Raw genomic sequence first — 144,179 nt, forward strand, 5'->3', positions numbered from 1 at the left:
TTTAAAAAACGACAGGGGCATGCAAGAGATGCTGTCGGTGGCCAGAAGAATTGCGGGACACTTTCGGCGTACAGGCACCACGTACAGAAGACTGGAGCACCACCAAAAACTACTGAACCTGCCCTGCCATCATCTGAAGCAAGAAGTGGTAACGAGGTGGAATTCAACCCTCTATATGCTTCAGAGGTTGGAGGAGCAGCAAAAGGCCATTCAAGCCTATACAATTGAGCACGATATAGGAGGTGGAATGCACCTGTCTCAAGCGCAGTGGAGAATGATTTCAACGTTGTGCAAGGTTCTGATGCCCTTTGAACTTGCCACACGTGAAGTCAGTTCAGACACTGCCAGCCTGAGTCAGGTCATTCCCCTCATCAGGCTTTTGCAGAAGAAGCTGGAGACATTGAAGGAGGAGCTAACACGGAGCGATTCCGCTAGGCATGTGGGACTTGTGGATGGAGCCCTTAATTCGCTTAACAAGGATTCACGGGTGGTCAATCTGTTGAAATCAGAGCACTACATTTTGGCCACCGTGCTCGATCCTAGATTTAAAGCCTACCTTGGATCTCTCTTTCCGGCAGACACAAGTCTGCTGGGGTTGAAAGACCTGCTGGTGAGAAAATTGTCAAGTCAAGCGGAACGCGACCTGTCAACATCTCCTCCTTCACATTCTCCCGCAACTGGGGGTGCGAGGAAAAGGCTCAGAATTCCGAGCCCACCCGCTGGCGGTGATGCAGGGCAGTCTGGAGCGACTGCTGATGCTGACATCTGGTCCGGACTGAAGGACCTGACAACGATTACGGACATGTCGTCTACTGTCACTGCATATGATTCTCTCACCATTGAAAGAATGGTGGAGGATTATATGAGTGACCGCATCCAAGTAGGCACGTCACACAGTCCGTACTTATACTGGCAGGAAAAAGAGGCAATTTGGAGGCCCTTGCACAAACTGGCTTTATTCTACCTAAGTTGCCCTCCCACAAGTGTGTACTCCGAAAGAGTGTTTAGTGCCGCCGCTCACCTTGTCAGCAATCGGCGTACGAGGTTACATCCAGAAAATGTGGAGAAGATGATGTTCATTAAAATTAATTATAATCAATTCCTCCGTGGAGACATTGACCAGCAGCAATTGCCTCCACAAAGTACACAGGGAGCTGAGATGGTGGATTCCAGTGGGGACGAATTGATAATCTGTGAGGAGGGGGATGTACACGATGATATATCGGAGGATGATGATGAGGTGGACATCTTGCCTCTGTAGAGCCAGTTTGTGCAAGGAGAGATTAATTGCTTCTTTTTTGGTGGGGGTCCAAACCAACCCGTCATTTCAGTCACAGTCGTGTGGCAGACCCTGTCACTGAAATGATGGGTTGGTTAAAGTGTGCATGTCCTGTTTATACAACATAAGGGTGGGTGGGAGGGCCCAAGGACAATTCCATCTTGCACCTCTTTTTTCTTTAATTTTTCTTTGCGTCATGTGCTGTTTGTGGAATGTTTTTTGGAAGGGCCATCCTGCGTGACACTGCAGTGCCACTCCTAGATGGGCCCGGTGTTTGTGTCGGCCACTAGGGTCGCTTATCTTACTCACACAGCTACCTCATTGCGCCTCTTTTTTTCTTTGCGTCATGTGCTGTTTGGGGAGGGTTTTTTGGAAGGGCCATCCTGCGTGACACTGCAGTGCCACTCCTAGATGGGCCCGGTGTTTGTGTCGGCCACTAGGGTCGCTTATCTTACTCACACAGCTACCTCATTGCGCCTCTTTTTTTCTTTGCGTCATGTGCTGTTTGGGGAGGGTTTTTTGGAAGGGCCATCCTGCGTGACACTGCAGTGCCACTCCTAGATGGGCACGGTGTTTGTGTCGGCCACTAGGGTCGCTTATCTTACTCACACAGCTACCTCATTGCGCCTCTTTTTTTCTTTGCGTCATGTGCTGTTTGGGGAGGGTTTTTTGGAAGGGCCATCCTGCGTGACACTGCAGTGCCACTCCTAGATGGGCACGGTGTTTGTGTCGGCCACTAGGGTCGCTTAGCTTAGTCATCCAGCGACCTAGGTGCAAATTTTAGGACTAAAAATAATATTGTGAGGTGTGAGGTATTCAGAATAGACTGAAAATGAGTGGAAATTATGGTTTTTGAGGTTAATAATACTTTGGGATCAAAATGACCCCCAAATTCTATGATTTAAGCTGTTTTTTAGTGTTTTTTTAAAAAAAAACACCCGAATCCAAAACACACCCGAATCCGACAAAAAAAATTCGGTGAGGTTTTGCCAAAACGCGGTCGAACCCAAAACACGGCCGCGGAACCAAACCCAAAACCAAAACACAAAACCCGAAAAATTTCAAGTGCACATCTCTACGTAATGGTAGATGTGTGATCAAAATAGTAGGTTGGGGTCAGAAAAATATGTAATTAAACTTTGATTCCAAAAGTCTGGTGCACAAAGATACTTAACGAATGGAGATGTCAGAGGCTTAATCTAATTCCAGTTCAGTGGCCTGGTACACTATTCAAATCAAGTGGCAAGGGAGCAGGCAAGAGGTCAGCAATCAGTAGCAGGTATCGGTACTTAATAATAAGCAGGGAAGAGTGCAAGCATCAGCAGTCACAGCCAAGGCCAATGCACAGTCATTTTTTTCAGCAAAAACATGCTGTGCAGGTACAATCACCTAGCACTGAAAACTATCGAGCATTGACTAATTGGTGTGGTACTGCTTTAAAGCACCAGGGGACAGGGATCCAAGGTTTTCCAGCTATTTGTGCATGTGTAGTCTGAACACAGTAACAACCTCACACAGATCACCTAAATCTCAAAGTAAGATCATTTAGTGTTTTGATTTTTCCTTTTTATTTACTTAAAGTCAATCTGTGCATTAACCCTGAAGCTGTTTCCTCCATAAAGCCATAAAAAATAGAAGCATTATCTCTGTGCTCTCTGAGTTCACATGCCTGGAGAGGCCCATGGTACATATGTGTAATCACTGTATAATTTAAGTGCCTGGTGATCGCAAATAGCGCTATTCCAATACTCTTCATGGTGGCAGCTTCACTGAAACCCATCTCATGACCACCCACCTGCGTCAGGTTGGCATATCTGAATGCAGGATGGAGCATGGTGATCCGACACCATCCATATGAAAATGCAGGCTATGACATGGCAAGGAACCGTTGAGCTCACTGAGGGCTAGATGCGTCATCGCTTGAAGAGTGATAAAATGCAGAGAGAAACTTACCAGCCAATCAGCTCCTAAATGCCATGTCACGGGCCATGTTTGAAAAATGGCAGGAGCTGGTTGGCTGGTAGTTTATCACTTTCCATTTTATCACTCTCCAAGCGATGATGCATATAGCCCTGAGTCATGAAGTACACAGTGGAGGCAGCCATCTTGTTGGCTAGTGGTGTGATAGTTTTCATCCTTACGACTGTAGTTCAGCCCACAAAATGGCTGCCATCTCTCTGGCTCTTAGTTAGCCTCGACACCCACCCATGTCCGTACCCATCAAAAAATGAAGATTACTCGCTGAACAAGTTTCAAAACAGTCTTTATTTCCTTCTCTATTGAAAATCATCAGTAGTATAAATATACTTTGGCATGGGAGTCGACATGACTCCCTCATAGATATTATTTAATACAGCCCCTTGAGTTAAGCAACACGCTCAGCGTTAGCAAATCATATATATATTTCACAGAGTCCTGCAATTCTTTTATATATGCAATATTTTACAAATTAGTATATTTATAGATATGTATAGAGATCTGTACACATTTAAGCAGTGATATCTGTATATATTTATATATATAGAATATGTTATATCTACCATCTATGTACATTAAGTCAAGTATCAAGAAGAGCCTTTCAACTGGTGGACGGCGGGAGGGTGATTAGTATCAAGAAACAAAATGGCTGACTTTTTCAAAAAGTAATATGTACAGTCACTTTTTCCATAAGGATAGAGTTTTGGGGAATATACAGAGAGATCACAGAAAACCTGTTAAACCTCCAGGCAGTATTAAGGTGTCAAAACATCAGTGACATGGTAAATTGGTGTATGAAATGAAGCCGCGCTCTCTAGCCAGACCTTGCAGTTTATCAAGCAAGCCTGAAGTTCATACAGGGCCAAGCTGTCACTCTTCTTTATTGCTGAGGGAGTGGGATGAGGCCTATTTCAGGATTAGGGAAAACAAACAGTTTTCTCAGTGAGACTTGGAGTATTATGGGGATGATATGCAGAACCTCCACTATCAGATATGCACGGTTTTATAGAAACTGGAAAGCAGCGCTGTTTAGCCTCAGTTATACTGGGCAGAGGGAAGATGTTGTGACAGAAATATCAGCACGTAGCATGGAGAAAAAAAAAACAATGCCTTACGTATTTATTACATAAGTCTGCTTAAGGCTAAGGGTAGATGTGTCATAACTTGGGTGCAGACTTATCAACCGTTCAGGGCCGGCGCAGGGTCTTTTTGCGCCCCGGGCGGCCATAAGGGGCATGGCTTCATACAGGGGGCGTGGTAGTTACGCCCCCTGTACAGTAGTAGCGCCGCTGAAATGATGTGCGGTGCGCGATGATGTCATCGCGCACCACACAGCAAAGGTCCTCTCCACGAAGGAAAACTAGACCCTACGCGTCTAGTTCCCTTCGTGGAGAGGACCTTTGCTGTGCGGTGCGCGATGACGTCAACGCGCACCGCACATCATTACAGAAAAGGTCCTCTCCACGAAGGGAAACTAGACGCGTAGCGTCTAGTTTCCCTTCACAGCGGGCAGCGGCAGCGGGGGGCACAGCAGCAGCGGATCTTGCCGTGGTGCGGCGCCCTCCGGATGGCGCCGGCGCCCCGGGCAAAAGTTCTGTTTGCCCGTGGCAAGATCCGCTACTGCAACCGTTGGAGAGTGTAAAAATTGTACGGTGATAAAGTATCAACCAATCAGCTCCTAACTGCCATATTACAGGCTATGTTTGAAAAATGATAGTTTGGAGCTGATTGGTTGGTACTTTATCACTCTCCAAGGCTTCATAAATCTGGGCCACAGCCTGTAGCATGACATTTAGGGCTAGGAGCTGGTTGGTTGGTTCTTTAGCACTGTGCAATTTATCACTCTCCAAGGCTTGATAAATCTGAGATAATGAACCTACCGATCAGCGTCTGTCATTTTACAAGCTGTTTAAAAATGTCAATTAGGGGCTGACTGGTTGGTGCTTTATCTCTGTCTAAGTTTTGACAAATCTCCACCTAACTCTTGAAATATTGCTGTATACTACAGCAGCCAATGAAATTATAACAGCTTATTTTTCCAAATGCAGATTACAAAATGAGTGCAAGCAGTTTATTGGCTGCTTCGGGTGGCTACACCTTTCCTGTACAGTTACCTGGATCTTTAGTTTTCATAAACACTCGGATGGAAACACATCTCTGTAACCTCACTACAGTATCTAACACGTCATATAACTTTATAGCTACTCCCAAACTGCTAAGGGTTCCAGAGTGATAAGAGTTTTCTATAAAAAAAAAAAAAAAAAAATCTCACTTTCGCAAAATAAACCGATGCTTATTGGTTAGTTTTAATCACAAGCTTTTGAAAAAATAAAAATAAATGCGTTTAAGTATAATTTTACCTCAGGAATGAAGATATGTTGCTTCAGATAAGGTGCATCCTATATCAATTTTAAAGTGTATGCTTTTTTGGCAGTGTATATTTTGCAATATACAGTAACAAGTACATTATTTTATTTAGTTTAAGACTTCCATTTAAATTAAAACTACATTTCTTGAAGTACAGCGCACTTTTATAAATGTTGTTGGCACAACTGCCTTGAACAAAATGGCTGACACCCGTGACATTTTTAGGTAACACTTTTCCATTTTCATTTTGACAAGTAATCTTTGTGGATGGTGGCCGTTGTCTCATGGAAACTGAAACCAATCCTTTACACACAATAACAAGAGGTTTGCTATCTGGACGTCAGACAAAATGGCCGACAGTCTTGACGTGTTTTGAGGAGACTGATCCTCAGAGGAAATGGATCCAGATTGCTCTAGTGTTAGTTCTAGATGAATTCATCCACAAATCCTCACACACACACATGCAGACATTCATACGCATCTTCTGTTTTCGTATAAAAATATTTTCTTTGTGACAGTAAAATGGATCAATAGGCTGGAGCCACATATACTGCACATTGTCAATTCACTCTACGTCTTTGGCAATTACCTAAATAAGCAGCGACAGACTCAATCTCTGCTAGACGCTGGAATTTCCATTCTGCAGATTGTATCGCCCACCTCACAGGCCTCCTGTGAATGTCAGCGTGGCATAGTGAGGACACCACGCATTTATCCTCAGCCGGCCGAGCAGACAGCTTCAGGAGGTCCTTGACACTGAGGTCAAAAGCTCAAATTGAATCTGCGCTTCTTCATAATTATAATCATCAGCCTCACGTTATTTAATGATACAGGAGGAGTACGGCTATGGCTTGCAAAGTGCGGCATCAAAATGTAATTTCATGGGGTTTTCACCTACAGATAATGTGGTTGTGTGCGTCCTCCTATAACTTTTACCAAATATCTTTCTATCGTTCTGGCTTTATCCAGTGACTTTTAGCCATGTATTTGTATCATTAGACCAGCGATACATTTAATCCACGGAGGTGTTTCTTGTTTAGCCCTGGGGCGATATAAACACCTCTTTCTGATGATATAGAAACAATGCTAGAACATACAAAGTACAGAATAACAAGAGAACATATATAATTTGGGTGCGGGACTATTTTCCTTTTCGGACAAGATGATAAGTTCTTTGGGTTTCTAGTTATGGATCTGAAAGCTCAGACGGGGCTTTTCTGGCCATGCATGGGGTCCACCCTTGCCCACAATTGCAGATATCTGTTGTTCTACAATTCTATCTATCCATAGTTCTAAGATCCTTCTATCGATCTATCGATCTACCTTTCTCTCTATCTACCTATCTATCTGTACATTATTTGTGCATTTATTTACATTTCATACATCTTCTACAGATAAATCCCTGTTATATTTAATTTGTAGAATGATCAATTTATTACACATGAAACCATCAGCGGTTCTTCTACTACAACTACCAGGTAGGTTGATGCCCCATCTTGCTATCCACTTATCCCATGTTTCCCTTTTATTATCGGTTACCCAGACTCTGATTGCCTGGGAAGACCTTGAGGAACAGACAATTATCAGAGGGACTAGTTCAGGAAACACAAATGGAGTCTACAAGTGATAGAGGTTGACATTGGTCATAGATGTTATATGACCTATGAGCCCGAAGATTTTTTTTTTAAATGGTGATATATTTCAAAGAGAATTCCAAGGCTTTGGTGACTATTGGACTATTTTAAAGTTGTTTTTTAATATAAAGTAATCCCTACTGAGCTATGTTACCATTACTAAGGGAGACATATTATTAACTCAGGTTTTGTGGGTTGTTGACTGGGAATCTAGACTTGAGGTGGTCATCTCCCCAACCCAAGAACCAGACTGGGGCTGGATTAGTTAACAACCATTTTGCCAAAAATAGTTTCGGTATTTGATACATTCCCAGTAGTGAAAAATCCAAGTCGGCAAGGCATGTAGCTCTCACCATGTATACCCACCATGCCACCCTTAAAAAATCACCACAGCATTGGGAGAACCTGAATAAATAATAAATGTGCCTCTAAGGAACGGCTTCCAGAATTCTGGATCAGAGACTGGAGCAACCAAGAGGCCTGAAGTTTGTTCAGCCTATATAAACCATGGCTTGCTTATTACTGGGGGTAAGTATTGTAATATGCTTCCTAGTCCCACTACATATAGAACTGTAATTGCTGTATGGGGAATCTGAGTAAACATTTCCAGGGCCACAATTGTGACTGTCCTGGAAAAAATATAAAATTTGTGCTAAAAGCTTACTTAATGTGGCCATTTGTGTTTTCAAAATATTATATCGGAGGCGACCTTTGGTCAACCCTTTCTACTTTCAGTAGTGCACCAACCGTTAGTGTTAAGTTGTCAGTCACGCTTGGTTTACCCACTGGTAGGCACTGCTATGGGCGAAGGAGTTTCCACTATTCTCACTACATATTAAACTTATGCTTCACCTGATTGGACTGACTTGCGACCTGTCCAGTCAGAAGCCATGAGTTGCACACCTAAACTTCTGAATGATATAACAACCAGCCTTGGCTGATGTAAGGAACCCACTTTACTCCTCCACCTGAAAGCAGAGGCTACAAAAACTAAAAGGTACTGGTGGAGGTTCGAGGCATCGATGTTGAGATATTAATGGGTTGGGGTTACAGATCAAGTAGCTGAAACACCTGAGTCAGATACTGACGATGCATTTAAGAATTATTGGGTACTGGATTTTAAGCAGGCACAAGGAAAGGAGCAAAGGGGGGTATTACAGTAAGAAGTGGCTTGCAAATGCCATTGCTTGGCCGAAATTTAAAAGGACAATGCTTGTAAAAGCAAAACAACCCGTGTTTTTTACATTTTGGTTATAAACAGGTAGTGGCGGCTTGCTTAGTAAATAAGCCCCCACCATAAGGAGCGCCGAGTTACAGCGCTGAGCGTCAGGCTCTAGACATCGGTTATACTGATACTTTGCCAAGTGCAGAATGTCTGCAAGTCTGTTTTCTGCGAGCCAGAGGTTATGTGCAGGAAACTATGGTACTGATCGCATTACACAGAGGACACTTGTCCTGCTGGGGCTGAGTTTCTGGTTATTCTAATAGCTGCTTAATTCAATTGTTTGAAGAGATAACAATAAGATAGCAGGATACACATTTCAGAAGCTACTGAGTGTAATGAATTAATGCAGCAAAAGTCTTTTAATGACACAGTTCCAGGTCTGGAATATAAACTAGTAATTGGTGAATTTCCTGGATTTGGCAGGACAGACAATAACAGAGCTGTAATGTTTTTAGATTTGCTCGGCTATCAGGGCTGCTTGTTATTTTCTATTTCCAGACACGGATACTGAGCACTTACTGACAGATATATTAATAATTATGTGCTCACAGGTTCTACTATATATGACGTTCAGGTATTCTGTGGTCTGCAGCCTAACGGTCTGATGTTACAGTAATCTTCTGTACTGATTGGATGTGTGTGACTTACGACAGAGCATTACTGTATTCATTCTTTCTCAGAATCTGGGGGAGGGGGGTGGGTATGTGGGCAACCTCTCAACTTTATCTCTCTCAAAGGTTTGATAAATCTCACCCACAGACATATGGACACAAGTTGCTTGCATGACGTTGGCATCAGTTGGGCTCCACGGCTATCTTTACATGGCACAAATGCACTTGGGTGTTACCCGCTCTAAATCAGGGGTGACGCTGAGACTGCGGCTTTTGTAGAAAATAATTAATCTTATCGAAAAAAAATTAACGTTTTATCCTGATTTCAGAAGCTGCGCAATGGAGATGTCCCTGAGCGTCTGCTTTCTGCACCTCATTTAGCAAGCACAGCTATTTTTGGATGACAGGACCCTCTATACCGTCTTCACATTTTCTTGTTGTAAATGGTGTACAGAGATATGCAATTTGGCCTTAAAAACAAACAACTTTAACATTTAATGATAATTAAGAGTAAATTAGCAGTCCTGGAATTATTATTAGGTTGGGCACGTAAAGGCCGCCTTGCAATCAGCGCAGAATTTACCCCTTGAGGACAGGAAGGCATTAGGCTACTGCAGGACTGTCCCAGGGAAAGGATACAGTATATTTTGCTATTCTCTTCAGTGATGGAGGGGTGTTACATGTCATAGACACTGCAAAGATAGAATTTCAGCATACTGCAGAGGTGCAATTTACAAAACATGGTGAAATGGCTTTAAGTATTCATGAGATGGTCAGCCACAAATCCTTATTAGTGTTACCTCTCATTATTTTCAGCAAAAGGACTCGTACACGTATCTGCCTCCCAAAGGCTGCTACATAATAGACAGATGTTATGTGAGGGCTGTCAGCACGTATAACATGCTCTGCAGTGATGTGCAAGACACCTGTAATAACTGTACAGACACTGGTATGAATCCTACATGTAAGGACCAGCAAAACAAGAACGAGAGGTTGTCACTTCTTGGCATTCACCTACACGCAATGTCTGCAAACCTTTCCTTGTACTGAATGTGGGTTCAGCCTGTCAATCACTGGGAGCTGGAGACCTCACTGAGGTATGAGGCGCCAAGCTGTATATCTCAGTCCCACAGACGGCTGCCACCACTCTGTGCAGGAGACAGGGACAACTTAATAAAAGCTAGGTTTCATTTGCTTGCACCCTCTACGATTGCTTCAGGACACTGTAATAAATGTCTGTGTTTTTTTTGGACTGATTAGGGCTATACAGAACTTCTCCGCTTCATGAGTCCTCTAAACGTGGAGAGGCTGTGCAGTCCCGTAGAAACGGAGCTGATGGCCGAATGCTGGCTGTTGCAAATGCATCCATTGGACGGGGTGACCAAGAACCTGCCGGGAGAGTGGTGGTTCTGCTCCATGCACGTGTCGGAGGTGGACAAGTCACGGGGTATGATCATGGGGATAGAGTATTGTAGTTTTTCCCTACTCTTGTACCACAAGCATGAACACATGGACTGGAAATGGAGAACCTCTGCGTACACATTCCGAAAACCCCCTGTCGAAGAATTTGTGTCTGTGGTGTTAATGCTGGAGTGACCGTTCCTGCTCAGCAAGGCCCGATGTTCAGCATCCCTCTTCTCATCCTCTGCGTTCATGGTCATGAACCGTAGAACCACCAAGTTGAGGAAAGCTCCGATGACGGTAAGTCCCGTCAGTATGTACACAAAGCTAAAGGCAACGTACTGTGGCTTATTTTGCAGAGCCGCATCCTTCTGAAGCGCCACATAGTCTCCAAACCCAATGGTGGTGAGGGTTATAAAACAGTAATAGTACGCGTGGAAAAAGCTCCACTGCTCGTAGTGTGAAAAAGCAGCAGCTCCAATGCACAGGGTACTTATGCAGGAGAAGAATCCAATGATGACCATGTTAGCCATCGATACGTCAGCCCGTCTCATTCCAAGGCACTTCTTGATACGGTAGAGTAGATACCTAACCAAGGTGTTGATCCTTTCACCCAGGCTCTGGAACATGACCAGGGTGAGTGGAATCCCCAGCAGAGCATAGAACATGCAGAAGACTTTACCTCCATCTGTGCTCGGAGCAGCGTGTCCATAACCTAAAAAAAAAGCAGATTAAAAGTTAGGAATTGGTCTACCATGGGATGTCATAGACCCATACTCTTAAATTAGTGCTGAGTTAAAGGCTACACAGGTACGACTGACCTACTGAGTTCACAGTTTACTTTTCAGCTTCAAATGGACACTTTTCCAAATGAACATTACGAGAAGGTGAGGCTTCAGCCAGAGTAGGATCTTACAGCAACAGATTTAGGGGGAAATGTATCAATCTTTTTAAAGAATGGAGACGTGAACAATTTGAGAAGTTGCCTCAAGTGCAATCTACTGTACCTATCATGTTATAGAATGTACTCGATAAAAGCTAGCTAGAAGCTGGTTGGTTGATATGGGCTAATTCTCCACTTGTCCACTCTTTAGAAGGTTTGACACTTAACATTTCCCCCTCAATTCCTGTCTGTGAAGGCCTTAGCTTCGGCCTTGGTAAGTGCCACTCCGTATGGATCCAAGGTCGAGGAAGCGCTCAACTTATTTTTTCTATTTTCTGTTGTACATGTTATGTAATGATATGAAGACATTGGTGAAGAACACAGAAAGAAGAACAATAAGGCAATGTATTTAGTAAACGTTGCAAGAGGACTTGCAGTAAATGGAAGCTTTGCTAAATTTCCCAAAACTTTTCATCTGTAGTAGTGGCCACCCGGAAAGGGGTCTCTATTCATGCAGCAGTATAAAGCCATTTATCACTCGCCCCCTAGGGCTTTTCATAGCTTCGTCCCATTCAGAGAAGGGGTTACCATGGAGGAATCTCAGATTTCCCCAGCAGTGCCCCTGAATAATATAGATATCGTTCCCCCATACACTAGTATGGAGAAAGATATTCATAGAAGAACAGAAAGCTCAGCATTTCACTGCACTTCTGTGGATAGTGTAATGAGCCTCCAATGAGCCTCCTGAGGGGAGAAATGCAGCGAGGCTGGCTGTCCTCCATCATTACCCTCTTACTCCTTACCCTCTTCTATTTATGCACTATGGGGTCAGTCAGTCAGTCACATCTCTCCCTGCACCAGTGGAGCTTACAATCTATATTTCCTATCTCATGGACGCACACACACTAGGGTTCATGTTTTCTACCAATATGTTTCGGGCGCTACCATGGAGAGAACAAACAAACTTTGCACAGATATGCCATGATTGGAAATGTAACTCATGATCACAGTGCTGTGAGGACATAATGCTAACCACTACACCAACCGTGCTGCCCGATATCGGATGATACAGCACTTGTTTTGGAGTAGAGACGGTTCCATTAAAGTTCTGACGAGGAGACTCATTAAATCCTATTTCACCGGAACATTTCATTAAACTTGATGCTTTGTCTATTGATAAACCGGTGCAGACATTTTAATAATACTTCCCAATTGACTGATTGGAATAACAAAAGGTGTCATTTCATGAAACAAAACAATGGGCGGAAGGCAGCCTGTCTCCCCCTGACGTCTCGCACAATGAGCGCACTCTGCGCAGAGCGCCCTGACATGACTACGCAAACAAAGTTATAGAATGACAAAGGCTTTTAATGAATTAAATAGCAATATGGTGAAGAGTGGGAAAGGGAATATTCGTATGCTAAACTCTCATCGGAGACAATATGTAAATGATAAATATGACCTGTCACCGCAGGGAAAGTTCTCGCTTCTTAATTAACTAGACAATGATGTGAAATGGAAATCAGCTCTCTTCCCTGTGAGAGCCTGTGCGGGGATGGCTCGGCAGTAGAGCGCCTGTGTGGTGATATGATGCCTGCTCCCCTAGTTCTGCACTCTTATTTGCTCATTTTCTGCCTCATCCTCGATGTCCCAGCATTTTTTCAAATTATGGCCTCGATTTATCAAGCCTTGGAGAGTGATATATAGCACGGTGATAAAGTACCAGCCAATCAGCTCCTGTCATTTTTCAAACACAGCCTGTAACATTCCAGTTAGGAGCTGGTTGGTTGGTACTTTATCACCTTGCAATTTATAACTCTCCAAGGCTTGATAAATCTAGACCTAAACATGGATAAAACTGACATCATTGTGTTTACCCACTTCCGGCAGACACCTTGAGAACGGTCCTGATGGGTCCCAACATGGGAAAGACTTGGGCTGTTGGGGGTGGAGCTACATAAAAGTACCAACAGTGGTGAAAGTGAGAGGAGCTGAGAGCCGGGGCTGTGATTGCGGGGCCACACCTGAGAGTGCCGGGCTGTCTTTGGGAGAGCTAGGGATATTACAGGAGAGATGTTACAGAAGCGGGGACACCAGGGAACAGGTCTGAAATGACCTTAAATGCACACTTCCACACCAACACCTCACCCAAGAGCCTTTTGAGGCCACCAGTGCCCTATACCTACTCCACTCTAAGCCCTGCACATTGTGACTGCAAACTCTCTACAGGAGAGATATTCTGTTGACATTAAAGTATATAATGCAGCTTTTACAGCTTGGAGCCCCCCTGATGCCTAGTACCTTTGGATGGTAATTGTGGACCAAACACAGGCCCTAGCCACTGCCAATACACAGTGCAGAGTATACCCCTGTATACAGTACTGAAAGCCCAGGCAAAGGGGCAGTGTTATTGTTTTCTACAATCATCCTTTATTTAGTGAGTGATCAGCTCAGGCATTCAGAATTATTCTTTATATATTTGGGACGGCCCTTTCTGTTTCAAGGCTGTTGTATCCAACAAGTCAGTGAGGTATCTTACTGTAATCAGAGACAGCCAGCACCGAGCATTATAGCAACCAATTGCCTCCTCTCCCACTCAGGGTGGGATGTATTAACATAGATCGCCACCCCTCCCAGCGATGTTGATCACATATGTACTAACATATGCGATCAACATCGCAATGAGGTGACGGAGGTCCCCAGCGATACCTGTGAAGTGGTGTGGGGGGGGGTCTCCGTCACCTCCTTGGGCTCTTCACCTGCTCACCTGCTGGGAAGCAGGCAGCAGGCTATCCCCGGCGCTTCCTCCCCCCTGCAGCCGGAAGGACCTCCGGCTGCAATGCTAGGGGGAGGAGGAGTTTACCTTCCGGGTTCAGGCTTCCTGTAGGCAGGTATGCCAGGGGGGAGAGGGGGGGAGGCATCTGCGGTGGGGGGCGACGGAGGTGGTGGGTTGCAGCGGCTGGTGATAAGAGGCCCATAAGCTTCCATAGGGTATCGCCATCCAAAGATGGCGATACCCTCATGGGCGAAAACGCAGGGGCCGGGTGTTAGTACATATACGAAAATGTGATAAAACCCCCGAAAACGGGGATTTTATCACATTTTCCCTTTAGTACATCCCGCCCTCAGCCTTTTAGGTGCACCAACACAAGAGCTGGCCAGTGAAAATTATAATGTTAACCTGGTCTGTTCCCGGACATTTTCTAAAACCCGAACCCGCTCATTTCTACTTATAATCAGCTACTAACTGCCATGTTACAAGCTGTGTCTGAAAAATGACGTTATCTCTCTCCATTTTATCTGTCTCCAAGCTTTGATAAATCTCCAACTAATCTCTCTGCTCCCTCATACATCTCTTTATAGAACACTCACTCCTGTTTCCTCTGACTGATGCTTCAACTCCCCCGTTTACCTACTCTCATGCCTGTCTCCAAGGCTTCTCCTCATGACCACACACCCTTTCGGTCACATGTGACTGCTACTATGCCACTATGCAGCCCCAGTCCATCCCTGCCTAGCACTATCCTCACTTCCAGTGCCCCTTGTCACTTGATTCCCAGTCCCTTACTACGACTCGGACTCAGTATGCTCTCCCTTCTTCTCATTGCATCCTGAACTGCCTTACCCTCCCCCTGAATAACAAAAACATGGTGAATCACTCTACCATCACCTTTGTCTGCGTTGTAAATTGGTCTATGTGCAAATCACCACAAGGTTCTGGAGAGCTGGAGAAGTGTGTCTTTACTAGCTGCAGTCATGCTGTACAAAAAGACTGCAGAGGAACTTCCTATATAAGAAACACTTCCTGCAAAACTCCCAATTTTCCTTAGAACAAAAACGGGACTTTGGCATGCACCTTAGGTGTGTGCGCCTGAAAAGGGGGAGTACCCTTGTAGAATGGAACAAGTCTCTATGGAAATTTTGTACCCGTTAGCCATACCCTCCGTTTTTGTCCCGCAGGGGGTATGCGCGGTGCTCTGGGAGGTGTTGGAGATGCCCCCAGTCCCTCCCTCCACTGAATAGATGCCACGTTCATGCGCACAGGATCTTTTCACCATTTGCCGTGAGAGGGGGCCTCCTAATCTCCCTCACCCCCACCACAGGACACTGTGGTCCCCTGGTGGCATAGCAGGACAGCGCCCAAAAAGTGACACTGTCCTGCCACAATTTTTACGGTTGAGAGATAACCTGTTAATTGTATTCCCGCTGTACAGTGCTGCGGAAACAAATAAAATATAATAATTGGCCAGTTGGGGAAGGGGAACCGAGGGGACTCCCATCAGTAATCATGTTACAGCTGTAGTGCGTGGGTCATTTCTGCATGGGGATCATTCATGGGGGATGAAGGAAGGTAAGAAGATGTTTTTATAAATGTACAGTAATAAAGTGGTGATTGGGGACTTTTGGGAATATTTTATTTATTAGAAAGCATACAAAAGAGTCAGTGTTCCACAGAATATGCCAACACTAACCAGTGTCAGCAATGATACCAAAAACCCAAATGTGTGTATACTGTAATTGTCAAATATAAAGGGGGTCAGTCCGAGTTGGTCGTAGCTGTGCTAAATTTAGCATAGCTACGATCTTCTTCCCTGACATGCGGGGGCGGGGGGACACCCAGCACAGGGCTAGCCCGCCCCACATGTCAGTCCGGCCCCCCCTCGCAGAAGTGCAAAGTCATCGCTCAGCGGCAATGCCTTTGCACTTCAAGAGTAACTCCCGGCCAGCGCAGCTTTAGCGTGCTGGCTGGGAGCTACTCATTGCTCCCCGGCCCGCAGCGGCTGAGATGACGTCCCGCAGCCGCTGCGGCCCGCCCCCCGTTCGGCCCGGCCACGCCTGCGTTGGCCGGACCAAACCCACGAAACGGCGGCCAAACGCCGACATTCCGCCCCCCTCCCGCCCAGCGATCGCCTCTGCCTGTCAATCAAGCAGAGGCGATCGCATCCCTGCTATGGCCTTCGGCCGTCTGGCATGCGCAGGTGCACTACGGTGCCGGCGCATGCACAGCTGGGACCCGTTCGCACAGGTGATCGCAAGGAGACTGACAGGAAGAGGGCGCTTGTGGGTGTCAACTGACCGTTTTCTGGGAGTGGTTGGAAAAACACAGGCGTGTTCATGTGTTTGCAGGGAGGTTTCCAGCAGCTGGGCTGCACAGAGACTGCACAAAAACAGTTTGTACAGGTCTGCTACACATGCGTTCGCACACGTGCACAGCTAGAATACATTCCCCTATGGGTGGCGACTATGCGAACGCAGGACTGCACAAAACCCTAGCCAGCGAACAGGTCTGAATTAGGCCCGTTGGGCTGTATGCTAAGCTGTATAAAAAAACCTCGATCTTTTTGCATTTCAGAGTTTATCGGCGGCCTGGGCATGCATCTATGTCGCACCGCGCATGTAATGCGACGGCACAGAGAGGATTTATTTGCAAAGTGATTGACAGTCAGGGTGCTTTTGAGGAAGGTAATGGGGGAGCGTCAGCAAAAGCCCAGGTGTGTTGCAACCTTTTTCTGGTCACTTCTTGCATCCCGTACGCAGCTGCAATGGCTCCGGCGTCTTACTTCCTGCAGGATCTGTGACGGGTGCTGCGCCGTTCTACGGGATGGGATTTGCAAGGCCGCCGGTGGGCCTCTCAGTACACATCCAGGTGGCGAGGGTCTACGATTGCTATAATTGTGTCCCGTATCATGAAACATAGAAAGTGACACAATAAAAAACCCCTAAATGAATGCACGTCGACCATACGGGGTCCATCTAATGCCTGTTTATCTAGTTACTGTACTGTAGATCTACGGTACCTGTGAAGATAATGCTCCAGCCGACAGCTTACATGTGCGCTCATTAATCCGAGCAATGGATAATAAGGTCCGTGTGTGACACGCCGGGACTCATTCTGAGGTGGCAGGACACCAAGAACAGAGCAAGTGACTGCGTCCTTGGCAAAGCGTGCAGCATGTAGAGAAGTAGATTTGGGAGTGGTGTGCCCAAACTCACATCTAAATTGCAGCGTATGAATAAAGCTGTCAGCATGTGTGGGCTGCATGGAAGAGCAGCCAGTATTTACCCTGCATGCAAAAAGAAATGTTTTTGTATTTGCCCCCCCTGACTTGCAGCGTGATTTGTCCAGGTGCTCAGTTACTCGCTCCTTTTTTACTTTGCTCCCAATCCAGAGTCGGAGCCACTGTGAGAAAATGGATTGCGTTCCGCTTGCATATTGATGTAATCAAAAGCTCTTAAAGGTCGAGTCCCGTTTCCCCTCTGCAGCCTCCACATCTGCTGCGCTGAGAGCTGGACGCCGTCCTGGAGAGGGAAAGCGCCTGCAATGTACCCGGAACATTCAGAACAACCTGACAAGAGGCAAAGCCCAGCCAAGAATGATGGATATTAGGCTGGAAGCACAAACACACAGAGGGAGATATAAAGAGAGGGAGGGAGAGAGAGAGAGAGAGGGAGAGAGGGAGGGAGGGAAAGAGAGAGAGAGAGAGAGAGAGGGAGGGAGGGAGGGAGGGAGAGAGAGAGAGAGAGAGAGAGAGAGAGGGAGAAACAGAGAGAGAGAGAGGGAGAAACAGAGAGAGAGAGAGAGAGTGGGGGGGAGAGGGAGGGAGGGAGAGAGAGAGAGGGAGAAACATAGAGATAAAGAGAGGGAGAGAGAGATGGAGTGAGACAGCGAGAGTGAGAGATAGAGTGACAGAGAGATAGACATAGAGACGTAGAGAGGAGTGAGACAGCGAGTGTGAGAGATAGGGAGAGAGAAACAGAGAGGGAGAGAGAGTGATATATAGACAGAGAGTGAGCAAGACAGAGAAAGATACAGAGGGAGGGGGGAGTGAGGGAGAGAGAGAGATACATAGTGAGGGGGAGTGAGGGAGAGAGAGAGATACATAGTGAGGGGGAGTGAGGGAGAGAGAGAGATACAGAGGGAGGGGGGGAGTGAAGGAGAACGAGAGATACAGAGGGAGGGGGCGTGAGGGAGAGAGAGAGATACAGAGGGAGGGGGGAGAGAAGGAGAAAGAGATACAGAGGGAGGGGGGAGTGAAGGAGAACGAGAGATACAGAGGGGGGGAGTGAAGGAGAACGAGAGATACAGAGGGAGGGGGAGTGAGGGAGAGAGAGAGATACAGAGGGAGGGGGGAGAGAAGGAGAGAGAGATACAGAGGGAGGGGGGAGTGAGGGAGAGAGAGAGATACAGAGGGAGGGGGGAGAGAAGGAGATAGAGATACAGAGGGAGGGGGGAGAGAAGGAGAGAGATACAGAGGGAGGGGGGAGTGAGGGAGAGAGATATACAGAGGGAGGGGGAGAGTGAGGGAGAGAGAGATACAGAGGGAGGGGGAGTGAGAGAGATACAGAGGGGGGAGTGAGGGAGAGAGACATACAGAGGGAGGAGGGGAGTGAGGGAGAGAGATATACAGAGGGAGGAGGGAGAGAGAGATACAGAGGGAGGGGGGAGTGAGGGAGAGAGAGATACAGAGAGAGGAGGGGAGTGAGGGAGAGAGAGATACAGAGGGAGGAGGGGAGTGAGGGAGAGAGAGATATACAGAGGGAGGAGGGGAGTGAGGGAGAGAGAGATACAGAGGGAGGGGGGAGAGAAGGAGAGAGAGATACAGAGGGAGGGGGGAGTGAGGGAGACAGAGAGATACAGAGGGAGGGGGGAGAGAAGGAGAGAGAGATACAGAGGGAGGGGGGAGAGAAGGAGAGATAGATACAGAGGGAGGAGGGAGTGAGGGAGAGAGATATACAGAGGGAGGGGGAGAGTGAGGGAGAGAGAGATACAGAGGGAGGGGGAGTGAGAGAGATACAGAGGGGGGAGTGAGGGAGAGAGACATACAGAGGGAGGAGGGGAGTGAGGGAGAGAGATATACAGAGGGAGGAGGGAGAGAGAGATACAGAGGGAGGGGGGAGTGAGGGAGAGAGAGATACAGAGGGAGGAGGGCAGTGAGGGAGAGAGAGATACAGAGGGAGGAGGGGAGTGAGGGAGAGAGAGAGATACAGAGGGAGGAGGGGAGTGAGGGAGAGAGATACAGAGTGAGGGGGGGAGTGAGGTAGAGAGAGATACAGAGGGAGGATGGGAGTGAGGGAGAGAGAGATACAGAGGGAGGAGGGGAGTGAGGGAAAGAGAGATACAGAGGGAGGAGGGGAGTGAGGGAGAGAGAGATACAGAGGGAGGGTGAGTGAGAGAGAGAGAGATACAGAGGGAGGAGGGAGTGAGGGAGAGAGAGATTCAGAGGGTGGGTGAGTGAGGGAGAGAGAGATACAGAGAGGGGGAGTGAGGGAGAGATACAGAGGGAGGAGGGAGTGAGGGAGAGAGAGATACAGAGGGAGGGGGAGTGAGGGAGAGAGAGATACAGAGGGGGGTGAGGGAGAGAGAGAGATACAGAGGGAGGGGGGAGTGAAGGAGAGAGAGAGATACAAAGGGAGGGGGCAGTGAGGGAGAGAGATACAGAGGGAGGGGGGAGTGAGGGAGAGAGATATACAGAGGGGGGTGAGGGAGAGAGAGATACAGAGGGAGTGAGGGAGAGAGAGATACAGAGTGAGGGGGAAGTGAGGGAGAGAGAGATACAGAGGGAGGTGGGAGTGAGGGAGAGAGAGATACATAGGGAGTGGGGAGTGAGGGAGAGAGAGATACAGAGGGGGGGGGGTGAGGGAGAGAGAGAGATACAGAGGGAGGGGGGAGTGAAGGAGAGAGAGAGATACAAAGGGAGGGGGGAGTGAGGGAGAGAGATACAGAGGGAGGGGGGAGTGAGGGAGAGAGATATACAGAGGGGGGTGAGGGAGAGAGAGAGATACAGAGTGAGGGGGGAGTGAGGGAGAGAGAGATACAGAGGGAGGGGGGAGTAAGGGAGAGAGATACAGAGGGAGGGGGGGAGTGAGTGAGAGAGAGATACAGAGGGTGGGTGTGAGGGAGAGAGAGATACAGAGGGAGGGGGGAGTGAGGGAGAGATACAGAGGGAGTGAGGGAGAGAGAGATACAGAGGGAGGGGGGGAGTGAGGGAGAGAGAAATACAGAGGGAGGGGGGAGTGAGGGAGAGAGAGATACAGAGGGAGGGGGAAGGGAGGGAGAGATACAGAGGGGGGGGGGAGTGAGGGAGAGAGAGATATACAGAGGGAGGGGGGGAGTGAGGGAGAGAGAGATACAGAGGGAGGGTGAGTGAGGGAGAGATACAGAGGGAGGGGGGGAGTGAGGGAGAGATACAGAGGGAGGGGGGAGTGAGGGAGAGAGAGATACAGAGGGAGGAGGGAGTGAGGGAGAGAGAGATACAGAGGGAGGAGGGGAGTGAGGGAGATAGAGATACAGAGGGAGGGTGAGTGAGGGAGAGAGAGATACAGAGGGAGGAGGGAGGGAGGGAGAGAGAGATACAGAGGGAGGGTGCGTGAGGGAGAGAGAGATACAGAGGGAGTGAGGGAGAGAGAGATACAGAGGGAGGGTGAGTGAGGGAGAGAGAGATACAGAGGGAGGAGGGAGTGAGGGAGAGAGAGATACAGAGTGAGGGGGAAGTGAGGGAGAGAGAGATACAGAGGGAGGAGGGAGTGAGGGAGAGAGAGAGATACAGAGGGAGGGGGGAGTGAGGGAGAGAGAGATACAGAGGGGGGGTGAGGGAGAGAGAGAGATACAGAGGGAGGGGGAGTGAAGGAGAGAGAGAGATACAAAGGGAGGGGGGAGTGAGGGAGAGAGATACAGAGGGAGGGGGGAGTGAGGGAGAGAGATATACAGAGGGGGGTGAGGGAGAGAGAGAGATACAGAGGGAGGGGGAGTGAGGGAGAGAGATATACAGAGGGGGGTGAGGGAGAGAGAGATACAGAGGGAGTGAGAGGGAGAGAGAGATACAGAGTGAGGGGGGAAGTGAGGGAGAGAGAGATACAGAGGGAGGTGGGAGTGAGGGAGAGAGAGATACATAGGGAGTGGGGAGTGAGGGAGAGAGAGATACAGAGGGGGGGGGTGAGGGAGAGAGAGATACAGAGGGAGGGGGGACTGAGGGAGAGAGATACAGAGGGAGGGGGGAGTGAGTGAGAGATACAGAGGGTGGGGTTGAGGGAGAGAGAGATACAGAGGGAGGGGGGAGTGAGGGAGAGATACAGAGGGAGGGGGGGAGTGAGGGAGAGAGAGATATACAGAGGGGAGGGGGGAGTGAGGGAGAGAGAGATACAGAGGGAGGGGGGGAGTGAGGGAGAGAGAGATACAGAGGGAGGAGGGGAGTGAGGGAGAGAGAGAGATACAGAGGGAGGGGGGAGGTGAGGGAGAGAGAGATACAGAGGGAGGGGGGAGAGAGGGAGAGATACAGAGGGAGGGGGGAGTGAGGGAGAGAGAGATATACAGAGGGAGGGGGGAGTGAGGGAGAGAGAGATACAGAGGGAGGGGGGGGAGTGAGGGAGAGAGAGATACAGAGGGAGGAGGGGAGTGAGGGAGAGAGAGATACAGAGGGAGGGGGGGAGTGAGGGAGAGAGATACAGAGGGAGGGGGGAGTGAGGGAGAGAGAGATATACAGAGGGAGGGGGGGAGTGAGGGAGAGATACAGAGGGAAGGGGGGAGTGAGGGAGAGATACAGAGGGAGGGGGGGAGTGAGGGAGAGAGAGATACAGAGGGAGGGGGGAGTGAGGGAGAGAGAGATATACAGAGGGAGGGGGGAGTGAGTGAGAGAGAGATATACAGAGGGAGGGGGGAGTGAGGGAGAGAGAGATATACAGAGGGAGGGGGGGAGTGAGGGAGAGATACAGAGGGAGGGGGGAGTGAGGGAGAGAGAGATACAGAGGGAGGGGGGAGTGAGGGAGAGATACAGAGGGATGGGGGAGTGAGGGAGAGAGAGATACAGAGGGAGGGGGGGAGTGAGGGAGAGAGAGATACAGAGGGAGGGGGGAGTGAGGGAGAGAGATATACAGAGGGAGGGGGGGAGTGAGGGAGAGATACAGAGGGAGGGGGGGAGTGAGGGAGAGAGAGATACAGAGGGAGGGGGGAGTGAGGGAGAGATACAGAGGGAGGGGGGAGTGAGGGAGAGAGAGATACAGAGGGAGGGGGGGAGTGAGGGAGAGAGAGATACAGAGGGAGGGGGAGTGAGGGAGAGAGAGATATACAGAGGGAGGGGGGGAGTGAGGGAGAGATACAGAGGGAGGGGGGGAGTGAGGGAGAGAGAGATACAGAGGGAGGGGGGAGTGAGGGAGAGATAGATACAGAGGGAGGGGGGGAGTGAGGGAGAGAGAGATACAGAGGGAGGGGGGGAGTGAGGGAGAGAGAGATACAGAGGGAGGGGGGAGTGAGGGAGAGAGAGATATACAGAGGGAGGGGGGGAGTGAGGGAGAGATACAGAGGGAGGGGGGGAGTGAGGGAGAGAGAGATACAGAGGGAGGGGGGAGTGAGGGAGAGAGAGAGATACAGAGGGAGGGGGAGTGAGGGAGAGAGGATATGTCACACGGTGGCACCGTTCACACATTACGATCCTATGGGATTGCGCGTGCGACTGCAGCGCATGCTTCCCCCCCCCCCCCCCCCCCCCCCCCCGGTGGGCACTGTCTCATGCCGTGGCATGCCATAGCGGCAGCAAAGACGCCAGTGGACACATCTGTAAATGTGCATTGCGAGTGTAGGAAATATATGAATGTACACATGCAGGGACAGAGCTTGTGGGAAGACGGTCCTAGCGATGTATCCGCATCAGTCTGCGCCTCAGTGAAAGTCTTTGCTTGTGGAGACGCACTCTGGACATGCCCAGTGTGGCCGTACAGAGTGTGCAGACGGAGCATGCAGCCAGTGTGTCTGATAGATCAGGGTGATCACAGAAGCCGACTCTTGGCTCTGGTCTGCCAATCTGCATACAGGAAGGGCAGAGCAGTAGTAGGGACAAGGGAGTAGCTACTGTACCACAGGTGCTGGGGGTGCTCTTAGTGGAGCAAGGGGAGGGGATGGCTTGTACTTTTTACCCGGGCCTGTTGAAGGCCCCTTTCAATAGCACACGCTGCCGTGTGCAAAGCTGGGGAGGCAGGCAGCTGCAGCAGCAGTCAGTCCTATCCCTTAAAGTAGAGAAATTGGGGGGAAGCCTTCATAACGTCATCTGAAGATGGTGTTATTATCACAAGGCTCCCACCGGTATTTTTTAACAATTTAAAACAGAAATCTGAAACAGATTGCAATTCCGATTAAAGAATGGGAAATGTGATCTAAAAGAATGCATATTTAAGAGAGACAAATCTGGGGATGTATATTGAGGCTTGGCGAGAGATAAAGTATCAACCAATCAGCTCCTGTAATTTTTCAAAACCAGTCTGTAGCATGGCACTTAGGAGCTGATTGGTTGGTACGTTATCTCTCTCCACTTTTTCTCCCTTCAAGATTTGATTAATTTTCATCTTACTATATGTTTTCGCTCTCTGGGGAGATTTAATGTTGCGGTAAGTCACCAGGCGTAAGGAAACAAGTGTTCCTCATCAAGGCTGCTGTCATAAATTGTGGGGCCCAGGACTGAAAAAAAAAAGGCAGGGTGGAGCTGTGGATAATGTGGGTAGGGCAGTGTGTAAACCAGTGTACAAAAAAAGTGTAATAATTTGGGCTTTGCACCTTACAATAAAATGAGGATTGGGGGAGGAGGAGGGGTGAGGGGGAGCAGGGTACAGGGCAGAGTAGCAGGGTACAGGGCAGAGTGATTGGCATCAGGGTAGCGAGCAGAGTGGCAGTAGGGGGAGCAGGGTACAGGTCAGAGTGGCAGTAGGGGGAGCAGGGTACAGGGCAGAGTGGTTGGCATCAGGGTAGCGGGCAGAGTGGCAGTAGGGGGAGCAAGGTACAGGGCAGAGTGGCAGTAGGGGGAGCAGGGTACAGGGCAGAGTGGCAGTAGGGGGAGCAGGGTACAGGGCAGAGTGGTTGGCATCAGGGTAGCGGGCAGAGTGGCAGTAGGGGGAGCAGGGTACAGGGCAGAGTGGCAGTAGGGGGAGCAGGGTACAGGGCAGAGTGGCAGTAGGGGGAGCAGGGTACAGGGCAGAGTGGCAGTAGGGGGAGCAGGGTACAGGGCAGAGTGGCAGTAGGGGGAGCAGGGTACAGGGCAGAGTGGTTGGCATCAGGGTAGCGGGCAGAGTGGCAGTAGGGGGAGCAAGGTACAGGGCAGAGTGGCAGTAGGGGGAGCAGGGTACAGGGCAGAGTGGCAGTAGGGGGAGCAGGGTACAGGGCAGAGTGGCAGTAGGGGGAGCAGGGTACAGGGCAGAGTGGTTGGCATCAGGGTAGCGGGCAGAGTGGCAGTAGGGGGAGCAAGGTACAGGGCAGAGTGGCAGTAGGGGGAGCAGGGTACAGGGCAGAGTGGCAGTAGGGGGAGCAGGGTACAGGGCAGAGTGGTTGGCATCAGGGTAGCGGGCAGAGTGGCAGTAGGGGGAGCAAGGTACAGGGCAGAGTGGCAGTAGGGGGAGCAGGGTACAGGGCAGAGTGGCGGCAGAAAAGGGTCATGGTACAGGGAAGAGTGGCAAGAAAGGGAGCATGGTACAGGGAAAAGTGGCAGCAGAGGTAGCAGGGTACATGGAAGAATGGCAGCAGAGGGAACAGGGTACAGGGCAGAGTGGCAGCAGAGGGGGAAGGGTACAGGGCAGAGTGGCAGTAGGGGGAGCACGGTACAGGGCAGAGTGGCAGCAGTGGGAACAGGGTACAGGGCAGAGTGGCAGTAGGGGGAGCACGGTACAGGGCAGAGTGGCAGTAGAGGGAGCAGGGTACAGGGCAGAGTGGCAGCAGAGGGAGCAGGGTACAGGGCAGAGAGGTAGCAGGGTACAGGGCAGAGAGGCAGCAGAGGTAGCAGGGTACATGGAAGAGTGGCAGCAGAGGGAGCAGGGTACAGGGCAGAGTGGCAGCAGAGGGGGAAGGGTACAGGGCAGAGTGGCAAGAGAGGGAGCAGGTTACAGGGAAGAATGATAGCAGAGGGAGCAGGGTACAGGGAAGAGTGGTAGTATCAGGGTACAGAGCAGAGAGGCAGCAGCGGCATCAGGGTACAGGGCAGAGTGGTGGCATCAGGGTACAGGGAAGAGTGGCAGCAGAGGGAGCAGGATACAGGGAAGAGTGGCAAGAGAGAAAGCAGAGTACAGGGCAGAGTGGCAGCAGAGGGAGCAGGTTACAGGGCAGAGTGGCTGTAGGGGGAGCAGGGTACAGGGCAGAGTGGCAGTCGGGGGAGCAGGGTACAGGGCAGAGTGGTGGCATCAGGGTACAGGGCAGAGTGGAAGTAGGGGAGCAGGGTACATGGCAGAGTGGCAGTAGGGGGAGCAGGGTACAGGGCAGAGTGGCAGTCGGGGGAGCAGGGTACAGGGCAGAGTGGCAGTAGGGGGAGCAGGGTACAGGGCAGAGTGGTGGCATCAGGGTATATGGCAGAGTGGCAGTAGAAGGAGCAGGGTACAGGACAGCGTGGCAGTAGGGGGAGCAGGGTACAGGGAAGAGTGGCAAGAGAGAAAGCAGAGTACAGGGCAGAGTGGCAGCAGAGGGAGCAGGTTACAGGGCAGAGTGGCTGTAGGGGGAACAGGGTACAGGTCAGAGTGGCAGTAGGGGGAGCAGGGTACATGGCAGAGTGGCAGTAGGGGGAGCAGGGTACAGGGCAGAGTGGCAGTCGGGGGAGCAGGGTACAGGGCAGAGTGGTGGCATCAGGGTACAGGGCAGAGTGGAAGTGGGGGGTGCAGGGTACAGGGCAGAGTGGCAGTAGGGGGAGCAGGGTACATGGCAGAGTGGTGGCATCAGGGTATATGGCAGAATGACAGTAGAGGGAGCAGGGTACAGGGCAGAGTGGTGGCATCAGGGTATATGGCAGAATGACAGTAGAGGGAGCAGGGTACAGGGCAGAGTGTGGGGATGTGCGGTGAGCTAAATAGCTCAGGAGGCACTGGCTAGCACCAGAGCCAGATTTACATGCAATATATGAGCCAAAGCGTACATTTTGGCATTATACACAGGTGCGGCAGTATATACATGCGGGCATTATACACAGCTGCGGCAGTATATACATGTGGACATTATACACAGGTGCAGCAGTATGTACATCTAGACACTATACACAGGTGCAGCAGTATATACATCTGGGCACTATACACAGGTGCAGCAGTATATACACCTGGACACTATACACGGGTGCAGCAGTATAAACTCCTGGAAATTTGGTGAGTTTTGATCAGAGATGTGCATATAAGGTAGGAGGAAGGGGGGGGCACTGCCTCACCTGTAACAGACTTTTTACTTCAGAGTTTTGTCTATAAAAATGATGAGAATAATACAAAGAAGATATTTCAAACTTATTCTTTGTATTATTCATATACTGTATACAGTCAAAACTCTGGCAGATGTTAGTATGACAGGAAAGGCTCTGCCTCACCGCACGTCACTGGCAGAGTAAGTGGTAGCAGTGATAGCAGGATACGGGGCAGACTGGCAGCAGGGTTCAGGGAAGAGCGGCACTACACTACTGTATGTAGCACACTGGGGGTATAGTTTTATATGCTGCTGCATAACAATAGGTAGATACCTGTGTGTGCACGGTGCTCACCTCCCCACGCCAGGCACAGCAGCAGCAAAGACCTGCACTTCATCATGGGAGGTCCGCCAGCCCAGCCGCAGGAGCTGGCTACTTGGACAGCGGCAGCATAACTCTGGCAGCTGCAGTAGCACCAGCAGGTGCAGGGAGAACGGAGCGTGAACCTGGCAGAGAGGATGGAATTCAGCTGTCTGTCGCTGACGGTATGGCAAAGGTATATATACAAGGAGAAAAAGTATGACTCTTGTTATGGCGGCAGCTGGCCGGCAGAGGGATGACAGCCTAGGTGAGTTAAGGGCAGAGACCACTGAGGGGACATACTGGGTGCAGGAGGCCCTTCCTCTAGAAAGCTACATGGGCGGCTGGCGGCGGGAGTACTGGGCCCATTTCACCACCATGCAGCAGTAGCAGTGGGAGGGCGGTATGAGCAACCTGGGCCCTTCCCACTCTGTTAGCATGTCCGGGCCAGGGACAGTTGTCCCCACAGTCCCCCCCTGATGGTGGCCCTGTCCGTCACATTGCAGCCATGCCCGGTTCTAGGCTAATGTGTGTGTTTGCGTGACGCAGAGATTAGATATAGCTATCACATTTATCTGTCAGTTATCTATAAGGTCAGTAAATGTTCCCGTTAGCGACCGTCTTCTAATGGTCCAACCGGAATGGGCACCAAATGTACGGTAAAAAATCAGAAGTTTGTTCATTATGAAAACACGTTTCTATAAGCAACGTCATATGACAGTATTCCGATACATCACACTTTAAGTAATCTATCTCATAATCAGGACACAAGAGCTGACACTTCCTGAGGCAGGTACTGTAACAATTAGGGGCATTATTGCTAAAAGTGCTATATACAGAAAAGTGCAGATGGACAGAGTGGATCTGTGGCGGGAAAAGCAGAACACACAGAATATATATATATATCTACCTAATACAACCTTTCCTTTATCACTTGTTTCAGGCAACGCACAATTAACAAGTGTGGGACACAGTGCTACATCTTCACATTCTACATATGCTTTGGATGTCTGTAATACCCCTTTCAGAACGCCTGAGGCGGGTCGCAACCGGTAGCCTGACACGGGAGCTCCCAGGGTGCGACCTGCCTCAGGCACACCGCTGCTGCTGCCTGTAACCCGGCATATAGCTGGGTTAGTGACGTCAACAACGACGCGACGGGGGATGGGGGGCGCTTGGAGATCACATGATCTCCAAGCACTGCCCGTACACACACAGCAGGTTTAAATCAGATCTGATTGCAGCAGCAAATTAGTTAGCAGTTGGGCAAACCCATGTACACTGCAGGGGTGGGGGTAGATATAACATGTGCAGAGAGAGTTAGATTTGGGTGGGTTATATTGTTTCTGTGCAGGGTAAATACTGTCTGCTTTATTTTTACACTGCAATTTAGATTTCATTTTGCACACCCATATCTAACTCTCTCTGCACATGTTACATCTGCCCCACCTGCAGTGCACATGGGGGGTCATTCCGAGTTGTTCGCTCGGTAAATTTTTTCGCATCGCAGCGATTTTCCGCTTAGTGCGCATGCGCAATGTCCGCAGTGCGACTGCGCAAAGTAAATTTGCTATGCAGTTAGGTTTTTTACTCACGGTTTTTTCATCGTTCTGGTGATCGTAATGTGATTGACAGGAAGTGGGTGTTTCTGGGCGGAAACAGGCCGTTTTATGGGTGTGTGCGAAAAAACGCTACCGTTTCTGGGAAAAACGCGGGAGTGGATGGAGAAACGGAGGAGTGTCTGGGCGAACGCTGGGTGTGTTTGTGACGTCAAACCAGGAACGACAAGCACTGAACTGATCGCACTGGAAGAGTAAGTCTCGAGCTACTCAGAAACTGCACAGAGATGTCTTTTCGCTATATTGCGTATCTTTCGTTCGCAATTTTAAGAAACTAAGATTCACTCCCAGTAGGCGGCGGCTTAGCGTGTGTAAAGCTGCTAAAAACAGCTTGCGAGCGAACAACTCGGAATGAGGGCCATGGTTTTGTCCAACTGCTAACAAATTTGCTGCTACGATCAGGTCTGAATTACCCCCATAAGCAGCTCTTTTGCATAAAGCAGAGATATTGGCCCTCATTCCGAGTTGTTCGCTTGCTAGCTGCTTTTAGCAGCATTGCACACGCTAGGCCGCCGCCTACTGGGAGTGTATCTTAGCATAGCAGAATAGCGAACGAAAGGATCGCAGCGCTGCTACAAAAAAAGATTGAGCAGTTTCTGAGTAGCTGCAGACCTACTCCTACCCTGCGATCACTTCAGTCTATTTAGTTCCTGATCTGACGTCACGAACACGCCCTGCATTTGGCCAGCCACTCCCCCGTTTCACCAGCCACTCCTGCGTTTTTATCTGAAACGCCTGCGTTTTTCAGCACACTCCCGGAAAACGGTCAGTTACCTCCCAGAAGCGCCCCATTCCTATCAATCACTCACCGATCAGCAGAGCGACTGAAAAGCGTCGCTAGACCTTGTGTGAAACTACGTCGGCTTTTGTGAAAGTACGTCGCGCGTGCGCAGTGCGCACCATACGCATGCGCAGAAATGCAGATTTTTAGCCTGATCGCTGCGATCAACATGGAATGACCCCCATTGTCCATTAAAAGAGGAGACTGACTGTATCAGTGATGGATATTGGTTAATGTTTCGTCTTCTGCTCCCCTAAACTTTTACCAGGAATGGACTTTGTAGACTCTAGTTGGGGATGCGGTCAACATCCCGCCGGACGGAATCCCGACATATTCTCCCTCCGTGGGTGTCCACGACACCCATAGAGGGAGAATAAATGAGTGTGCCCGCAAGGGGCTGCGTTCTGCTCGCCACCCCTGTCGTGATTGTGTGGTCGGGATTCCGGCGTCGGTATTTCGACCGCCGGGATCTCGTCCAGCGGGATTTAGTACTGATCCTGCTAGCTGAATGTATAAATAAAATTTTGAACAATGAAGCATTTTTCCTCTACTAGGGTGGGATGTACTAACCTTGCGGTGTAACCTTACATCTCGCCACACATCGCATCGATACTTATCGCATATGCACTAACATTGCAAAGGACGGCTCTCTCGATAAGAGCTTCTTTTTACTATGCGCTCCGGTTTCTGGACTTCTAGGTTTAAGACGCAGGAGTCTGTCTGTGCAAGAGCAAAATGCCGCGGCAGCCCCTGAAGGTATCCACACAGCATGATGCGGTAAGAAGCCCATACGCTTCTATAGGTACCCTCTGCGTCTAAGCCCCGGTGCCAGGGCTTTAGTACATTTGGAAATATGGTTTTTACTGAATTTATGTTTCAGTACATCCTGCTCTTAGGGGGTTATTCGGAGATGAACGCAGGTCGCTGCATACACAGCCAGATCTGCGTTCATCACTGCACATACGGAGGACGCTGAAACTCTGCCCCCACAACAGCCTTTCCTGTCAATCACACTGCGGTCGCATCCATCAGGAATGCAAACTCAATATATATGGCCCTGCAGCCGCTGTGCGGTCGCTGCGCACGCACAGTTTTCCGCCTCCGGCAAACTGCGCTGCGGCCGCAGTTGCAGCCGTGCTTACGCAGGTGTCTTTCTGTTACTATGGCTTCCTCTCCCAAAATCCAGAAATATCCTGGAAGGTCAATTGCTCCCAACAAAATGAACCCCAGTGTGTATGTGTGTGTGTGCATGTGACAGAGAATATAGGGGGTCATTCCGAGTTGTTCGCTCGCAAGCTGCTTTTAGCAGCTTTGCACACGCTAAGCCGCCGCCTACTGGGAGTGTATCTTAGCTTATCAAAATTGCGAACGAAAGATTAGCAGAATTGCGAATAGACACTTCTTAGCAGTTTCTGAGTAGCTCCAGACTTACTCAGCATCTGCGATCAGTTCAGTGCTTGTCGTTCCTGGTTTGACGTCACAAACACACCCAGCGTTCGCCCAGACACTCCTCCGTTTCTCCAGCCACTCCCGCGTTTTTCCCAGAAACGGTAGCGTTTTTTCACACACTCCCATAAAACGGCCAGTTTCCGCCCAGAAACACCCACTTCCTGTCAATCACATTACGATCACCAGAACGAAGAAAAAACCTTGTAATGCCGTGAGTAAAATTCCTAACTGCATAGCAAATTTACTTGGCGCAGTTGCACTACGGACATTGCGCATGCGCATTAGCGACTATTCGCTCCGTTGCGAGAAAAAAATAACGAGCGAACAACTCGGAATGACCCCCATAGATCGTCAGCTCTTCTGTGGCAGAGGCTGATGTGAATGGACAAATACTCTCTGTGAGGGCGCAGCAGAACCAGCGTGCACTATATAAATGGTAATACACAGTAGATAAATCTCCTGTCAGTAGCTAGCGGCACCCGGTGGGTTTGCTTGCTGGGCGAGAGTGTGGAGAACAGAGCCCGTCTCTGACAGTAGTAAATGAAGGCTGCGGGAAACCACCGCCGACGCAACGTGCAAGGAACAAAACCATCTATCTGCACTAGGCAGGCCCGTCGGCGGAGAAGTATTTAAAAAAACATTAAATGTAAGCAGGAGCTGAGGAGCCGTGGCCTGGGAATACACAAGTACCTGCGCCTGAAACAGCGGGCACACGGGTCCGCAGCATCACTCTTACATAAACCAGCATACATATATATATATATATATATATATATATATATATATATACAGTATACAGCAAACACTCACTGCCTGTAATACAGCTACAGTATAAGGAAGGGCTTGTCCAGCAGTTCCAGGGTTACGTGATTGCGTATTAGGACACAATTAGTACGCCAATGGGTTACACCAAACTGCGTGCTGTCTTTATGAGGCTGGAGCTGGGCCCTGTGCTGCAAAGTAATGATTATTATCTGTACTTGCATGCGCAGGACTCGTGTGCGCGCGAGCAGGTCCTACGACACAGAACGGCGGCGGACTGTCGGTGATTGACAGTCTGCTGCCGTCTGGGGGTCAGTGTTGTCGCTATTTAGGGAGAGGGCAGAGGTTAGGGATCTCTGGAGATTTCCTGGCCTCTGCGATGGGTGTAATGCAGGCCAGCGTAGGTGCCGTTATCCGCACGGTGGTGTCGCAGTAATCCGATGCTGAGTTCTAAGACGCAGGTGGGGTCACTAGTGCAGCAGGAGGCATCTGCATGTAATAGACATCTGTGCGGCATGTGAGGAGAAATGAGGGGTGTGGGTATAATAAGGTGCCTATTGAGAGGGGTGTGGGTATGGGTGGTGAGATTACCGGCAGGGGGGGGGGATTTGGAGCGCAGCGAAGCCCCTTGCGCTGTGCTCGCCATAGGTTCTATTCCCACGAGAAATAGTCCAGTCAGTTGGCTTTCCACCGGCTGGGATTCCGACGTCGGTATAGCGACCACATCCCATAGGGAGGTCTGAGGGGCATGTGGAGAGGTATGAGGTGTGGGTACAGTAAGGTGCATATAGGGAGGTCTGAGGGGCAAGATTTTGGCTGGTGCCTCCTTGCACCACCGCTAGTTCCACCCCTGACCCTGCAACCCTTTCCCAGCACTATCACCCCTCACCCATAGCAGTCCTCATTTTGGTGCTCCTACCTCCAATACTTTTAAATAGGAACAGTGTGTACATTCGGTGCACAGACCAAAAAGGGGCGTGTTCTTGCTGGGAAGGGGCATGGCCACACAATAGTACCCCCAATTCAAATTAGTGCAACTTTTTTCGCATTATATCATGCAATAGTGTCGCCTGTTCACATTACATCACACAGTAGTACCATTTTACCTTATATACATTACTCCCTACAGTAGTGCCCCTTATTCACATTACATCACACCATATTGCTCTTTATTCACATTAGACCACACAGTAGTGCCCTTTCTATACGTTACGCCAAACAGTAGAGCACCTTATACACATAATGCCACACATTAGTAATGCTTTTATACACATAATACCACACAGTAATGCCCCTTACACATGACACACATTAATAATGTCCTTATACATATAATGTCCCTTACACATTATGCCAACCTTTATTAATGCCCTTATACCCATAATGTCCCTTACACATATGCCGAACACTATTGCACAACCAATCCACCCGCACACAACACTCACGCTAACACTGTGACCACTGCCTCTGCTTGGATACAGATGTGTCCTCATACATCTTGCCTCAATACGCCATGCAGCAAGAGATGCCTTTTTTGCCGAATAGTTGGGCAGCTTTTTTTTTGTCAAAAATGCATATTATTTGCATTGCTATATGGCTAGGGGCACAAGCAGCTTCTGCTGATTAAAATGATATGCAGCATGCCTATATTCTGTGTGTGACTGCGGCTGCATCTGCATACGAAATGCTACGTTACAGTAATTTCCAGGAATACACTGTAACGTAGCATTTCGTATACAGATACAGTCACAGCCACACACAGAATATAGGCATGCCGCATATCATTTTAATCAGCAGAATATGCTTGTGCCCCTAGGCATACACCTAGTTTGCCTATGCCTAGGGCTAGCTCTGCAGCATGGTGTCGCCCAGTGGCTTGCTTTTAAGCTTTACTTACAAACATGAATCAGGTCCCTTTCTGCATCCTATTCTCAAATAAGCAGCGATTCATGTAAGCGTATGTCGTTCATTTAAATCTATTCTTGACATAAAAAATTTATTTACAGTAAGTCCTCTCTAGGTTAATGGTCAACTTTCATCTTTTTCTCTTTTTTTTTACAGTTTCTTGACATTCAAATAAAGATATAATGACGTTATTAATCTGTAAAAAGACATAAAACCGAATCTTATACCATCCATTTATCGTGATGCAATGTGGTGCGACATGAACAGCCCCGGGAGCTGCGTCCAGATGCCCATTTTGCTTCTTCTAGTAAGAACCCGTCTGCCCGGACATAGCCGAACACTACAGAGAAATTGACTTGTTTTAAAAGATAAAAGCTGTAAAGTCAAAATGTTTAGAGGGTGCATTTGCTGAGCCAGCCGCGGAATCTAATCTGAGCAATTCCCCTGCCCATCGTGTCATGGAGTGAGGGACACGAATGAAGCCGTGCCCTTTAATTGGAAGTTGTTATATGGTCACTGGCGGTTGTCCTTTGTCAGACCTCTTCTGGGGAACATGATAAAAGCTCAGAGTGAGGAGCTGGGTGGGTGGGGTTCCGGTGCCTCCGCTCGCTGCTCCGGCGCTGATATTTTGGGCCGTGTCATGGAAAATCGCAGGAGCCGGAGCACAGGGTTCACAAGAACTGGCAGTTTCGCTCTGTGCTGGACGCCGTCCAAATATCTCCTCTCAGTTCTTGTTCCAGAACGTCTTGCCTGTAATAAATGTTCTAGTTGTACATCACATATCTTCCCTCTGATCGCACGCCTGAGAGGTATAAGTGAGAAGCGCTGGCGCAGGAAATTGCGAGTCGGATCCGTGTCGGGGACTCGCGCGGTCCCCGCCATTTGTCTCAGAATGGACAGCGTCCTCTCTGCCGTTTGCAGACCTGAGTTAGGAAACAGCCTCCTTTAAAAGCATTTAAAATAAAATATCCCAACATTTCATTGCCTTAGAATTACTTAGGCCTTCATTATGAGAGCCGGGGACGGCGAGTTGGCTGTGCCACACGGCGCGTTTCATGTATTTGTGGCATCGCTTTAGCAAGAGGCGGAAGGATCCCCATTGGAAGTGCAGGGAGGCACCTCGCTACCCCCGTGGAGAAGCTGAAAAGGTCAGGAGCCTGTTTAGCGAGCACTTATTTGCCTTAAATCATGTGGAAACTGCATGAATAATGCAGATTTTAGTAAGGTGGCTATTTAAAGCTGTGCTAAATGGTTTAACCCGGTGATTCTCAGACCCGTTCCTCCAGATGCACGAACAGTCAGGTTTTAAGGATATCTGTGCTTAGATAGTTATAGGAAAATGACTGTGGGTACTAATTATATTAAACTGATATAATATGTTAGCATTAGGGATGTTAGGGACCCAGCCGACGGAGTTCACCATGACGTGGTGGACGGACCATGCATTTTTGGACAAACAAGAGCTCGGAATATAATTTATACTCCAAGGGGGTCATTCTGAGTTGATCACTAGCTGCATTCATTCGCAGCGCAGCGATCAGGCTAAAAAACGGCAGTTCTGCGCATGCGTATGTGGCGCAATGTGCACGCGCGATGTACGGGCACAACGAACGATGCAGATTTGCACAGGGTCTAGCAATGCATTTCAGTCGCACTGGTGGACGCAGAGTGATTGACAGGAAGGGGGCGTTTCAGGGTGGCAACTGACCGTTTTCAGGGAGTGTTCGGAAAAACGCAGGCGTGCCAGGAAAAACGCAGGGCGTGTTTGTGACGTCAAATCCGGAACTGAACAGTCTGAAGTGATCGCAAGCGCTGAGTAGGTCTGAAGCTACTCTGAAACTGCACAAAATTATTTTGTAGCCGCTCTGCGATCCTTTCGTTCGCACTTCTGCTAAGCTAAAATACACTCCCAGTGGGCGGCGGCATAGCGTTTGCACGGCTGCTAAAAACTGCTAGCGAGCAATCATCTCGGAATGACCCCCCATATCAATTGTAGAGTTTTTAATAAGGCGGGGACGTGGGGGGCCGCGGCAGTGCAGATTACTTTGGCAGCCCCAGCAAAATAATGCCAGGGGGGTGAGGGTGCTGTGTTTAGGGTGCCGCGGCTGCACCTGTATCTTTCATCAGCCGGACATCCTGACAATAAGATGCTGCGGCCGGGGGATGGGATCTGGGCGTAGGTGCAGTGACCCTCTCTCCAGCCGGGCACCCCCGGCAGCCAGAGGGGAAAATTATCACTTTACGAAAAAATGTCTTCTCAAAGAGCCCAGGTTTTTCGGAAGTGATCATTTTCTCATGGGGGCATGATGGAGAATGAAAAAACGTGAGAGAATACAACGAGAATTGAAAACTAAAAACTCTCACTGCACAATTTTTTCATGATGAATATGCGCCGGAGACTTTATAGGAAGAACAATCAAACCTCTGACGTCTCGTGTTTTGTGTTATAATGAAATAATAGCGTCGGACAACGATGCGCAGTCATAGTGTCCACATTGCAGTGTATACACCGTATTGCAGAATGGCGCTGAATGTTGACAACGTTGTACATGATGTCGACACAATCTTAATGTCGACATTCAAAATGTCAACAATATGTATGTCTATACTATGAGCATAACAACTGTAAGGTTAGGAAAGACTGCATTTAGGCTTAGGCTGCAACGGTGCTGAATCTTTGGTCGCAGCGGATCTGAGTGCGTCTGTAGATGCAGTGGAATTGCGGTGCGGAAGGCAGTAGCATTACCAGACACGGCCGTGACACTCTCATAACGCGCCCATGAAACGGCTTCTGATTGCGATTACTTTTGGGTCACCTCCCAGTCTCCACCCTGAAACACCCAGGGATTGCAACCCCCCTCTCAAGTGTCAGCCATGTCTTATGCAATTGCAACATCGGACAGTTTGCGTTCACGCGGGTGCAGTAAGGTAATATGAAACATAAAGATGAATTTATTTTATATTTTATATATTAATAAAAAACACTCTATAAAATGTTGCGTACTTATTAAGAACATAATAACACAAACACTGTTATTATTACATTATGAAGAGATGCTACTGACAATGCGGATTCTATTACTGTAAGCTGAGCGACAGGGATTGTGAAACGCGATGTTTTCTGCAGCCTTAGTCTGTCCCTAACTGAGAATTCATGCGATGATAAAAACGTACGCTGGACGTAACTGACGGTCCCGCCAGACGGTCATTTATAAAGCTCTTTATTATGGCTGCATCCTAAGAAGCTCACAATGACGGGGAAGCGGAGACTGGAGTGCGTCTCGGAGAATGCCTGGTGGTATATAAATGTTTGCTTTGCCCAGCTTTTAAACCGCATTAATGCTCTTCTAAATGATAATGTGACAGTGTGCGGCTGATAAATCGCTTTATTTCTGCGGGGAGAATTAGATTGTGTTTGCTTTAGGGACACTCTTTCCTCCGTCTAACGCTGATTTATTCTGCTGATTAGAACTCTGGAGTACATTAAACATCAACAACAGGTCTTCTGTACATCCATCAGTGTCACCCCCCCCCCCCCCATTTATTACACTACAGCTACCCCCCTCCCTGTGCCGACGCGTTCCACTCTGTTGTTAGAGCAGTGCAACTAGTCTCTCCCCCCATATACTCTCATCAGCCTAAGGTTCTATTCATGGAGCAGTAATAAGCCCTTCATCAGGGATATCTGGGCTTTTGCACTTCTTGCGCCTAGTCACGGAAGGGGTTACCGGGAAGAAATCCCCTGCTTCGTGTCAGGCTCGTTTCCCCATACACTAGTAAGAGCAGAGCGATTCATAGAGGCACCGATAGCTCAGCTTTCCATTCCGCTTCTCAAAGAGCATTCGCCATCTCGTGATGGCGTAAGGAGGTTGCTGAAGGAAGAAGAGCAGCGCAGACTGCTGTCAGCCCCGCCTCCTCCCTGTTCTCTCCACCCCCTTTTAGAATGCCAGCCCATCAGGGAAGTGCAGGGAAAAAGCGGCACACCTTAGTTAATGCAGTGACCCGGAATATAGTGGGTGACGTTTGACTGCAGTACTGACTCTCTAATGCCCTTGCTCTGTTACCAAGCCACCGCTCTGTACCTACCGCCACTGACTGTTCTGTCCTCACGCTCGCCACTCTGTTACCCTCGCCGCTCCCCTACGCCCCCCCGGTCACATCTCTGCCACCGGACCTCTGCTTTGGGTGCACCAGACAGGACCACCACTCCATCTAAATATGATGTACTGTATTTAAGAATACTCGCTGTGACTGTGTCCTGAGATGTAAGGGTTAATGAGTCCTCTTTGCCTATGGACGCCAGGACTACATATAGTATGGGGAATCCTGCACTGCTCTGGCCACACCGGGCACCCTGTAGCCACTGGGCTACGGCGTGATTGGGCCCTCCCAGGGCGGCTGCAGGAGTGCCCCACACAGGCGGACAGTGGTCTCTGAGGGTCATTTTTGGATTGAATTGACCAATATGCTCGATATTAATCTAATTAGACATCAGTGTAATTTAGGGGACACAAGGGGCTATTTATCATTGGTTGCAGTAGTGTAATTCCGTACTGCCCCAATAAATGATCTTTCTCTGCTGCCATATAATAGTATTACTCATCATCACCATATTGTTGACATAATAAAGTATCATTCAATATCGCCGCAATAATGTATCATTCCTTCTAACCATCATTTTTTTTTTACTATGCCGAGGGACCTATTTTACAAACAATATTTATGGGATTTCCCCTGAAAACACCCCGTTTTCACTGGGTACCCGCCGATATTAAGTATACCCTATTTACAACATCGGAAGCAGCCCCCACAGTTTTCAATGGGAACTGCTGGGCTTCCGGATTTACCAAGCTAGGGAATGCACAGTATTCCGGAAATTTGCTCTGCCAGCTAACGCCATCTTCAGTCTTCCTAGGTGGAGATGAAGCGATGCAGGGGCGGAGACGGGGAAACAGGGGTGGTGCCATCAAAACGGGGGGGTGTGGCATAATCGTGGCGGCTGCGTGACATCACACGCAGCCGCCGCAATCAGAAAGAGGACGACGGGCCTCCTGAGGGCCTCCTGCTGCGCTGGTAGGAGGCAACCCTAATTTCTGCTGTCAAGCAGAAACTGCGGTGCAATCGCAATCTCTGCTTGATCAATGGGAAGGGGAGCTACTCTTCCAATACATGGGGGTCATTCCGAGTTGTTCGCTCGTTATTTTTTTCTCGCAACGGAGCGATTAGTCGCTAATGCGCATGCGCAATGTCCGCAGTGCGACTGCGCCAAGTAAATCTGCTATGCAGTTAGGTATTTTACTCACGGCATTACAAGGTTTTTTCATCGTTCTGGTGATCGTAATGTGATTGACAGGAAGTGGATGTTTCTAGGCGGAAACTGGCCGTTTTATGGGTGTGTGCGAAAAAACGCTACCGTTTCTGGGAAAAACGCGGGAGTGGCTGGAGAAACGGAGGAGTGTCTGGCCGAACGCTGGGTGTGTTTGTGACGTCAAACCAGGAACGACAAGCACTGAACTGATCGCAGATGCCGAGTAAGTCTCGAGCTACTCAGAAACTGCTAAGAAGTGTCTATTCGCAATTCTGCTAATCTTTCGTTCGCAATTTTGCTATGCTAAGATTCACTCCCAGTAGGCGGCGGCTTAGCGTGTGCAAAGCTGCTAAAAGCAGCTTGCGAGCGAACAACTCGGAATGACCACCTATGTGCGATGCTTTTGTACTTGTGTGTGTGTGTGTGTGGGGAGCCGACACTGACATGCGGGGTGGTATAGCCCTGTGCTGGGCGTCCCCCCGCATGTCAGTGTGAATGATCGTAGCTGTGCTAAATTTAGCACAGCTACGATCATCTCGGAATGACCCCCTATGTGCAGTGTATGTGACACAGTATGACTGCAGGTATTACAGGTGGTCATTCCGAGTTGTTCGCTCGTTGCAGATTTTCGCTATGGAGCGATTAGTAGAAAAAACAGCAAAAAAGTGCATGCGCTTAGTAATTTAACACAAAACTTAGTAGATTTACACAAGCTCGAGCAACGTTTTTTTCATCGCTCGAGTGATCGTAGTGTGATTGACAGGAAGTGGGTGTATCTGGGCGGAAACTCAGCGTTTTCAGGGAGTGTGCTAAAAAACGCAGGCGTTCCAGTTAAAAACGCAGGAGTGGCTGGAGAAACGGGGGAGTGGCTGGACGAACGCAGGGCGTGTTTGTGACGTCAAACCAGGAACTAAACGGACCGAGGTGATCGCAGTCTAGGAGTAGGTCTGGAGCTGCTCAGAAACTGCAGGGAATTATTTATTAGCAGTTCTGCTAATCTTTCGTTCGCTATTCTGCTAAGCAGGGCAGCGATGACAGGAGCCTCCGACTGCCCTCCCCCACCGCGGGACACTGCGGCCCGCGGGTGGGACAGCAGGACAGTCCCAAAAAATCAGGACTGTCCTGTAAAAATCGGGACAGTTGGGAGGTATGCACATGTATGAACCTGTAGTAACAATACATACTGTATGTGACTAGGGAACATACTGTATGTATCAAAGCTTGGAGAGAGATAAAAAGGGATAGCGATAAAGTACCAACCAATCAGCTCCCACCTGTCATTTTTTAAACACAGCCGGGAACATGGCAGCAGGGAGCTGATTGGATGGTACTCTATCTCTCTCCATCTTACCTCTCTCCGGTGCTTAGTACATAGACCTCTGTGTTTGAAAGATGACAGTTGGAACTGATTGACTGGTAGGTAACCTCTCTCCACTTTGTCACTCTCCAAGCTTTGATACATATGCACACTAGAAGTGAAAGCTACAATGAGAGGCCAGCCAGACCTGTAACACAGTCATATTATATAATCAGTCACAAGCATGCATGAAGAGACTTATTAGAATTTAGGTTTCTCTGACACACGTTATGGCTGCAGCACTCAGAACCGGACAGCATCGGCCCGCTGAAAATCAGGATAGGTCCTCATCCTCACATGGGGATGGTGATGTATCGGCCCCTAAATGTGTGCGTTCACAACTACTACAGCGACACTCACATAACACAGCAATAATACGGACCCTCTCCATACCTCCCAACATCTGGAGGCTTCAAAGCGGGACCATATGCGCGGCAAAGCCGTGCGGCGCAGAGAAGGCACGTGGCCTAATGAAAACGGGCGTGACTTCACGTGAATGACGTGATCGCGAGCCACACCTCCCATTTCCGTCAACAGCCCCCAGTCCCTCTGGCTTCACCGCTGCTCTGCTCTGAACTGAGCAGAGCAGCGAGTGATAAGGAGCGTCCCAACTGCCCCCCCCCCCCCCCCCCACCTCGGGACACTGTGGCCTGGGACAGACCCAAAAAAACGTGACTGTCCCACGAAAATTGGGATAGTTGGGAGGTGTGCCTCCCTGTGCATCCGCTGCCACTGCCCAGGGGCACCCAATACATTTTCCAAACATGTCCGAGTCCGTGCTTCTGCCGTGCATCTCGATCGCAACACCTGGCCTGCGCCCAGACTCTGGGTGCGTGCGCACTGTGACTTACATCCATGCACAGAGGAACCAAACTGCTCAAGTGGGCCCAACCCATGCGCGCACACAAAAAGGAGGTCAACCTGCAAAAAAGGCGCAACTCATATTTACGTCCAACTCTGAATAAGGCTGTATAAGGGGGAGATGTATCAAGAAATCCAAAAAATATTTTCAGCTGTGAGGTACAGTAGCATTTGTCACGCGTATAGTATAGTTTCAAAAATGATTGTGAGCTCTTGTGCACAGAGGATTCTGCCGTTCTGTAAATAACCTCCAAAGCTATAGGGTATATTTTATTATCGTGTATTTACGTGTATATTTTAATATCTTATATAAGATGACTTTGTGCAGGTTTAGTTTATAATTACTGCAAGTACTGTGATTATTTTTCCAGCTCGCCCCCAGTCTGCCCTGTGGAGTTCTGCTGCAGCCAGTGCTACAATACCACACACCGCGGTGACGTACCGCCATTACCCAGCCGTTCCTCACTGGGCAGAGGTGCTGCTTATTTTACTTGTATGTTTTACTATGTGTGACGCAGACGTGTCTGATAGAGTTCTGTCGTATGAGGTCTGCGGGACGCGTGCCAGAGACCGATCAGTGTTATTTCATGTACCTTCTTTTACTCTGTATGGGAACTCCCAGCCATACACCACACACACAACTGTGCCTGACTGGTACAGCAAGAGGGTGGGGCCTATTGCCAGTCTACCGTAGTGCGTATCGCGGAGCTGAGTCTAGTATTATGGGGTCTATTCATGAAGCAGTGAAAAATGTGGAGAAATGAGCCTGTGGAGAAGTTGCCCATGGCAACCAATCAGCATTAAAGTTACATTTATAATTTGCATACTGTACAATTGTACGGAGCAGCTGGTTGGTTGCCGTGGGCAACTTCTCCACAGGCTCACTTCTCCACACTTTTCACTGCTTCATGAATAGACCCTAGTCCGTTGTGTTGCCAGGAAAGGCGGGAGTGACTTTACGGCATATGTACTAAACCCAGGAGAGAGATAAAGTGTAGAGAGATAAACGACCAACCAACCAGCTGCTAAATGTCATTTTCCACACACAGCCTGTTACATGGCAGTCAGGAGCTGATTGGCTGGTACTTTATCTCTCTCCACCTTTATCACTCTCCAAGGTTAGTACATCTTCCCGAATGTCTCTCTCTCTCTCCCCACCCCTGGCACCTAGAGTGATGGCTGCACCCATGTTTAAAAGAGGGGGGTCCCCTCTTTCAGACTGCGTGCCCCCATATAGATTATTTCCTGGAGATCAGTGTGATCAACAGACAAAATGGGGGAAGGTCTCAGAAGAACTTCCCAGCCATAAAAACAGGGACACCCATCTTAGAACAAGGTGTTCCCTCTTATGAATGATGGGTCTCCTTTGTACTTATCGTCAGCGCTACAGAATGTTTTGTTTTTGAAGGGGGGGGCACATTTCACTGATATTGGCTCACAAACACAAGGGGGTAACATGTCTTAAAATGGGGGAGTATCCTCCTTTAAACAATGTGCCCCCTTTTATTGTGTCTGGTGATCACCAGACGATGGGGGTCATTCTGACCCGTTCGCACGCTGCTTTTTTTTGGCAGCCGTGCAAACGGGTCCAAACTGCGCAGCGACGGGAACTACGAGGAAAGCGTTCGCCACTGCAAGAAGATTGACATCGGGAAGGCGTTCCTGGGGGTCAACTGGCCGTTTTCTGGGAGTGGTGAGGGAAATGCAGGCGTGTCCAAGCACTTGCAGGGCGGGTGTCTGACGTCAATTCCGGGCCCGGACAGGCTGAAGTGATCGCAGCGGCTGAGTAAGTTCAGAGCTACTCAGAAACTACGCAAAACATTTTTGCCCCGCTCCCCTGCACATGCGATCGCACACTTGCTAAGCTACAATACACTCCCCCCATAGGCGGCGACTGTCTGATCGCACGGGCTGCAAAAAGTTGCAACGTGTGATCAATTCGGAATGACCCCCAGTAATCAAAGCAGTACACAAAAAATTAAATAAAATGAAATTAAGTTACTGTACATGTTCCACAGACGGGGGAGATCTAAAGCCCATATACCCCCCTACAAGCTACCGTACTTTTCCTATACATAAGAATTGTTTAAATTGAGGCGGTGAAAATTTTTGTAAAAAGAAAAAAAAAAGCATTTTCATTTCATGTGCAGAATCCTGCTATTTACTACTGTATGCTGGAAAGGTGGATTACGGCGATACAAGAGCCACAGAGTATTTCTCTGTGGTGTTTATAAGACAGGGAAAAAAATCACATTTGCTTTTCACGAAATTTCGATGAAAAACACTTTTTTGGCTATTTGGGTTAAACATATGATGTGTTACAATGAGTTACAAGATTAAAGGGCGAATCCCCGTCTATAGCAAATAAATCCCTTTTCTCTGATACGATACTGTATACTGTCGGTTTTTTTTTACCAATTAGGATCTATTTATTAACATTATTTTTACGAATTTTTTTTTGATAAAGGGTGTTTTCAGTTTTCACACCCTTTTCACATTATTTTAGTATCACTGAATGTATTAAAGGGCATTTGGAGCAGTTTTCGTGAAAAACTGCTCCAAACCCTTTAATTGACATTTTTTTAGTAACCCACATCGCATTCCCCCTACTTATGGGCCCTCATTCCGAGTTGTTCGCTCGTTAGTTTTTTTTCGCAACGGTGCGATTAGTCGCAAACTGCGCATGCGCAATGTTCGCAGTGCGCCTGCGCCAAGTAAATTTGCTAAAAAGTTTGGTATTTTACTCACGGCCTAACAAAGAAATTTCATCGTTCTGCTGATCAGAGTGTGATTGACAGGAAGTGGGTGTTTCTGGGCGGAAACAGGCCGTTTTATGGGTGTGTGCGAAAAAACGCTTGCGTTTCTGGGAAAAACGCGGGAGTGTCTGAAGAAACGGGGGAGTGTCTGGGCGAACGCTGGGTGTGTTTGTGACGTCAAACCAGGAACAAAACTGACTGAACTGATCGCAGTGTAGGAGTAAGTCTCGAGCTACTCAGAAACTGCTAAGAAATTTCTATTCGCAATTCTGCTAATCTTTCGTTCCCAATTCTGCTATGCTAAGATTCACTCCCAGTAGGCGGCGGCTTAGCGTGTGCAAAGCTGCTAAAAGCAGCTAGCGAGCGAACAACTCGGAATGAGGGCCCTAATGGGAAACGCGATGTGGTCAATTTTACTAAAAAATAAAAAATGGGGAAAAACACCGCAGTGTGCCCTGTGATAATCTCGCCAGCTCAGGCTGGTGAAATCACAGGGCGGCACTGTGATATCCCTACTTCTGCCCAGCATTCTCTGCCCCCTGGCAGAGAAAGCTGTGTGGGACCCGGCCTGTGTGATCAGCTCTGTGTGTCCAATCGACACACAGGCTGATCACTGGTAAAAAACCCCAAAACATACTTACCAGTCCCAGGAGCCGGGGCTTGGTGCTGCGCCGGATCCTCAATGTGCTGCGCTGTGACCTGCTGTGCAGTAAAGTGACGCTGCAAAGAGGCAGTTCACTTTACAGCACCGGGGATCACAGCTCAGAAGAAGGATCCGGCAGCCTCCTAGATGACACCGGCTCCTGGACTGGTAAGTATAAATCCCCAGGGAGTGGGCTGTTTGCAGTATGGGGGTAGTGGCGACAACGCACAGTAGTATATGTGTAGCGGGACATCGGGGTATTTTTTACGAAAAATACCCTGATGATGCTGTAGAGAGGCATCGCAGGGAGAGAGCTCTGTCCCTGCATGTGATATCCTGTGATATACCCAATTATCGCAGTGCGAGTTTGGCCAATATTATCCCTTATCATCATGTCTGCTGTTGGAGCTTTGGATGTACTTACCTTTGAAAGCTACATGCAGGTAAGTCTGCAGCCAAACAGAAAACATACAGTACAATGATCATGTGAATATTTAGAGCGTAGAAATGTCTGTTTATATTAGAGTCATGTGGAATTTACAATGGCTTTATCCAGTAACGGGATTTACAGCTACTGTAGCCCTCTGAGAGCCAAACACTGCAGGATTTATGGCAATGTGCTGCCTCTCACTTAAGCTGCCATAAATCTCTGCAGGGAAAGCCTTATAGAATTTCCCACAACATAAAAATGATAATTTCCACACTTAACAAATGGACAAGGAATACTGACGACGCTGCAGCAGCCTCGTTCCCCGGAGACGCGCACATCTCCCAATTACAGACAGCGCCCACATCAGAGTAGCAGAGGGGATATTGATTGGAGTGAGTTGCTCGTGACACCCTGGCCACCCGCCCAGCCTCTGGCCTGCCAGGTCCCAGGAGGCTCACACAAGAGATTGACTTCATTCCGTACGCCCGGTGCGGGTGACGGAGGGCTGGCGAGACGTAGGAGCAATATGCAGATAAGCCACAGAAAGCAATAAGAGAATGGAAGGCCATGCGTATTTATCACTTCCCATAAGCATTACAGTGAGAGGACTCGGCGCCAAGTAATGGCGTCATCGCCACCGTATAGAATGATGGGAGACAGTGAGTAGAATAGCAATAAGTTCCTTAGAAGATACATGTTCAATCTCCCGGTGTCAGACAGGACAGGCTGCGCAGTGCACATAGGGTCTGATTCATTCTCGTGGACAGATCGTGTGATGTCTTTACACTGTGCATGTGTCCAAACTGCGCATACGCAACTGTGACCCAACGCATTGGGCCATTCAGAGACACACGTGGGTGCAACTGGGAGGCTAAGTGTTCCGAGGCTGCGCCGTCGTTGTTCAGTCGGTATTGGCGGCTGCTGACAGCAGTTCCGACGCAGAGATCTTTCTGATTTCAGACTACTATCTTGCACCAAGGACAATGCTGGTGTGAATGCACGTGGGTAGGTGGGACTGCGGCCTTCTCCGGCAGATGGATGGCCGCACTGTGGTCGCACCGGTGCAGCCAGCTGAATACCGGGGGAATATGTGCATTTATGTTTTGAGCAAAATATGAACAGATATATATATATATTACACTCAAAATTGCAATCATCGTTTACAGAAATAGATGTTTAAAGAGGGAACCGACGCCAGTATCCCGACACCCCGACACGAGGGTGATTCAGATCTGATCGTAGATGTGCTAAATACGATCAGTTTATCTGACATGCGGGGGGACGCCCAACACAGACAGATACCTGCCGTGTCACGGGTCGACGTCACGCAGCTGCCGTGGCCCGCCCCCCCGCAACAGTCCGGACACGGTTGCGTTGTCCAGACCGCGCCCCACCAACAGCGTTTTAATGCCGCTGGCACACCCCCTCCCACCCCACATCCGCCTCTGCCTGTCAATCAGGCAGTGGTGATCGCAACATAGCATCTCACTGGGCCTCCTGGGGTGCACGTGCTCACTCCCCATAGGGCTTCAGACTGCGATTTTTGCCACTGCCGCCATCCAGTATGAATTAGGCACATTCATCACTATGCCAGCATAGGAATCCCCAACATAAGTGTGCTGGGGAGGTTTAGGCTGAGTGTGGGGCAGGGGAGGTTATGTTTAGGCTGCGTGGGGGGTTATGCTGTGCGGGGGGGGGATGTTAGGATTAGGCTGTGGGGAAGGAGGAGATTAGATGTAGGCAGTAAGCGGTGAGGGTTAGGGTTAGGCACACTTACCTACTTTGCTGCCCCCTCCACCAGGAGGAGGCAGCGTTGTAGGTGCATGGGGGCGTGGCCGGCAGCAAGATGGGGGCGTGACCGACAGGGAAGTGGGCAGTATGAGGGCATGGCATAAGGATCGCATCATCATGGCTCCACCCCCCGCTATGCAGTGCTGAGAAAACAGGCACTATATAGCGGGGGCGGAGCTACGGTGGCGCGATTCAATGCGAATCGCATCATCGGACCCCCTCGGACCGCCCACTTGTTCTCTGCAGCGGGTGGACGAGGAGGGGTGTGGAGGGGCTGCAGGGAAAGCGGGAGGCTTGCTCACCTTTCCGGGGGCCGTGAGGTGGGGGGGGGGGGGGAGTTAGGGTCAGGCTGCAGGAAAGTAGGGTTAGGGGGGTAGAAGGGGTAATTTAACCACCGGCATGTCAAGCACTGGGATCCTGATACCATTCCCTTTTAAGCAAAACGAGTCAGTACTCATTAATACAATATTTCTAGAACAATTTATCAAAAGTTATATTTTAAAAAACATATTTATTTAAAAGCGTGCCCCCAAAGAGGCAAACTTTTTGCTTTGTGGCAATAAGAACACAACATAAATACACACTGGTATACATTCTGCCTCTGGGGGGCGCCACCAACATCAGCAATAACTAACATTCTGCCAGGTACAGAACATTCAGTATTTCTTAAATGGTTGGTTTGACACGTATTCTTCTTTCACCATGTGGTGTAATGGTTAGCATTACTGCCTCACAGCACTGAGGTCATGGGTTCAATTCCTACCATGGCTCTAACTGTCTGGAGTTTGTATAGTCTCCCCGTACTTGCGTGGGTTTCCTCCGGGTACTCCGGTTTCCTTCCACAATCCAAAAATAAAAAATATACTGGCAGAATAACTGGCTCCCAACTAAATTAACCCTAGTGTGAATGTGTGTGTGTGTGTGTGTGTGTGTGTGTGTACATGTGTTAGGGAATATAGAGTGTAAGCTCCACTGGGGCAGGAACTGATGTGAATGACCGAATATTCTCTGTACAGCGCTGCGGAATATGTGTGCGCTATATAAATAACTGGTAATAATAATAATACTCTAGTATGTCTGTTGCCAATTCCTGTGCGCGATCGCACCTCGCAGCTGCCTAATGGTGGCGCCGGCCGCGCATATGATGAATATTGTGAAATAAATAAAAGGACACAATATGGCGTTACAGGGAATATCAGCTCCTGCCTTTTGTTCCGTTCTGCTAAAGTTCAGTCTTTATTTTAGTCTGTGTAGGATCTCAAAGTCTTGTCAGCAGGTCGCCCCCGCCACCGTGTAATCCCTGTTTATCAGGCTGGCAGCGCCGTTTACCACATACAAAGCTCTGGTTTCGCATAATATTGTATGTTTACATTTTCTGCATCTAAATTTAGTTTCCTGCCGCAGACCTTAAAATAGAGCACATGTGAGCGGTGTCTGATGGGGTCGATAATACCACAGAAAGTGCAAAGAGGGTGTGAGGAGCGCAGCTGTCGGGAAACGTTATCACAGCGCCGTTTTCATGTCGTTCTGCTCAAACACATTAACATGTCTATTTTAGAAGGCGCTCAGCTCACACCGAGCTGGTACTCCTGAGTTGGGCTCTTCTCATCAGATATAGGGGGTCATTCCGAGTTGATCGCTCGCTAGCAGTTTTTAGCAGCCGCGCAAACGCTGGGAGTGTATTTTAGCTTAGCAGAAGTGCGAACGGTTGTATCGCAGAGCGGCTACAAATTTTTTTGGGGCAGTTTTAGAGTAGCTCAAAACCTACTCAGCCCTTGCGATCACTTCAGACTGTTCAGTTCCTGTTTTGACGTCACAAACATGCCCAGCGTTCGCGCAGCTACGCCTGCGTTTTTCCTGGCACACCTGCGTTTTTCCAAACACTCCCTGAAACGGTCAGTTAACACCCAGAAACACCCCCTTCCTGTCAATCACTCTGCGGCCAGCAGTGCGACTGAAATGCTTCGCTAGACCCTGTGCAAAACTACATCGTTTGTTGTGGCCATACGACGCGCGTGCGTATTGCGCCGCATACGCATGCGCAGAACAGCTGTTTTTTTTTTTCGAACAAATGCAGCTAGCGATCAACTCGGAATGACCACCCTACTGTATAATATATACGGGTGTATACTATTCATGCAGACCCTGTACAAGCTACAACTCTGTATGGCCACTTTTTTGCAGAAATACAGGTTTAAAAGACACTAACAGATGTGTCCTCACTTACTGGGCGCCACACGGCCTGACTGAGATGTTCTAAGAGGAGTAGCGTACCCTATTTTTTTTTTATACAATGGGCCAAATGTAATAGAGTGAGAGTTTCAGAAAGTGAGAGATTTGGTAAGGTTTTGCTGGTTTTTTTTTTAAAGTGGCAACCATTTACACTGCAAGATCAACCTGGTTTTGCAGTGTAAATGATTGCCGCTTTAAAAAAAACCCTGAAAACCCTTACCAAATCTCTCACTTTCTGACACTCTCACTCTATTACATTTGGCCCAATGTGTCTTTGTCGCATCGCAGACGTAGCAAAATTCTGATCACAGTGTACAGAGGTGGTCATTCCAAGTTGTTCACTCGCTAGCAGTTTTTAACAGCCGTGCAAACGCTATGCCGCTGGGAGTGTATTTTAGCTTAGCAGAAATGCGAACGGAAGGATCGCAGAGCGGCGGCAATGTTTTTTTGTGCAATTTCTGAGTAGCTCAAAACCTACTCAGTGCTTGCGATGAGTTCAGACTGTTCAGTCCCTGTTCTGACGTCACGAACACGCCCTGCGTTCGCCCAGCCACGCCTGCGTTTTTCCTGGCACGTCTGCGTTTTTTCGAACACTCCCTGAAAACGGTCAGTTGACACCCAGAAATGCCCCCTTCCTGTCAATCACTCTGCGGCATCCAGTGCGACTGAAATGCTTCGCTAGACCCTGTGTGAAACTACATCGTTCATTGTAATAGTACATCGCGCGTGCGCATTGCGCCGCATACACATGTGCAGAAGTGCAGTTTTTTTGCCTCATCGCTGCAAAGCGACCGAATGCAGCTAGCGATCAACTCGGACTGACCACCCATAGGCGCTAGGCTGCAACAGTAACCGCACAGGATTGGAGAATCCTGGGTTATTGCACATGAACACGATTCGCGAAAACCACCCGGGATTTCAGTTAGTGGAAACGGCTCCACCGGAGTTCCGTCACCCGGAAATCCTTCCCGGGTACCTCGCAGGGTTTTAGATGGTAAGTACTCGGGTGATCTGCAGTGTATATGGGTAACTCGGTCTGTCTGACCCAGGTCTGCTTACAGCACAGGAAGAGCAGCATTCCGGTGCAAGGCGATGATGTCATCTCCAAGCGCCTGCACTGCATCCAGGTGCAGATTGAATGGCGCAGATCCGGGAATAACCCAGATCGGCATCACGGTACAGTATGTGAGAGTTTCTCCTCCTCGTTTGCAGCTTAACGCAGCTGGGATGTAGGTCCCGGCCGCCAGAACGCCGGCAGGAGACGAAGGGCTATTCCCACTCGAGGGTGCCCAAGACATCCATAGAGTGTGAATAAAAACTGTATCGAATGCAGCAAGCCACTGAGCCCGCAAGGGGCTTCGTTTCGCTCACCCCCCTGCTGGCATTCTGGCGGGTGGGTTCCCGAGCGCCGGTCACCCATACGCAACGCACGCAGCCGGCCAGGAGTCCTTGTTTTATGTGCATGCGCGTTGAGCCTCTCCGGTGTCGCAGGGGCACACGGTAACTCACCAAAGAAAAGTTTTTCACAACTTGCTTAACCGCAATAAACCTCAAATATTGGGGACAGAGATGAGTGGCAGAACATGGGAGGAATCTCTGAGAAAAGTTTAGAAAAACTATTTCTGTGAAAAACACAGGAAAAAAAACTTTTCACTTTAATAAATAAACCCCTAATATTAACGAATTAGCCCCTGTGCGCCGGTGAAGTAACTGCATCCCGGAGGAGAACATATAAACTCCACACAGTTAGGTCAAGTTGGGAATTAGAACCCGTGACCTCCGTGCTGCGAGGCAAAAAATGCTAACACAATCCGTACTGCCCCAATAGGGCCACCGTTTATTATTTCATGATGTTGGCAACATCTATAGAGTCATAAAACATTAAATGTTGCCCCCATTAAAAATATGTTTTTTAAAGACCAATTAACAATTGACTAACACGGCCCGATTAATATAGTGAATATATTATATTGCTCTCTTATTCAAATTAACCATTACGTTGTACCTAAAAGTGTTAAGAAAATAATATTGCCCTCAAACGTTTGTTAATGTCCAATTGAATGCATGCAAAATATCTGTCAATGCTCACAGCTGTGGTGTGCTAACAGGAAGCTTACGTTCATATTAAATATATAACAGGCAAAAACTAATAGCGTTCGAGACTGCTGGAGGTGCGGGATGCCGGACCTTCTTGGACTTTTTTCTTAAAGCGGCAGTAGCAGGCGGCAGTAACAAGACCATTCATATAACCTTCCATGTCCCGTCCTTTCTACAACCAGTCTTGTTTAATGAGGATAATTCTCCATTACAAAGTTCTTATAGAGGTAGAGATCCCAATGTGTCTGACCTGTGTAATACAGGCAGCCAGCGTTAATCAAATATAGCTTCGGGAATAAATGGTCTTTCACATACCGTTGCTGTATAAGTATAGGTGCTGCTGTTATACTGCTTAGCCTCCAGGGGAACGAGTAGTGTCCCTGATTTCTTACTGCTCCTTCTCTGCCTTTTGAGGTTGGAGCCCCAGGTTCCCACTCCGGCTGGTATACGGTGACTTGTTAACGCAGCACACGAAGCCAGCATGAATGGCCGAGTCAAGTTCCAAAAAGTGCAGCGCTGGTTGTATAAGCCTATAGGCTTCTCTTACCAACATTATTTAGAGAGGGAACTGAAGGATCTCTCTCCATTACTATGGCTTGCGCATGTACTGGCCACTAGCCGCACATGTAAATTTTAACCGCCTTGTTATAAGCCCAGAAATCAGTGCATCGTCGGGGCGGAGCTGTCCTGGGAACAAGGTGATCCTCCATGCCCATGATGGAAAATGCTAACTCACACTGTCCCCCCCTGCCTCCTCAGTCACCCACTGACCATCACTCACCGTGCTGTCACCCCCTGCCTCTCTGGTCACCCACTGCCTCTCCCTGTCATCTACTGCCTCCTGCTGTCACCACTGCCTTCGTCTGCCATCCGCTATCACACACTACCTCTCTCTGCCACCCACTGTCACCCCTGCTTACACAGTCACCAACTGCCACCCCCTGCCTCTCCCTGTCATCTACTGATTCCTGCTGTCACCACTGCCTCCGCCTGCCATCCACTATCACACACTACCTCTCCCTGTCACCCTCTGCTGCCCACTGTCACCCTTGCTTTCACAGTCACCCACTGCCACCCCCTGCCTCCCCAGTCACCCACTGCCTCTCTCTGTCATCTACTGCTTCCTGCTGTCACCACTGCCTCCACCTGCCATCGACTAATCACACACTACCTCTCCCTGTCACCCTCTGCCGCCCACTGTCACCCCTGCTTTCACAGTCACCCACTGCCTCTCCCTATCATCTACGGCCTCCTGTTACCACTGCCTCTGCCCTTGCCACCCACTATCATCCACTGTCTCTCTCCATCACTCACTCCTCTCCTTGTCACCCTCTTCCTCCCATTGCATCCCCAGTCACCCACTGTTTCTTCGTCATCTACTGCCTTCTGCTATCACCCACTATCATCCACTGCTTCTCCCCATCACTCACTGCCTCTCTCCTGTCTCCCCAGTCACCAACTTCCTCCTGCTGTCACCCTTTCCCTGTCATCTACTGCCTTTTGCTATCACTACTCCGTCTGCCACCCACTATGATCCACTGTCTCTCCACATCACCCACTACATCTCCACTATCACCCTCTGGGGGTCATTCCGAGTTGATCGCTTGCTAGCTGTTTTTAGCAGCCGTGCAAACGCTAAGCCGCCGCCCTCTGGGAGTGTATCTTAGCTTAGCAGAAGTGCGAACGAAAGGATCGCAGAGCGGCTACAAAAATAATTTGTGCAGTTTCAGAGTAGCTCCAGACCTACTCTTAGCTTGCAATCAGTTCAGACTGTTCAGTTCCGGATTTGACGTCACAAACACGCCCTGCGTTCGGCCAGCCACGCCTGCGTTTTTCCTGGCACGCCTGCGTTTTTTCGAACACTCCCAGTTGACACCCAGAAACGCCCTCTTCCTGTCAATCACTCTGCGGTTGGCATTGCGGCCGAAAAGCGTCGCTAGACCTTGTGTAAAATTACACCGGCCGTTGTGAAAGTATGCCGCGCGTGCGCACTGTGCCGTATACGCATGTGCAGAAGTGCCGCTTTTTCACTTAATGGCTGCGCTGCAAACATTTTTCACTAGCGGTCAACTCGGAATGACCCCCTCTGTCTCTCCTCCTTCACCCACTGCGTCTTCCTGTGTGGTGGTTGGAGGGAGAGCCCAAAGCATATTTCTGCACCTCTGCTCACAACTTGCAAGTTCGGCCACATCTGTAATTGCGTGCACCTCAGGACGAGGCCCCTTGGTTCTCCAATAAGGACACAGTAGCAGCTATAGTTATTGCCCCTGTTTAGTCAGTGTGAGCTATTAATAATTCATAAACACCTTTTAGCTGCACAACTGATCTCATCCACAGAGAGCAAGTGACCAGTTGGGAATGTGCCTTGACAGGTAATTAAGTTAATTAATAAAAAGGGATGTTGGGGCATAGCTGTCAGTTCCCCTTCAGCGGATGTCCCTTAATGATGAGCGATGAGGTTGCAGGGCAGTGAGTACACAACATGGACGCTATTCTGTACCGGCCAGGATGCATTTTGGCCGTGTACCTGAGATTTGATACACAAAATCAGTGGTGAATAGTAAAAGAACACGGTTCAGTCTAAATGTTCCGACGAAAGATAGAAAAACAAAAGACGATTCTGTATACAGAGAGAGAGAGAGAGAGAGAGAGAGAGAGAGAGAGAGAGAGCGCGGTGACCTGGATTCACTGCCGCACAAATACTCCTTCATTCTGCTGCAATTCAATGTGACACAATAGGACGCTGGGCAATGCTTTGCAATTGTCATCCCAAATAAACTACCTGATCCTGAGATGTCCTCAGTACATTGTCACGTGTAATAGGCGATGATCTGGTCACATGGTCATCAGTGATCATGTTGACTATCATAATATCGTCACACGAATGTCGACATTGGTTGGCATGTCGGCAGGCACCATTTAATCATCCTCAGAATGTTGACATGTAAAAATGTTGACATTCTGAGGATGGTGACGATTAGGGGTAGGTGCCGACATTCATGCAAGGCTAAGATGTGTGGGGATGGGGTAGCCTGTGGTGGGGCAGGACAGTCCAGAGTAGTGACGGTGCCGGCCACTGGGAACGTGGTCAAATCGGGGAGGCATGGGGGGTCATTCTGACCCGTTCGCTCGCTGCTTTTTGTCACAGCCGAGCGAACGGGTCCCTACTGCGCATGCGCCAGTGCCGTAGTGTGCCGGCGCATGCCAGACGGCCGAAGGCCATAGCAGGGCTGCGATCGCCTCTGCCTGATTGACAGGAAGAAGCGATTTCTGGGCGGGAGGGGGCGAAACGGCGGCGTTTGCCCGCCGTTTCGTGGGAGCGGTCTGGCCAACGCAGGCATGGCCGGACCGAGCGGGAGGCAGGCTGCAGCGGCTGCGTGACATCACACGTAGCCGCTGCGGGCTGGGGAGCGACGAGTAGCTCCCGGCCAGCACGCTAAAGCTGCGCTGTCCGGGAGCTAGTTTCGAACTGCAAAGGCATCGCCGCTGTGTGATGGCTTTGCACTTCTGCGGGGACGGGGGGGGCGGCACTGACATGCGGGGTGGACTAGCCCTGTGCTGGGCGTCCCCCCGCATGTCAGTGTGAATGATCGTAGCTGTGCTAAATTTAGCACAGCTACGATCAACTCGGAATGACCCCCATGGTCAGATCCCTTCCCAAAAAATATTTTTAAATAGTATTATATGCGGCGCCGCAGGCTGGGAATAGAGGGAGATTTGTCTCCCTCGGCCAAGGAGCAGATCTGGGGAAAGGGTTGAACGGAACACTTGCAGGGGGAGAGAGGAGACACAGCAGCAGTGTTATATATTATATTTACAGCACCACTACCATTATATTATATTGAATGATATATTAGGACAGTAATATATGCACCCATTCCTGTACTCTGACATCAAGAAACAGAATATTACAGCTAGCTTGTAAGAAACGGACAATGATTTCCCCGTGACTCAGCCCTGATCCTCAGACTGCAGCGCTGTCTGTAACTCTGATCCACGTCTTCTGTGTTTACTCAGACACCCCATGAACCTGGCATCTGGAGCTGAACTTTCCATTCGGCAGGGAGTGACATCCTCTGGATACGCTGCGTGTCTTGTCATGGGAAGAACATCCCCGCACCACACTGTATATAACACATGGTAAACGCCAGGAGTATGTCCCTGAGAGATTTCTCCTTGTCATTCCATAATCTGCACAGTACTACTTCCTTGCACAGTGTGCTGGATATCAATGTTCTGAGCATAAAGGCATTCATCTCCCATTACCCATTCATATTGGTAATATACAGGTGCCTACATAGTATCACTTCCCCCAGTCAGGAGGAGTGGGAATTTTAAAACTCAAATATGTGAGTGGCCTGGTGTAGGCGGGGCAAAATGGAATGTAGGCGGCACCGACACAAATGTAGAAGTGTAAAACAAGAAAATAAATCACCTTGTCTCTGCCTACCCGCACACAAATCTTGGAGCATCCTAGGGACATACAATATAGAGAGCATCACAGTGACTGATATAGACTATCCTAGTAACCGATATACAATAAAGAGAGCATCCTAGTGCCTGCATTACAATACAGAGGGCATCTGAGTGACTGTCAACAATACAGATAACATCCAGGGGGCCACCATACAATGCAGAATGCATCCTAGTGACCACCTTAAAATACAGAGTGTATGCAATAGAAGGTCATGCAATACAGAGAGCATTTTAGTGACTTACATACAACATAGAGAGCATCCCAGTGATCGCTGCATAAAAAATAGAACATCTCAGTGATTGTCATATATTAAAGAGAGCATCCCAGTGATCGCCATATAATAATGAGAGCATCCCAGTGATCGCCATATAATAAAGAGAGCATCCCAGTGACCGCCATATAATAAAGAGAACATCCCAGTGATCGCCATATAATAAAGAGAGCATCCCAGTGATTGTCATATAATAAAGAGAGCATCCCAGTGATTGCCATATAATAAAGACAGCATTCCAGTGATCGCCACATAATAAAGACAGCATTCCAGTGATCGCCACATAATAAAGACAGCATCCCAGTGATCGCCATATAATAATGAGAGCATCCCAGTGATCGCCATATAATAAAGAGAGCATCCCAGTGATCGCCATATAATAAAGAGAGCATCCCAGTGATCGCCATATAATAAAGAGAGCATCCCAGTGATTGACATATAATAAAGAGAGCATCCCAGTGATCGCCATATAATAATGAGAGCATCCCAGTGATCACCACAAAATAAAGAGAGCATCCCAGTAATCGCCATATAATAAAGAGAGCATCCCAGTGATCGCCATATAATAATGAGAGCATCCCAGTGATCGCCATATAATAATGAGAGCATCCCAGTGAACGTCATACCACAGAGCATCTTAAATGCTGCTGTACCATACTGAATACATTGAAATGACCCCCTTAGAATACAGAGACCATCATAGAGACCACTATACAGTACATTCCAGGGAGTATGGTGATTCACTGGGAGTATCCCAGGCACGGGTGATACAGGCGAGTGTCTTGGCTCTTTCACATACTGCCGTACAATTGTACACAAGGGTTTGTAGGTCACTGGCTTGGAATCAGATCCATAATATTTACATTGCATTTTTAGCCTCTGCCGGATCACATGTAGCTGCCAATGAGACAATCGTTTGCTCTTCTGTAAGAAATGGCATTATACCTTACTGCAGGCCCACATTCAGTTTGGGATTAGTAAATTCAGATCATTGTGATGAAATTGTCAGTTTTAACATATACTCCATAATGAAGACCTTGCGGGATGGCGGCTTTTTGCCAGCTGGTCAGAAACTTTGGGGGTCATTCAAACCTGAAAAAAAAATTGCTGCCCAGCGATCAGAGCTGAATGACCCCCTTTGTACACCTACACTGCTTGCAAAAAAGCGATCACAGTAACTGCAGGAAGGCACCATCCTGACAGCGAGATCACATGACCTTGCCTTTATTAGCACACAGGATTTTTGCCCGGGGCGCCGCCTTCCGGAGGGCGCCGCGCCATGGCAAGATCCGCTACTGTTTGTCAGTGCCCCCGGTGCTGTGCGGCGCTGTGAAGGAAACTAGACAGGTAGACGCTACGCGTCTAGTTTCCCTTCGTGTAGAGGACCTTTGCTGTGCGGTGCGCATTGACGTCATCGCGCACCGCACAGCATTGTGGGACTGGTACATAGACGCTAGGGGGTCAAAATTGACCTCTAGTGTCTATGCTGTACTATGGGAGAGATGTCATGACGTCTCTCCCATAGATCCGAGGAGCGGCGGAGGTCAGCAGCGGTCGGGAATCAGGAGCGGGGATAGTAAGTATTAATTATTTTTTTTTGTGCTTTTTTTTAAAAGCGGCGCTACTATACAGGGGGCACAGATAGGGGCACACCCCTACAGGGGGCGTAACTGACCACGCCCCTGTATTAAGCCACGTCCCTATTTTTGCCCGGGGCGCCACAAGGGCTTGAACCGGCCCTGGTCATGGAGAGGGTCAGGTAGGCAAGTATGAACTGGGCCTGGGCTGCTGGAGGGGCCTGAAGGAGGCCTGAGTCCGATACACCCCTCCCCTCCCTCCCCTTCCGCAGTATACTTGTCTGTTGCTTTCGTGGTGATCTCTTTGGGAAGATGGATGCCGCACAGAGAAAGCAAAGACTCTCTAGTGGCCAGCTTGATCATCCCAAATATTACTGGGAAGATGGCATCGGCCGGAGAGGAAGGACTCACCCTCCTGCACTCCCCCCCCCACCTGTGTTAAAATTGTGCCCCCTTGTGGAGCGGCCCGCAATTATATTAGTATGTACATGTTTTAGTGGTAAAGGCTGCTGTCACGCCCCTTTTTTAAGCCACACCCACCCCACCTTTACCGGGGGCCCGTCGTGGCTCTCTACGGCCTTGTCTATACCGATGTTATTTATTGCTTAGGGTGGGAAGCCTCAGGAATGCCGGATAATTCTTACACATTTTGCAATCTAAGACACAGAGAGGCCCAATGATAGCCACGGCGCTTTTACCCACATCCAATATTATACCAGTTGCGATGAAGCAAAAAGAAGACGCATCTTCAGGTATAACTTAGTATAAGTCGCATGTTGGCGCAGCAATTGTTGCGCTTGTTTTCTGCCGCAGTGACCTGTGATGATAATAGACATTCCACACACCAGCCAGAAATACGCAACATTTAATGGATGCGGATCATTCCCATGGTGAGAATATAGTGAGTGGGACGTCACATGGCGGCGCTTTCCCTTCAGGCGCTGCGTGACGCATTTTATATGTAATAAGTAATTATGAAGCCATGTTTAAAAAGATATATAGAAAAAAGTGATCACGACAATATATGATACATGAAGTAGGAAAGCTTCAAAAAATAACAGAGCAATAACAACGTAACACTTTCCTGGTGTCAGTACATCCGTCTGTCCTGAAAACTGGAGTTACCGTATATCCCTTTTAATCTGGTTGGAATTGTATACTGTACGTAGCAATCTAACCATGGTTGTTATCCTGTAATCGCAGTACCCCGGGAATAAACTCAAAGATGATGAAGCCTGTACTAGGGTGATTAGCTAATTCACACAGCCCCACTGTATGGAAATCCTGAGGCGTGGTTATCATTATATACTAACAGTCATCATTTCTGCAGGATAGTCCCTGTTTCTGCACCCCAAAAGGTGTATGAGCTCAGAGAGGGGCATAGCCTCCCATGATAAATCAGGGAGATGAGAGGTGCGCAAGACAGCCACCAGGGGGGGTCCACGGGGACAGGAGTCCCGGGCCCTTACAGGAAGGGCGGCCCACAATACCTGGAGAGCTGTACCATGCTGCACGACAACAGCGGGATGATGCCCAAGATGGACTTCTTAAAACAAGTCTTCCCTGTGAATCAGGTCTTGGTGAATCATTCCTGCAGGTCTATGACAGTGTAAAAATAAAGCAGCCAGTATTTACCCTGCACAGAAACAATATAACCCACCCAAATCTAACTCTCTCTGCACATGTTATATCTGCCCCACCTGCAGTGCCCCAGTGGAGCTTACATTCTACATTCCCTACCCTATGCTCACATACACGTGCACTAGGGCTAACTTCTGTCTGGAACCAATTAACCTACTGATTTACTTTGGGAGTGTGGGTGGAAATCCACACAAGCATAGGAAAGCATACAAACTCCACACAGTGAGCACAGCTTCAGGCACTTGTTAGATCTCATTATTGTCTCCATATGTGAACGTCCCTAGGTAAGTAACATTACTCTTTGATGTTTTTATGGAGTCATAGCATCATGGAATAGGGCATGAAGCCTCCATGGAGAACTGGAAGCAGGGCCGTCTTAACAGCAGTGTAGGCCCCAGGGCCACTGGCGTTTCTATAATGGGTGTAGTGTGTGCGGTGCACACGGGCCCCTGAGTCCAGAGGTGGCCCCCACTGCACACACTGCACCCATTTTTAAAATGCTCCCCCCTCCGAAGTCCAGCGCCGGCATCCGCAGCACTATTAGAACTCTGTGAAAATGGCTCAGCGGCCATTTTCACGGAGTTCTGCGCATGCGCAGTAGAGAAATCTCAGGAAAAATGTCCGCCGCGCCATTTTCCCAAAGATCTGCGCATACGCAGTAGAGTGTGAGCCCTCTAGGGCTCATACTCTACAGCGCTCCGGGCAGAGAGGAGGGGGCCCAAAAAGAGGAGGCTGAACACAGGCCTCCTCCTCTCTTAAAATGCCCCTGCCCCAGGGCTGTAGGGGTGGGGGGTGCTATCAGCAGCAGCTTTGATGTCCTGCAGGCAGTAGGGGGTGTTCTATGTTATGCTCAGCATGTAGGACCTGGAGCAGTAATTTCTGCTAATTACTCTTTTACTGCACAGATGGGGCGGGAGTGAGAACACTAAACTGTAGAAGCGGCATTGGGCTGGATGAAGGGGCCCCAGTACATGACTTCCAGGGTGGTAGGGGGTGTTTAATACGCCGGGGATGGGTGGAGAGTGGAGTGGGCTTATTATTCATCATTTTCTGGTGGGAGGGCAGCTTGTTTTACGGAAGATATCTCAAGTTCCTGGAAATAGATTTTTTAACTTTGAAAAGGATAAAAAAACTAGTGACTCCCACCTTCCAGTAGATACTGGGGACACCTTTCAGGAGGTTCTGGGGACACCTTTCAGGAGGTACTGGGGACACCTTTCAGGAGGTACTGGGTACTTGGTGATCAGAGTTCAGGAGCCAGAGCAATCCCCCAATGAAAATATAAAACTGTATACCAGGCGTGTGGAGCTGGAGCAGGGACCAGCTGCTGGAAGGCTGATATCTCTGGTTCTGGGCATAGTAGAGATAAGCTGCCAGTGTCCACCAAAAGGGGAGAGTCCCTGGTTTTAGAAAAACTCTACGTCAGACAGAACCCGAGATATCTGGCTGGGAAGAGCAATTAACAGGCTTGGATGGGGACCACTGTTTTGAAGTCGGATATCTCAGATTCCCCAGGGGTGATTTTCAAAAATCTGGTACCTCTGGAAAGAGGGGACCATCAGCTATCAGCCTAGAGCCCTTATAATCCTGTGGCCCTTAGGCAAGTGCCCATTGAACCCATACAAAAAGACGGCCCTTACTGGAAGACTGGAGTCTGGGGACTAGAAGTCTGTCCACCGTTCCCTCCCCTCCCACTTACACTAGCAGAACTTTTCCATGGTCTCCGTTAGCTCAGGCCGGGCAGTGTGAAGGAGGGCACCTGCCCCGAGTCAGACATTCATTCACTGTGAATGTAGGACTCAGGACAGACTCTGCAGAATTATCATGTAGATATAGTGATATTATATACAGTATATGGTGTTCATAACTCTTTTTAGTTTTAACACAGATGTTTATTTAGGAACAAATTGTTTGTCTGCCACTCCTGCAATCACCACACAGCCTATTTCAAACCTGAATGAGACTCTCCAACAGAGAAGTATTTGTGTAGTACACTAGGCGCTAAGATATTAAGATAGTCTTGATGCTTTTTTTTTTTACCAAGGAAGCTTCATTCCCTGTACCAAGATGGCCACCAAGGCTACTACCGGGCATGTGCGGGGCCATCTTGAGACTGTGCGTTAGAGTCCCACAGTGGGAGACAGTAGTCTTCCACTTAGCTCCAGTGAGACTTGTGTCAAAGTCGAAAAATATAGCGACCTATGATGCCTTGTACTAACCCCAATGCACGTGCCCGCTGCTCGCGCACCGACCCCCCCGTGCATACGCATCCCCTCAGGTCGCGTAGGGGACGCTCTGACGTCGCCTGCGCAGGGAGATGGGTATTTACGGCGGTGTTTGTGTGCGACTAGCGAGCGACTCGATCGCTACATATTTAACCAATATAATGCGTTTTATAGTTATTATTCCCCTTAATAATGTCAGCAAGTATGGTAAGTTTAAAACGGTTCTTGGACCTGAGAAATTCTCCTTTACATGCTGGGAGGGTTCAGATAAAGGTTGGAGGGTAGTATTTGGTGTCCAGCTGTGGGGTATTGAAGAAGTGTTGTGCCTATGACAGTTGGGAGGGATTCGCATAGTTCCTGCTCATGGTTATGCACAGAAGTAGAACATAAGATTAATTACATTCAGAATAAATTACACAAATGCAGGGTGGGGGACTGGAATTCAGTCACCTCTTTCACACAGACCGAAAACAAATAGCCTTACTTACACTAAAGCTTTGAGATTCTATGAAGAGGGCTTATACCTTTGTTTATGAATAGGTCCAGGTTTCTCTCCAGAATAATGAGTGCTGAGATGTCATTGTCTCAACTGAAAGAGGTGACCAGAGGGTAAACAAAGCACAGAGACAGAGTTTGTTTGGAAGATCCAAACAATAGGTTTCCCCAATACAACCAAGAGAGGAATTTAGAATACTGACAAGTCCTAGCCATCGCCCATTTCTTGAACTAACCAATGATCCCAGGTGCAATACATGTCCCACCCCCTAACCAATGAAAAGAGGACACATAGTATCTATTGAAGTATGTCTTGAGCTAGTACATAAATATAGTTTGAAATAGGCTTGGGGACACAAGAGTCTTCTCTCCACAACGGTTTTCATCATTGACTAACCCAGAGCTGGTAACCAGGACATGCGCAGCGAATCACTCCCCAGTGTATAAGTACTCTCTCTGTGACCATTCTTAATCTCTGATTGTAATTGTGCCACGATCTCTCTCTCTCATTGTATGTTATTGTTTGCTATTGTGCTGCTATTGTGTATTTATGTGTAGTTATTTTGTTAGATATTGATGTTAGCTTGTAGTGTATGAATGGTCAACTGTATTTCCCCTTTTAATATAACTTAATCCTGTTAGTAAAGGTTTTGGAGCCTTAGCAAGGTATTGTGTGTTTATTACATTGCAGAGGGTATTCAGAGCGACTTAATCGCTCAAACAGCATTTACACTAGCAAGGTTAAGCAGCGTTATATCGCTGCAGTATTTCAGTTGTAAGGTTTACAATTCAAACTCAATCATAGTGTGTTGCATACAAGGTTTACTGAGTGTCATCCCGTGAGCGTCTGCGCCGCTCGTGTTCCCCTCGCGGTCACAGCGTCCGCTACGCTAGTAGCGTATCATTACGGTAGTCGGCCGCCTATAGCGTGTTCGACACCAAGCGTTAAGCTGTGAGCGAGCGTGCCGCATGTGCGTCTCGACCACGGCTAAGCATCTGCTACGCTAATTGCGTATCCTTACGGTACCCCATACGCCAATTGCGTACTGAGTCTCTTACCCACATATAGTGAATGTTATAAGATAAATATTTAGCTTTATCAATTGGGGCCTCGTCCTCCCTCCACATATCCACACTAGTGCAAACAGACTTTATCTGTCAGCAAAGGGCGGGAAAGCAGTGTCCTTTCGTATCCGTATTGGTGGTGAGGGATACAGTGGTGCTGACTAGATAAGCGTCTGTTACGCTACGCTGTAGGAGTGCTGGGGTGGAATCCGGAACCGGAAGGTAGGAAGGTAAGAACAATACGCTATTATCTTTTAAAACTGTTTATTTCTGTTTTGCGTACGCACACACGCACGCACGCACACACCTGTATTTCTTTTCAATTGTGTAGTTTCACGTCTCACTCTCCTGTTTGCCATTAATAATTGATAACGTGCTGAGAAAGAGTGGTTGCTATTGGTAAGTTAAAAGTAAAAATAATACGTTAAGGAGTAATTTGTAAAACACGCACACGGCTTGCCTAAGATACAAGGAAGTTCTGTGTGGTGTTCAGTAGATGATTACAGTTAAAGATCATTTACATTGATATAAACGTGTTAATTGTATTTCTGTGGACATATCTGGCCTGCGTACACCTGTCTCTAACAAGGGACAGGGCGAACGTACGCGACGCAAGGGTCGACGCACGGAGCGTATATTACACAACGGAAGCGTACGGATACGCCCACGTAATACAAATCACACGATAGTATTGTTTTAGTAGGCAATAAGGAGGAAATGCGATAATAGCGCAAATCAGTCTCAGTGTCCAAAATTTTAAGCTAATAGATCCTTCTCTAGTTGCAACTCCTCTGGACTAGACTGAGATACTGAATGAAAGGGATTTCTACGCAGAAACGAAAGTAAAGAGTACATGAGGTGAAAGTGTGTGTATACATATATATAAGTTTCTAAAATTTTTGGGGTTGAACCACAGGAAATCATCGAGTTCTCGTGAGGTACATACGTGTAAGTGACGGCACGGTGGCTTGGGAGGCATCCCTTGTTAAACATGTAAAAAAAGAGCATTAGAGTATAGCAGACCAGGAGGTCTACTGTAGCACAGACCAGGAGGTCCAGACAGACCAGGAGGTCTAGGTACAGCAGACTAGGAGGTCCGCTATAGATAAAGAGTAAAGGAGCACAACACCAGGAAGGGTTGGTGCGGTACCCATATAGGCCATTAAGCTCTGGCTGAAGGAATTTGCAGCCACAATTTTCGATTCCACTGGTCGCTCCGCACATAAGATTAGTTGCTTATGTGCAGAACGATTGTACCGCACGTAATTGTGTGCATTAGTTAGTAACTTGACCCAGTACCATTTGCGTACGCTAGAGGGGTCATAAACGCTATTTGTACATTCTAACGTGATTTGTGTAATTTTTTTTTATTTTAAGGGAGGTTCGCTGGTCACTCAGGAATTATCCAACAACCAATAGTTACTGGAAAGGGTTAAGTGCTCTTCGGATCACACCCACATGTTCCAGTAAATAGAGGTTCAGGTCGCAGGGGCCCTAGGTTGAGTACGCCAGCGCTTTGGCAGTGTGTGGGCGTATCGGTCAACGTGGGCGAGTGAGTGGAGTACTCGGTAAACTTCCGCCGCCGGCCTGCCCCGGACATCTTGGTTTTTGTAAGGGTTCACTGAAAACCCTGATTAAGGTCAGAGGTAGTGCAACACCTGCAAAGATGGGGGCCAATTGTTCAGGTAGGGGGCGATCAACCTCGGTTCGGGTTGACTTAGTAAACCGGCCAACAGGGTCGGCAAGGTATATCATGTGTGAGAAAACGGGTTCACACACAGAGGTTATGTGCGATGAATGGGAAAGAATGACTGTACATGATGGGGAAAAGTTCCCACGGGTAGGCAGTTTTAGCCCAGAGGTGTTACAAAAATCTAAGGAGAAGGATATGTCTCATTAAATCTGTAAAGAGACGGATCCAACATTATGATTGTTTACAGTTATGGCAACAGGAAGGTGAGAGACAAGGAGGATTGGCTTGCACAGCTGACTCTCACTGTGGTAAGAAAAATATGGCAACAAGAGAGAAGGTGGTTACAGAGAGTGGCACACTGGTGTATGATAAAAATGCACTTAGCAACTGTATTAATAATTATGGTAGTAGTAAATGTAACAATGATAAAAGTAAAACTGTTAAATGTACAACTGTTAACCTGTGCAAGTCGCACCCCATGTTAAACTTCCCTCAGGATTACAAGCAAGAAAGTGAGCCCAGCACGATGTCGGCACCTTTTCCAGCAGCCATCATACAAGACATCCAGGTGGACGCGACCAAATCGGTAAAGGCAGTAATCAAACCCCCTAACGGAGGGTCAGGTGAGGTCGTGTCCACAGGTACGTACGGTGTTATATATATCACGCACAAACAAATGTACCTCATATTGTAGAACCAACACAAGATGATGTAGTTGAATTTAATCCTGTCAGGGTGATCACAGTCCCCAATGGGAAGACTGACGCTCAGGGAATCATTCCCGTCAGGGACAGTGCAATGCGCCGTCCCTGGTCCCGGATGGAATTGAGAGCAATTATGTCTGAATTTCCTGATCCTAGGAAAGATCCAGTTGCATGTCAGATGTTTATTAAAGAACTAGGAAACTCCACAGAACCCACCAACAAAGATTGGCGGACAGTGCTGAGGGCAGGTTTGCCCTCCAGTGTAGACTCTGAAAAATGTATTACTGATTGTCAATTAGACCCAGAAGTACCTCAAACGGAGGAACACAATCAGGAATGTATTAAGCAGATCAACTGACAGTTAGGAGTATATTTCCCAGCCGTTGTCGAGTGGAACAAAATTTTCTCCATAAGACAAAACGAAGGGGAAAGTACTTCTAATTATTTCCATCGGGCATTGCAGGACATGACTAGGTATACAGGTATAGAAAACATCGAAACAAGTGCACCGCATAGAGAAGTAGCAGTATTTGTGTTAATGGATGGTTTAAAGGAAGTATTGAGAACAAGGGTACAGACCACCAACCCAAACTGGAGAAATATCTCGGTGGTTGCATTAAGAAAGTCCGCTGTTGGGCATGAGCAAAACATCAGCAAGCACAGGGAAGCACAGAGAGGTAAGAAGCCTCAGATCCTTGTGGGTAAGTCAAAGGTGATAAGGTGTTATAATTGCCAGAAGGAAGGTCATTATGCACGAGATTGCTTGTTCAAAGATTTATAGAAGGTATATCAACCCCCTAGACAACAACATAACCATGGTATCCAAGGAATCAGGGAAGTACAGGGAAAGCGGTTGATGGTGATGAGCATCCAAGCGTTTGAGGAGGCATCAAATCAACCAAGACCTCAGGCCACTGGCACTTGGAGGAAGCCCAGGGTTTGTTATTTGTGTAAAAGGGAAGGGCATTATGCCAGCAACTGTAACAGCCCACATAAAGTCAGACCCCCTAGACAAGAACACGAGCAGAGTTATGACACACGAAATTGTAATCAGGAATCACCTAGGAAGAAGTTTGGGCCGCACCTGTAATATGCAATCAGGAAAGGTGATCATTAGGACTGATAGTAAACCTGAGGTTACAGTTAATGATATTGGGAGGTCAGTTCCTTGTAGACACAGGAACGGCCGGGTAAACGTTGTAATTTATTTGTAAATGTTTCTTTTTCCCCATCTCTGACGTTCATCGGCAGAACTCAAACATCACATAGCTACTTGGTCTTTGCAGAAGTCTACCTAACCCCAGTGTGACCTACCGACATCGGTGTGTCCTGGCCAGGCACAAAAGGGTGAAGTGTGGAAATACTGGTGGGGAGGGGACTGCGCAAAGATACCAATGGATGTGTTGGTGTGACAGCCTGATGGTGAACGGAAGATCTGACAATGTTTTTTTTGTTTGTTGTTTAATGTAAAATATGATGAATTGTTCTCTCTCTCGTTTGTTTTTTTTTCCCCTCTCTTCTCTCTCATGTTCTCATGTTTTAAAGATGGTATGTCACACATCAGTTAGACAAATGGTAATGCAAGATTTTTGCTCCTTACAGAGAGATCGCTGATTTGGAAGGAATATTGTATCACCCGAGTGTTCGTTTGGAAGACTGAGGACAGCACCTTTGAGATGACAGCAGAGCAAGAAGAACAACAAGACTAGAGGACATAAGACATCGTAACATTTTTCTTTCCCCTCAAAGTATTTTTTTGTACCCCCATTACAAATTTCTCTTTCTCCTCCTGTAAGATGGACTCGCCCCAAGAGACTGCAGTCCGTGTTTTCCTGTTGACCATGATGTTGACCAGAGCAGTCTGTTTCGGTGAGAGTACCAGTGAGGTCGAGAAAGGATCCGGAATGGGTTTCTGATGACTGAGACGGAGGCGTAAATTTCCAATAGCAACACAATCACCAAGCAAAGGCGAGTACCAGAAAACGATCTAGCAGCCATGTTATTTGTAGACATTGTGAAGGATTGTTAGCTAAAGAGAACTGCATCTGTAGGCATTGTGACAATATAGTTGAGGATGGGTGCATCAAGAAATGTCAGTCCAGTTTTAATATCCACATGGACCGGCATCCATTGAGTGACTATCACTCCTTAGTGGGTAAAGTGTTAAACCAGACAGACTGTTGGGTATGCTCTCAAGTACCTCAAGGTCATAGCAAATCAGGACTAGTACCATTCCCTTTAACTATAGGAGAGGTACTTGAGCTAAGTGGTGGGAGGCCAGTGGACAAGAGGTTTAATATCTCTAGTCCTCCTAGTTTGAAGCTCCACCAATATCACGTGGATAGGTCCTTAGTATGCTTTAACATTTCCAATCCCCGAAAGCCGGGAAATTGGGAAGTGTCATGGAGTAATCAAACCATGGCATTTTCACATAGAGCCGACCGAATGCCCATAGACACAGAGCTTATACGCCAGATAGTTGAGAATGGAAAAAATTTCCGGTATAGGTACACTTTAGGAAGTAGGACCATGCGAGTTGGAGAAGTATCACCAGGATACTGTGCATATATCATACAATTTGATACATGTACTAGACAGATGGGAGAATTAGGGTTAGGCGATTTCACATGGAAAGTTTGTAACATGGTTATGACATACTCCGTCCCATATGTTCTCCCCGATGAGGCATATTTCTTATGCGGGAGGAAGGCGTATAGGTTCCTCGCCCCAAACTCAGAGGGATTATGTTATATTGGAAAAGTACTGCCTGAAGTAATGACTGTATCCCATACCAAAATGAAAGATATTCACCGCGGTGCCCAAGCTCCTTATACTCACACTCACTACGAGCACGTCGTTAAAAGGCACCTGATAGAGAAGACAGAGCATCATGCCTCTGATCTGACCCATGAATCCACCGGGATTCAATTTCTCCTCGCGATGGATATTACTCGTATCGCCAGGGGAGTGATAAACTTTAGGTATATATCTGCGCTCGCAAATTTATTAGACAATATCACTGAAATGTATGACGACACGTTCAGGTATACTGGGAGAGAGTTATAAGCCTACAAAACAGAACTGGTTCAGCATAGGATGATTCTCAATTATCTCACAGCTGTGACAGGCGGGTATTGTGTCACCCTAGCAACTCAGTATGGAATAAAGTGCTGCACGTACATTCCAAACAGCACTGAGGACCCGGTCGAGGTCATAGACCAAAAGATGGATGACATTTTGCAATTGAAGTGAGAGTTCCGAAGGAAACATAATCTCACTCTCACTGCTGTGGGTAATGAGCTGACCAGTTGGGTGTCATGGTTGAACCCACGAAATTGGTTCTCTGGTTTAGGAGAATGGGCCCAAGGTATTATTATGGATGTAGGGAAATTTCTTTTGTGTATTCTGGGAGTCGTCATATTGGTTGGCCTGATATTTAGATGCGTTCGGATTTTAACGAAGTGTAAAGGTAATACCAGAGTGATGAGTTTGAGGAGCGAGGACACTGTAATAACAACAACTAATTTGATTTATGACCCAACGATAGAGACAATGTTGTGATGAAAATGTGATTCCACGGTCCGTTTCTTTTACCCGTTTCTTCTTTGTTTTCCTCCAAGGTACAAAGACATCCGCTTGGAAGAAGAATTTGACAACCTCTTTTATACAGACCATTGATGAACTATGCCACAGACCCCCAATATCCCTAGTGACTTTACATTTTTACGATAGCCCAAATACTTTAGAGACTGTAACTTTATGGACAATGGAACAACTTTTGCTCGCTATCTATAGCAAAAGCACCGAGAGACATCAGACAACATGTACATCAAGACAAGACATCAGACAAGACCTCAATCGGCAAATGCATATTAAACTCACATAGTTTATGACTGCATTTATAATAATTGCTTCTTACCTTCATTTCTACAACCTTCAGGTTATGACACACATAGTCGATAGGGAATATAGACACATATCAGCACTCACATACCCCCCCATTCATGTATCATCAACTAAATGTGCTCCCCATTTGTTGCAACCATAAGCCGAAAAGAGCTCGGTAAAGTTTGACAGCCCATCCACAGACCCTTAATACGGGATAAGAAGGAATTCAAATGTATACTTCGCAATACCTCGAAGCTTGATTTAAAACACGTACGGCACGATGATACATGACCCCTCAAACATGGATTCATACACACACACGCTTCTACTATCTCACTAGGTCATACCTTTCCCACCTTCTCCTCTCCTCCCTCTACCCAATCATAAAAAGGTATTCCATGATGACATATATTTTTCTGTTTGAATTGTTAAGTGGCAGTTATTGATGACTGCCAAAGGGTCGACTGTCAAAGTCGAAAAATATAGCGACCTATGATGCCTTGTACTAACCCCAATGCACGTGCCCGCTGCTCGCGCACCGACCCCCCCGTGCGTACGCATCCCCTCAGGTCGCGTAGGGGACGCTCTGACGTCGCCTGCGCAGGGAGATGGGTATTTACGGCGGTGTTTGTGTGCGACTAGCGAGCGACTCGATCGCTACATATTTAACCAATATAATGCGTTTTATAGTTAATATTCCCCTTAATAATGTCAGCAAGTATGGTAAGTTTAAAACGGTTCTTGGACCTGAGAAATTCTCCTTTACATGCTGGGAGGGTTCAGATAAAGGTTGGAGGGTAGTATTTGGTGTCCAGCTGTGGGGTATTGAAGAAGTGTTGTGCCTATGACAGTTGGGAGGGATTCGCATAGTTCCTGCTCATGGTTATGCACAGAAGTAGAACATAAGATTAATTGCATTCAGAATAAATTACACAAATGCAGGGTGGGGGACTGGAATTCAGTCACCTCTTTCACACAGACCGAAAACAAATAGCCTTACTTACACTAAGCTTTGAGATTCTATGAAGAGGGCTTATACCTTTGTTTATGAATAGGTCCAGGTTTCTCTCCAGAATAATGAGTGCTGAGATGTCATTGTCTCAACTGAAAGAGGTGACCAGAGGGTAAACAAAGCACAGAGACAGAGTTTGTTTGGAAGATCCAAACAATAGGTTTCCCCAATACAAACAAGAGAGGAATTTAGAATACTGACAAGTCCTAGCCATCGCCCATTTCTTGAACTAACCAATGATTCCAGGTGCAATACATGTCCCACCCCCTAACCAATGAAAAGAGGACACATAGTATCTATTGAAGTATGTCTTGAGCTAGTACATAAATATAGTTTGAAATAGGCTTGGGGACACAAGAGTCTTCTCTCCACAACGGTTTTCATCATTGACTAACCCAGAGCTGGTAACCAGGACATGCGCAGCGAATCACTCCCCAGTGTGTAAGTACTCTCTCTGTGACCATTCTTAATCTCTGATTGTAATTGTGCCACGATCTCTCTCTCTCTCTCTCATTGTATGTTATTGTTTGCTATTGTGCTGCTATTGTGTATTTATGTGTAGTTATTTTGTTAGATATTGATGGTAGCTTGTAGTGTATGAATTGTCAACTGTATTTCCCCTTTTAATATAACTAAATCCTGTTAGTAAAGGTTTTGGAGCCTTAGCAAGGTATTGTGTGTTTATTACATTGCAGAGGGTATTCAGAGCGACTTAATCGCTCAAACAGCATTTACACTAGCAAGGTTAAGCAGCGTTATATCGCTGCAGTATTTCAGTTGTAAGGTTTACAATACAAACTCAATCATAGTGTGTTGCATACAAGGTTTACTGAGTGTCATCCCGTGAGCGTCTGCGCCGCTCGTGTTCCCTTCGTGGTCACAGCGTCCGCTACGCTAGTAGCGTATCATTACGGTAGTCGGCCGCCTATAGCGTGTTCGACACCAAGCGTTAAGCTGTGAGCGAGCGTGCCGCATGTGCGTCTCGACCACGGCTAAGCATCTGCTACGCTAATTGCGTACCCTTACGGTACCCCATACGCCAATTGCGTACTGAGTCTCTTACCTACATATAGTGAATGTTATAAGATAAATATTTAGCTTTATCACTTGTGACTAGCGGCTGTATTTGACCCTGCTCCAGCATCCGCTCAGGCTAAGCTCCACCAGTGTGTATAACAGTGAGTACGGCTGTACCTGCATTATCTTCAATAAATCCACTCCACTGGGCTGTTTATAGTTATAAAGGCATCCACTGTTGAGAGTTACCAGCCTATGGACTACTTTGGTGGTACCAGGTGGCCGATTAACAGAGAAGCTGGCATTGTGCCGGAGTCTACCGCACATTCACAGGTCTCCAGAAACATGTTCCGGCAACTAATCATCACTGTGCATGTTACGGCGGCGGCCATTTTCCTGATGATTATTGCTGTGACTGCAGCGCAGACACGGCATTCCAAAGAGTAAGGTCAATGAACATGGGTGCAGTGTGTGCAGTGTCCAGGGGTCCGTTTTCACAGCGCATACTGCATCCATTATATTTGCACCAATGAGTGGTACAGTACGTGGAACCGGTGTCTGCCTTGGGTTTTCATGCGATATAATAACACCATTATGCAGAATATACACTTGTGGTTCTAAAGAAAACATTATCATCTGTTGCTGCAATAACATAGCTAATAAACCCCCAAGTGGCCGGGTTATAAGTACGATAGACTGTAAATCCCATTAAGACACATTATCTGCCTTGTGTTGCGGAGACATTGGGCCACGATGTCTATAGTATCTTTCATCAAGCCTAGCTACAATTTCATCAAGCAATTACACGTGTTCAATTAAATCCTCGTAATGACGTTAGAAGCTTAAACCTGATAAAAGAAGAGAACAATACGATTAGATTTACAGGCAGCGAGCTGCTATCTCCAAGTCAGGAAACCCCTGTGGAGAACACGGGGCCAGATGTTACAGGAGAAATGCTCTGAATCTAAGGAGGCGTTAGCAGGTCATCCCTGGCTTTCAGGTGTCCTTAGTAGGCAGGGCTGTCTCAACAGCAGTGTAGGCCCCTGGGCACCGCAGGTCCGCAATGCACTGGGTCCCCTACCCATCCTCCAGCGGTAGGGGTTCTATCAGCGACAGCTTTGATGTCCTGCAGGCGGTAGGGGGTGTTCTATCTTTCACTCTGCATGTAGGACCTGGAGGGTAATTCAGAGTTGATCGCAGCAGCCAATTTGTTAGCAGTTGGGCAAAACCATGTGACTTCCGGTGTGGTAAGGGGTGTTTAATACGTAGGGGAGGGGTGGATAGTGGAGTGGGCTTAATATTTATCACTTTCCGGTGGGAGGGCAGCTTGCTTGACTGCAGATATCTTAAGTTCCTGAAAATATATTTCTTAGCTTTGAATGGGATAAAAAAAACTAGAGCGTTATACCTTTCAGAAGGTTCTGGGGACTTTGGGACCAGAGTTCAGAAGCTAGAGCAATTCACTAGCAAAAATCTAAAACTGCATATTAGGCATGAAGAGCTGGAGAAGGGACCAGCTGCTGGAAGGCTGATATCTCTGGTTCTGGGCATAGTAGAGACAAGCTGCCAGTGTCCACCAGAAGGGGAGAGTCCCAGCTTTTGGTTAGCCTTATACCTCAGAAAAACTGTAAGCAGTGGCGCACCCAGGGGGGGGGGGGGGGGGGGGGGGGGGTTCCGAGCACCCAGAAACCCCCATCCACTAAAAAAAAAACAACTTTTTTTTTTTTTTTAAAGCTGCATGAGTATTATTAATGGCTGTCTAGCATCCTGGTGGCACTTGTAAGTGCAATAAAAGTTAACTTTATTTTAATTATAGTACATATATATCCATGTGCATACATATATACACATATATATACATACATACATATAAACACACACTCACACACACACACATACCTCCCAACTTTTCTTTCTTGGAAGGAAGGACACCTGCACGACGAAAAAGGTGCGTGGTCTAAGAAAGGTCGTGGTTTCACGTGAGGACCCGCGATCGCGAGCCACTCCCCGTTTTCGTCACTGAAGGGGCATGCCCAGCGCTCTGTGAGCCCAGTGAATAGACGCTGTGCGCAGCGAGAGACAGAGCCTTCCAACTGTCCCCCCCACCGCGGGACAGTGCAGCCCGCGGGTGGGACAGCGGGACAGTTGGGAGGTATGCACACACGTATGATATAATACATGTGTATATATACGTGTACTGTATGTGTATATATATGTATGCATGCATGCTTATTATGTATATGTGTATATGTGTGTGTATATATATATATATATGGTATATATATGTGTATATATATATATATATATATATATATATATATACACACACACACACACACACACACACACACACACACACACACACACACTAGTTTTACGTACCCAGCATATACTGGGTCACCTCAGTCCCTACCCCCGTGATTGGCTCCACCCAGTTCTGGAAACGCCCCCATGCAAATCCTGCGTTTGCCACTGCTAAGTCAGACAGAACCAGAGATATCTGGCTGGGAAGAGCAATTAACAGGCTCAGATGGGGACCACTGCTTTCAAGTCTGATATCTATGGTTCCCCAGTGCCGATTTTCACAAATCTGGTACCCCTGGAAGAGGGGACCCTCAGCTATCAGCCTAGGGCCCTTATACTCCTGGGGCCCTTGGGCAAGAGCCCATTGAGCACATAGGAAAAGACGGCCCTGTTAGTAGGTCCTGCTCTGAGATAAGGGCCCTCATTCCGAGTTGTTCGCTCGCAAGCTGCTTTTAGCAGATTTACTCACGCTAAGCCGCCGCCTACTGGGAGTGAATCTTAGCTTCTTAAAATTGTGAACGAAAGATTCGCAATATTGCGATTAGACCATACTTGCCTACTCTCCCGGAATGGCCGGGAGGCTCCCGAAAATCGGGTGTCCCTCCCGGCCCCACGGAAGAGCAGGCAAGTCTCCCGGAATCGGGGGTCCCCCTGCCCGTCCGCCCACTTTGTGTGTAAAGTGGGCGGTCCGGGCAGTTGATGACGCGATTCTTGCAGAATCGCGTCATCATAGCCACGCCCCCTGCAGTGTAATGCAGGAGATCGCGGCATTACAGAGCGGGGGGCGTGGCTTAAAGTGATGTCAACGAGACCCCGCCCTTGCTCCGCCCCGTCCCGCCCTTGCTCCGCCTCCGCCCCGCCTCCGGACCACATCCAGCCCTCCCCTGCCCCCTTGCTGTGCCGACCTGGCTGCTCTCTCCCGCAGAGAGCAGCCAGAATGTCGGCAACTATGGATTAGACCTCTCTTAGCAGTTTCTGAGTAGCTCCAGACTTACTCGGCATCTGCGATCAGTTCAGTGCTTGTCGTTCCTGGTTTGACGTCACAAACACACCCAGCGTTCGCCCAGACACTCCCCCGTTTCTCCGGCCACTCCCGCGTTTTTCCCAGAAACGGTAGCGTTTTTTCACACACTCCCATAAAACGGCCAGTTTCCGCCCAGTAACACCCACTTCCTGTCAATCACATTACGATCGCCAGAACGATGAAAAAGCCGTGAGTAAAATTCCTAACTGCATAGCAAATTTACTTGGCGCAGTCGCACTGCGGACATTGCGCATGCGCACTAAGCGGAAAATCGCTGCGATGCAAAAAAATTTACAGAGCGAACAACTCGGAATGACCACCAAGGTCTCCTGACTCCCCTTTAGGTAGTGATTCAGCGGTTTCAATATCTACTGGAGCTTACTGCAAGGATAAGTGCTAAGGTGTCCGTGGCGGCTTTCTACACTGTCTCATGCTAAACGCGTCGTCCCAACCCTAAGCGTCTGATTCGGAGGCGGTCACAGGCCATGTTAAATGTAATATATGATACATTGTTGCTATGTGTGTGACGCCTCCTGTGTAACTATAAATAATCCCCCTGAAAGAAGTCATCCTCGCTTTCATTACCATCTCCCCATCTTTAGCGCCATGTTTCCCCCTAATAAATCATTTCCCCTACCATTATCGTCCTCTCCTAGCTGTGTCCCTCCTGTCTCTTCCTTGTGCCTTTCTCGTCATCCCCTTCCATCATTTAACCCAGTGGGCGGTTTAAGAGAGAAGGAGGCACGGGTGCAGCCTCCTCCATTCAGGCCCCCTCCAGTCTGCTGGCAGCGCTGAGAGTCTGAGCACTAGAGCACTCAAACTCCACTGCGCATGCGCAGATCTCTAGGAAAATGGGGCGGCGGCCATATTTCCAGTGATTTTGCGCATGCACAGAACAGAGTTTTAACACCGCAGTGGACATCGGCGCGGGACTCCGGAGGGGTGAGTATTTAGAAAATGGCTGCAGCATGTGCGGTGGGGGCCCCCTCTGGATTCAGGAGCCCGTGTGCACCACACACACTGCACCCATTATAGAAATGCCAGTGATTTAACCCCTTCATCGACCTTTATCTCTCACCCCCCCCCCCACCACCCCCTCCTCCGAGTTGATCGTTCGCTAGCAGTTTTTATCAGCCGTCCAAACGCATTGTCGCCGCCCACTGGGGGAGTGAATTTTCACTTTGCAGTGTGAACGCCTGTGCAGCAGAGCGCCTGCAAATTCATTTTGTGCAAAACAAGACCAGCCCTGGACAAAGTCTACGTGTGCGATGAATCTAACGTTGGAGTGTTGGCTTTTGACGTCACATACCCGCCCAGCCACGCCTGCGTTTTCCCTGACACGCCTGCGTTTTTTGAAGCACTCCCTGAAAACGGTCAGTTGACACCCAGAAACGCCCCCTTTCCTGTCAATCTTCTTGCAGCCGCCAGTGCGAATGAAAACGTTGCTAGAACCTGTGCAAAACCACCTTTGTACCTGTACATCGCGCATGCGCATTGCGGTGCATACGCATGCGCAGAAATGCAGCTTTTTAGCGCTGTGAACAACGGCAGCTAGCGATCAACTTGAAATGACCCCGAATGTACACAAATGTTGTTTCATGCACAAAAATGATTACTAATACTGTATCCAATTACTTTGTATAAGGTGTATATGTGTATAAGATATATATGAAACATAAATGCATTCTGGGGGGTCATTCAGACCTGGACGCAGCTGTGCGTTCACACGCAGTGGGCGCATCCACATGGTCTGCGTACGTGCACTGACTGCTGTTCGGGTGTGCGACCTTACACCTTGCAGGCAGGGGTCGACTTTAATTGTGTGTCCACAATTTAATTGCAGATGCATTGTAAGGCGGTGCCACACGTGCTGGGAGGCCTGGCCTTGTACTGGGCGGCCCCCGGCATGTGAGGAGATGGATGCAGATCTTACTGCGGATGCAGCCATCTGCATCCATCTCTGAATAACCCCCTCTGCGTTTACTGTAGACATGTGTCCCATCCCCAAGATATCTCATTATTAGATGCAAATGTTTCAAAATGTGGAAAAATTCGATATCCAAATTACTTCTGGTTCCAGGCGTTTTGCACATGCGAGACTCAACATTTATTGCTATTTGGAACATGTGCACTGCAGAGCCTCTGCATTCCCCGAGTGCAGCAGAACATTTCTCTAACCGGGCACACCCGGCATTTACTGATCTGGGCGATATATAACAGTAGAATATCAGACCAAGAACGGGCACGGAGCATCGATATTCCCAGTACATACTGTAGGTGTGCGATGCCCATCCTTAATTCTGGGAGAGTAGGTGAGTGTGTATATATCCCCCAGGTACCATTATACCCCCGGCAATCATTTATATCCCCCTGTAATGATTTATACCCCCTGTAATCACATATCATTTCCCCGCTATAGTTACCGATCTCCTCCCTGCTGCCACATAGCCTTTCTCACAGTCATTCGCATGCATCTGTGATTGCACGCTGGCCCTGATTTAGATACCGTTGGATCTGCGTCCAAATGCGCAAAGCACTGATGTTCGGTACTTTGCACTTGTGCAGGACCCGTTCTGTGGGTGCGCATACTGGTTCTACAATGCAGGAAGCAGACCTCATCAGAATGTCAGTTAGTTTTGACGTTTTGGGGGCAGGGAGGGGATGGCAACGGCCTCCGGTTATGAAAACGTAGGCGTGTCGCCGCCATGTAGGGGGAGGGAAGAGGCCAGGGATCTCCGTCGTAGGATGGAGATTTCCTGGCCTCTGCGGTGGGCGGCTTGCGCATCCCCATGGGTGCCGCAATCCGCCAGATGGTGTGTGCCTGCTCCGATGCTGCGTCCTAGGATGCAGCTTGGATTACTAGTGCAGCAGGAGGCATCTGCATGTAATAGGTTCCTCCTGCTGCGTCACCATACAGCACTATCACTGCTGCTTCCAAAGAAGTCCCTGCACCTCCAGACACATATGAATTATCCCCCCTGAGTGCTGCATTCATGAGAACATCACTGGCACAGCAGAGACTCTTCCTATCTGGGCTGCATTTCAGCCTAGTGAGGTGCTCGCGTCACATCTATTTCTGCTCTCTGTCCTGCCCTCAGCCACACTGCCAGTATTCTGTCCGCATCCCGGACAAACCTCCAACAAGAGAACATATATTGTAGATTTCATATTGTAAAGATTTAACGTCAGTGACACAGGATCTGAGCAAAGTATCACAGATAAATATAGTTCTGCATCGCAGACAGTTGTGTCCCTTCTTTTATTAATGTGTACGGCTCAATGCCAGGGAGGCTATACATGCAAGAGGATGGTCTTTATTCCCCCTCAGGCTCAGTTCTCAAGAAGTAGGTGAGTCTGGATGTGACACACATTATTACATAAGAGTGAATCAGTGCAATACATGTTCTGTTGTTACATAACAATGAATCAGTACAATACAATACATGTTCTGTTATTAAGAGTGAATCAATGCAATACATGTTCTGTTATTACATAAGAGTGAATCAACGCAATACATGTTCTGTTACTACATAAGAGTGAATCAACGCAATTCATGTTCTGTTATTACATAAGAATGAATCCGTACAATATATTAGAGATGAGCGCCTGAAATTTTTCGGGTTTTGTGTTTTGGTTTTGGGTTCGGTTCCGCGGCCGTGTTTTGGGTTCGAACGCGTTTTGGCAAAACCTCACCGAATTTTTTTTGTCGGATTCGGGTGTGTTTTGGATTCGGGTGTTTTTTTCAAAAAACACTAAAAAACAGCTTAAATCATAGAATTTGGGGGTCATTTTGATCCCAAAGTATTATTAACCTCAAAAACCATAATTTACACTCATTTTCAGTCTATTCTGAATACCTCACACCTCACAATATTATTTTTAGTCCTAAAATTTGCACCGAGGTCGCTGTGTGAGTAAGATAAGCGACCCTAGTGGCCGACACAAACACCGGGCCCATCTAGGAGTGGCACTGCAGTGTCACGCAGGATGTCCCTTCCAAAAAACCCTCCCCAAACAGCACATGACGCAAAGAAAAAAAGAGGCGCAATGAGGTAGCTGTGTGAGTAAGATTAGCGACCCTAGTGGCCGACACAAACACCGGGCCCATCTAGGAGTGGCACTGCAGTGTCACGCAGGATGGCCCTTCCAAAAAACCCTCCCCAAACAGCACATGACGCAAAGAAAAAAAGAGGCGCAATGAGGTAGCTGACTGTGTGAGTAAGATTAGCGACCCTAGTGGCCGACACAAACACCGGGCACATCTAGGAGTGGCACTGCAGTGTCACGCAGGATGTCCCTTCCAAAAAACCCTCCCCAAACAGCACATGACGCAAAGAAAAAAAGAGGCGCAATGAGGTAGCTGTGTGAGTAAGATTAGCGACCCTAGTGGCCGACACAAACACCGGGCCCATCTAGGAGTGGCACTGCAGTGTCACGCAGGGTGTCCCTTCCAAAAAACCCACCCCAATCAGCACATGATGCAAAGAAAAAGAAAAGAAAAAAGAGGTGCAAGATGGAATTATCCTTGGGCCCTCCCACCCACCCTTATGTTGTATAAACAAAACAGGACATGCACACTTTAACCAACCCATCATTTCAGTGACAGGGTCTGCCACACGACTGTGACTGATATGACGGGTTGGTTTGGACCCCCCCCAAAAAAGAAGCAATTAATCTCTCCTTGCACAAACTGGCTCTACAGAGGCAAGATGTCCACCTCATCTTCACCCTCCGATATATCACCGTGTACATCCCCCTCCTCACAGATTATCAATTCGTCCCCACTGGAATCCACCATCTCAGCTCCCTGTGTACTTTGTGGAGGCAATTGCTGCTGGTCAATGTCTCCGCGGAGGAATTGATTATAATTCATTTTAATGAACATCATCTTCTCCACATTTTCTGGATGTAACCTCGTACGCCGATTGCTGACAAGGTGAGCGGCGGCACTAAACACTCTTTCGGAGTACACACTTGTGGGAGGGCAACTTAGGTAGAATAAAGCCAGTTTGTGCAAGGGCCTCCAAATTGCCTCTTTTTCCTGCCAGTATAAGTACGGACTGTGTGACGTGCCTACTTGGATGCGGTCACTCATATAATCCTCCACCATTCTATCAATGTTGAGAGAATCATATGCAGTGACAGTAGACGACATGTCCGTAATCGTTGTCAGGTCCTTCAGTCCGGACCAGATGTCAGCATCAGCAGTCGCTCCAGACTGCCCTGCATCACCGCCAGCGGGTGGGCTCGGAATTCTGAGCCTTTTCCTCGCACCCCCAGTTGCGGGAGAATGTGAAGGAGGAGATGTTGACAGGTCGCGTTCCGCTTGACTTGACAATTTTGTCACCAGCAGGTCTTTCAACCCCAGCAGACCTGTGTCTGCCGGAAAGAGAGATCCAAGGTAGGCTTTAAATCTAGGATCGAGCACGGTGGCCAAAATGTAGTGCTCTGATTTCAACAGATTGACCACCCGTGAATCCTTGTTAAGCGAATTAAGGGCTGCATCCACAAGTCCCACATGCCTAGCGGAATCGCTCCGTGTTAGCTCCTTCTTCAATGCCTCCAGCTTCTTCTGCAAAAGCCTGATGAGGGGAATGACCTGACTCAGGCTGGCAGTGTCTGAACTGACTTCACGTGTGGCAAGTTCAAAGGGCATCAGAACCTTGCACAACGTTGAAATCATTCTCCACTGCACTTGAGACAGGTGCATTCCACCTACTATATCGTGCTCAATTGTATAGGCTTGAATGGCCTTTTGCTGCTCCTCCAACCTCTGAAGCATATAGAGGGTTGAATTCCACCTCGTTACCACTTCTTGCTTCAGATGATGGCAGGGCAGGTTCAGTAGTTTTTGGTGGTGCTCCAGTTTTCTGTACGTGGTGCCTGTACGCCGAAAGTGTCCCGCAATTCTTCTGGCCACCGACAGCATCTCTTGCACGGCCCTGTCGTTTTTTAAAAAATTCTGCACCACCAAATTCAAGGTATGTGCAAAACATGGGACGTGCTGGAATTGGCCCAGATTTAATGCACACACAATATTGCTGGCGTTGTCCGATGCCACAAATCCACAGGAGAGTCCAATTGGGGTAAGCCATTCCGCGATGATCTTCCTCAGTTGCCGTAAGAGGTTTTCAGCTGTGTGCGTATTCTGGAAAGCGGTGATACAAAGCGTAGCCTGCCTAGGAAAGAGTTGGCGTTTGCGAGATGCTGCTACTGGTGCCGCCGCTGCTGTTCTTGCGGCGGGAGTCCATACATCTACCCAGTGGGCTGTCACAGTCATATAGTCCTGACCCTGCCCTGCTCCACTTGTCCACATGTCCGTGGTTAAGTGGACATTGGGTACAGCTGCATTTTTTAGGACACTGGTGACTCTTTTTCTGAGGTCTGTGTACATTTTCGGTATCGCCTGCCTAGAGAAATGGAACCTAGATGGTATTTGGTACCGGGGACACAGTACCTCCAACAAGTCTCTAGTTGGCTCTGCAGTAATGATGGATACCGGAACCACGTTTCTCACCACCCAGGATGCCAAGGCCTCAGTTATCCGCTTTGCAGTAGGATGACTGCTGTGATATTTCATCTTCCTCGCAAAGGACTGTTGAACAGTCAATTGCTTACTGGAAGTAGTACAAGTGGGCTTACGACTTCCCCTCTGGGATGACCATCGACTCCCAGCGGCAACAACAGCAGCGCCAGCAGCAGTAGGCGTTACACGCAAGGATGCATCGGAGGAATCCCAGGCAGGAGAGGACTCGTCAGACTTGCCAGTGACATGGCCTGCAGGACTATTGGCATTCCTGGGGAAGGAGGAAATTGACACTGAGGGAGTTGGTGGGGTGGTTTGCGTGAGCTTGGTTACAAGAGGAAGGGATTTACTGGTCAGTGAACTGCTTCCGCTGTCACCCAAAGTTTTTGAACTTGTCACTGACTTATTATGAATGCGCTGCAGGTGACGTATAAGGGAGGATGTTCCGAGGTGGTTAACGTCCTTACCCCTACTTATTACAGCTTGACAAAGGGAACACACGGCTTGACACCTGTTGTCCGCATTTCTGGTGAAATACCTCCACACCGAAGAGCTGATTTTTTTGGTATTTTCACCTGGCATGTCAACGGCCATATTCCTCCCACGGACAACAGGTGTCTCCCCGGGTGCCTGACTTAAACAAACCACCTCACCATCAGAATCCTCCTGGTCAATTTCCTCCCCAGCGCCAGCAACACCCATATCCTCCTCATCCTGGTGTACTTCAACACTGACATCTTCAATCTGACTATCAGGAACTGGACTGCGGGTGCTCCTTCCAGCACTTGCAGGGGGCATGCAAATAGTGGAAGGCGCATGCTCTTCACGTCCAGTGTTGGGAAGGTCAGGCATCGCAAACGACACAATTGGACTCTCCTTGTGGATTTGGGATTTCAAAGAACGCACAGTTCTTTGCGGTGCTTTTGCCAGCTTGAGTCTTTTCAGTTTTCTAGCGAGAGGCTGAGTGCTTCCATCCTCATGTGAAGCTGAACCACTAGCCATGAACATAGGCCAGGGCCTCAGCCGTTCCTTGCCACTCCGTGTGGTAAATGGCATATTGGCAAGTTTACGCTTCTCCTCCGACAATTTTATTTTAGGTTTTGGAGTCCTTTTTTTTCTGATATTTGGTGTTTTGGATTTGACATGCTCTGTACTATGACATTGGGCATCGGCCTTGGCAGACGACGTTGCTGGCATTTCATCGTCTCGGCCATGACTAGTGGCAGCAGCTTCAGCACGAGGTGGAAGTGGATCTTGATCTTTCCCTAATTTTGGAACCTCAACTTTTTTGTTCTCCATATTTTATAGGCAGAACTAAAAGGCACCTCAGGTAAACAATGGAGATGGATGGATTGGATACTAGTATACAATTATGGACGGACTGCCACGGTTAGGTGGTATAAAAAAACCACGGTTAGGTGGTATATATTATAATAATAATACAATTATGGATGGACGGACTGCCTGCCGACTGCCGACACAGAGGTAGCCACAGCCGTGAACTACCGCACTGTACACTGGTTGATAAAGAGATAGTAGTATACTCGTAACAATTAGGATGACACTATGACGGTATAAAGAATGAAAAAAAAACCACGGTTAGGTGGTAGGTATATAATAATAAATAATACAATTCTGGTCGGACGGACTGCCTGCCGTGTGCCGACACAGAGGTAGCCACAGCCGTGAACTACCGCACTGTACACTGGTTGATAAAGAGATAGTAGTATACTCGTAACAATTAGGATGACACTATGACGGTATAAAGAATGAAAAAAAAAACCACGGTTAGGTGGTAGGTATATAATAATAAATAATACAATTCTGGTCGGACGGACTGCCTGCCGTGTGCCGACACAGAGGTAGCCACAGCCGTGAACTACCGCACTGTACACTGGTTGATAAAGAGATAGTAGTATACTCGTAACAATTAGGATGACACTATGACGGTATAAAGAATGAAAAAAAAACCACGGTTAGGTGGTAGGTATATAATAATAAATAATACAATTCTGGTCGGACGGACTGCCTGCCGTGTGCCGACACAGAGGTAGCCACAGCCGTGAACTACCGCACTGTACACTGGTTGATAAAGAGATAGTAGTATACTCGTAACAATTAGGATGACACTATGACGGTATAAAGAATGAAAAAAAAACCACGGTTAGGTGGTAGGTATATAATAATAAATAATACAATTCTGGTCGGACGGACTGCCTGCCGTGTGCCGACACAGAGGTAGCCACAGCCGTGAACTACCGCACTGTACACTGGTTGATAAAGAGATAGTAGTATACTCGTAACAATTAGGATGACACTATGACGGTATAAAGAATGAAAAAAAAAACCACGGTTAGGTGGTAGGTATATAATAATAAATAATACAATTCTGGTCGGACGGACTGCCTGCCGTGTGCCGACACAGAGGTAGCCACAGCCGTGAACTACCGCACTGTACACTGGTTGATAAAGAGATAGTAGTATACTCGTAACAATTAGGATGACACTATGACGGTATAAAGAATGAAAAAAAAACCACGGTTAGGTGGTAGGTATATAATAATAAATAATACAATTCTGGTCGGACGGACTGCCTGCCGTGTGCCGACACAGAGGTAGCCACAGCCGTGAACTACCGCACTGTACACTGGTTGATAAAGAGATAGTAGTATACTCGTAACAATTAGGATGACACTATGACGGTATAAAGAATGAAAAAAAAACCACGGTTAGGTGGTAGGTATATAATAATAAATAATACAATTCTGGTCGGACGGACTGCCTGCCGTGTGCCGACACAGAGGTAGCCACAGCCGTGAACTACCGCACTGTACTGTGTCTGCTGCTAATATAGACTGGTTGATATTTAAAGAGATATTAGTAGTATACAACAATACTATACTGGTGGTCAGGCACTGGTCACCACTCCTGCAGCAAAAGTGTGCACTGTTAATTAATATAATTGTACTCCTGGCTCCTGCTAACAACCTGCAGTGCTCCCCAGTCTCCCCCACAATTAATTATAAGCTTTTAATTTATACATTGATGACTGTGCAGCACACTGGGCTGAGCTGAGTGCACACAGACTGAGTCACACTGTGTGACTGACTGTGCTGTGTATCGTTTTTTTTTTCAGGCAGAGAACGGATATAGCAGAGAGAAGTGAACGGATATATTATATTAAATAAAAGTTAACTAGCAACTGCACTGGTCACTGACTGTGGTAAACTAACTCTGTCTGCGACTCTGCACAATCTCTCTCTCTCTATCTAATCTATCTCTATTCTAATGGAGAGGACGCCAGACACGTCCTCTCCCTATCAATCTCAATGCACGAGTGAAAATGGCGGCGACGCGCGGCTCCTTATATAGAATCCGAGTCTCGCGATAGAATCCGAGCCTCGCGAGAATCCGACAGCGTCATGATGACGTTCGGGCGCGCTCGGGTTAACCGAGCAAGGCGGGAAGATCCGAGTCGCTCGGACCCGTGAAAAAAAACATGAAGTTCGGGCGGGTTCGGATTCCGAGGAACCGAACCCGCTCATCTCTACAATATATGTTCTGTTATTACATAAGAATGAATCAGTACACTACATGTTCTGTTGATACATAAGAGTGAATCAGTACAATACATGTTCTGTTGATATATAAGAGTGAATCAGTGCAATACATGTTCTGTTGATACATAAGAGTGAATCAGTACAATACATGTTCTGTTGATACATAAGAGTGAATCAGTACAATACATGTTCTGTTGATACGTAAGAGTGAATCAGTACAATACATGTTCTGTTGATATATAAGAGTGAATCAGTACAATACATGTTCTGTTATTACATAAGAGTGAATCAGTGCAATACATGTACTGTTGATACATAATAGTGAATCAGTGCAATACATGTTCTGTTGATACATAAGAGTGAATCAGTACAATACATGTTCTGTTGATACATAAGAGTGAATCAGTGCAATACATGTTCTGGTGCTACATAACAATGAATCCCACGCTGGAATTTGGTATTTCAAAATTTCAAGATATCTGTAAGTTCTAGGAGTAAGCTTTGTACGCTTCATTAAATAACCCGAGCAATAAGATACTTCACCAATACATGTCTGATATGATGGGGTTACTGGCTGTCTGCGCTGTAAGCATGAGGTGGCGTGTGAAGAACAAGTAATGTGAATTACAGCAGTGTTTTTGAGACTGTAGATGTGTCTTATGCCCATACTTTCTGGATGCTCCCTCTGGGATGGAGAAACCACGCTGGCATAACAGGTGGCATCGGTCCGGAATAGGGGGGAGGTCTGGGGTCATGGAGATGCAATCACATTATATCAGTCCCACCCCCGCTATACAATGCCCACATTACGACAGTGTAAAGCCGGGTAGCGGGGCTACGATTACGTGATTTAGCAAGAATCGGGACATTTCGCCCCCACTTTTCCTTTATAAGTGGGCGACTGTGGGGAGAGGGGGGGGGGGGGGGGGGGGAGTTAACGCAAGCGAATGTAAGCAGGCTGCGGGAGACTTGCCACTTTTCTGGGTAGCCTGGAGTGCCACCCAATTTTTCGTGAGTCTCCCATCCATTCCCTGAGACCAGGAAAGTTTGGTTGTTTGCTACCTTTTTCATCCATTTTTGTGTCTTATTTGGCATATCATGTACTAGGTACTCAGGATTACTCTTTTCTCACAGTAATTAGTGAGCAGTCACAGATAAAGCATGACGACGTATGGCGCAGGTCACTCCTATTGGATCGGTCTGTTGCCTTTACCCAGAATGCATACTTTTTCCTCAGTTTTGTGTCTTACTTTGCTTATAGTGTACTAGGTGCCCAGGATTAATATTTTAATAAGAAAGGGATTGGTTTACAGTCTCAGATTGAGTATTATGATGCGTGGTGCGGGTCGATTTGCGCACAATAGCCGCCTTGAGAATGCATCTAAATCAGTCCCTCAGTGAACCTTGTGGATCCGTTTCCAATTCCATACAGTAGTACTGAATAGCCACGGACGGACTCAGACCACCAGCTTTTGGCTCCAAGGGACGCTCATTTGTTGTGTGTGGTGCGGATTTGGTTACTGTCAGCATCACTTGGGGAGGAGGGGGAGGTGTTGTCACATAACCCGCATGTGAAACCATCAATATTCTCTTGTCTTTTCACCTCTCGTGTGTTGCTTCTTTTCACACAGAACGTACAGTACGTCCGCATGCCGGCCACACATGAAAAAGGGCCTCAGAAGGAGAGTTGGACACACAGACAGATGCTTACCTTCCCCAGGGGTTAAAGTGAGCCGAAACGGGGTGGAACGCAGTTCCGCCTCCTCCGGCTCACCTAACCCGATGTGTGCCGGCACCGCATGGAGATGCCGCGGGCCCGCTGAGATTGTGTTACCACAGAGTTGCCTACCCTCCCTCATTCTGCAGGAGACTCCCTGAAATAGCAGCAATCTCCCTGACTCCCTGAATAGACCAGCAATCTCCCGCGTTGTACCTTACCCCCACTATATAGCTGTTACATTCTTGGGGAAAAGATAAATTAGAGATATATACATTCAAGTGGGATCATTACCGCCATTTCCCTGTATTTGTTATAAGGCACATTGATCCCTATGGCTACATTCATTTTAAATAAGGTTTCTCATGGCCACTTACAGTATATGTGTATACAGTATACTAACTTTGGGGCGCATTTACGTTTTGATGTAAGTCATTTTCATGACACGCCTCTCAGATGCAGCAGTACACGTCCGCGCTTATAGGTGTTAATTTCACAATCTCCCTGAAATGCTTTTTCAAAAGTAGGCAAGTATGTGTTACCAGCGGACGCCTGGATCTCTCTCCACAGTGGAAGCCGGCGGCAGGAGCTCATTACTGAGCTCCGGCTCTCGGCTCTCTGTCAGATTGCGCTTTGGGAGAGACGTCATGACGTCTCTCCCATAGTGCCGAGGAGCAGATGCTAGGAGGACTGCTGCAGTCGGCTGCGGGAGCTGGACTTGGTGAGTATGGTGAGTTTTTTTTTTTTTAAATATATGTGTGAGTGCTTCTACTGGGGGCAAACTACTGGGGCAAGCTACAATGGGGCTAACTACTGGGGGCATAACTACAGGGGCATTACTACTTGGGGGCATTACTACTGGGGGCAAACTACAGTGGGGCTAAACTACAAGGGGGCAAACTACAGGGGGGCATTACTACTGGGGGCATTACTACAAGGGGGCAAACTACAAGGGGGCTAATCTACTGGGGGCATAACTACAGGGGCTAAACTACTGGGGACATAACTACAGGGGCTAAACTACTGGGGGCATAACTACAGGGGCATTACTACTGGGGGCATAACTACAGGGGCTAATCTACTGGGGGCTAAACTACTGGGGGCATAACTACAGGGGCATTACTACTGGGGGCATAACTACAGGGGCTAAACTACTGGGGGCATAACTACAGGGGCTAATCTACTGGGGGCTAAACTACTGGGGGCATAACTACAGGGGCTAATCTACTGGGGGCTAAACTACTAAGGGCATAACTACAGGGGCTAATCTACTGGGGGCTAAACTACTGGGAGCTAAACTACTGGGGGCATAACTACAGGGGCTAATCTACTGGGGGCTAAACTACTGGGGGCATAACTACAGGGGCATTACTACTGGGGGCATAACTACAGGGGCATTACTACTGGGGGCATAACTACAGGGGCATTACTACTGGGGGCATAACTACAGGGGCTAAACTACTGGGGGCATAACTACAGGGGCATTACTACTGGGGGCATAACTACAGGGGCATTACTACTGGGGGCATAACTACAGGGGCGTATTACTACTGGGGGCATTACTACAGACAATATTACTACTGGGGGCACTACTAATGAGGGCATTGTAAAGGGGGCACTACATAAGGGGCATCACTACTGGGGACATTACTACTGGGGGCATTGCATAAGGGGCACCACTACTATGGGCTCTATATAAGGGGCACCACTACTATGGGCATTGTATAAGGAGCACTACTCATACTTGCCTACCCTCCCGGAATGGCCGGGAGGCTCCCGAAAATCGGGTGACCCTCCCGCCCCCCCGGAAAGGTGGGCAAGCCTCCCGCTTTCCCCCTCGGCCGCACGCAGCAGAGAACATGCGGGCGGACCGAGGGGGTCCGATGACGCGATTCGCGCTGAATCGCGTCATCGTAGCTCCGCCCCCTGCTATGCAGGGCCTCGTTTCTCGGCACAGCACAGCGGGGGGCGGAGTCACGATGACGCGAGCACGATGCCACGCCCAGGACCGCCCATCCTACTGCCGGCCACGCCCCCAAACCGGATATTCTGCTGCCGGCCACGCCCCCCATACACCTACAACGCTGCCTCCTCCCGGAGGAGGAGGCAGCAATGTAGGTAAGTATGGCACTACTGCTGTGGGCATTATGTGTATTACAGGGTGCTACTACTGTGGGCATTATTACTATTCTGTGACCACGCCCCTTTTTGAAGCCGCGCCCCCTTTGTGCGGACGCCAAAGGCGCGTGCAAGGACCACTGTAAGCACTGATCTTCCCTGCCCTGGTGTTCTGTCACGCACAGCAGTGGTAGATGTGTCACAATGAGCAGTGATGGATGTCTTGTACTCAGTGTCCCCTGTACTGCACAGAGACATGTCGTGGCTTATACCTGTTTATCTGTGCAGATTAACTGTTCCGGTCGGCTAATTAGCTTTGGCTCTGATTCGTTGTCCAGCTTTGGATTTGGATTTTTTTTTATTCAGAAGTTGACAGAAAAAACTAAAATCATATAATTTGTCCCTAGAGTATTATTAACCTCAATAACATACATTTTTCCAGTCATTTCCTCTCAATTTGACCACCACACAGCTCACAATATAGGTGGTCATTCCGAGTTGTTCGCTCGTTATTTTTTTGTCGCAACGGAGCGATTAGTCGCTAATGTGCTTGCGCAATGTCCGCAGTGCGACTACGCCAAGTAAATTTGCTATGCAGTTAGGTATTTTACTCACGGCATTACGAGGTTTTTTCTTCGTTCTGGTGATCGGAGTGTGATTGACAGGAAGTGGGTGTTTCTGGGCGGAAACTGGCCGTTTTATGGGTGTGTGGGAAAAACGCTACCGTTTCTGGGAAAAACGCGGGAGTGGCTGGAGAAACGGAGGAGTGTCTGGGCGAACGCTGGGTGTGTTTGTGACGTCAAACCAGGAACGACAAGCACTGAACTGATCGCAGATGCCGAGTAAGTCTGGAGCTACTTAGAAACTGCTAAGAACTGTCTATTCGCAATTCTGCTAATCTTTCGTTCGCAATTTTGATAAGCTAAGATTCACTCCAAGTAGGCGGCGGCTTAGCGTGTGCAATGTTGCTAAAAGCAGCTTGCGAGCGAACAACTCGGAATGAGGGCCCTTGTTTTCACCAATATTGGCCAAAGGCTGCGGCAAGCTGGCTGGTTATTAAGCAATAGAGCAGCGGCACAAACACACGGCAGTTTATAGCACATCTATTATCCCTTGTTTACCGCCTGAGGCAGTTCGCACCTGGGAGCCTGACACAGGTGATACCTGGCTGCAACCCGCCTCAGGCCCCTCTCCGCCGTATATTGCCGGGTTGGTGATGTCAGCGGTGACGCGGCAGGGGCGGCGCTTAGAGATCACATGATCTCCAAGCGCCGAACATCCACACTGAGTGAATGGGAAATGGGTTGCATCGACCCAGCTTCCTGTTTACACAGCACAGCGAGCCGGGTTGAAAACGAGCTGGAATACAGGGTCGTTCAACCCGGATTATTCCATTTGGGCTCTTTTACACTGCACAGCAACACGGGTTATGCGCGCTCATATGCAATAACCCATGTTCAAAGCTGGCGGTGTAAAGGGGGTATATGAAACATTACCACACACTGAGTGGATCACAGGGCTTATAGATGCACGTGAACTAAGTACACTTGAGTAAAGTTCACCATCCAACCAGTACAAGAACAATAGATATATTATATATATTTCACTTTTATATTTATAAACCTGTAGATCGGTTCTAACTGCGTGGCTCACAGGGCTAATAGATGCATGTAAACAAAGCACACCAAACAATACAATTTACAGTAAAGTATAGCGCAGCACACAGCAGCGTGCCCCCTATACACAGTCACTCTACAGCACAGCCACTTGTGAGTATGGACACAGCAGAGTCAGTATAGCAGGGTATTGTGCCGCACACATCTATACACAGTCACTCTACAGCACAGCCACTTGTGAGTATGGACACAGCAGAATCAGTATAGCAGGGTATTGTGCCGCACACATCTATACACAGTCACTATACAGCATAGCCACTTGTTAGTATGGACACAGCAGAGTCAGTATAGCAGGGTATTGTGCCGCACACATCTATACACAGTCACTCTACAGCACAGCCACTTGTGAGTATGGACACTGCAGAGTCAGTATAGCAGGGTAGTATTGTGCCGCACACATCTATACACAGTCACTCTACAGCACAGACACTTGTTAGTATGGACACAGCAGAGTCAGTATTGCAGGGTATTGTGCCGCACACATCTATACACAGTCACTCTACAGCACAGCCACTTGTTAGTATGGACACAGCAGAGTCAGTATAGCAGGGTATTGTGCCGCACACATCTATACACAGTCACTCTACAGCACAGACACTTGTGAGTATGGACACAGCAGAGTCAGTATAGCAGGGTATTGTGCCGCACACATCTATACACAGTCACTCTACAGCACAGCCACTTGTGAGTATGGACACTGCAGAGTCAGTATAGCAGGGTAGTATTGTGCCGCACACATCTATACACAGTCACTCTACAGCACAGACACTTGTTAGTATGGACACAGCAGAGTCAGTATTGCAGGGTATTGTGCCGCACACATCTATACACAGTCACTCTACAGCACAGCCACTTGTTAGTATGGACACAGCAGAGTCAGTATAGCAGGGTATTGTGACGCACACATCTATACACAGTCACTCTACAGCACAGACACTTGTGAGTATGGACACAGCAGAGTCAGTATAGCAGGGTATTGTGCCGCACACATCTATACACAGTCACTCTACAGCACAGCCACTTGTGAGTATGGACACAGCAGAGTCAGTATAGCAGGGTATTGTGCCGCACACATCTATACACAGTCACTCTACAGCACAGCCACTTGTGAGTATGGACACAGCAGAGTCAGTATAGCAGGGTATTGTGCCGCACACATCTATACACAGTCACTCTACAGCACAGCCACTTGTGAGTATGGACACAGCAGAGTCAGTATAGCAGGGTATTGTGCCGCACACATCTATACACAGTCACTCTACAGCACAGCCACTTGTGAGTATGGACACAGCAGAATCAGTATAGCAGGGTATTGTGCCGCACACATCTATACACAGTCACTATACAGCATAGCCACTTGTTAGTATGGACACAGCAGAGTCAGTATAGCAGGGTATTGTGCCGCACACATCTATACACAGTCACTCTACAGCACAGCCACTTGTGAGTATGGACACTGCAGAGTCAGTATAGCAGGGTAGTATTGTGCCGCACACATCTATACACAGTCACTCTACAGCACAGACACTTGTTAGTATGGACACAGCAGAGTCAGTATTGCAGGGTATTGTGCCGCACACATCTATACACAGTCACTCTACAGCACAGCCACTTGTTAGTATGGACACAGCAGAGTCAGTATAGCAGGGTATTGTGCCGCACACATCTATACACAGTCACTCTACAGCACAGACACTTGTGAGTATGGACACAGCAGAGTCAGTATAGCAGGGTATTGTGCCGCACACATCTATACACAGTCACTCTACAGCACAGCCACTTGTTAGTATGGACACAGCAGAGTCAGTATAGCAGAGTATTGTGCCGCACACATCTATACACAGTCACTCTACAGCACAGACACTTGTGAGTATGGACACAGCAGAGTCAGTATAGCAGGGTATTGTGCCGCACACATCTATACACAGTCACTCTACAGCACAGACACTTGTGAGTATGGACACAGCAGAGTCAGTATAGCAGGGTATTGTGCCGCACACATCTATACACAGTCACTCTACAGCACAGCCACTAGTTAGTATGGACACAGCAGAGTCAGTATAGCAGAGTATTGTGCCGCACACATCTATACACAGTCACTCTACAGCACAGACACTTGTGAGTATGGACACAGCAGAGTCAGTATAGCAGGGTATTGTGCCGCACACATCTATACACAGTCACTCTACAGCACAGCCAGTATAGCAGAGTATAGCGCAGCACACAGCAGGGTGCAGCATGCCACCTATACACAGTCACTATACAGCTCAGCCACTTGTGAGATTCTGGACACAGCACAGCCAGTATAGCAGAGTATTGGTGCAGCACACAGCAACATGTCACCTATACGCAGTTACTCACTATACAACACAGCCACATGTGAGTTTGGACACAGCACAGCCAGTACAGCAGAGTATAGCGCAGCACACAGCAGGGTGCACCATGTCCCCTATACACAGTCATACAGCACAGCCACTTGTGAGACTCTGGACACAGTACAGCCAGTATAGCAGAGTATAGCGCAGCACACAGCAGCGCCTATACACAGTCACTATACAGAATAGCCACAGCTCACTATACAGTACAGCCACTACAGCAGAGTATAACGCATGTGTTCCAGTGAAATGGTGTCCAGTCCCGGCCGCAGCGCCTTACATAGAATCCAAATACTTTGAGAATCAGACGCTGGGAAGATGACGTTCGGCCTCGAATGGGAATCTGAATCTGGTGGAAACTTGGATCCCAATGTTCGGAGTGGTTTGGATTCCTCAGAATCTGTACCGCTCATCTCTAATTATGGCATGATAATAGTAGCTAACGTGGCGCGTTACTGGTACTGAAATTTTCCAATGATCCACACTAAGAAGACGCTCAGGGTCACCAATTTGTAGTGCAACCTGTTTTCTGTTGTTAAGTATCTTGTTTTTGGGTGTTTTTGCAAGTAAATGAATAACTTAAAGTTCAGGTTAGGATGGAGCGACAGGGAGAGCAGAGGTCAGAGCTCGGGCCGGGGACGACTGAGATGGGCCAGCATAACAGTATATCGCTCTATAAATATATACAGAATTTTATATATATATATATATATGCCCGAATTATGCAACTATTTTGAGGCTCATTTGAAGGTGGGTGTAAGTCATCTTTAGGACACGGCCTTTGGTCGGAGCAGCATTTTTTTTCATTAAAATGTGTATTATAGAATCACATATAGGTGGTCATTCCGAGTTGATCGCTAGCTGCACTTCTGCGCATGCGTATGCGGCGCAATGCGCACACGCGGCGTACTATTACAACGAACGATGTAGTTTCACACAAGGTCTAGCGATGCTTTTCAGTCGCACTGCTGACCGCAGAGTGATTGACATGAAGTGGGCGTTTCTGGGTGTAAACTGACCATTTTCAGGGAGTGAAAAAACGCAGGCGTGCCAGGAAAAACGCAGGCGTGGCTGGGCGAACACAGGGCATGTTTGTGACGTCAAAACAGGAACTGAATAGTCTGAAGTCATCGCAAGCGCTGAGTAGATATTGAGCTGCTCTAAAACTGCTCATAAAAACTTTGCCGCCGCTCTGCAATCCTTTCGTTCGCACTTCTGCTAAGCTAAAATACACTCCCAGTGGGAGGCGGCATAGCGTTTGCACGGCTGCTAAAAACTGCTAGTGAGCGAACAATTTGGAATGACCACCATAAAACGAAGTGAATAGGACACACAATATTCTGTGTGCAGCTGCGGCTGTATCTGCATACGAATTGCTACATTACAGTGTTAAACTAGGAATCACTGTAGCGCACCAATTCGTATGCAGATACAGCCACAGACACACACACAGAATATAGGCATGCCGCATATCATTTTAATCAGCAGAGTCTGCTTATGCGTAGTGATGCAAATAATATGTATTTTCAGCAAAAAAAAGATGCCCAATGTTAATGGAGTTGCACAGGACCTGTCAGCTCACTCGTGCGAGACATCTACCACTACGTAGCGTATTGAGTCAAGATATATGAGGAAACATCTGTACATCGACAGATTTTCATTTCAACTAGTTGGATGGTTGGAGGAAAGTTGGTCTGGTGTAACCTTATGACGAGATACAAGTGTTGAGGAAAAGCGGTGATCAGGGCAGGTGGTCAGACAACATTATCCTTCTACAGGAAAGAGCTAATAAATATTCAGTCATTATAATGTTAATCAATATCTATCACATCCCAGAATGGAAACATGTCCTACTATGGTATAATATTACCTGGTAATTACTGGCCTGAAGCTAGCGGGTTAATTAAGATGCGTCTGGGCATGCGGGTTACAGAGGTAAACTGATACGGTATTTTTTACCGGCTGCCTGTGTCAATGCAACGTCTTCTTTAGAAACCGTCGCAGACTGCGACACACCCACGTCTGGCTATCTACCCGGAAATGGCCACCGCAATTTCATCTCTCTACGTACAATTTAGATCAGCATCTCTGAGCAGTAACTTGGACGTTTGGACGCTTGGCAGACAGGAAACTTCTCAGTGTCCACGGGGCAGAGGCAAGTAGCTGCGATACGCCGTTGCGCACATATCGGGTTATTACAGTAGGAAAACCTCACTTGTTTTTACTAGTACCTTTGTAAGAATTGAGCAGAAACAAGCAAGGTTCTGCTGCCCGGATAAATTGCATAGTATTACATGTGAAGTTCAGATGAAACGCAGCGACGTGAATTTGTCTTTATGTAGTAAGTGCCTGTATGTGTCTCATTTAGCTTCCTAGTGACTCCATATTGGCCCCACACAGTAAAACTATTACTATATGAACAGGGGCGTAGCCAGAGCTTTGTGGTTTCCATAGCAACATTATGAAGGGTTCCCTGTCCCAATGCTTTCAGAGAGACACCTCTCCGCAGCATTTGTTAATTTTATGCCCCATAATAGTGCCCTCGTTCATTTTCTAAACCATAGTACTGCCCTAGGTTCAATGATGTCACATTGTAGGGCTGCCAGTACACAGTATGCAACACTCCCAATTCACATAGGGGGTCATACAGACCCGATCGCTGCTGTGCGTTTTTGCACAGCAGCGATCGGCTTTGAACTGCACATGCTCCAGCGCCGCAGTGCACCGACGCATGCCAGACAGCCGACGGCTGTCTTTAGCTAGAGATCGCCTCTGCCTGATTGACAGGAGGGGGCGGGCCGACGGCGTTTGGCCGCCATTTAGGGGGCGTGGTCCGGGCAATGCAGACGTTACACGCAGCTGCTGCGACCCAGGCAGCGACGAGTCGCTCCCTGCCAGTGTGCAGGAGCTGTGTTGGTGGGGAGCTACACTTCAATTACAAAAGCATCACCGCTATGAGATGCTTTTGTACTTGTACGACGGGGCAGGGACTGACATGTGGGGCGGCATACCCTGTGCTGGGCGCCCTCCCGCATGTCAGTCCTACTGATCGTAGATGTGATAAATTTAGCACATCTATGATCAACTCTGAGTCATCACCATGTCATACAGTGTCCCCAGTTCATATTATGCCACAGTATAGTGCCCCCAGTTCCTATTATGCCACACTACAGTGCCTCCACTTCATATTTTGCCACACTACAGTGCCCCCAGTTCATATTATGCCACATTACAGTGCCCCAGTACATAATATGCCACATTACAGTGCCCCAGTACATAATATGCCACATTACAGTGCCCCAGTTAATATTATGCCACATTCCATTGCCCCAGTACATAGTATGCCACATTACAGTTCCCAGCACACATTATGCCACATTGAAGTGCCCCCAGTTTATATTATGCCACAGTATAGTGCCCTCAGTTCATATTATGTAACATTATAATGCCTTCCAGTTCATTTTATACCACATTACAATGAACAGGTCTACGGGTGAACTAGATATACTGTAGGCCCAGGGCAAACGTTTGTAAGGGCCCCTGTGTATCACCCATTTGTGAAAAATATATAACACATGTAAAAGTCCAATGGTGGAGACACTGCACACATGCAAAACGGGACCTACGTCCTAACATTCAGTGCCCCCTAAGCTCCAGCCTGGTTGACAGGCTGAGGGCGTTTGGGGGTGAAGAGGGGGCAGCGACCGGGTCCATTCCTCAAAATGGAGGCGTGATGCTTTTGTTTTGTAGGAGTGCTGAGGTCAGTGTCTGCGTCTGGCGGCGCAGGTTTAGTGACCTCGGCTGCGAACCTGAGATGGAAATCTGAAGGTTACTCAGATGACCGATGGTGACGCAGTGTGATCTGATGGTGAGTCTTGAGTCTTGACACGCACCAGCGGATCACGGAAGCAGACAGGAAGTGTCTTTACACCAGGCGCCTCCTGTTGCATTTGCATATGAACTGTACAGTATTGCACAGCCGCTTCCCTGCCAGTATCTAATAGTGTACAGCTCTGACTCAGGCCCACTATGTATAAAATGATATTATAAACTTTAACTTTCAGTACAGCATACGGTAACTATGACTACAGCAGTCAGATAGAACGTGAGTTCTGATCACCTGAGCAATAAATATGTTGTTCAAAACACAAAAAGAAATCATTCGTGTGACAGAAGTTTCTTTCAAAAGTTTTTTTTAAAACTCATTTCATTTTATTTAACTGTGAGTGTGACTAAGCGTTCCCCAGGGGCCACAATGCACACTCACTGATCGCACTCTGGTACTGTGAGTGTGACTAAGCATTCTCCAGGGGCTACAATGTGCACTCACTGATCGCACTCTGGTACTGTGAGTGTGACTAAGCGTTCCCCAGGGGCCACAATGCACACTCACTGATCACACTCTGGTACTGTGAGTGTGACTAAGCGTTCTCCAGGGGCCACAATGCGCACTCACTGATCGCACTCTGGTACTGTGAGTGTGACATGTGACTCAGTGGCAAACGCAGGATTTGCATGGGGGGGTTTCCAGAACTGGGCGGAGTCAATCACGGGGGTGGGGACTGAGGTGACCCAGTATATGCTGGGTCCGTAAAACTAGTGTGTGTGTGTGTGTATGTATATATATATATATATATATATATATCTACACATATATATATCTACACATATATATACACACACATATATATATATATATATATATATACATACACACACACATACATATACACGGGTGGTCTTCAGTATGCCGGCGGTCGGGCTCCCGGCGACCAGCATACCGGCGCCGAGAGCATGACCGCCGGCATACCGACACTTATTCTCCCTCGTGGGGGTCCACGACCCCCCTGGAGGGAGAATCGAATAGTGTGGCGCACGTAGCGAGCCCGCAAGGGGCTCATTTGCGCTCGCCACACTGTTGGTAAGCCGGCGGCCGGCCTCCCGGCGCCGGTATGCTGGTCGCCGGGAGGCCGGCCGCCGGGAGATCGTAGTGAACCCATATACACATATACATAGCATATTAAACATGCATACATATATATATATATATATACACACACATACAGTACACATATATATACACATGTATGTATGTATGTATATATATATATATATATATATATCATATGTGTGTGTGTGTGTTTATATGTATGTATGTATGTATGTATGTATATACATGTGTATATATGTAGGCACATGGATATATATGTACTATAATTAAAATAAAGTAAACTTTTATTGCACTTGCAAGTGCCACCAGGAAGACAGCAGGCTGCAGAGGACGCTAGACAGTCATTAATAATACTCATGCAGCTAAAAAAAAAAAAAAAAATTTTTTTTTTTTTTTTTAGTGGAGGGGGTTTCTGGGTACTCGGAAACCCCCCCTGGGTGCGCCACTGATGTGACTAAGCGTTCCCCAGGGGCTACAATGCGCACTCACTGATCGCACTCTGGTACTGTGAGTGTGACTAAGCGTTCCCCAGGGGCCACAATGCACACTCACTGATCGCACTCTGGTACTGTGAGTGTGACTAAGCGTTCCCCAGGGGCCACAATGCACACTCACTGATCGCACTCTGGAACTGTGAGTGTGACTAAGCGTTCCCCAGGGGCCACAATGCACACTCACTGATCGCACTCTGGTACTGTGAGTGTGACTAAGCGTTCTCCAGGGGCCACAATGCACACTCACTGATCGCACTCTGGTACTGTGAGAGTGACTAAGCGTTCCCCAGGGGCCACAATGCGCACTTACTGATCGCACTCTGGTACTGTGAGTGTGACTAAGCGTTCTCCAGGGGCCACAATGCGCACTCACTGATCGCACTCTGGTACGTTAAACAACTCAAGGTTCCCGAAAAATGTTAAGCAAAGGATGGCACCATGTAACGTGCCTTAGGTCAAAAGGCTCACATGGAAAAGGTAGACAGTAGAAAAGGTAGACGGGTAGATAAGGACGACAGGGTCTAAAGTTCAACATGGAAATGGTCGACACCATTTCTTTATGTTTTTGGATGTCATTTTGTATGTGTCATCATCTATAGCCCCGATCAATGAAAACGTGTACCTACGCATGGCTCACTTCACTCGCCACGCTTCGGGCAAGGCGGCTCGCTCAGTTACCGCTGCGTTCGGCGCAGGTTACTATTCCCAATCGTAGGCCACGTCTATGGCAAATCAAGCAAAAGTGTAAAAATATGTGAAAAACCCCGAAGACCGTTTGTCAGCCATTGTCATGTTGACCATTTGAACCGTCGACCATTTGCACCTGTCGAACTTAAGAACTATCTACCTTTTATGTGTCAACCTTCTGAACCTGTCGACCGTTAGGCCATGCTGACCATATGGGATAAACCTATAGACTGTCTACCTAGACACTATCTACACATTGGAACCTGGAGCGTCAGTGGAATCTGCGCCACTACACTTTACAGCTATTGTATAACCAGCAGCAGCTAGGGGACGGTGTATGGGGGGGGGCGTCACCACATATGACACTGCTCCCACTGCCACCAATATGTGATCTTATCTCAGCTACAGCCTAATGATAGAACCGTCTTCCGTTGCTGCGTGAGAAGAGTTTAATGCATCTGCTAAACAAGCACAGCGCATGCATCGTCTTTTTGCAATCACACGTCACCGAGGCACTGAGGTCACCAGACAGAAAGAGGCAGCTACACACACCGAACGTACACACAAAGAGGCACAAGGAGCACGCTGAGACAGAGAAATGGATTTGGTCCCTTTTGTGTTACTGGTTTGTGTTTCTGGAAAGGAACAGAGAGAGAGGCTGGGGAATGACGACGGACGGGGAAAGTTTAGCTGCAACAGGACAAAAGCGAATGATGTTCAATTTGATGCAGGTATTAGGGTCACTGATTTGCTTTGTTGGTGTGGGGATAAGAACAAATGGAATTGCGGTGAGTTCATTTTATTTTTTTATTAATAAAGTTTCTTATATAGCGCAGCAAATTCCGTTGCGCTTTACAATTGGAAATAACAATGATATAACAAAACTGGGTAATAACAAACAGTCATAGAGGTAGGAAGGCCCTGCTCGCCAGCTTACAATCTATAGGGAAGTAGGCATGGATACCCTCGGGGGGTCATTCCGAACCAATTGCATGCTGCACTTCTTCACAGCCGTGCGATCAGGTCGGAAATGCGCATGCGCGGCGGCCGCATAGTGCAGGTGCGTCGTTGACCGGCAAGGTGACGCCGCAAACAAAGAAAGCGGTCACAGCGGTGACCGCAAGAAGATTGGCAGTAGGAAGGCGTTCCGGGGCGTCAACTGACCGTTTTCTGGGAGTGGTTTGGCGAACGCAGGTGTGTCCAGGCGTTTGGAGGGCGGACGTCTGATGTAAATTCTGGGACCTGCATCGGTGGTTTGATTGCACAGGGTAAGTAACTCTTACCCTGGTCTACTTCTACACAAAACTATTTTTAGCATAGCAGGGTTGCACAAGCGATCGCAGCCCTACTATGCAGATATACACTCCCCCATAGGCGGCGTCTAGTTGATCTCACGGGCTGCAAAAAGTTGCTACATGCGATCAACTTGGAATGACCCCCATGTATAGGTGCTATCTATTGCACCATGTGCAATATTGCACCTGGGTGGTCATTTTGAGTTGATCACTCGCTAGCTGTTTTTTGCAGCGCTGCGATCAGATAGTCGCCGCCCACAGGGGAGTGTATTTTAGCTTTGCAGGTGTGCGATCGCATGTGCAGCCGAGCGGTACTTCAATCTTTTGTGCAGTTTCTGAGTAGCTCAGAACTTACTCAGCCGCTGCGATCACTTCAGCCTGTCCGGTCCGGAATTGACGTCAGACACCCGCCCTGCAAACGCTTGGACACGCCTGCGTTTTTTCCAAACACTCCCAGAAAACGGTCAGTTGCCACCCACAAACGCCTTCTTCCTGTCAATCTCCTTGCGATCCGCTGTGCGAATGGATTCTTTGTAAAATCCATCGCTCAGCAACGATCCGCTTTGTACCCGTACGACGCACCTGCGCATTGTGATGTATACGCATGCGCAGTTCTGACCTGATCGCAGCACAGCAAAAAAATCCTAGCGGACAATCAGGTCGGAATGACCCCCATTTGCACCACGCTTCTTCTCTACTAATACTCTCTCTATCCCCCCTAAAACACCCCCAGTTGTACTACATGTGCATTTACAAAGCCATCTTACATACTGTATAAGCAGCTAGAGGTGCTCTATCACAGTCTTGTAAGGTCCTGAATAGTAGTAAAGAAATATATGCAAGTATGGCTGGATACACCATGAAGAAAGGTATACACGAGGAGGGAGAATATACGGCCAAGATGCGTTCAATTCGGTATTAGGCACTGAGTGCTTATGATTAATTACATACTCGTACGACGCGCCTGCGCATTGCGGTGCATAAACATGCACAGTAATAACCTGTTCGCTGCAGCGTTGCGAAAAACGTCAGCGAGCGATCAACTCGGAATGACCCCCAATGTCCTATTCGTGTGTGAGGAGCTTCAGTAGTTTCTACAGCATGTGTCTTCAGCCTGTGGCTCTCCAGCTGTTGTGGAACTACACATCCCAGGATGTCCTGCCTCAGTTTTAGCACACCTTAATAGCAAACCTGTGGCAGGGTATGTTGGGATGTGTAGTTCCACAGCACCTGGAGGGCTGCAGGTTGAAGACCCATGCTCTACGGTATTCCACAGTACAGTATCTTGACTTATAATCAAGAAAACTGGATTTACAGCTGAGCCACGTTGCGGGACCAGATGCAGCAGGAGCTGCACAAGCCGGAACCTTTAGCTCTTAGAGGTGATAGATTGATCTGAGAAGTTGCAGTACCTGGAATTCATACACATTACTAATATAATAGCCAAGTTGCAACGTTTTTCTTCTCCTAACGAGGACATGAGATGGTCATTACCTTCTGAGAGTTTTCCATACTTGCAGAAAGTACAATTATCTACAAGCAATGAAGACAACTTAAGACAGGCATGTCCAAACTGCGGCCCTCCAGCTGTTGTGAAACTACATATCCCAGCATGCCCTGACACAGTTTTGCTGTCAGAGAATGCTAAAGCTGTGTCAGGGCATGCTGGGCTGTGTAGTTTCTCAACAGCTGGAGGGCCGCAGTTTGGACATGCCTGACTTAAGACAATTTACAGCTGCATTTAGTGGATCTCATTCAGAGGAGCAAATAGGAGACTTTTACTCTGAGCCTTCAGTATCCTCACAAAGTAGTGGCGCTTTGGGAAGCATTCACTGGGAGCAAATGATTGTCCAGGCAGTTCCCCAGCATTGGCCCTCATTCCGAGTTGTTCGCTCGCAAGCTGCTTTTAGCAGCTTTGCACACGCTAAGCCGCCGCCTACTGGGAGTGAATCTTAGCTTATCAAAATTGCGACTGAAAGATTAGCAGAATTGCGAATAGACACTTCTTAGCAGTTTCTGAGTAGCTCCAGACTTACTCGGCATCTGCGATCAGTTCAGTGCTTGTCGTTCCTGGTTTGACGTCACAAACACACCCAGCGTTCGCCCAGACACTCCTCCGTTTCTCCAGCCACTCCCACGTTTTTCCCAGAAACGGTAGCTTTTTTTCGCACACACCCATAAAACGGCCAGTTTCCGCCCAGAAACACCCACTTCCTGTCAATCACACTCCGATCACCAGAACGAAGAAAAAACCTCGTAATGCCGTGAGTAAAATACCTAACTGCATAGCAAATTTACTTGGCGCAGTCGCACTGCGGACATTGCGCATGCACATTAGCGACTAATCGCTCCGCTGCGAGAAAAATATAACGAACGAACAACTCGGAATAACCCCCATAATCTGTATCCACTTTTATCAAATGTGAGTACATGCAATAATGGTCATGGGCCCCCAGAGATTACGGGCCCCTATGTATCCCCCTGGGGCCTGGGGTTAATATGGAACAATGTACTTTACCTTCATGGTTAATATGAACACTTTAATCTGGGGGTTTAGCCATTCTATACCGTTACGCAATGCAGAACTAGTCTTAATTTAAAACGTGTATTTTCATGTTTAGAGATGTTCCTTTCTGAGCTGAAGAGGATTATTGGCATTGCCCGGGGATAGGACACAGCTGGGCTGTGCTCTACAAATTGGACAAAGTCGGACCCCGGAAGCAGCTTTGCGTTGTATTCCAATGAAAATCCACAACTCTTGACTGATGAAATAACGAAACCACTGAAAGTCCCAGATAAAGCGATGCAATTAGCAGAAATGGCAGCAGTGCATGCACGAGTTGATGAATCCAAGGGCCTGAGTCAGACCTGATTGCTCCTCTGCAAATTTGCAGAGAGCTGCAATCAGATAGTCGCCGCCCATAGAGAGCGAAAACCCGCCCCGTGCAAGTGTGCGAATGCATGCGTACGCCGTGTGAAAACTTCACCAGTGGACAGCTGCAAATCCGTTCGCAACTTGTTCACCATCGAATGATTTCTCCAGTGTGTGCAGTGTGTGCGCAGCCCGGGACTTACTCCTACAGTGCCATACAAACAGGCTGATCGGGGCCGGAGCTGACGTCACACACCCGCCATGAAAACGCTTGCGAACGCCTACGTTTTTCCTGACACTCCCAGAAAGCGGCCAGTTACCACCCACAAACGTCCTCTTCCTGTCAATCATCTTGCGTACACCTAGCGATCTAAATTTTTGCACCATTCTGTCACTGTTTGGACTTGCGCCTGCACACGCATGGCAGTCATTCGATAATCGTCCGCTGTGTGATTTCGCACAACAACGGTCAGGTCTGAATTAGGCCCCAAGTCATCCGCACATGGAAAATCCCTTTAAGAACTTTAGTGTCTTCTGGGCCACTGTTCCCAGACTTTGAAAATTGCTTTTCAGTCTACATAATTTTACCAAACTATGTGGATAATGATACATATACAGTATATAGAAAATATGGTTTCCGTTACTGGTTTAGCAGAGAGCAGCTTATTGCTATCGGTAAGTCTACTCAAAGAACAAAACCAAACAAACACTAATCCCACTATAAGAAGCATCAATTAGATCCATCGATACTCCGAGCATGCATCCAATAAAGAGCTATTATACCCTGTGCCCGCGAGGCAGAGGTGGCAGACATTACGTGGGCTAAACCAATATTCAGTCACTCGATTGTCCGGATAACGTTGTGCCTCATGAGCCAATGATGACATTGGTCCTTACTGGTGGACCACACTCTAAGGAATATTACCTGAAATGCTCTGTACACTGGATCCACTTAAAAGATCTGTTATGCCCCATCTGTAAACAGAAACACAGCAAAGAGCTACAGAATTCAGCTGACCCTAACCAGGTCTCCGTGGACCATGTTCCAGATCATCAAATGTAATCACCCTTCAACCAGAGCAGTGGTCCTCAAACTTGGTCCTCTGGACCCCACACAGTTCACGCTTTCCAGATCACCTAGCAGGTGCACAGGTGTACTCATTACTCTCCGGTACATTTTCAAAGATTCACAGGTGGAGCTGATTATATCGCTTGTGATTTTGCGAGGAGACCTGGAAAACATGAACTGTCTGGGGTCCTGAGGACCACATTTAAGAACCTGTGAACTAGAGTACGTACAGTACATGAATCAAGACAACACGAACAACTACATTAAGGAAATGTTTTGTGACCACTTGCAAAGAAATATCAAAAGTTCACAACTACTGTAATAAGTGTAAAAACTCAGAACGATGAAACTTATATAAAATATTCTGTGGAGTTTATGACTTCTCGCCTGTGAGGACTTGCACTCACATAAGAAGAACAGGACCAAAGTCTAGAAGAAAATCACAATGTTCCATTCAGCGTGATGTTCCTGGAACTCGCACTGTGATGATGCAATCTAAAATGCATTAATCTTGAACGTGATGGGAGAACGTACATTATTCTGGATAGGATTGTGTAGTGGTCTGACGTCTATATTTCAAAAGAACATATTTTAAGACACATGCCCTTCATCATATTTGTAACAAAGGAGTGCACACTAAATTGCTCCAATCAGACGTGCAACTTATCTTAAATAATAGGTGCTTAGCATGGCTCAGTCATCAGGGCTATAATCAGCTTTTTCTCCCTCAATAAAACCTGACTTTGAAATGCATTTGCCCTTTTTTGCAAGAATCCTGCCCTCCAACCCCCAATCCTCCCCCTTCTATAACCTTTTACTGAGTATCCCTTTAGTGCTGTCACTTAGCAGGTTATTCTTACATACAATATAGATTTTATACAAAATAACCCTCTCTCCACGACTGATACTTACTGATATATTTTATATGTCAGGCTTGACAGCCAGCAATAGATGTAAATCAGATGTATCATCACCACTCACTGCCTGAACATCTGCCGGTCTTAAGGAAACATTATCCGTAGCTGAATACTTACAAGAATTCCATTCTGCTCGTATAACACTAGTTACACCATTGCCCATCATTACCTATTTCTGTGCAATAGTAAGACTGACTGTAGAAAAATAAAATAAAAAATAAATAAATAAATTATATATATATATATATATATATATATATATAGTGCAAAAACCCTTTTTGTTGTACACAGTATATACTAAGTGTTTTAATCGTAGTCTCTTTCAATGTTACCATATATTACAATAAAGTGATGCTCTGTTTGTCCTCATTATACTCCTGTTTGCTGGTAAATTGCTAATTGCTTGTGAAAAAGAAATTAATGATCTACATTAGCAACCATAAAAAGGAAGCGGTCATGCACAGAAAGTCTATTAGACCACACTTAGACGACCTTTGGATCCTTAACGGTGGTGGAACCACAAGTCCCAGAGGATGGCAGCGTATGCTGAGACTTGTAGTTGCCCGAAAGCTGTAGAGCCACAGACTGCCTACCTATAGCCCCCTCTGACTTGGAGCTTTGTGTGTCGTTACGGAACGTCTCCTCTCTGAACATCTTCTGTCTCCCAAAATAGATGTCACACAGCATGTGTGACAGTGGCCAGTGGGGTACAGCAGTGAAAGATTATTCTATTTTCCTCCCATAAATCACACTCAACCTTCTCAGCTCCTGTCTAATCTGTTACACTGTGCAGGAAAGGTGCTAGAGAACCTCACTAAATATAGCAGGACTAGTATTCCTGAATCAGAGCCGGATACTTTGTTATTCCCATCACCACACAGGCTGGGCACTTATATAACAATTCAGACATATATAGTACAGTGGTACTATACGCTGTGCGCGCACACACACACACACACACACACACACACACACACACACACACACACACACACACACACACACACCTGGAAACCTTGAAGTTTACTACAAGCTGTCAAGGAATTGGATGTGAAACATCTAATGCTACTTTGTGTCCACCAGCATATAAATGCCTTTGGTGGCACAACAGGCATTGCATGGGTGCACTAATACCACATGTAGACCAGCATATAAATGCCTTTGGTGGCACAACAGGCATTGCATGGGTGCACTAATACCACATGTAGACCAGCATATAAATGCCTTTGGTGGCACAACAGGCATTGCATGGGTGCACTATTACCACATGTAGACCAGCATATAAATGCCTTTGGTGGCACAACAGGCATTGCATGGGTGCACTATTACCACATGTAGACCAGCATATAAATGCCTTTGGTGGCACAACAGGCATTGCATGGGTGCACTAATACCACATGTAAACCAGCATATAAATGCCTTTGGTGGCACAACAGGCATTGCATGGGTGCACTATTACCACATGTAGACCAGCATATAAATGCCTTTGGTGGCACAACAGGCATTGCATGGGTGCACTAGTACCACATGTAGACCAGCATATAAATGCCTTTGGTGGCACAACAGGCATTGCATGGGTGCACTATTACCACATGTAGACCAGCATATAAATGCCTTTGGTGGCACAACAGGCATTGCATGGGTGCACTATTACCACATGTAGACCAGCATATAAATGCCTTTGGTGGCACAACAGGCATTGCATGGGTGCAATAGTACCACATGTAGACCAGCATATAAATGCCTTTGGTGGCACAACAGGCATTGCATGGGTGCACTAATACCACATGTAGACCAGCATATAAATGCCTTTGGTGACACAACAGCCTTTGCATGGGTGCACTAGTACCACATGTAGACCAGCATATAAATGCCTTTGGTGACACAACAGCCTTTGCATGGGTGCACTAGTACCACATGTAGACCAGCATATAAATGCCTAAACTAGTCCAACTCTGAATTATCATCATCCTATGAAGTTACAAGAAATATATTACTGCATTATGGAAATAACAACAGTCAACACGAAGCCCTAGAAAGCAGATGTCCTACCTATGGTGGTGATCACAGTGATGGCAAAGTAAAAAGACCCAGCGAAGGTCCACTGCACTCCGGCTTTGTGAGGTTTAAGTTTCAAAACCACCCATTCCAGCTCCTTGTAGTTCTCCTCCGTTAGGTTATACTTGCCCCGTAGCTCATTCCTCTTGTCCTCCAGCTTCTTCTTCTCTGTAGTCTCCTCATCGGACTCCAGGACATCAAAGACAGCGGCTCCCACCAGCAGGTAGGTGAAGGTGCAGATGATGAGAGCTAGGGTCCTGACGTTTTGCCTCTTCATGGTGCGGCTGTGGGCATCTCAGGGGCTTCCTGCCAGTGTCTGGTGGTGGTGGTCCCCCAGGTCATGGCTGCACCGTAGGTCCACAGGGCTCCTGCTGCTTGAGGTTTCTAGTGGAGGCTCCAGAGGTGGCTGACTGCTGGCTGTGAGTGCGGATCTCAGGGAGCTGTCCTTTCAGCACCACCCTCAGGAGGTTGTGTGACAGCCAGCCCCGGCCATATAAGGCTCTCTCCTCTCCAATGGGGGAGGGCGAGGAGAGCAGCAGAGGCGCAGGGAGACCTGTGGGGACACCAAATTCTTTCTTGAAAACTCTGATCAGCGGCACTGGGCCTGGGAGGAGGCAGCCTGGACTCTTGTAGGACCCATCAATGGCTTGGACTTGTGGGAAAAGAAGGGGTTCTGCACTGACCCAAGGGCTGCAGGGACACATCTCGTAAGCTGTGGAGTCATGTTGGACGTCAGTAGCATCTCAGTGCGTGATGGTATTAACTTCCCAAAGTGTTCCCAGCAAAGGTCACTCCACGGGAGAGCTCCCCTCCACCTACCTTTAGCAGGGGTGCTCCACTTACAGCTACCCCTTTGCCCAGAACCTTCTTACTGCTTATCCTGGGGCTCAGAATGGGGTCTGCAGTAGCCAGGGAACTGCAAGGATGGGGTGTGGGAGGTGAGGGGTGAGGGTGCCTCTCTCTTCCCGGTATGGGATGTGCAAGTTTGCCCAGGAGAAGTCAAGAGAGGATGAGGAGAGAGCAGGAGCAGAGATGCTGAGTGGATGTGGGGAGGGAGGCTGCAAATCAGAGGGATGAGCTGACAGGTCCTGGAAGCTCTGCAATGGCCAGTGAGCTGTGCTCACAGAGGGAAGCTGGCAGTGGCCTCACAGGGACACCACCTGCCATTCCTGCTATCTGCCTCCAGCTGCTGGTCAGTCACAAAGAGATGTCATTAGATGCTCTCCCTCCCTCTCTGTGTGCTCACTGCATGCAGCTCTCACAGAGCAGGGATGGGCTAAACCACCAGAATAATAATAATAATAATCCTCCTGCAACAGACACATGGAGGCAGACTGAGGTTCTGCAGCTGTTGTAGGACTACAATACTCAGCGTTCCCTGAAAGTTTTCATTAAGAGAAAAGAAAAGGACAACAGGCTTGCAGGGGTGGGGGGGCATTGGAAAGTAGAGGTAACTGGAGGGTAAATAAAGCAGAGTATTCATCAGTTACACTGTGTTTATGCTGTCAGGAGGATTTGGCTGTTGCATTATGTATAGGGTGCTGTAATGTATACAGGAGTTTATTAGACTAGCTGCACGCCAGTGGGTAGATATGCTCCATATGAAAGTGTCATGATTATTAGTACTGTAAATAATATATAACATGCAGCATTATTCTCAGTCCTGTTCTGCTTCTTTTAGGCAAATATAATGCTACAGGTTTAAAGTGCACTGCAGTATTTTTCAGCATGCTGGAGCTTGTTGTACTACAACAATTTTGGAACCATAGGTCACCCTGCTCAGATTTACAGCAATTGATATTTCTTAAAGCCACAGGCCAGTGATTATAGCGATGCACAGAAATCCTGCAAACTAGACTTACTGTGTAACAACAGTCTCCCCCTAGTGGCCATTACATATAAAACACTGTGCATTTACAGTGTATGCTCAGCAATATCTGAAACCATGGACAGAGGTAGGTTAATATAGCCCCACCATTATATATGTGATTATATTACTATCATTGTTTCACAGTTGTGTTCCTTTTACTACTTAAATACTCTGTTAAGTATATTTAAATAAAGGTGAATTAATTTATGATTCATAGACACTGCTGATTATTTTTCCCTGCAGCTGTGGACTGAAGCGTCATGGGGGCAAAGGTGCTGCAGTTGTGACGGAACCCGGTAAAGGGGATGGGTGACCCTCAGTATAATTGAACGGTGCGCAGGGGGCGGCCAGGTAAGAACATCCTCCCACTTTTCTTCAACTCAGCAACTTTGTTAGCCAATCAGTGGCCAGGGGAAGAGACAGAGGGTTTAAAAGAGCAGCGAAGGAAGTAGCCAGTGTGGTTTAATCCGGTATTGTTGCCTTGTCCTGTCCTCAGCCTCCCCACCCTCCACTGGATTCCAGTGTCCGGCATACAGACTTCTACAAGAGTCAGCAATGGGTGTTGCAAGATCCATTCCGCATTAATAGCGGTTGGGAAAGAACAGGTGCATCGAGAGGGCAGGTAAATAAATGGCCATTTACTCACACCATGGGCTATAATCGATTTACAGTATAATTCACATTATACCAGAAGTGGGGCGTATTTTACATTTCTCCTGTTTTCCTCTGTTCTGCTGTTCACGCGGCAGTGCTGCTAAAGCATTACATGGCCTTTACACGTCTGTGGCAGGATGCTGTCCACCATTAGTTATGTGCCTGACGATTTTCTGTATTCTAACATTTTGCTTTCTGTAGGTGTGTATAGCTATAGAAGCCTCACCTGTCCCCCGTATGTAATTAGCCTTACCACTAAAACACTGTTACTATGGCACTTGTGTGGAAAGGAAGGGGTTAATCTAGTGACGTTGCATCTTCCAATGTTCCCATGCTGTCTCCGTGCTCCCCGGCTGTTAGTGGCTCTGCCGGGGTGTTTATGCAGCAGACTGGTGTCTAGAATGTTCCCCTGTGAATAACTTACTGACACACTTGTTAGCTATCACTAGGAAGAGAAATCTCGTACATTATAGCGCACCCTGCTATACCCCATCATTAGTACTATGGGGGTCATTCCGAGTTGATCGCTAGCTGAAATTGTTCGCTGCGCAGTGATGATGCAAAAAAATGGCACTTCTGCGCATGCGTATGCGGCACAATGCGCACGTGCGACGTACTTTCACAACGGCCGATGTAGTTTCACACAGGGTCTAGCGAAGCTTTTCAGTCGCACTGCTGGCCGTAGAGTGATTGACATGAAGTGGGTGTTTCTGGGTGTCAACTGACCGTTTTCAGGGAGTGAGCGAAAAAACGCAGGCGTGGCTGGGAGAACGCAGGCGTGGCTGGATGAACGCAGGGCGTGTTTGTGACGTCAAAACAGGAACTGAACAGTCTGAAGTGATCGCAAGCGCTGAGTAGGTCTGGAGCTACTCTGAAACTGCACAATTTTTTTTCGTAGCCGCTCTGCGATCCTTTCATTCGCACTTCTGCTAAGCTAAAATACACTCCCAGTGGGCGGCGGCATAGCGTTTGCACGGCTGCTAAAAACAGCTAGCGAGCGATAAACTCGGAATGACCCCATAGCACTGAGCTGCTGTAACAATAGCTGCATATCAGGTAAAACCTAATACAGCCATGTACACAAGCCCTTGCCATGTCTCCAGCCATGTCCAACTATAGAGGGTCACTTAAAGCCACCGCCAGTAGCATCCCCGCAGGCCAAACAAAGTAATCCTATAGTCTAGACTAGCTGTGGGACCACAAACATCTAAGGACCTAATTCAGATCTGATCGCAGCAGCAAATTTGTTAGCAAATGGGCAAAACCATGAGGGTCATTCAGTCCTGATCGCTGCTGGGCGTTTTTTTCACACAGTGGGCGATCAGGTCTGAACTGCGCATGCGCCGCAGTCTGCCGTCGCATGCCAGAGATATGATTGGCATCTTGGCCCAGCGATCGTCACTGTCTGATTGACAGGCAGAGGCGTTCGCTGGGCGGGAGGGGGGGGGGGGGCTGGCGGCGTTGGGCCGCCGTTTTGGGGGCGCGGTCCAGGCAACGCAGGGGGGCAAGCCGCGGCGGCAGCATGACATCACACGCAGCTGCTGCGACCCGGAGAGCGATGGGTAGCTCCCTGCCAGCGCGCAGGAGCTGCGCTGATAGGGAGCTACTCTTCAGGTACAAAAGCATCGCCGCCGTGCCATGCTTTTGTACCTGTAAAGGGGGGGGGGGGGCAGAGCCAGACATGCGGGGCGGACTAGCTCTGTGCTGGGCGTCCCCCCGCATGTCTATGAAAGCAATTATAGATGTGCTAAATTTAGCTCATCTACGATCAAGTCTGAATGACCCCCCATGTGCAGTGCAGCGGGGGCAGATGTAACATGTGCAGAGAGAGTTAGATTTGGGTGGGTTATTTTGTTTCTGTGCAGGGTAAATACTGGCTGCTTTATTTTTACACTGCAATTAAGATTTCAGTTTGAACACACCCCACCCAAATCTAACTCTCTCTGCACATGTTATATCTCCTCCCCTGCACTGCACTTGGGGGGTCATTCCAAGTTGACCGCTCGCTAGCTGTTTTTAGCAGTCGTGCAAACACATAGTCTGCACCTACGGGGGAGTGTTTTTTCGCTTTGCAAGTGTGCGAACGCCTGTGCAGTTTCTGAGTAGCTCAGGACTTACTCAGCCCTTGTGATCACATCAGCCTGTCCGGGGCCGGAATTGACGTCAGACACCCACCCTGCATACGCTTGGACACGCCTGTGTTTTTCCAACACTCCCAGAAAACGGTCAGTTGACACCCACAAACGCCCTCTTCCTGTCACTCCCCTTGCGACCGGCTGTGCGAATGGATTCTTCATTAAATCCATCGCACAGCAACGATCCGCTTTGTACCCGTACGATGCGCCTGCGCATTGCGGTGCATATGCATTGGCAGTAGTGACCTGATCGATGCATTGCACTTTAAAAATGGCAGCCAGCGATCAGGTTGGAATGACCCCCATGGTTTTGCCCATTTGCTAAGAAATTTGCTGCTGCGATCACATCTGAATTAGGCCCTTCAGATAGGTACACACTATACAATTATTGGGCCGATTTGCCAATAATTGGGACATCGGCCTGATTTATTGTACAGTGTGTACGAACAATCGTGTTAGCGTTTCGCCAATAATTCGGGAAAATCTTGCACAGCAGGCGTAGCCGGACCGCTGGGGGGGCGGGCCGCGGCGGCTGCGTGACGTCACATGCAGCCACTGCGGGCCGGGAGTGACGAGTAGCTCCCGGCCAGCACGCTAAAGCTGGGGGGGAGGGGCGGCACTGACATACGGGGTGGACTAGCCCTGTGCTGGCCGTCCCCCCGCATGTCAGTGTGAATGATCGTAGCTGTGCTAAATTTAGCACAGCTACGATCAACTCGGAATGACCCCCCAAATACATTACTGGATAAGACTCATGGGTGATCATTCCGAGTTGATCGCTAGCTGCATTCGTTTGCTGTGCAGCGATGATGCAAAAAAAGGCAGTTCTGCGCATGTGTATGTGGCGTAATGCGCATGCGCGACGTACTATTACAACGAACTATGCAGTTTCACACAGGGTCTAGCGAAGCTTTTCTGTCGCACTGCTGGCCGCAGAATGATTGACAGGAAGTGGGCGTTTCTGGGTGGCAACTGACCGTTTTCAGGGAGTGTCCGAAAAAACGCAGGCGTGCCAGGAAAAACGCAGGCGTGGCTAAACGCTGGGCGGGTTTGTGACGTCTAAACAGGAACTGAATAGTCTGAAATGATCGCAAGCGCTGAGTAAGTTTTGAGCTACTCTGAAACTGCACAAAAAAACTTTGTCGCCGCTCTGCGATCCTTTCGTTCTCACTTCTGCTAAGCTAAAATATGGCTGCTAAAAACTGCTAGCGAGCGAACAACTCGGAATGACCACCAAGGTGAGTACTAAATTGGAAGGCAGTGAATGTAACCATTGACAAGTTTACGGCCAGCAGCTGCAGCACCATAGGGTAAAAGCACGTTAGCATTTAATAGACGAGCCCACGTGAAAGAAGCAATAGGGCGCAGTGCTCTAGGCTTATGCAGCAAGGTACTGTAGTGCTCTATGCACTAAAGGTAGAACAACTTGGTCACAAAAGGTGGGGGCTACAGTCCTCAGGGGCTGTTAAGGTACTCTTGGGGTGAGGAAAGTGGTGCACAAGGCAAACTAGTAACTGTGGGGTCCAGCATAATCAGCCTGGGATCATAGCCACGTGCCTGGTTCCAGCTTTAACAGGCAGTATACCAAGTACAAGCAAAGGGTATGCACCAGGGGGGGCTGAACTCTGGGTGGGGGCTGTGTGGCAGCGTCGGCATGCCAAGCTGAAGAAGCCCACCTGGGAGGCACAACCGTGCTTTAGGAACTGGAGAATTTAGTGTCAGGGTTATGGACAGAATCAAAAGAAAACCACTGTGAGTCGACATAGCATCTGCATCAACATTACAACTGTGTCAGCATTCTCATGTTAACACGACGAACGTCAACATTGTAACCGGAACCCACTAAACCTACAACGAACACATTATAAGAGGTCCGATAGACTGGAATAAGAAACTAACAAAAAAAAAGTTTTTAAAAGTATATTACTAGCAAAAGACAATAGGACGGAGCATGTACCCCATCCAATGACACAAGTACTAATAAGTATACACTATATCATTTATATAAGAGCTCGTTAGTCACCAGTGAAATACTTAAAGTCAAATAAATAAATTATTTGCATTTTCCCAGAAATAAATGTAAGGTTTCTCTACAGAACACATTATACAGATGGTCAGAGCTTATTGCCTAAGAATAAAGAGACTCGGTCTAATCTAATGACTGATCTTTGCCGTTAAATCTCCCAAGTTATTTATAGCAAATTTCGGATCCATTCGCCGCAATAAACGGCTTCATCTACACAATCCCCTCATGTCTGGCTGCGATGTGATTATTCGATGCTGTTATACTGTTCATCCCTCAATGGAAGACATAGAAAAGGAACAATGGAATCTTGTAAATGGCTTTTTTGTTTTTTTTTACTCCGTCCTCACTTGTCCCCCGGGAAAAAGGTTACTTTCCAGCTTTGCAGAAGAGGAAGCCTTGAGACCTGTGGAAAGGTTGGAGTTTAGCGGCCCCAGGGACGGAGGGATAATTGGACTTGTCTGTTTTGCTCTTTGAACGTAGTGACAGAAATCCTGAGCTTTTATAGGGGGAGAAACAGAGAAAATCTCTCTCTAGAGTCTCTGGTGGATTCAGCGCGACGTATATGGCGATGCTTTCATGTAACTGAGTTTATGATAAGAAGAGAGGTTATATATACACGGTGGAGTCACATTATTATGAGCCAGAGTAACCGCCGTGTGCGGCACGGACAGCAGCGAGACGAGCTGATCTGTCATTATAGACACGCGTCTGGTAGCCCCCAGGTCATTGTGACGGTGAGCTGCTCCACTGTAGCGTGTTGGTCAGCCCTCACGCACCTTCGTAGCCGACGTTCACGTCTCGCATCAATGGCACGTGGGGCTTTTTGCACATATGGCGTGAGACACCTGGCGCGATTCCTCCATTTTGCATTACTTTTCTTATAGTGTCCTAGGTACTTAGGGCTAGCATTATTGTATCAAAGAAAGTTGCAGATTAATCACAGAGATGCTTGGCGCAAGTCACTCTCTCTTAGCCAATCAGCAGACCCCTATTTATTTCTACGGAGAGTGAATGGGGATGACCCGTCGCTTGCGATGGTGCTGTGTAAAGAGCATGTTCATCAGTTTGATGTTTTGCCAAGACGTGGACGCTACATGGACCAAAGAGGACTTCATTTCAGCATTTTGTAAGTAATAAATTGGAGGAAGAGGGATGTGCAGGGGAGTGTTTTTTTAATAAATTACTACAACATACATGTCCGTGAGCTGTCTTTATTTTAATATTTATTTTACCGTTGGACTACAGGTACGCTTAATGTCCGGGCATGCTGTCAATTGTGGTTCAATAAGTGCCGTCATGCTAGGGGGAGGCTTGCTGGGACTTGTAGGCCACCTGTAAAAAAAACCAATATTATTTATTGACAATTACCTCCACGCCCACAGCCGCCAGGTCTTGGGGTCTCCACTTCTCTAGGGATTCCAGCCCTGGGCTGACCACTTTGGGGCTATTTGCCATTATAGCAGGAGGATACCACACTGTGTGTGTCTCTGCTATAGCGTCAGCCCCCCTTCGCTGGTTCAGACCTGGGCTGGATATAGTGGGAAACGCTGTTTTACCCATTATTTTCCAATACCAACCTAGGCGCTCACATCTGGGGCTGTGTGTGGATTGGGGGGGGGGGGGGGACACGCACACATTTTTTACATTTTTAGACCATTTACTTACTTTTTAACCAAACAAGACCTGCACAGATCATAGCTGCCTGTGCAGGGCTTCACCCGAAGTCACTTACCTGCGGCTCCTATTCTTGTCTATGTAAAAATATCGTTAGTTACTGTGATGTTCTAAACTGTTCTAAAGTTGGGTTTTTCGGTCATTTTGCCGTCGGTTTTGACTTTAGTAAATGTTCAGTTTGCAAACTTGACGGTACAATGACCAAAACCCCCAATATGACATTTAGTAAAGTTACACCTTAGTTTGCTTCTAGTGTACAAGGGGCCTAATTCAGGTTGGATGGTAAATTGCCATCCAACTGGAATTTCTGCATTCGCCCTGCAGACAGGCAGAGGCATTCGCGAGGTGGGAGGGGGCGGCCACACTCCGTTTACAAGGCCGCGATAGAGCGTTGCGGGGGCGGCAGCGGGGAAATGAGGCTGGCGGCTTCCAAATGGTAGGCTCGGCGTGGGGCGTGATTGGGGTGGCTGTGTGACGTCACACACAGGCGCTTTGATGAAAAAGATGGCGGAGGGCCTTCTGCCATCGTAGCCAGGCTGCGCCGACAGGAGACATCCACAATTTCAGCGCTCACGCTGAAGTTGCGGTGCGATTGCAATTTCAGCACGATCGCAGTGGGTGGGCAAAAGGATTGTAAATTCAGCTGATTAGCAGAATTTACAATCCTTACTGAATAGGGTGCTAGGTTCTTAGGGTTCGTGTTTTGGCTTGGGTAAGCAGCAATGTCCGTTGCACGCTAAACAGGAATATTTGGCACATTTTTAGGTGTATGTGGAAACATCTGTATACTGGTTATAATTTTTTTTTAAACCCTCAAAAAACTAGAGCTTTGCGTAAATAAACTTGGATGCCGTCTATAAAGCATTATTGGAAAGTAAATGATGGTATGTGTGACCGGCATGGGAGGAAGACTGACGCAAGCTCTTCATGTAAGCGCCTACCTTATTACCAGCTCCGAAAGGACCTATTCCAAGGCTCCAGAGATATCTGCAATACTTCTAATTCCTTAATCGCTTTATGGTAGATGAACTGGAGAGCTAAACGGAGGCTGCACTGCCCGGCAGCTGGAAACTAGGTAATAGCCCTTAGATAGCCGAGCGCCGAGCGGCAATTACATTAGTGGTGCAATGAGTGCGCCGTGCTTGTAGCAGATGGCTGCAGCAATTACCTGATAATTGCAGAGTAATAATATTAATGAAATAGACCTTATTGGAGGAAATAAAGGCCAATGCTTCTATGTGAGACTTATCCTATATGATCTATAGGGCAAGAAAAAAGCATTTTGTTTCCCCCAGCACCCTGAATGATACCAGTAACCAGACTTAAATCCTACACAATATTAGAATTCAGAGATCTTGGTTACATATATTTTTGCAAATGCATGAATAAGCCCCCAAGCCACGTCAAGGCTTCTCTGTATATTGGGGGTCCCTAGTGCTATATCTTGGTGCAGGGTGTTGGTTTTTTTTCTTGGTAAGAAATACACCTCCCTTGCAAGCCCCTGAGTGATATCACTAAGCTAATTGAGCATCATCTACCACTATATATGATCTATAGGGCAGCAAGCAATGAAACGGGAATCTTAAGTGTGAATTTGTATTGCTGCTCCAGCTAACGAGTAAACAGGAGATACAGACTGATGATAGGAGAGGCCTCGGTAGGCAGAGACTAGAGGGGAGAGCAGGGATGGGTTACGACTCCCCTCCCTAATTAGTCCCACCACAGACTGGTCCAGTCCTTCCGCTGCACGGTGGGGCGGAGGGGAATGGCACCGCTCTGTTCTCTTACACACGTGTAGAAGAGTTCTGTACTCTGGATTACACGCATCGCCACATCAGTCATGATCACTTTTACCTGCAAGACAGAAACAGACATGAAACCAGTGGCATTTTTTTGTAAATGGTTTTGCCTATAAGCTGCCCCCCAGACCTGATACATGACACATCTACCCCCCCCCCCCAGTCCAACACAAAGCCCTCCTCATGTCTGACTGCGTTTTCATTATTTCATTCTGTTACACCTCCCACAATGGAACGTATAGAGACGCTACAATGGAAGCTGTTAAGTGTCAGATTTTACCCCATCCTCACTTGTTGCTGGGAAAATAAAACTACTTTCCGGCTTTAAAGGTTGGAGTTTTATGGCCCCCGGGGATGGAGGGATAATTGCAGGCATCTCACCCATTGTGGAACAACCAATGTGGAATATTAGCGGGAAAGGCTAAATAGATACGGTTTTCACAGTATTTGCAAAATTGACTGAGGTTGTGGGTTCGATTCCCACCACGGCCCTAACTGTGTGGAGTTTGTATATTCTCCCTGTGCTCAGGTGGGTTTCCTCCAGGTGCTCCGGTTTTCCTCCCACAATCCAAAAATAATTGGCTCCCAACAAAATGTGTGCATCACTGTGAACTCCCTTAGTTACTGCACAGTGCCCAGAGGTATAGGGTCAGGAGAGGAATCAGGCCGCGGGTCAGGTGGTAAGCTGAGAGATTGATCTCTGTAGCCACTACGATTGCACTATCTGGGCCGAGGTTCACACCTCACGACATGAGAGAAGTGACCCGGTTACCAGGGCTACCAGGACATCAGCTAGGGTACTGGGCTGCGTGGCTTTGTGTGGGTGCCCTCCGCAGAAGCTGTGCCAAGAGTGATGAGTGGCAGCACAATACTGCGGGTACGCTTCCTTTGCACTCCCATTCCCTAGAGTGGCCCAGACCCTTCATCCCTGCCCAGTGCTGCAAGCAGAATTTTTTTCTTAGTGGTACTGATAGTAAAAATGGGCGTGGCCACATGGCATGAGGGGGCGTGGTCACACGAAACTAGGGTAGTAGCTATATGACAATAGGGGCATGTGGCCACATTATGCCATACACGGTAATGCCTGTTACATATTTTACCACCACCATATTTCTTAATGTTACTCCGTACCACTTTCAGCATTGTCCCAGCCCCTCCCGCTTGGTGCCCCTGACGATCAGTGCCAGATTAAGGTGTATATGGGCCTGGAGCTAAAATTTCCAATGGGCCTATTATGAGCAGCCGCCAGGGCTGCGACTAGTGATGTGTGTGTGTGTGTGTGTGTGTGGAGGGGGGGGGGCATGACAAGTGGTGTGGGGGTGTGGTCTGCATTATGGGCTGTGACAAGTGCCTTCCTTCAGTCACCTCAACTGACCTCCATTAACCCATCCCTCCCCAATTTATTATCAATCCCTCCTTCCAGTAGTCATTAGCACATTCATCCACCCTATCAGCTCCTATACAGCTCCCCTCACACCGCAGCACCTCTTACTACACTCACAACGTAGCACTCCTTAGTACACTCACACTGTACCACCCTTTAATACACTACACTCACACATCAGCACCCCTTACTACACTCACACAGCAGCACCCCTTACTACAGTACACTCACAGCGGTACCCCTTACTACACTCACAACGCAGCACTCCTTACTACACTCACACTGTACCACCCTTTAATACACTACACTCACACAGCAGCACCCCTTACTACACTCACACAGCAGCACCCCTTACTACAGTACACTCACAGCGGTACCCCTTACTACACTCACAACGCAGCACTCCTTACTACACTCACACTGCACCACCCCTTAATACACTACACTCACACAGCAGCACCCCTTACTACAGTACACTCACAGCGGTACCCCTTACTACACTCACAACGCAGCACTCCTTACTACACTCACACTGTACCACCCTTTAATACACTACACTCACACAGCAGCACCCCTTACTACACTCACACAGCAGCACCCCTTACTACAGTACACTCACAGCGGTACCCCTTACTACACTCACAACGCAGCACTCCTTACTACACTCACACTGCACCACCCCTTAATACACTACACTCACACAGCAGCACCCCTTACTACAGTACACTCACAGCAGCACCCCTTACTACAGTACACTCACAGCGGTACCCCTTACTACACTCACAACACAGCACTCCTTACTACACTCACACTGCACCACCCCTTAATACACTACACTCACACAGCAGCACCCTTTACTACAGTACACTCACAGCGGTACCCCTCACTACACTCACAACGCAGCACTCCTTACTACACTCACACTGTACCACCCTTTAATACACTACACTCACACAGCAGCACCCCTTACTACACTCACACAGCAGCACCCCTTACTACAGTACACTCACAGCAGTACCCCTTACTACACTCACAACGCAGCACTCCTTACTACACTCACACTGTACCACCCTTTAATACACTACACTCACACAGCAGCACCCCTTACTACACTCACACAGCAGCACCCCTTACTACACTACACTCACACAGCAGCACCCCTTACTACACTCACACAGCAGCACCCCTTACTACAGTACACTCACAGTGGTACCCCTTACTACACTCACACTGCACCACCCCTTAATACACTACACTCACACAGCAGCACCCCTTACTACAGTACACTCACAGCAGCACCCCTTACTACAGTACACTCTCAGCAGCACCCCTTACTACAGTACACTCACAGCGGTACCCCTTACTACACTCACAACACAGCACTCCTTACTACACTCACACTGCACCACCCCTTAATACACTACACTCACACAGCAGCACCCCTTACTACAGTACACTCACAGCAGTACCCCTTACTACACTCACAACGCAGCACTCCTTACTACACTCACACTGTACCACCCTTTAATACACTACACTCACACAGCAGCACCCCTTACTACACTCACACAGCAGCACCCCTTACTACAGTACACTCGCAGCAGTACCCCTTACTACACTCACAACGCAGCACTCCTTACTACACTCACACTGTACCACCCTTTAATACACTACACTCACACAGCAGCACCCCTTACTACACTCACACAGCAGCACCCCTTACTACAGTACACTCACAGCGGTACCCCTTACTACACTCACAACGCAGCACTCCTTACTACACTCACACTGCACCACCCCTTAATACACTACACTCACACAGCAGCACCCCTTACTACAGTACACTCACAGCAGCACCCCTTACTCCAGTACACTCTCAGCAGCACCCCTTACTACAGTACGCTCACAGCGGTACCCCTTACTACACTCACAACACAGCACTCCTTACTACACTCACACTGCACCACCCCTTAATACACTACACTCACACAGCAGCACCCCTTACTACAGTACACTCACAGCAGCACCCCTTACTACAGTACACTCTCAGCAGCACCCCTTGCTACAGTACGCTCACAGCGGTACCCCTTACTACACTCACAACACAGCACTCCTTACTACACTCACACTGCACCACCCCTTAATACACTACACTCACACAGCAGCACCCCTTACTACAGTACACTCACAGCAGCACCCCTTACTATGCTCACACTGCAGCACCCATTAACTACCCCCTCCTAGCACTCATTACCTATTCATTGATCAGTTTCAACAACCCAGTGGCCACTAACACATTCACCTCCACACACACACACACACACACACACACACACACACACACACACACACACACACACACACACACACACACACACACAGTACACACTACACACATACCATATACACACAGAACACACCCACCCGCACAAAGTACACACCCAACCACCCCCACATATACACGAACAGTACACACTACAAACACATACAGTATACAGATGCAGCCATCTTTATCTTGGCCTTTAATATGAATAACTGAGCCAGGACAGTCAGACTTAACCCCCTGCTGTAATAACTTAATCCCCTGCTGTATTGTTCTCTCTGTATTGCAGCTGAGAACAATAGATAAAGGGCTTATGCTAATAAACCTTGGTGCACCTAGGTGCAGCAGAGAAGGCTAGATGAGCGTGGCTCCATCTGTACATACACACAGTGCACACACACACACACACACACACACACACACACACACACACACACACCACACATACAGTACACACACATACAGTATACACACACGCAATGCACACACCACACATACAGTCAGTGCTGCAAGTATGGCGGTACAGCATACTGGTAAGAAACTGACCGTCTTGCTTGCAGCCGCTGCTGTGTCTGAGGGTAGGAGAGAGCAGAGCGTGCCTCTCCTGCCACTCAGTGCTCAGTCCAGTCTCCGACGGCATGTATTCAAATGAGGCGCCGGTTTGTTAGACAATCAGAGCTCATGGACTGGCAGAGACGCTCCTGATTGGCTGCCGGACCACGAGCTTTGATTGGCTCCCAAATCGGCACTGCGGCCTGATTTGATATACACGCCACCACTGGAGACCGGACTGAAGGGCAGGAGAGGCACGCGCTGCGCTCTCCTCCCCTTAGACACACACAGTGGCAACAGCAGCAATAGTGGTGAGCAGCACTGGGGGGGGGCATGTGTGTACCTGGCACTGTGGGGACATGTGTGAACCTGGCACTGTGGGGTCATATCTGGCACTGTGGGGGCATATGTCTATCTGGCTCTGTGGAGGCTTATGTGTACCTGGCACTGTGGGAGCTTATATGGCATTAATGGGGCATATGTATATTTGGCACTCTGGGGGCACATCTGGCACTGTGGGGGCATATGTGTATCTGGCACTGTGGGGGCATATGTGTATCTGGCACTGTGGGGGCATATGTGTATCTGACACTGTGGGGGCATATGTGTATCTGGCACTGTTGGGGCATATGTGTATCTGGCACTGGGGGCATATGTGTATTTGGCACTGTGGGGGCATTTGTGTATTTGGCACTGTGGGGGCATATGTGTATCTGGCACTGGGGGCATGTGTGTATTTGGCACTGTGGGGGCATATGTGTATCTGGCACTGTGGGGCCATATGTGTATCTGGCACCGTGGGGGCATATGTGTATCTGGCACTGTGGAGGCATATGTGTATCTGGCACTGTGGGGGCATATGTGTATCTGGCACTGTGGGGGCATATGTGTATCTGGCACTGTGGGGGCATATGTGTATCTGGCACTGGGGGCATATGTGTATTTGGCACTGTGGGGGCACATGTGTATCTGGCACTGTGGTGCCATATGTGTATCTAGCATTGTGGGGGCTTATGTGTATCTGGCACTGTGGAGGCATATGTGTATCTGGCACTGTGGGGGCATATGTGTATCTGGCACTTTGGGGCATATGTGTATCTGGCACTGTGGGGGCATATGTGTATCTGGCACTGTGGGGGCATATGTGTATCTGGCACTGTGGGGGCATATGTGTATCTTGTACTGGGGCATATGTGTATTTGGCACTGTGGGGGCATATGTGTATCTGGCACTGTGGGGGCATATGTGTATCTGGCACTAATCGATGCTACTAATCGGCGCCACACTAATTAATGCTACTAATGAAGAAGCTATTAAACTTACCAGACTTCATGCAGCAGCAGCTCCCTGTGTAGTCTGGGGACTGAGCTTGGGACTGTGAGTGACAGGCTCAGGACCCCGAGTGAAGGAAAGACTGGAGCGGAGAAGCAGCCACCACACTGCCTGCATGGATCTCAGGTGAGAGTGCTCACTGCTGGAGGCAGAGGAGGCAGCTCCTGGGAGAGAGGAGACCGATAGCAGTCTGTGACAGGAAAAAGTTATTTCCTGTCAACACTGTCACTCATGTGGGCCTATTTTCAATGGGGGGCCTGGAGCTGCAGCTCCATCCGCCCCATTGTTAATCCGGCCCTGCTGACGATTCCAGGGGAATATTGGAGGACACAATGATGGTCAAATCCAAAAATACGTGGTTTTTCTTGTGCTTGATTCAGGCAAATTGAATGGTACAGTAAGTAAATTCAATAAACACAATGAAAGAGAGTCACTCGGGGGTGATGAGTAGATATGTGACTTGGGACTGACACAGTTATTTGAGATGGTTTGTAAATGTGATTATTGTCTATGTACAGTACAATCGCTCTACTTCTCCGTCATCAGGCAGCATAACAGGCTGTTACAGCCGCACATAGAATATCACAATGACTGATGACAAGGACATGTAAGACACAGGTCTGAATTAACAAGATTTTACTGAGTTTCCCGGTTTGAAGCCATAAATCCAGTCAGTGCTATTGTGAGAGATTGCAGATAGCAGAATGAGTTAAAGTCTTAGCATTAATGTGCAGAGGATGCGCCTGGCAGCTCTACATACAAATTACATTACTGTCTTTACAGCTTCAATCAGCTGGACGCTGGAACAGATGTCACTCCGCCGTCTTCCTGTATCTGTGTGTATGGAGCCTCATATCTATGCTGTCTGAGGACACTGCTCCCCCCACTATATAACTCTCAGTCTCCTCCTCACATCATGTCACTGCCCCTGTCACATACAGCCCTGTCCTCACTGACACATCACTCATCTCCTGATATACTCTGTGCTGCTGGGGACCCTGCTCCTCCCACTATATAACTCTCAGTCTCCTCCTCACATCATGTCACTGCTCTTGTCACATGCAGCCCTGTCCTCCCTGACACATCACTCATCTCCTGATATACTCTATGCTGCTGGGGACCCTGCTCCTCCCACTATATAACTCTCAGTCTCCTCCTTACATCATGTCACTGCCCCTGTCCTCACTGACACATCACTCATCTCCTGATATACTCTGTGCTGCTGGGGACACTGCTCCTCCCACTATATAACTCTCAGTCTACTCCGCACATCATGTCACTGCCCCTGTCACATACAGCTCTGTCCTCACTGACACATCACTCATATCCTGATTTACTCTGTGCTGCTGGGGACACTGCTACCTCCACTATATAACTCTCAGTCTACTCCGCACATCATGTCACTGCCCCTGTCACATACAGCTCTGTCCTCACTGACATGTCACTTATCTCCTGATATACTCTGTGCTGCTGGGGACCCTGCTCCTCCCACTATATAACTCTCAGTCTCCTCCTCACATCATGTCACTGCCCCTGTCACATACAGCTCTGTCCTCACTGACACATCACTCATCTCCTGATATACTCTGTGCTGCAGGGACACTGCTCCCTCCACTATATAAAACTCAGGAAGACATGTACTAAGCAGTGATAAAAGTGGAGAAGTGAGCCAGTGGAGAAGTTGCCCATGGCAAGTTGGCAACCAATCAGCATTGACGTAACATTTATAATTTGCATACTATAAACAATTCCTGCTGCCTCCATTCACCTCTTCACATCATGTCACTGCCCCTGTCACATGCAGCCCTGTCCTCAATGATACATCACTCATCTCCTGATATACTCTGTGCTGCTGGGGACACTGCTCTCTCCACTACATAACGCTCAGTCTGTGTCTTCCTGATGCCTCCATTCCCCTCCTCACATCATGTCACTGCCCTTGTCACATGCAGCCCTGTCCTCACTGACACATCACTCATCTCCTGATATACTCTGTGCTGCTGGGGACACTGCTCCCTCCACTATATAACTCTCAGTCTCCTCCTCACATCATGTCACTGCTCTTGTCACATGCAGCCCTGTCCTCACTGACACATCACTCATCTCCTGATATACTCTGTGCTGCTGGGGATTCTGCTCCTCCCACTATATAACTCTCAGTCTGTGGATTCCTGCTGCCTCCATTCCCCTCCTCACATCATGTCACTGCCCCTGTCACATGCAGCCCTGTCCTCACTGACACATCACTCATCTCCTGATATACTCTGTGCTGCTGGGGACGCTGCTCCTCCCACTATATAACTCTCAGTCTGTGGCTTCCTGCTGCCTCCATTCCCCTCCTCACATCATGTCACTGCCCCTGTCACATGCAGCCCTGTCCTCACTGACAAATCACTCATCACTACTTTGCTGGGGCCCTGCTGTATTAGAAAACGTATTTGGGCATGAAGGTACCCAATAAAAGGAATAGAATCATCAGAGGCATCTGAGGTGCACCTGTCACCTTGTATAGCTCACCAGTTGTTGGGATTAAATGATATTCATGCACATGCAGGTTATAATTTCCCTTACAAACCTGTGACATCACTGAGACACAAAAGCACAAAGTACACCAGTGATATCACTGGTTCCTAGTGATCTGACTGGCTGCATTGGTCGATTGGTTCAGTCTACAACATGGCTGCTTTCATTGTCTACTTTACAACATCTCTTAGGGATGACAGTGGTTTATAGTGAATTTATCGGCTGTAGACTCAGGAATATTGGTTCATCCCACAACATGACAGCAGAATCCGCTGAAGTTAATTTTCAGGTTCATCTTAGAGTTAGTGGCTTTAGTCAGTGCTTCGGATTTACGGTCCATGCTTTGCGGTTAGGGCCCACGGTTTGCAGTTAGGGTCCATGGTCTGTAGTTAGGGCCCATGGTCTGTAGTTAGGGTTCATGGTTTGCAGTTAGAGTCCATGGTTTACGGTTAGTGTCCATGGTTTGTAGTTATGGTCCATTGTTTTGGGGTGACGGTACATGGTTTGCGGATAAGGTACATGGTATGTAGTTAGTAGTGATGAGCGGGTTCGGTTCCTCGGAATCCGAACCCCCCCGAACTTCAGCCTTTTTACACGGATCCGAGGCAGACTCGGATCTTCCCGCCTTGCTCGGCTAACCCGAGCGCGCCTGAACGTCATCATCCCGCTGTCGGATTCTCGCGAGGCTCGGATTCTATCGCGAGACTCGGATTCTATATAAGGAGCCGCGCGTCGCCGCCATTTTCACACATGCATTGAGATTCATAGGGAGAGGACGTGGCTGGCGTCCTCTCCATTTAGATTAGAAGAGAGAGAGTGAGAGTGAGACACTTGATTTACTGGAGCTTAGGAGTACTCAGAGAGTGCAGAGTTTACTAGTGACTGACCAGTGACCACCAGTGCAGTTTTTTTATATTATTATTTAATATAATCCGTTCTCTGCCTGAAAAAAAACCGATACACAGTGACACAGTAACAGTATACCATATCTGTGCTCAGCCTCAGTGTGCTGCATCATCTATGTATATCTGACTGTGCTGAGTGCTCAGTGCTCACACAGCTTAATTGTGGGGGAGACTGGGGAGCAGTTATAGCAGGAGTACATATTATTTAACAGTGCACACTTTTGCTGCCAGAGTGCCACTGCCAGTGTGACTGACCAGTGACCACTGTCTGACCACCAGTATATTGTGATTGTCTGCCTGAAAAAGTTAAACACTCGTCGTGTGGTGTTTTTATTCTATAAACGCATTCTGCTGACAGTGTCCAGCAGGTCCGTCATTAATTATATAATATATACCTGTCCGGCTGCAGTAGTGATATATATATATATTTTATATCATTATCATCCAGTCTATATTAGCAGCAGACGCAGTATGGTAGTCCACGGCTGTAGCTACCTCTGTGTCGGCAGTCGCTCGTCCATCCATAATTGTATACCACCTACCTGTGGTGTTTTTTTTTTCTTCTATCTTCTTGATACTACTAGTAGCTTACTTTAGGAGTCTGCAGTGCTGCTGACAGTGTCCAGCAGGTCCGTCATTATATAATATATACCTGTCCGGCTGCAGTAGTGATATATATATATTTTTTATATCATTATCATCCAGTCTATATTAGCAGCAGACGCAGTACAGTAGTCCACGGCTGTAGCTACCTCTGTGTCGGCAGTCGCTCGTCCATCCATAGTTGTATACCACCTACCTGTGGTGTTTTTTTTTTTTTCTATCTTCTTGATACTACAGGTTGAGTATCCCATATCCAAATATTCCGAAATACGGAATATTCCGAAATACAGACTTTTTTGAGTGAGAGTGAGAACGTGAAACCTTTGTTTTTTGATGGCTCAATGTATGCAAACTTTGTTTAATACACAAATTATTACAAATATTGTATTAAATGACCTTCAGGCTGTGTGTATAAGGTGTATATGAAACATAAATGAATTGTGTGAATGTACACACACTTTGTTTAATGCACAAAGTTATAAAAGATATTGGCTAAAATGACCTTCAGGCTGTGTGTATAAGGTGTATATGTAACATAAATGCATTCTGTGCTTAGATTTAGGTCCCATCACCATGATATCTCATTATGGTATGCAATTATTCCAAAATACGGAAAAATCCCATATACAAAATACCTCTGGTCCCAAGCATTTTGGATAATGGATACTCAACCTGTACTAGTAGCTTACTTTAGGAGTCTGCAGTGCTGCTGACAGTGTCAAGCAGGTCCGTCATTATATAATATATACCTGTCCGGCTGCAGTAGTGATATATATATATATATATTTTATATCATTATCATCCAGTCTATATTAGCAGCAGACGCAGTACGGTAGTCCATGGCTGTAGCTACCTCTGTGTCGGCAGTCGCTCGTCCATCCATAATTGTATACCACCTACCTGTGGTGTTTTTTTTTTCTATCTTCTTGATACTACTAGTAGCTTACTTTAGGAGTCTGCAGTGCTGCTGACAGTATCCAGCAGGTCCGTCATTATATAATATATACCTGTCCGGCTGCAGTAGTGATATATATATATATTTTTTATATCATTATCATCCAGTCTATATTAGCAGCAGACGCAGTACGGTAGTCCACGGCTGTAGCTACCTCTGTGTCGGCAGTCGCTCGTCCATCCATAATTGTATACCACCTACCTGTGGTGTTTTTTTTTTTTTTCTATCTTCTTGATACTACTAGTAGCTTACTTTAGGAGTCTGCAGTGCTGCTGACAGTGTCCAGCAGGTCCGTCATTATATAATATATACCTGTCCGGCTGCAGTAGTGATATATATATATATTTTTTATATCATTATCATCCAGTCTATATTAGCAGCAGACGCAGTACGGTAGTCCACGGCTGTAGCTACCTCTGTGTCGGCAGTCGCTCATCCATCCATAATTGTATACCACCTACCTGTGGTGTTTTTTTTTTTCTATCTTCTTGATACTACTAGTAGCTTACTTTAGGAGTCTGCAGTGCTGCTGACAGTGTCCAGCAGGTCCGTCATTATATAATATATACCTGTCCGGCTGCAGTAGTGATATATATATATATTTTTTATATCATTATCATCCAGTCTATATTAGCAGCAGACGCAGTACGGTAGTCCACGGCTGTAGCTACCTCTGTGTCGGCAGTCGCTCGTCCATCCATAATTGTATACCACCTACCTGTGGTGTTTTTTTTTTTTTTCTATCTTCTTGATACTAGTAGCTTACTTTAGGAGTCTGCAGTGCTGACAGTGTCCAGCAGGTCCGTCATTATGATATATACCTGTCCGGCTGCAGTAGTGATATATATATATTTTTTATATCATTATCATCCAGTCTATATTAGCAGCAGACGCAGTACGGTAGTCCACGGCTGTAGCTACCTCTGTGTCGGCAGTCGCTCGTCCATCCATAAGTATACTAGTATCCATCCATCTCCATTGTTTACCTGAGGTGCCTTTTAGTTGTGCCTATTAAAATATGGAGAACAAAAATGTTGAGGTTCCAAAAATAGGGAAAGATCAAGATCGACTTCCACCTCGTGCTGAAGCTGCTGCCACTAGTCATGGCCGAGACGATGAAATGCCAGCAACGTCGTCTGCCAAGGCCGATGCCCAATGTCATAGTACAGAGCATGTAAAATCCAAAACACCAAATATCAGTAAAAAAAGGACTCAAAAATCTAAAATAAAATTGTCAGAGGAGAAGCGTAAACTTGCCAATATGCCATTTACCACACGGAGTGGCAAGGAACGGCTGAGGCCCTGGCCTATGTTCATGGCTAGTGGTTCAGCTTCACATGAGGATGGAAGCACTCAGCCTCTCGCTAGAAAAATGAAAAGACTCAAGCTGGCAAAAGCACAGCAAAGAACTGTGCGTTCTTCGAAATCACAAATCCACAAGGAGAGTCCAATTGTGTCGTTTGCGATGCCTGACCTTCCCAACACTGGACGTGAAGAGCATGCGCCTTCCACCATTTGCACGCCCCCTGCAAGTGCTGGAAGGAGCACCCGCAGTCCAGTTCCTGATAGTCAGATTGAAGATGTCAGTGTTGAAGTACACCAGGATGAGGAGGATATGGGTGTTGCTGGCGCTGGGGAGGAAATTGACCAGGAGGATTCTGATGGTGAGGTGGTTTGTTTAAGTCAGGCACCCGGGGAGACACCTGTAGTCCGTGGGAGGAATAGGGCCATTGACATGCCTGGTGAAAAAATACAAAAAAAATCAGCTCTTCGGTGTGGAAGTATTTCAACAGAAATGCGGACAACATTTGTCAAGCCGTGTGTTGCCTTTGTCAAGCTGTAATAAGTAGGGGTAAGGATGTTAACCACCTCGGTACATCCTCCCTTATACGTCACCTGCAGCGCATTCATCATAAGTCAGTGACAAGTTCAAAAACTTTGGGCGACAGCGGAAGCAGTCCACTGACCAGTAAATCCCTTCCTCTTGTAACCAAGCTCGCGCAAACCACCCCACCAACTCCCTCAGTGTCAATTTCCTCCTTCCCCAGGAATGCCAATAGTCCTGCAGGCCATGTCACTGGCAATTCTGACGAGTCCTCTCCTGCCTGGGATTCCTCCGATGCATCCTTGCGTGTAACGCCTACTGCTGCTGGCGCTGCTGTTGTTGCTGCTGGGAGTCGATGGTCATCCCAGAGGGGAAGTCGTACTCGTAAGACCACTTTTACTACTTCCACCAAGCAATTGACTGTCCAACAGTCCTTTGCGAGGAAGATGAAATATCACAGCAGTCATCCTGCTGCAAAGCGGATAACTGAGGCCTTGGCATCCTGGGCGGTGAAAAACGTGGTTCCGGTATCCATCATTACTGCAGAGGCAACTAGAGACTTGTTGGAGGTACTGTGTCCCCGGTACCAAATACCATCTAGGTTCCATTTCTCTAGGCAGGCGATACCGAAAATAAACACAGACCTCAGAAAAAGACTCACCAGTGTCCTAAAAAATGCAGTTGTACCCAATGTCCACTTAACCACGGACATGTGGACAAGTGGAGCAGGGCAGGCTCAGGACTATATGACTGTGACAGCCCACTGGGTAGATGTATGGACTCCCGCCGCAAGAACAGCAGCGGCGGCACCAGTAGCAGCATCTCGCAAACGCCAACTCTTTCGTAGGCAGGCTACGCTTTGTATCACCGCTTTCCAGAATACGCACACAGCTAAAAACCTCTTACGGCAACTGAGGAAGATCATCGCAGAATGGCTTACCCCAATTGGACTCTCCTGTGGATTTGTGGCATCGGACAACGCCAGCAATATTGTGTGTGCATTAAATATGGGCAAATTCCAGCACGTCCCATGTTTTGCACATACCTTGAATTTGGTGGTGCAGAATTATTTAAAAAACGAGAGGGGCGTGCAAGAGATGCTGTCGGTGGCCAGAAGAATTGCGGGACACTTTCGGCGTACAGGCACCACGTACAGAAGACTGGAGCACCACCAAAAACGCCTGAACCTGCCCTGCCATCATCTGAAGCAAGAAGTGGTAACGAGGTGGAATTCAACCCTCTATATGCTTCAGAGGTTGGAGGAGCAGCAAAAGGCCATTCAAGCCTATACAACTGAGCACGATATAGGAGGTGGAATGCACCTGTCTCAAGCGCAGTGGAGAATGATTTCAACGTTGTGCAAGGTTCTGCAACCTTTTGAACTTGCCACACGTGAAGTCAGTTCAGACACTGCCAGCCTGAGTCAGGTCATTCCCCTCATCAGGCTTTTGCAGAAGAAGCTGGAGACATTGAAGGAGGAGCTAACACAGAGCCATTCCGCTAGGCATGTGGGACTTGTGGATGGAGCCCTTAATTCGCTTAACAAGGATTCACGGGTGGTCAATCTGTTGAAATCAGAGCACTACATTTTGGCCACCGTGCTCGATCCTAGATTTAAAACCTACCTTGGATCTCTCTTTCCGGCAGACACAAGTCTGCTGGGGTTCAAAGAACTGCTGGTGACAAAATTGTCAAGTCAAGCGGAACGCGACCTGTCAACATCTCCTCCTTCACATTCTCCCGCAACTGTGGGTGCGAGGAAAAGGCTCAGAATTCCGAGCCCACCCGCTGGCGGTGATGCAGGGCAGTCTGGAGCGACTGCTGATGCTGACATCTGGTCCGGACTGAAGGACCTGACAACGATTACGGACATGTCGTCTACTGTCACTACATATGATTCTCTCCCCATTGAAAGAATGGTGGAGGATTATATGAGTGACCGCATCCAAGTAGGCACGTCAGACAGTCCGTACTTATACTGGCAGGAAAAAGAGGCAATTTGGAGGCCCTTGCACAAACTGGCTTTATTCTACCTAAGTTGCCCTCCCACAAGTGTGTACTCCGAAAGAGTGTTTAGTGCCGCCGCTCACCTTGTCAGCAATCGGCGTACGAGGTTACATCCAGAAAATGTGGAGAAGATGATGTTCATTAAAATGAATTATAATCAATTCCTCCGTGGAGACATTGACCAGCAGCAATTGCCTCCACAAAGTACACAGGGAGCTGAGATGGTGGATTCCAGTGGGGACGAATTGATAATCTGTGAGGAGGGGGATGTACACGGTGATATATCGGAGGATGATGATGAGGTGGACATCTTGCATCTGTAGAGCCAGTTTGTGCAAGGAGAGATTAATTGCTTCTTTTTTGGTGGGGGTCCAAACCAACCCGTCATTTCAGTCACAGTCGTGTGGCAGACCCTGTCACTGAAATGATGGGTTGGTTAAAGTGTGCATGTCCTGTTTATACAACATAAGGGTGGGTGGGAGGGCCCAAGGACAATTCCATCTTGCACCTCTTTTTTCTTTCATTTTTCTTTGCGTCATGTGCTGTTTGGGGGGTGTTTTTTGGAAGGGCCATCCTGCGTGACACTGCAGTGCCACTCCTAGATGGGCCAGGTGTTTGTGTCGGCCACTAGGGTCACTTAGCTTACTCACACAGCTACCTCATTGCGCCTCTTTTTTCTTTGCGTCATGTGCTGTTTGGGGAGTGTTTTTTGAAGGGCCATCCTGCGTGACACTGCAGTGCCACTCCTAGATGGGCCAGGTGTTTGTGTCGGCCACTAGGGTCGCTTAGCTTACTCACACAGCTACCTCATTGCGCCTCTTTTTTTCTTTGCGTCATGTGCTGTTTGGGGAGTGTTTTTTGGAAGGGCCATCCTGCGTGACACTGCAGTGCCACTCCTAGATGGGCCAGGTGTTTGTGTCGGCCACTTGGGTCGCTTAGCTTAGCCATCCAGCGACCTCGGTGCAAATTTTAGGACTAAAAATAATATTGTGAGGTGTGAGGTGTTCAGAATAGACTGAAAATGAGTGGAAATTATGGTTATTGAGGTTAATAATACTTTGGGATCAAAATGAACCCCAAATTCTATGATTTAAGCTGTTTTTTAGGGTTTTTTGAAAAAAACACCCGAATCCAAAACACACCCGAATCCGACAAAAAAAATTCGGTGAGGTTTTGCCAAAACGTGTTCGAACCCAAAACACGGCCGCGGAACCGAACCCAAAACCAAAACACAAAACCCGAAAAATTTCCGGTGCTCATCACTAGTAGTTAGAGTTAATAGTTTGGGATTAGGGTCATGGTTTATGGTTAGTGTCCATGGTTTGTGGTTAGGGCTCATGGTTTGCGGTTAGGGTTAGTGGTTTGTGTTTAGGGTCAGTGGTTTGCAGTTAGTGTCTGCAGTTTATGGTTAAGGTCAATGGTTTGCGTTTAGTTTCCATGGTTTGCGTTTAGTTTCCATGGTTTGCGGTTAGGGTTAGTGGTTTGTGGTTAGGGTCAGTGGTTTGCGGTTAGTGTCCATGTCTTGTGTTTAGGGTCAATGGTTTGTGGCTAGGGTCCATGGTTTGTGGTTAGTGTTCATGGTTTGCGGTTAGGGTCCATGGTTTGTGGTTAGGGTCCATGGCTTGTGTTTAGGGTCCATGGCTTGTATTTAGGGATAATAGTTTGTGGCTAGGGTCCATGGTATGTGGTTAGTGTCCATGGTTTGTAGTTAGGGTCAGTGGTTTTGGGGTTAGGGTCAATGGCTTGGGGTTGCGATCAATGGTTCAAAATTGAATCATTCACGTCAGACCTTAAACCAGTGGGGCCATTTTTGGCAGCAGAAGGATCCTGCACACTCAGAGCCAAACAGAGGAAGGATATGCATTGCAAACTGCACAAAGATAGGGCCTGAGTGGAGCAGGAATCTTGACCCCAGCATAATGAGAGAGCCATTCTAACCGCTGAGCCACCATGGTGCCTGTGAAGGACCCATGCCAAAAGGTAGCCACCAAGTAGCTAATATTTTGGATACAGTAAATATATAGTACCTCGACTAAAACTAAATTCTTACATTTAGGGAGCGTTATGATTAATAGTCTATTTTTAAAATACTTCAGCATGATATTACTAAGACATGACGGCTGTATTTCCGCAGGCTCCGCAGAGAGGAATCCGGAACACGGCTGAGAGGCTGCTTCTCTTATTTTTAGTAATTTACCATTTGATAACAATTTAGCTCCTAGGATCATTGCCTATCAGACTCAGAGAACATTCGGAGAACATTTTCATGTATTTGAATTCAATATATTAAACGAGATCCTATTAAAATTTTCATCTGAAAATAAACAGACTTTTTCCAAGAAGACGGCCATTATGTTTTCTTATTCTCGGCTAGTTTATTATTCCAGAATATTATTCTCCAAATTAGAAAACCGCAGGAACGGGCCGGAGAGACAATCAGCGTTAGGTGATACCGGAGGGTAATTGAATTTTCCTCTTATGAAAATACACTGAGAAGCTCTGTATTTATAGCGTGTGTATCTTGTGGAATTTCTCCCAGGGCATCCTCGTAAGACCTGCATGAGAAACCAGGGTCTGAATAAAATATTAGGATATTTCTGTGATCCCAGAGCCAATCGGCATACAGTATTTTCCTTTTCCGTCATTGGGTTGGGTGACTGATTCTGTGCAGCAGATATCGCAGGGATTTGGTTGGTACCTCTGGCCTAGAATATGGACCCAAAGGCTGAATACATGCACTGGTGACCACTGTGGAACGTTCTTTAGGTCGTTGCTTTCTATGGAGGAGATTTATCAAATCAAATGTAGAGATATAAAGTAGCAACCAATCAGCTTCTAGGTCAGCCTCTAAAATGACAGTTATTAGCTGATTGGTTGGTAGACCTGTAGGTTTCTGAGATGACTGACGGCTGCGCAGTGTGATCCGGTGGTGCGTCTTGAGACGCAACAGCGGATCCCGGAAGCAGGAGGGAGGCGTCTATTTACACCAAGCGCCGTGCGCTGCATTTGTATATGAGCTGTATGGTATTGCACACGGCTGCTTACTTGCGGCTTTGCAATATTGTACAACTCTGATTCAGGTCCTATGTAGCATATTCTAGACGCTCGGTTCATGGTCCCTGGCTGTTTGGTGCAACTGTGGCAACGGGGTATGAGAACATATCTGCACCGGAGGTTTGTATCTGCCGCAGTTCCTCCATTTTTATTTGCAAAAGCAGGCCCCTTTAATTTCTACGGGGCTACTAAATTGTGAAAAGTCACCCCTTCATACATCCAGGAGATATTTCATTTTGCAGCTGCTGCATTTTGCAGGTACTGTATTCCACAAAAACAAGTTTTTTTTCCAGCCGAAATTATTTTGATAGATTTTGCCTCTTACTGCGAAGTCATTCATTGACATAGTGTAACCATCTCATCGTTTTGCTTTCCCGAATATAGTGACGTCTAATATATGGTGTTTATTTAATATTTCAAGGGATAACAGGGTACTAAATGCAACATATATTTTTTTCACGTTTTTATAATTGCCTCTTCCTATTATATAGATGTGGAGTCTGGCGCTTTGATGTCTGTTGGGTTTTCCCTTCATTTAGATCTAAAGGATTCAGTGCAAACTACTGTAGATTTAATCAGGACACCATTACATCCAATTTACTGTATCCAGGTGTAATAGTGCCTGCTGCCCGTCTCTCTCTCTCTCTTACGGCAGGATCGCAGCCAGCGGGTTCGGGGTTTAGAAAGTGATGGACATCAATGGCGGTTTCCAAAATGCAGCAAAAACTCATGAATGGTAAATACTATGTTTTGTGCCCTCAAACCACGGCGATGCAAAACCCACCACGAAACGCGCCAAAATTTTGCCCAGAGAAGAAATTCATTCTCTTGGGTGTCTATTTGCATATGGTTTGGAAATTCAAAGCTCTCCGCTTAGTAAATCGGGTGACTTGTATCCTTTTAATGGGGAAAAAAAAAAACCCTTTGAGTGTGGCTTCTCTGCTTAGTAAATCTGCGGGACGCAATGCAGCAGGGAAAAGGCTGACATCACATCGCTTTTCAAAACAGAGACTGAGCCTTGGATGGAGATAAAGTAGCTGGAGATAAAGTAACAGCCAATCAGCTCCTAACTGTCATGTCACAGACTGGGTTTGAAAAATGACAGTTAGGAGCTGATTGGTTGGGATTTTGGGCATCATTCCGACCCATTCGCACGCAGCGGTTCTTCGCTGCGGGGCAAACGTGTCGGAAATGCGCATGTGCGATGCCGCCAGCGAGAAAGAAGATGGACAGGCGCGAGGCGTTCCTGGGCGGATACTCACCGTTTCCACCGTCTCCAGACATTTTCGGGGAGTGGTAAGGAAAACGCAGGCGTGTCCAGGAGAACGGAGGGCGGATGTCTGACGTCAAAGCCGGGACCTGCATCGCCGGATCTGTCGCACAGGGTAAGTATGTCCAGGGCTAGTCTTGTTTTGTGTGAAACTTTTTTAGCATAGCAGGGCTGCACAAGCGATCGCAGCCCTGCTATGCTAAAATACACTCCCCCATAGGCGGAGATTAGTTGATCGCACCAGCAGTAAAAAGTTGCTTGGTGCGATCAACTTGGAATTATCTCGGTCCACTTTATCTCCTCCCAAGGCTTAGTAAATAGACCCCTTAGTTCATTATCCCCCAACAAAGTGTTTTTACAATGATGTGCAAAATTACTTACAAGCGTAAAGCCTTTATTCCCGGCTGGATATGTTCTTGTCACGTCCTTAGTAAATATAGACTCTTAAACTCTGTTTCACATTCTGCCAGACGCTACTTCTCCATTAGCCGGGGTTTGTCCTCCTCAGACGCTGTGAATTATTTATGAGCGGATTTGCTAAGGCTAAGAGAAAATTGTACTTTTTATAGTGAGTACGTGTTCCCCACGGTTCAGTGACCACATTTTGGAAGAACATCCGTGAGACCATATTATTTTTTTAACAAGGAAACTGTGCATGGGTGTAGTGCATGGGTGTGGTTCGTTTTATCGACAGTGTCTAGGTCGACAATGTTTAGGTCGACCACTATAGGTCGACAGTCACTAGGTCGACATGGATGGAAGTTCGACAGGGTTTCTAGGTCGACATGTGCTAGGTCGACAGGTCTAAAGGTCGACATGAGGTTTTTTTTTTTTTTTGGTGTCGTTTTCTTCGTGAAGTGACCGGGATCCCAAATTAGTGCACCGCGTCCCCTCGCATGGCTCGCTTCGCTCGCCATGCTTCGGGCATGGTGCCTTCACTCCGCTACCGCTTCGCTCGGCACACTTTACCGTTCCAATTGTAGTCCACGTGGATCGTTAAGTATGGAAAAAAAAAATGTGAAAAACTCATGTCGACCTTTAGACCTGTCGACCTAGCACATGTCGACCTAGAAACCCTGTCGACCTTCCATCCATGTCGACCTAGTGACTGTCGACCTATAGTGGTCGACCTAAACATTGTCGACCTAGACACTGTCAATCTTCAGACCGGATCCCGTAATGCATGCAGCGCTCCTGTAACACAGCTATTGCTTTAACACTTCAGCTGGCAGAGTCTAAATTAGTGATGAGCGGGTTCGGTTCGTTGGAATCCGAACCCCCCCGAACTTCACCCATTTTACACGGTTCAGAGGCAGATTCGAATCTTCCCGCCTTGCTCGGTTAACCCGAGCGCGCCCAAACGTCATAATCCCGCTGTCGGATTCTCGCGAGATTCGGATTCTATATAAGCAGCTGCGTGTCGCCGCCATTTTCACTCGTGCATTGGAAATGTTAGGGAGAGGACGTGGCTAGCGTCCTCTCCGTGTATTGTTGATGCAAATATTTGTGCTTGCTTATATCTTAATTGTGGGGACTGGGGAGCAGCTGTATATTAATATAGGAGGAGTACAGTGCACAGTTTTGCTGATCAGTGACCACCAGTTTTATCCGTTCTCTGCATGAAAAAAACGCTCCTTATCTGTGCTCAGTGTGCTGCATATATCTGTGCTCACAATGCTTAATTGTGGGGACTGGGGAGCAGCTGTATTATATAGGAGGAGTACAGTGCAGAGTTTTGCTGACCAGTGACCACCAGTATACGTTGTCTGCCTGAAAAACACTCCATATCTGTGCTCAGTGTGCTGCTTTATTGTGGGGACTGGGGAACACCAGTATAATATATATATAGGAGGAGTACAGCAGTGGCGTCACAAGGGGGGTGCGGCCCGCTCCCGGGTGTCACCCGCCGAGGGGTGACACCAAAATGTCGGCTCCTGCAGAGTGACAGAAGCCGAGTGCTGCACTGTTATATTATGTGCAGCACTCGGCTCCTGTCACTTTGTAGGAGCCAGCACTGCAGGGACAGCACCTCCCGGGAGTCAGCCCTCACCTCCCACACCCCCCAGTGAAAAAAAACAACGGGTGTCGGGACGCGAAGCCCCGCCCCTCTGCAAAGCCCCGCCCCCTTTGCGTGCCTGCAATGGTTTAAAAATGGGTTCCGTCCGTGAAGCCCCGCCCCTCTGCTTAAGCCCCGCCCATTCCCGCGAAGCCCCGACCCTTTTATCCTCGCTGCTGCACCGGGTGTCACAGAGGTGAGTGACGCCTCTGGAGTACAGTGCAGAGTTTTGCTGACCAGTGACCACCAGTATACGTTGTCTGCCTGAAAAATACTCCATATCTGTGCTCAGTGTGCTGCTTTATTGTGGGGACTGGGGACCACCAGTATAATATTATACAGGAGGAGTACAGTGCAGAGTTTTGCTGACCAGTGACCACCAGTATACGTTGTCTGCCTGAAAAACACTCCATACCTGTGCTGCATTGTAGACAGTATATAGTAGGAGTACAGTGCATAATTTTGCTGACCACCAGTATATAATATATAGGAGTACGGTACAGAAGGCAACTGCTGTACCTACCTCTGTGTCGTCAAGTATACTATCCATCCATACCTGTGGTGCATTTCAGTTTTGCACAGTTTGCTGACCACCAGTATATAATATATAGCATTACGGTACAGTAGGCCACTGCTGTACCTACCTCTGTGTCGTCAAGTATACTAGCCATCCATACCTGTGGTGCATTTCAGTTTTGCACAGTTTGCTGACCACCAGTATATAATATATAGCATTACGGTACAGTAGGCCACTGCTTTACCTACCTCTGTGTCGTCAAGTACACTATACATCTACATTCTATACCTGTGGTGCATTTCAGTTGTGCAGTTTGCTGACACAGTGACCACCAGTATATATAGCAGTATGGTACGGAAGGCCACTGCTGTACCTACCTCTGTGTCGTCAAGTATACTATCCATCTACATTCTATACCTGTGGTGCATTTCAGTTGTGCAGTTTGCTGACACAGTGACCACCAGTATATATAGCAGTACGGTACGGAAGGCCACTGCTGTACCTACCTCTGTGTCGTCAAGTATACTATCCATCTACATTCTATACCTGTGGTGCATTTCAGTTGTGCAGTTTGCTGACACAGTGACCACCAGCATATATAGCAGTACGGTACGGAAGGCCACTGCTGTACCTACCTCTGTGTCGTCAAGTATACTATCCATCTACATTCTATACCTGTGGTGCATTTTAGTTTTGCAGTTTGCTGACACAGTGACCACCAGTATATATAGCAGTACGGTACGGAAGGCCACTGCTCTACCTACCTCTGTGTCATCAAGTATACTATCCATCTACATTCTATACCTGTGGTGCATTTCAGTTGTGCGCAGTATATATAGTAGTAGGCCATTGCTATTGATACTGGCATATAATTCCACACATTAAAAAATGGAGAACAAAAATGTGGAGGGTAAAATAGGGAAAGATCAAGATCCACTTCCACCTCGTGCTGAAGCTGCTGCCACTAGTCATGGCCGAGACGATGAAATGCCATCAATGTCGTCTGCCAAGGCCGATGCCCAATGTCATAGTAGAGAGCATGTAAAATCCAAAAAACAAAAGTTCAGTAAAATGACCCAAAAATCAAAATTAAAAGCGTCTGAGGAGAAGCGTAAACTTGCCAATATGCCATTTACGACACGGAGTGGCAAGGAACGGCTGAGGCCCTGGCCTATGTTCATGGCTAGTGGTTCAGATTCACATGAGGATGGAAGCACTCATCCTCTCGCTAGAAAAATGAAAAGACTTAAGCAGGCAAAAGCACAGCAAAGAACTGTGCGTTCTTCTAAATCACAAATCCCCAAGGAGAGTCCAATTGTGTCGGTTGCGATGCCTGACCTTCCCAACACTGGACGGGAAGAGCTTGCGCCTTCCACCATTTGCACGCCCCCTGCAAGTGCTGGAAGGAGCACCCGCAGTCCAGTTCCTGATAGTCAAATTGAAGATGTCACTGTTGAAGTACACCAGGATGAGGATACGGGTGTTGCTGGCGCTGGGGAGGAAATTGACAAGGAGGATTCTGATGGTGAGGTGGTTTGTTTAAGTCAGGCACCCGGGGAGACACCTGTTGTCCGTGGGACGAATATGGCCATTGACATGCCTGGTCAAAATACAAAAAAAATCAGCTCTTCGGTGTGGAATTATTTCAACACAAATGCGGACAACAGGTGTCAAGCCGTGTGTTGCCTTTGTCAAGCTGTAATAAGTAGGGGTTAACCACCTAGGAACATCCTCCCTTATACGTCACCTGGACCGCATTCATCAGAAGTCAGTGACAAGTTCAAAAACTTTGGGTGACAGCGGAAGCAGTCCACTGACCAGTAAATCCCTTCCTCTTGTAACCAAGCTCCTGCAAACCACACCACCAACTCCCTCAGTGTCAATTTCCTCCTTAGACAGGAAAGCCAATAGTCCTGCAGGCCATGTCACTGGCAAGTCTGACGAGTCCTCTCCTGCCTGGGATTCCTCCGATGCATCCTTGAGTGTAACGCCTACTGCTGCTGGCGCTGCTGTTGTTGCTGCTGGGAGTCGATCGTCATCCCAGAGGGGAAGTCGGAAGACCACTTGTACTACTTCCAGTAAGCAATTGACTGTCCAACAGTCCTTTGCGAGGAAGATGAAATATCACAGCAGTCATCTTGCTGCAAAGCGGATAACTCAGGCCTTGGCAGCCTGGGCGGTGAGAAACGTGGTTCCGGTATCCACCGTTAATTCAGAGGCAACTAGAGACTTGATTGAGGTACTGTGTCCCCGGTACCAAATACCATCTAGGTTCCATTTCTCTAGGCAGGCGATACCGAAAATGTACACAGACCTCAGAAAAAGAGTCACCAGTGTCCTAAAAAATGCAGTTGTACCCAATGTCCACTTAACCACGGACATGTGGACAAGTGGAGCAGGGCAGACTCAGGACTATATGACTGTGACAGCCCACTGGGTAGATGTATTGCCTCCCACAGCAAGAACAGCAGCGGCGGCACCAGTAGCAGCATCTCGCAAATGCCAACTCGTTCCTAGGCAAGCTACGCTTTGTATCACCGCTTTCCAGAAGAGGCACACAGCTGACAACCTCTTACGGAAACTGAGGAACATCATCGCAGAATGGCTTACCCCAATTGGACTCTCCTGGGGATTTGTGACATCGGACAACGCCACCAATATTGTGCGTGCATTACATGTGGGCAAATTCCAGCACGTCCCATGTTTTGCACATACATTGAATTTGGTGGTGCAGAATTATTTAAAAAACGACAGGGGCGTGCAAGAGATGCTGTCGGTGGCCCGAAGAATTGCGGGCCACTTTCGGCATTCAGCCACCGCGTGCCGAAGACTGGAGCACCACCAAACATTCCTGAACCTGAGGAAATACAATCTGAGAATGCGCTTTTCAAATCCAATGTAGATTTTATTAGTTATAAAAAATACTATGTACACACAATTATATTTAATCTGCCGGCCGGCTACATAAAAAGCCTATTTTAATTAAGTGTAAAAGGTATTTATATATAATTTGTTAAAACTTAATTTCAATAAACAATCCTAAATACTTATATTCTCATTATACTGGGTTTTTATCCAAATCCTACAATCACTTTTCCTAACAATAAACACTCTGCCCAAGTCCATGTATTTATGAGACCATTTAGCAACTTATTGCACAAATTGTAATTGATAGCAATCTGTTAAGTGAGGCCATGCATTCATAGTCAGATTAGTAGCTGAAGCCAAGCAAGTGGTTAGTAGCAATCTATTAAACACAGCCTTTCTCACGGCTGAGCAGTTCCGTTTAGGCAGTTCACAGATTGGTTTTGTTACAACTGTAACTGATTAGAAATACTGTGTATCAGTTTAAGATTTATATACCGTACAGAATGCCTCTGTTGTCCACCTTGCATGCGTGCATACGGCGTCCCTCCTGGTTAGTGTTTTTTTCCGTCACTGTCCGTTTTCTCTGGAGGGGGATCTATTTATGTCACTCGCCGCTCTTATCCTCCCGGCGACACTGAGGAAGCCGCCGATGCTCTCGAGTAGGTGGGGAAACGCGTCTGTCACGTACTCTCACACAGACAGCAGCACTTTGCACATCAGCTGCTCTGCGAATACAAACACCCCGAAGGCGAGTGGAAGCGTGTGCCTTCTTTGCCTGACACCAGTCCATGAACCTCTGTTAAGGCTGACGAGGAGAAATACCAGCCGTGCGGCCAAGCGCCGGGAGGATAAGAGCGGCGAGTGACATAAATAGATCCCCCTCCAGAGAAAACGGACAGTGACGGAAAAAAACACTAACCAGGAGGGACGCCGTATGCACGCATGCAAGGTGGACAACAGAGGCATTCTGTACGGTATATAAATCTTAAACTGATACACAGTATTTCTAATCAGTTACAGTTGTAACAAAACCAATCTGTGAACTGCCTAAACGGAACTGCTCAGCCGTGAGAAAGGCTGTGTTTAATAGATTGCTACTAACCACTTGCTTGGCTTCAGCTACTAATCTGACTATGAATGCATGGCCTCACTTAACAGATTGCTATCAATTACAATTTGTGCAATAAGTTGCTAAATGGTCTCATAAATACATGGACTTGGGCAGAGTGTTTATTGTTAGGAAAAGTGATTGTAGGATTTGGATAAAAACCCAGTATAATGAGAATATAAGTATTTAGGATTGTTTATTGAAATTAAGTTTTAACAAATTATATATAAATACCTTTTACACTTAATTAAAATAGGCTTTTTATGTAGCCGGCCGGCAGATTATATATAATTGTGTGTACATAGTATTTTTTATAACTAATAAAATCTACATTGGATTTGAAAAGCGCATTCTCAGATTGTATTTCCTTTGGTCTATTTTTGGGGTAAATGACCTATAACCCCTGAGAGAGCTGCTTTCAAAACCGACAATTGCAGCGCCAGGAATATTGTGTTTGTTGATTCCTGAACCTGCCCTGCCATCATCTGAAGCAAGAGGTAGTAACGAGGTGGAATTCAACCCTCTATATGCTTCAGAGGATGGAGGAGCAGCAAAAGGCCATTCAAGCCTATACATCTGCCCACGATATAGGCAAAGGAGGGGGAATGCACCTGACTCAAGCGCAGTGGAGAATGATTTCAACGTTGTGCAAGGTTCTGCAACCCTTTGAACTTGCCACACGTGAAGTCAGTTCAGACACTGCCAGCCTGAGTCAGGTCATTCCCCTCATCAGGCTTTTGCAGAAGAAGCTGGAGACATTGAAGGAGGAGCTAAAACAGAGCGATTCCGCTAGGCATGTGGGACTTGTAGATGGAGCCCTTAATTCGCTTAACCAGGATTCACGGGTGGTCAATCTGTTGAAATCAGAGCACTACATTTTGGCCACCGTGCTCGATCCTAGATTTAAAACCTACGTTGTATCTCTCTTTCTGGCAGACACAAGTCTGCAGAGGTTCAAAGACCTGCTGGTGAGAAAATTGTCAAGTCAAGCGGAACGTGACCCGTCAACATCTCCTCCTTCACATTCTCCCGCAACTGGGGGTGCGAGGAAAAGGCTAAGAATTCCGAGCCCACCCGCTGGCGGTGATGCAGGGCAGTCTGGAGCGAGTGCTGACATCTGGTCCGGACTGAAGGACCTGCCAACGATTACTGACATGTCGTCTACTGTCACTGTATGTGATTCTCTCACCATTGAAAGAATGGTGGAGGATTATATGAGTGACCGCATCCAAGTAGGCACGTCAGACAGTCCGTACGTATACTGGCAGGAAAAAGAGGCAATTTGGAGTAGAGATGAGCGCCGGAAATTTTTCGGGTTTTGTGTTTTGGTTTTGGGTTCGGTTCCGCGGCCGTGTTTTGGGTTCGACCGCGTTTTGGCAAAACCTCACCGAATTTTTTTTGTCGGATTCGGGTGTGTTTTGGATTCGGGTGTTTTTTTCCAAAAAACCTAAAAAACAGCTTAAATCATAGAATTTGGCGGTCATTTTGATCCCAAAGTATTATTAACCTCAAAAACCATAATTTCCACTCATTTTCAGTCTATTCTGAATACCTCACACCTCACAATATTATTTTTAGTCCTAAAATTTGCACCGAGGTCGCTGTGTGAGTAAGATAAGCGACCCTAGTGGCCGACACAAACACCGGGCCCATCTAGGAGTGGCACTGCAGTGTCACGCAGGATGGCCCTTCCAAAAAACCCTCCCCAAACAGCACATGACGCAAAGAAAAAAAGAGGCGCAATGAGGTAGCTGTGTGAGTAAGATTAGCGACCCTAGTGGCCGACACAAACACCGGGCCCATCTAGGAGTGGCACTGCAGTGTCACGCAGGATGTCCCTTCCAAAAAACCCTCCCCAAACAGCACATGACGCAAAGAAAAAAAGAGGCGCAATGAGGTAGCTGTGTGAGTAAGATAAGCGACCCTAGTGGCCGACACAAACACCGGGCCCATCTAGGAGTGTCACTGCAGTGTCACGCAGGATGTCCCTTCCAAAAAACCCTCCCCAAACAGCACATGACGCAAAGAAAAAAAGAGGCGCAATGAGGTAGCTGTGTGAGTAAGATAAGCGACCCTAGTGGCCGACACAAACACCGGGCCCATCTAGGAGTGGCACTGCAGTGTCACGCAGGATGTCCCTTCCAAAAAACCCTCCCCAAACAGCACATGACGCAAAGA

The 144,179-nt window shown here is 47.8% G+C and overlaps 1 protein-coding gene and 1 long non-coding RNA gene across 2 annotated transcripts; one reads left to right on the forward strand and one right to left on the reverse strand.

Moving 5' to 3' along the window:
* Positions 1 to 4,694: 4,694 nt before the first annotated feature.
* On the reverse strand, positions 4,695 to 107,151 carry KCNK3 (potassium two pore domain channel subfamily K member 3). The gene is made up of 2 exons (XM_063915008.1): positions 106,556 to 107,151; positions 4,695 to 11,209 (listed from the first exon to the last, which is right to left on the reverse strand). The coding sequence occupies exons 1-2, from the start codon at positions 106,836 to 106,838 to the stop codon at positions 10,356 to 10,358; spliced, it is 1,137 nt and encodes a 378-aa protein (XP_063771078.1). The 5' UTR covers positions 106,839 to 107,151; the 3' UTR covers positions 4,695 to 10,355.
* Positions 107,152 to 107,229: 78 nt separating this feature from the next.
* LOC134908835 (uncharacterized) lies at positions 107,230 to 109,047 on the forward strand. Its single transcript, XR_010175807.1, has 3 exons — positions 107,230 to 107,307; positions 108,675 to 108,782; positions 108,928 to 109,047. It is a non-coding gene; the product is annotated as an uncharacterized LOC134908835 (long non-coding RNA).
* The last annotated feature ends 35,132 nt before the right edge of the window (positions 109,048 to 144,179 follow it).

The sequence above is a fragment of the Pseudophryne corroboree genome, chromosome 4 (assembly GCF_028390025.1).
Source record: "Pseudophryne corroboree isolate aPseCor3 chromosome 4, aPseCor3.hap2, whole genome shotgun sequence".
NCBI lineage: Eukaryota > Metazoa > Chordata > Amphibia > Anura > Myobatrachidae > Pseudophryne > Pseudophryne corroboree.

Coding starts and splice junctions, on each gene's coding strand:
- KCNK3 (XM_063915008.1), bottom strand. CDS start 106,838: ATGAAGAGGCAAAACGTCAGGACCCTAGCTCTCATCATCTGCACCTTC. Junction 11,210..106,555: donor CACTGTGATCACCACCATAG/GTAGGACATCTG, acceptor CTTTTTTTTTAG/GTTATGGACACGCTGCTCCG.